We start from the raw sequence: 105956 nt of genomic DNA, 5'->3' as shown, positions 1-105956 counted from the left end.
ATGTGTTTTTCAAGTTCATCGCAGTTAGTATTGTTTTATGAGAATTGCCATATACTAACAGGTATTTCTATTACTGTCACACTTTTTCCTGATTTATCCGCTTAATATTATTTTTTCCCCCAGATTCACTGAAGTAGCCAATGTGCAGTGTGGAAGTGTGCCTATTTTCACATTTTGTACTCAATCATAATAAAGTCTGATTGCAAGTATGTGAAGCCATGGGTTGGTTATGTTTATATCTGATTGTGTTCAGTTTGTTATCATAACATAGCTATCTGTCTACCACTGAACCTTACTGTCAGATTCTCTGGATGTGTACATGGCAAGGGAAATTGCTTCAGATTAATTCCTGCTAGGGCAGAGACGTCCTTGAGTAAGAATGTACAAGGTTTCCAAAGGGAAGAATGCCTTTCCCAATCAAATGTTGAATGTTGTTATACCAACCATACCACCCAAAAACTATACCACCCTAGGCCTGTAGTGCAAAACCAGATTTGACCGTTAGGTAACTTCAGGTTTAACCTCAAGTTTAATGCTACATTTGGCTTTCAGTCTTGATGATGGTGGTTCATGTCTCACCTGGGTAAATAACCATGCTGAACTCCTAGCCTGCTCAAGGGCAGGTTCACTTCGGAGGATCAGATCCAAGCAACAGAAACAGGAAAGTCCAGTTTGATATCTTTGTGAAGTTTGAAAAACGGCTAGTTTCATTTGCAAACACAGGAATACAAATATTTACTTTTGAAGTGAATCAGTTAATTTCTTACAAAAAAAAGTCAATCAATCTTCATTGTGAATTGGTAATTGGTGGTTTTCATGAAATCATGATATATGTGTTTGTGGTGAAATACGACCTCTTTGTCGCCACCATGTGGAGGAAGTCACAGCACACTGACTTTTGTCCAATCACGACCATCCTGAAGCCCAAAGTTTTGCTTCACCTTCTTTTTCCCCATCACGTTTGAAGTTAAGTTGAAAACTAAGTATAATCTTTTCAGGCAAAAGAAGCCACACCACAGCATTAAAACCTACATAGCAGGCAAATAGATTTTAAGTATTACTTGGGTAAAAGTGACAAGTTGTTAACACAAGCTACATTATAAACAATACCTTCCTTTAACATTTTGTAAAAGTAGTGAAGTATCAGCAGCAGTATCATGAATAACTCCACATGAGATGGCCACATGCACAACACTTCTGTTTTGACGTAATCTCTATAATTTTCTTAATTTAATTGTACGTATTTTATTAATTTAACGTGGAAGTGGACGCAAGTGAAGCAATGCTGAGTTCCTCTTGTGCTTTCTTTTTGTTGTGCCAGTTCTTTTTTTATTTTATTTAATTTATATATTTTCCCCAGAGTAGTTCAATGTGTAACAAATCGTTGTATCATAAACTGTTTTGTATGTAAATATTAATCTGCAACGTAAACATCTGACACCCAGACACGTGAACTATTGAACAATCTATTTGATCCAACGGCTCAGTTTGGGAGTTGGATTAAATGTGCTGATAACAGAAAGTCAGTCATGTTAAAGGGGGCCGTCCGGTCCTGTGCCTTTGTGTTTGTCTGTCCTTGGTACTTTTCCATTAGACAGCCCTGTAAACACAGCTGCTAGCAGAACGGCGGCTAACACAACACCGGCTATTTGTTTTCTCTGCTCGGCAGCGACTTAGCTAAAGGCACAAACGGCGAGGACGTGTAGTTTGTCTCCCTGTGAAACACTAACTTCCATGTGACGGTTACGATCGTGGTTTAGTATCGACAATAAAAAATATTCTACGACATTTTTATGACTATTTGAACTGTGCTCGCAGGTCAGGGCCAGTCGATTTCCGATCATCGCATTAGCATCTAGCTTTCCTGGTTAGCACTAGCTTGTTAGCATGGGTGAAGCTAAACAAGAGCTGATTTCTGGGCGTAGCTGTAACGACGTATTCCGCTTTCACAATAAATGTTTATTTGAAAGGACACGTTTTTATGTTTGTTCCCGAATACATTTAAGAGGAATTAAAGATCGTAGTTTAGATAGTAGATAGTAGACTCAGGTCTAGACCAAGAATTTGTTTTGTGTTACATATTTTATTTTGTTAAAAGAAAGTATCCTACTTGCTCTTAATAACACAAGATAACACTTTATTGTTGCCTTAAGTGAGAATATTACTTTCATTTTAATTGTGTTTGTCTATACTTGTAAGTTGTGAGTAAGACAGAAAACACACTGTATTTTTTAATGCATATGTGCTTTGTTGACTATGAAAATTGTAGGTTTATAAAACACTTATTGGCGTTTTTCAGGATTTTCCAAATCTATACATATACAGCAGAACACACTAAATTTTATCAACCAATTTCACTAAAATTTGGGGGGTTCAATCAGCAGAACTTACAATCGATAACTGAGAAGTAAACTTTATGAATACTTTGGAGGCAGATTTCAGTATTTTGAAGTGTTCCATGTTTAGCCCAGACAAGAAGAATTAAGTATCTTCAGTTATATTTGTGTGTATAAAAACACAATTTAGCTCCTCGTGTTTGTTAAATTTTATTAATATGGTTGCAGATGTTGCAGTTAGTGAAAACCCAAATAATATTTTCATTTAATCGACACGAGTTTGCGTTTCAATCCAACCTTTATGTTGAAGTCGAAGAGGAAGTGCATTGTCGTCATTATGGGTAACTTGACTCCGCTGTTTTCTACAAGCTCCAACTGTTCGGCCGATCACTTCCTAGCAGAGCATAGCCGAGAGCAGTCAGCCCGTCGTGTCTCTATCCGAGGCCGGATGGTAAAATCCAACCTCCAGCGGATCCTAAACAGTCACTGCTTTGCTCGCGAGAAAGAAGGAAAACACCAATCTTTTACTACCATGGCGGATTTAAGTAACCCCATCTGTGACATGATCGGAAAGTAAGTAAACGATTAGAAATACCGCACCTAAGTGCTAGCCGGGGTGTGGGGGAGGGGTGGCTAAGCTAACCCAGCCTGTGGCCACAGATAAGCGGAAGTAATACGTGTTTAAATGCACTGATAACACGTCGAATCCCCGAAGTACCGGTGCCGTGCTTTAAGACAGCCGTCTTAAAACACCAACAACCCGTATAACATTGAAAGGCTGTCATGTCAGAGCTACGGACGTCCACCTGCTGTTCGGACAGACAGCCGGAGCAGCGCTAAATTAGCTAGCGTTAGCTAACGTTAGCTACGTGCGTCGTCGAAGCTGTTGCGTGACTCTGGCTAACTACGCCACATGACGTCAACGTTTCAATCCAGAAAATGGAAATTAAAACACTTTATCAGGGTCGTGATTTGAGACAGTTACCAATTTGATTAAATACGGATTATGACAAATTAAGACCAGAAAAGGAATTTGAGATGGTTTGATGACCGAGTTCGTCGCGTCTGAGCCGTTTAAAGCCCGATCATAGTTATGTGACACCAGGCTGTAAGATCGTGTATATTTATTTATTATTATTTATTTTATTTGAAGTCTCCAGGTGGACACGTTTCTGGCAACGTTAGTCTCTTGAGCTAATAACTGAATGCTTTATTATTACGTAACTGACAGCTCAACGCGGAAGGCCGCGCGACTGGCTACGTAATTGGCGTACGCGGTGACGCGGTGCCACGTGCTCCAATGTTTTTAATATACATATTTATAAAGAAGGCAGTTTGTGGTTGATCATTAAGTAGATCGGATTAATTTGAAGTGTTATCAGGTGTGTGTAATGACGTACAGACCGGATCCAATATAATAGGAGCTATTCAGACAGCTTTTACTTTCCTCCGTCCTGTGAGATGTTTCTGCATTTTTAAAAGACCGTGATGAATACATGAAGATCGGACATAATGCACCAGTCTACATGAAGCCTCACAGCTGGCAAGGCATATCGGAGCAAGTCTTAAAGACAAAGGAAGTGAGTGCAGAATTCAGACAGGATGGTGTGAAGACAGATCTAAACAAGGATAACAGAAATTAGATAATGTTCCCAATGCACACTGGTGAACCCATAATTGTTACATGGAAGACGTGGAACAGACATGATAATGGGTCTGCACAGACGGCCCCTCTTTCAACCTGACAGAACAAGAAGGACCTTGATGTGTAGACTTGTTGCGTCATACCCAAGAAGACTCCAAGCTGTAATTGCTGCTAAAATTGTGTGGACTATTTTACAGCGTCAAGGGCCCGTGTCAGTGTGATATTTCAGTTTTTCTATATTTTAGGAATTTGCAAAAAACTTTTAGTCCCAAGAAGGTTTGCTCCATTGTAGCAATTACTTCAGAGGCCACAGGATGTCTGTATATGTCACAATATGCAACAGATTAATTTCAGTTTAATAAATTAAAAAAAATTTCCCCAAGAGACTGGCTCTGATTGCATATAATGCGCTTTCCACTAACCAAGCTAAAACCTGAGGTAAAGAATGAAAGTGTGTTGTTGTGCTTCAGTGGAAAACTTATTGGGCCGGGTGCCTCTTACCACATCCTGCTGCATTGGTGTACCACTCTTGTACACATTCTGTTAACAGCTTCGCATACACAGCACCATTGTTTAGGGGAGCATAAACTGTAAGTGGTCTGAATGAGCGTCATGCCTGCTGGTGTAACACATGTTGTGGCTTGAGCAGTTAAATGTTAGTAGCTGCAGCATTTGTTAAAGTTAACTGTTTGGGAAAAAATTGCATAGCTTAATTGAGAAATATATATTTTTATTAATAAAACCAAACAGAATTTTAGCGGTTGAGTGGATTTTAGACACTCAAGCAAAACATTGAAGAATTAGGGATTACAACTGAAATTGGTTGTAGCACCAAAGTTCAACCCTCTTTACAGCCCTAACAAAAATGAGTCTGCGCTTTCTTTTTTTGTTTTGTTTTCTAGCAGTGTAGTGTTTCTGACCTTTCAGCTTGTATGGACAGTGTGAAGGGAGCATCTTTTATAATTTAACTCTTGGAATATTAGGCTGTAGTTTTCAGTGGCCCATGTGCATACTGGAGCACCTGCATGGATGCATGGTCTCATGCATCCATGCATTTCTGTGCAAAGGCTGTGACATTTCTTTGATATTTTGGTTATATAACAGTTCTGAATATACATCTTGAACATACAACATCTAGTTATACAAAATGTGTTTAATTCTAGAAAATTTCTGTTAGTATTCTGACTGTGTCTTCTCTGAATCTCTCCCTCATGCAGTCTGTCCATGCACTGTAGTAGTACCCGCGGCCCGGGGCCTCTGTGGTGCTCCTGATGCCCCTCTCCCACCCCTGAAGATCCCAGGTGGGCGAGGGAATGGTACACGGGATCACACTCCTTCAGCTCGGCCGGTCTACTCAGTAAGTCTAGATATGTGCATTGCTGAAAAGTAATCTGAGGAGCTTAAATGGAAATACATACTGCAGCTAACCTGTCACTAGTATAGGAGCTCAAGTAATTCAACAATTTATGTCATGTGATGATGTGTTGGACTCAGCTTTTGTCTGATTCAGTACTCTGCATGGGATGAAACACAATCCACTTTTGCTTCCTTTGCAAATTTATAGGATCATTTGCTTTTCTGGACCAAAGGCTCATGTATTCTTATTATTTTGACCACATTTCCATGTAGTTGAATTATACTTGTACAACTTTGATGGATTAAAGTCATCCACTGTTTCACATACATTGTTTTCATGTATTTTCCAGGACCGAAGGTTGACTGTAACGGAGGAGCCAGCAGGGAATGGTCGTCCGGGGATACTCCACTTCCAAAGTCGTCCCACTGTGACCAAGGCGATACAGTGGGATGCTGTCCTAAGCAGCAGCGCACTCTATGTGGAGATACCTCTTGACCCTCTTCCTGAAGGCAGCAAGGAGAGGTGAGAATAGGAAAAGGCTCAAATGGAATATAGTGTTGGGTCTCTACTGTGGCACACCTGAGCTATGTTACAGGCGAGTAAACCAACAATTTATGGCAGGATAGAGTGCCTGTGGATCTCAGTGTTGATTGCGATATTTGTAGCTGGTTATAGAACACAGATGGGAAAGCCTGGAGCAGTAAATAATATAATTGATGATGGAGATCCAGTCATTGTTCTTGTGTGTCTTTGCCTTGGAGTTACAAATTTCCATTTTCTAACCTGCTGCGTTTTCACTGCAGCTTTGCGGCTCTCCTGGAGTATGCTGAAGAACATCTGAAAGTTGTTAGCGTGTTTGTCTGCTTTTACAAGAACAGAGATGATCGTGGTATGTTGCAGTTTTCTCAGCACACCATTTCCACTCTGACACAACATGTACTTCATCTTGATTTCATTTGTCCCTACTTTACTTCTTCAGCTAAACTGGTGCGTACCTTCAGTTTCCTGGGCTTTGAGATTGTGAAACCGGGCCATGCCCTCGTCCCGCCTCGACCCGACGTTTTCTTCATGGCCTACAATTTTGACAGGGACTCCTCGGACGAGGAGTAGCTCTTTGGATAGCCCCTCCACTTCATCCTCTCTCCCCCTTTCATTCCCATCGTATGTTTTGCCCCCCCACCCCAGCTTACCCATATAGTCCATCTGTGTTTAACTCTTTGCTGTAGCTCTCTGTATACAAACATTCATTCCCCCAAGCTTTTTGTGTTCAAGGGAATATGTAAGCTGCGCATCTCCTGTTTCCACCATCTATATTTGTGTGTTTTAATATCCTGTTTCCATTGAAAATGAATTGATGTTGTCACCTGAAAGGAGGGAAGCTTTGTTTTTTGGACTTCAAATCAGACTGCAGTTGTCATAGCTATAAATTAAAAGTTTGCCATAATTTTTTTTTCCGGTCAACTCTTATTTCCTTTTAGACGATAGATAAAGATGGAGGATTCTTCATTTCTTGAATGTAAAACAAAAGGTCATCAGGTTTACACTCGGGTACTCCGGCTGTCATATGATTGGCTTGATTATGGATTCAAAATTTGTCTCATATTTTCTTTCTCTTTGAACTGAATTACTGATACATTTCAGCGGGACCAGTTTCATTTTGCAGCACTAATATCATCTTAAAAGTATTTGAATTTTTTGAAAAGTTATTTTTGAGTGACAGCCCCAATAATTGGTACTTCATAGCTGGATAGTGAAACCATGTAGGCTAGAGGTGGAGTGACGAGATGAATGCTGTTGCATGTGTCAGTTTCATGTTCAAGATCCTACGATGAGTGTTGGTACAAAGTTGCAAGAAAGTGAATAATCCAAAGTGCTTTTGCGTCTTTCTACCATGTATATCTGACCATATTTTAGTATTTTGTTCCGGAAGAATATTGCTGTGATTGGTCTTTCCTTTTTTTTGGGTTAGCATTCCTTTTCAACTTGTTTTTCATGATAGTAATGAGTTTGTTGTTCACCTGCATAGTGGTACCTGTTGTGCTTCTGTGATAATAAAACAAATAAATAGTCTTGTCTCTGTCCCATCTACTTAAGCCCATCTGTTAATCCTATCAGCACATTGTAACTGAAACTTTGGATTGTTGCTTCAGTCCCCTTTTTTGTTGTTAAATATACCATACTGTAATCAGCTGTTTCTTCTGCAGATCTAAAGCACGCAGTTGTCATATAACCACCTATGGAAATCTGTAATAAGACGCAGTACAATATAACATTCGATTGCCTTCCATCATGAAAATAACTAGTATGAAACAACGTAATGTGTGCTGGTCCTAAGAAAATCAGGTCACTCACAAAAGAGCAGCATGGCAGACGCACCAGCAGGAGGCTCCACATGACGGCGAAGAGATGAAATTCAACCTCTATTACACATGTATGGTTTATGTAAACAAGCACAGTTCATCTCTATTTCAGCCCAGTGTTGGTGGCAGCATTTCTTTGTTCAGGCACGGATGATACATAAACTGTTAGTGCTCTCATAGTAGCTGCTCAAAGAAATAAACTTTGTACTGACTTCCTCAGAGAGCTGTGAAGACTACATTAACTACACTATTCATTACCTTCATTAATTCTTTAAGCTCAAAATCCAGGACAACAACAAAAAAAGACTTCTGGAATCCAAATATTTAATAGGTACATATCAAGTATTATTATGACATGTATAAAATTTCAGATCACAATATGAAGCAATGGAACTCCTCAGACCAGCGTAATGTTGCAAACGTTTGAGGTTGCCACATAAAAATGACTAATGATTAAAATAGAAGAGAAGCAACTAAATTGGTTGAAAAATGGCGTACGGACATAGATAATAGTAAGCATTCTAGGAAAATTAAATGTGACTTCTCAAACTTTTTTTTTTCTTCAATAGAGTGCAATAGAAATAAAATCAACACAGCACTGAAGCCAAGTGTCCACAAGACGTCTAAAAATTGTTAGTACTGTAGGTTTACGGAGAGCAGAAGACAGCGGAAAGAGGAAGAGGGAGCGAAGGTCACAGCAGATAAAGAACGGAGGGATATTAGCTTTACCAGTCAATGCAGGAATTAAAAAAAATATCTTTGAACAAGACTGAGCAACAGTGGAAGTAATGCACATCACAGTTAGCTTTAAAGACTATAGTAGCATTTGTACTTGCATGTTTATTGATTAAAAAAGGAAAAAGAAATCATCCTGAATGATTGAACAGAAACAACAACATCACCACAAACAAACAGCCTTGTTCGAGGCTCAACAGAAAACATGGCTTTGCCTTGAAGGCTGTTACAGGTGAGTGTGATGGTGTCAGGGAGGAAGGGGCAACATTTTCCCACAAAATCAACTCAGCTTAAAGTTTAAAGTATGGTTTCTGTTATTGGACATTGAATCAGAGCTTCAGCGCTCCAGGGGACCTCTGTGCAGATCACAGATCAGCGCAGAGGCTCTGCTGCTGGCTAAGTGCTCTCCATGGGATATTTCTGTTTTACTTCCAATCAGACCTGCCAACCCTGGACATTTTTAAGTACCATATTAGCACTGGAAAAGATGCGAATCTCTGTTAGCTGCTCAAGATAGGGAAAAAAAAAAAAAAACCCAAACAAGCACATTTTAACTAATTATCCTGTGAGTCACTCATTAATGTGAACATACAAAAGAAATGTGCCAAATGAAACATTGTGTAATATTATGACCGTCAATGTTCCTCTGTGTTATGGAGGTATTCTTCTGCAGCAATTAAAAGAAGGTAATTATTTACCTTAATCTTGCAAGTGCATTTCAAAGATATGAAGGGGCAGTTTTCACTGGTCAGGCTAAATCCACTGGGTAATAACCTATAGGAAAAGGTAGGTAATAACTACAAAAACATGGCTTTGTTCAGGATTTTTGCTTAAACAAAAGACGTTTTAAATAGTCTACAAATAGCTGAGCTCTTTTCAGACTTCTGAGGAATATCCACATCCAACGTATGGATCCTAGCATTTATTGTTGTTCTTAGGTTAAAGACTGAAGCCACACAGATTCTGCAGTTTAAAAGTGATGACCAAGACTTCATGCAATGAACATTCTTGATACACTGAACTTGAACATTTAGCTCTGCCCAACTTGGGTGTCCAGTAAGGTAACGGAAGTAACATTTAAAAAAAAAAAAAGGATCTCAGGCTTTTGCTCTGTACAGTACAAGATCTTGCTGTTTGTACGTCACGCATGTTCCTAATTGTATAAAGCTGAAATATAATATCCAGAATATTGAAAAAAAAAAAAAAAAAAAAAAAATGCACAGATCATTTGATGACCTACTTTGTAGGGTGAAAAGGGCATGTACATTAAATTACCCAATCTGTTTAATTCACCACTCTAATTTTAACACAAAGGCCTTTTCCTGATATAAATTAAATGGTTTGACAGCCAAGTGAATTGAAACACACAACCTATTCAGAGTTTCAACTGCATTTTAATAAAGCTCGGTTCTGCTCATAAACTGCTACTTACTGCGTAAGTGCTATTAAAGCCTCTCACAATGTTCAAAAGTTCTTCTGTGCATATTCTGTTTTGTTTTTTTACTAACAGTAACAGTATGATACATGATATTTTGCACCATGACTAAAACACCTTTCCTTTATTCCTTTCTCCCCACGTAACTAAAGAACCTGACCAGACTAAAAAAATGAAATGGTCTGAAAAAATCATTTTAAATCAGTATCATCCTGATTACAGAGTTCACAACATTAAGAAACTGACTGGGCATTTGATGCCAACTGCTGTTTTTTGCTACCACACTACAAGGCACTCTTATCCATCTCCTGTTGTCTTACAGGTCTGGAAAATTACAATTTATGACTAGATTAGACTGATCACACAGTTTATTTCAGTCTATTTACTGTACATGGAGTCTCTGATACTGTGGATCCACACACCTACATAATGTAGCCTGACACCTGGTGGTGCAGCCACTCATTAGATTTCCTTTGCTTTCTTTTCTTTTAAATGAAGGTGAAGCGCATTATACTAAAATCTATCATATTCAGATGAATATCTGCAGAGCAGAATATATGCTAACCATCTACATAAAGTCCTTCTTGATTGCAGTTGCTTAGTAACACCAGGGACAACCACAGCATGCCCTTTCAGGCGTAGTTAAAATGAACGTGGCAGCAGCAAATGTCACACTTTTCAAACATTCCAGATAACTGAATATTTGTAAAATTGAATTTCTGTTCACCACTGTCTTATTTCTCTGGTGGACAAATTAAACCAGAAAATAGATATTTAATGTTCAAGGACACTTTAAGTCTGACTGTAAAAGTGAAACAAAGAATGTGGGAAAACGTGAACTTACATATTGAGGTGAGAACATAGATGATCAAATGTTTGGTATCCAAATCAGTGGTAGAGGTTTTAATAGCACTTATGGGGGAAGTTCTTGGCATCTACTTGTGTATTTTATACATGGATTTCTTTTGGAAATTGGAACAAAAAGTGCTAAAGAAAGACCATTATCTGGTATTGTCCATTTTGAAACATTTCAAGTATACTTTTCATTTTTCTGTGCCATTATAGCGGAAACAAATTTTTAAAAGCAAGATTCTGAAGATTTGTTCTACCTCTTTGAGTCTTTGGTTTATGAAATGCGTGCTTTGTTTTGATTACTCATAAAATCTAAGGAGAGTCAAAGCCTGTTGATCATTGTTGCGTTAACTACGGTATGTGAAGTTAGGGTTAGGGTTAGCTGCTCAGCTGGAGCCAGAAATCTTCCAACACTCCAAACAGCTGCAAAATTCTGTTCTCTGCAAACTCTGACAGTTGCCCCTGGTGGTGACAATTTCTGTTCTGGTTTGCTTCTGGCATGGCCAGTGTGTTGATCCAAGTGATGTGAGCAGTTAGCAAATGCTCCTGATTGAAATACTCGACCATTCTGCAGCACGTCAGCAATAAAGTCCTCCAATGTCACAAAATCCTGTGTGCTTTAACAGATGTAGAAATTTTCTAATCGGTGTATCAGACCAAATCTGTGACCGCTTCCACCACACGACCCTCCTGGTCATACTGTGTATTGTGCAGGGGGTGCTACCTCATCTGTGTGTCTTCAGTAACCTTGTGAAATTGCCAGTCCTGCTGTGCCTATGTCATTGCATTAACCTAGCACCTTAGTTTGCCATCTGAGTGAAATACTCAGTGCAGCGTTTTGGTGTAAAATTGCATACATGGTACACAAAATGCATACAGGTTGGCAGGAATCTAATGGCTGATTTCATGACACTGCTGGGAAGTATGCACTCTAACAATGTGCTGTATGTCAGTTTATGGAACCTGCGGACAACACAGTGGAAAGAAAAAATACAAAATGAAAAATCTTGAGATGGCAAGTGGGTGCAAGAGTTGGGGCTCCTTTTTGTGCATTTTTGTGGCAGGAGTAGGGAGGTTATAAAATGTCCTTGGTTGAATTTCAGGCTGGTGATGTTAATGGTGACAGTCCAAGTTCAACAGATGAGGTCAGTCCCTACTGAGGTTGTTTGTGTATGAATGATTGTATACATTAATGGCTGTATATGCAATATACATTTGCCTGTGGGTAAGTACAGTATGTGTGCGCAATGCATTTTAAAGTGGAGCTCTAGGTACTTGACGGTATACGCAGGTGCACAGAATGGATGCTTATGTGCGTTTATGTACGGATTCTACTTAGAAATGTGACTTCGACCTCATCGACCCTTGCTGTAGCCGGGAAAGAACTGGTCAAGCAGCATCTGGAGCATCTTGTTTTGGGTCATGATGTAGTCCTTGCCCAGGTCATGACGGCAGGCCGGGCAGGTGTACACCTTTGCTCGGAAAGACCGCTGGAGACAAGTCTGCGAAGAGAGAGAGAGAATCCAGCAGATTTTCACACACAAACACAACAACAGGGATTCAGAGTAGTGGTAGTTACACACACACGCGCGCGCACACACACACACACACACACACACACACTCTGTGCGCACCTTGCAAACATTGTGTGAGCAGACGGTGGTGATGGGTTGGAAAGCCAGCTCCTGGCAGCACACGCACATGAAGATCTGCTCCATCTTGCGCAAGAAATTCTTCATATGTAAACAGATAGAAACACATGAAAGGAACAAAAAAAGGAATTAAAAAAAAAACATACACACACAGAAACATACTGGGAACTACAAATTACAAGACACAACCTTAAAATTATCCTTAGACTCTTGTCCTATGAGGGATATGATGGTGATACTGCCATTTTACATTGCATAATGCTACATCCATCCCTGCCAAGCAAAAGCTGTGACAGATTAGTCCGGAAATCAAGAGGAAGCTGTCTCAGGCAGTTAAGATCTGAAGGCTTGAATTTCGTTTTTTATGGCTCAGCAATTTTCAAGAATATGAGATTCTTTGTGAACACAGTGCAGAGGAGCCTGTGAGTGTGTTAGTGTGTCAGACTGTACTGGGATCCCTACCGGCCCCTCTTTAAGGTGTTCCATGGCTTCATCCCAAAGTTTCTTGTTGGCTGTGTCTTCTCGGATCAACTGTTGCTGCTGCTCCGACAGCTGAAACGTCTCCTCTATCTTCACCCGTTTAGAAGGAGGCTGTTCTGCTTGTGACAACTCTGGTGAAGACACACAAATATGATTGAAATAAACAAATAAACAAACAAACAAACAAACAAACAAACAAAAAAAAACAGCTACACCTAGAGAGTAAAAACACAATAATGAAAATAAGCTGCCAACATTTTACACCAGTGCATACCTAAGGAAAATAAAACCTCGAAGGAGTATTGAGCAAACAAATATTAAATATTTGTGGGCTATCTGAAAAGCTCAAGCTGTTCTCACCTGTCCTCTTCTTACAACACCTTGTCTGACCTGCTTTGAGCTTCAACTGTGAAAGCACCCACCACTATCCCTGGTTGTCTTCTGCTCTCCGTTACTTTGTGGCTCCTCTTCTTCCACACTGGCCACCGGCTGCATGTCCTCCTCTTCCTCATCATTCTCCTCTTTCTCCTTTATCTTTCGTTGTCTCCGTGGCCTCCCCCTCCCGGGATAGTGCTTAGTCCGGCCACCACGACCAGGTCTGGCACAGGCTTCCTTCTTAGTTTTGTTAGCCATGGCCGCCAAGTAGCCTGGTGGGTACTGCAGGTAAACGAGGGCAGGAATGAGAACCCAATGGACTGCTATCTCATTGTCATTTCATAAATTGTTTGGATGCACACGTGCAAAAAACTTTCACCTCTTTCAATTTTCAAGAGAAAATTGCAGGTACTTTCTGCCCATATAGACATTTCCAGGTATCTGTCTGAGGTTCACACACAAACACACACTCACAGTCTAACCTGAACAGCAAGACCCAGTTTCTTGATCCTCTCCAGTCCTTCAGGTGTCCACGGTGCTGGTTCCTGATCGTCCCGTCTCAGCAGGTACCGCCACACCAGGTAACCACACTTTCCAATCTCTGGCCAGTATTTTACCACCTAAAATTCAAAGGCATTAACTATACAGGTCTTTTGAAAGAGCTCAACATCAGTTTTCGTTTCAGAATGGTAGGTATACTTCCGGGATCTGGAACCGTTTGGTTTACCTACAGTTTCAGTCCACATTTGTGAACATCTTCACTCAAATTAAGCAGATCTTAATTTACAACCTGAAGCAGAAATGTGTTTCTACCTTGTAAATACCATCATAGCGGTTTCCCTCCTCAGGAGCGTATTTGCTGATACGCCGACCTTTGGAACTGCGTACAACCCTCACCGGTTTTCCCGCCCGCCAGTTCCTGGACTCTGCACCGTCTTTGTCATTCAGAGGTGCATCACAGTTTAAGGCCAATGCCCTGCAGCAATCAGGTTACAAGGGAAAGAGATTTGTTCTTACCAAGTTTGTCTAAGGATGAGTGATGTTAATGAATGAGTTATCAGTTGCCTTTAAGAAGTTAAAGAAGAAGTTCAGAAGTTTATTTATTTATTTACAAATATTTACACAAAAAGTTACTCATTCGAAAGAACCACAATTATATTTAATTTGGCCATTTTGACTTCCTGCTCTGTGATATGACCATTTTCAGATAATACATCTTGTGAATACTTTTTAAGTGCCCAAGTATATCCAGCTCAGCTTGACTGAACCAACAAAAAATGAAAAGGAAAAAAAAAAAAAGAAAAAGAGAAAGGTCCCAGGAGAAGCCATTATTTTTTCAATAATTATATTATTATATATATTCAATAATTTTTAAAGACATGCATCATACACACAGACTTTAACTTATATAGCTCTAGTTGGCCTTCTTAAAGCATCTTACCTGTTCATATGTGTCAGGGTCTGGTCAAAAGAGTGCTCTCCAATCCGTTTGTTTCCTGAGAGGTCACGACCCCCACTGCCTGTGTAGGTGAACTCATCGCCCCGGTCCTGCAGCAGATTAAAGAAAGGAAAGTGTGGCAGTAATAAAGTAACTGGCATATCATAACCAAGTGATTATGTGGTTGTGAGAATATAATTTAGCAAACCACTTCACCCACCACTTCATCCTCAAAGCCACCAGCCAACACCAGTGAATAGGAGCCATCATTACTGCGCCCATGGATACCTCCGACATGTGGCCTGTGAACACCAGCCTCGCTCACCTAAAGGGATATAAAAATACCTCATTATAATGAAAACAGAAAATGCCAGTTGTCCAAAATGACATTATTTTCACAGTAAATAAGGACAGATTAAAAATAAGATGGAAAACCTAGAAAACTGCTAAATTACAGTACATGGAATTAATGTCATACTCTGAAAACACAGCTAACCTGTACTCTGAACTTCCAGGTGGTTCCAACAGGAATACCAGGTATGGGTCCATAGTGGTTTGAAGGAACAATTGTGCACTCCTTAGTCCGCCCAACACAAGCCATTCCCTGCAATAACATCAAAAAAAGAAAACAACTCCTCTAGACATGTGCATAAACTGGATTCGGTGGGAAAGTGATTAACACTGTCACCTCACAAAGAGAAGGTTCTGGGTTTGAACCTAGGATTGAGGCCTGTATGGAGTTTTTCCCTCCCTCTGCTACCCTGCAGGATAAGCGGTTTTGATAATGGATAATAGATGTGCATAAAAATGCCATTAAAACTTCCCGCATGGACAAATGCCTTCAGATCATAGTTCTGTAGTGTTTAACAGCAGGTTGACAATATGTGTCATGCAATTTAGCTAAATCTTAAGATAGAATTTTTTAAAAGCCAACGATTGCATTCAGGAAGTACACAGGACATCAAAAGGTAGGGGAAAAAAAAAAAAAATGCATTAATGTGAAAGTTTAGTATAAATGCTGTGTGACTCACAGCACTTAAATGTGCCCAAACACACAAGCCAGACTGTTTTCAATTAGTCCACAGAGAAAGGGAGCATTCTGGTAAAGAAAGGACTTATTTTCCGTTGGCAGTTCCAGGAAAGTGGCTAAGTCATGCTTAATGGCATTGTTCACATTACACCATGGAGCAGAGCGTTAGAGAGGCAGCCAGGCCAGGATGGAAACAAGCCACACAATATCTCAAAGTGTTGCCATGAGAAGACTCAGAGGAGATTTTGAGGAAAATACTTTACAGTATGCTTAAAACAGATGCGTAAAATAAATGAACAAATAAATTCATGTCGTCTTCCTGTTGCAATATCTGCCTTAGCAAATGGAATGAAATAATCTTGCATTTTGATGAAAATAAAAAGTCTGAATTTAAGTTTTCCTCATAGGAAAGGTAAAGGAGAGGGTGTACATGACATCAATTTTATAATTATATCACACTTTACTAGTTAATAATACAGCAATATGTATGTAGGTATAGCCAAATGCTATAACCTAAAGCCAGTATTGCCAACTGGAATGAAAACTTCTGATCTGATCAGCGGATCTGAAGGAAGGAGCTGTGGTGTTCATGGGTAAAATCCAAAAGCGCTTCATAGAGGTTCAAACAAAACTCTCAAGATGAAACAAACCATTTATCTCTGATTAAGCAACAACACCAAACACTGAGCAGGCGATAACTCACATTAATTATTTAACATGTAAAAACAATGAAGAATAAAAGCAGTTTGCAGGAAGTAAGTGGGATAAAATGCAGGTTGCTTCACACAAAACCTGAAGAGGAAGTGTCCTTATCGTTTATAAGGGACCAATTAATATTTTAGTTCTTGATATGTTACACACTCAAATAGCCACTCAATGCCCTTTCTTTTCTTGCAGCCAGATAAAATCCTTTCTCAAGTGGAAAATTTTTTAAAAAGCCAGTTCCAGAAGAAGAAAGTTTAGAATTTAAGAAATCCTGGAATGATTATCGAGTATTCTCTGGATGTGTTGTGATGAATTTTTTTTAACTGATTACTCACCGCAGCAAGTGTCTCACTGTGATGCCAGTGGTGGCAGAGTGGTGGAAGAGAAGAATGAAAATGATTTACGCTTAAATCCCTTAAACCACTTGAGCGCACATGTGTCCAGTGCACGAGATTGAAGCATGTTTCTTTTATTTGAGCATTTCACTATTGGCTGGCTTTTGCAAAGCAATCTGGAAAAAATATTATGATATAAACTACTTTTCATATTTATTCAATTAGCTTGTGTAAGCATTGTAAAGCAAAACCCCAGCCTGTTCTCAGGCCTACTCTTCAAATTCAAAATCAGTCTTCGAGATCAGCTGCCGGTCCACCTGGTGGGCGTGTATCTGAGGCTGTCCCTGGGTCTCACCTTTCCCCAGTCCCTTTGACTCTCAGTTGTTGCCGAAGGCATCTTGGCTTTTTTCTTGCTGGCTTTGAGCTTCTCTCCTGCCTTCACAACCTCACTGGTGTCATTTTTGCAGGTGGGACAGTACCTGGCAGGGAGAGAGGAACTCAATCACTTCTGCGGCTGTAGGCAGGTATGTGGAGTTGGTGGTAAATAGCTGGAGATCCACCTCATTATCCAGCTTTCACAAATCATTGTGGCTATGTTCAAAAAAACATAAGCTCTATGCCTTTGATACCTTAAATGGATGCACACACAGATTTTTAGAATTTATGAAAAGTGATAAATCCCTGTCTTTGTGAAAAGACAAAACAAATGATCATATTACTCCAGACCCCCTCTCATATTTCCAATAGAGGATTTAATCCCACAGTTGAGACTAACCTGATTAAATAAGTCTCATTTCTCTGTCTATATCACTTTGGGTTCCAGTGGGTGTACCTCAGTGTCCCTGTGCAAACAAAGCACTAAATACAGAAGTGAGTGATTTAAGTGACTGCTTTTCAGTTACTTGCAGGCACTCGTCTAACGTAGTATATCTTTGTGGTATTTGTTTAGTTGTTGTTTGTTGCGTTTTCTCACATAAGTGTATCTATCAATGTAAAACAAATATCAGAAATCTGATCAAAACAATTGTCCCTTTAATATAGAAATCAAAACAATTACTACTTTTTTTATATTAATCTGTTGAAGGAGGAAAGCTTCTCTGTTTCACTTATACATGAATTCAAGGAGTGGATGTATAAGCATGATTAGTTTGGGGGCCAATTAAAAGTTAAGATTTTTTTTTTTTTTTTTGAGGAGGGGGGGTGTTGCTTTAGCTGTGTGAAGCAATACATGATATTGGTGGGTGGAGATCTTCCTCTCAGCAACTGCAGTTACTGAAAACAATTACCTGCACTCTCATTTCTAACAGGGATAGACATTCACAGCTGGTGCATTACATTAAACTCACACCTCGCATCATGTCATTATCTTATATTGTGTTAAAATGACCACTTAATTATTGCTTAAATGCATTTCAGCTCATACCAAACACCGTTAATAAGACTTCATATTTTGCTGTGTATCACAGATCTTGTGGCTAATTGCTCAGCAGCAGTCTCCCTCACCAGTCCTCGTCGTCTGGGATGGTGGCCAGCGGCGGGTTGAGGCAGTAAATGTGAAACGCCATGTTGCACTCGTCACACAGCAGCTGCATGTGAGCATCCTGCTTCCCTCCGCACACACAGCAGGAGCAAAAGCGACACTCAGCGTCAGGATCAGCTTTGCAGTGCTTACACTCCGGCCCACTCTTCCCTAACGTATATATACAGTTTGAACACAAACTTAACGGTTTTATGCTACAGCAGCGCTAACATATACCTTCACAATATATCCTACCATGGTTTGTTACTAGTTTCATTGAGTGTATATGATTGTCTGCATACGTTTAAATTGTCCGTCAGCAGCTGAGAGTGCACGAGCTCCTGGTTTCTCCACCTGATATATTTCATCAAGAAACTGAACCTTACAATCCCCAATCACATCTCCAGGACCCCTGGACAGAGGGCGAGAGACAGAGAAAAAGGCAGAGAGAGCGAGAGGCGGAAAGCACAGGAATAGAAAGCCAAAGATGAAGATTTACAGTGTTATTCGAGACATGTATAAAGGAAGTATTTACTGTATCAGCATTTATCAAATAAAAGTACAGACCTGTCAAGGAGATATCAAGCCCCTAACCCTAACCCCCCCCCCCCCCCCCCCCCCCCAAAAACAAGTCACTATCCCAGCAAGGAGAAACATACTCACCCAAGGAGGATCTTGACCCGGAGCTCCTTGTTGGTGCGAGAGGTTTGGTTGACTATTTGAACTTCGGCATCAAACCAGAAGCCCCTCTCATCTGGCGTCTCCATATTGTAGTTGACCATCACATGCATGCCCACCTGGAGCTGGTCCCACCGCAGCAGGGTCCTGGCACGTGGTCGTACATCCACCGGCTGCATCTCCACCACGCCGTTCTCTGGATAACTAGAGATGAAAGACATGCGAATATACATGTGTATATCATGACATACACAATTCTAACCCAACCCACATGTTTTTAAGGAAGTAAAAAGCTCTCAGTTTTTTTTTTATACATAAGCTCCATGGGCTATGGGCTGCTGCAGAGCATGTGGCATCATTTGTATCCTGACAAACAATGTAAAAATCCGCAGCAATAAGCTAGCCCGTAAAAAAGAAGCTATTCAGAACCATGAATAGCTGCAGATGTGGATAAAAGCTTTTTAAAATCTCAATACATGAACCGACACACTGCTCTACTGCCATATAGACCTTCTCGGGCAGTAACGTGCAAGTCCATGCACATTAATGGAAGGCCACACAGAAAAGGGAGAGGGGGGGGGGGCATTTATTGCAATGCAATACACAGAAAGCCAAATGTTGATTTTAAGATACTCTGATGAAGGAAGCAAGTAAAATAAACTGATTTTTAGTCCTGAAGCACCATCTTGTAATGGTGGTGTGAGCTTTTGCCGTAGAGTTTAAACACAGTTGCCTTAAAGCTGAGAGCTGAGAGCCAGGCTTTTAACTTGAAGAAATGAAGCAAAGCCAAAATACTTTTACCAATAAAAGATGTGGCTTTAAATTTAGATTGGACCAGTTTTACACATGATTTCTTCAGGGCAAATTCCACAGATGTAGACGGATACATTCTTCCACAAAGTGTATAAGAACGTTTTACACAGACAACAAAATAATTGCGCATAAATGACTTAGCTCTGTTTTCTCTTCGAAGACAAACCCCGTCATTTACGAAAGGTTTTATAGCCAAAGATTTTCAATATTGTGGTCTCCTTTCAAATTACAATTTTAATTACCTTGCTACCAATGGCAAAATACTACTGTTCGTGTTCGACAACCAACAGCCAAAATCAACAAATATGGAAAGTAGTGATGGCAGAGTAAAGCTGAATAAACGTCCACAAAGATTTTGTTTCATTCGCTGAATGTTGTCCGTTTTGAGGCTTTGGCTCAAAAATTGGTGGATGGACACCATACATGCAGTTTATTATATAACAATAATTTTCTGCATTCAGTAGGAGTTACTGACATGAGCTATTTATATTTATATATAATGACACACTGTTCCTTTAATACAAGACTAAAAATATATGCTTGTCTAAACAATCGATTTTTTTAGAATGTTAAATGCCCATATGGAAAACCAACAGCACACTTTATAATTTGTGATTTGTAACCCTTTGGAAGAAACTTGGAGTGGACAGAGTGAGGTTAAATGGACAAGTTTCCTGCATGTCAATCATAATTAAGCTTCAAGGCTCACGTCTGACTCAGAGATGAACTGACAACTTGTTTGTTTGCCAAAAGTTGGAATTATACCCACAGATAAACAATGTGTTACTACCAAAGTCACACTGCACAGCAGCCTGCTCACTCCAAGCTTCTCACACAGCAGGAGGTGAAGGGGGAGGTAAAGAATTGTGTGCATGAGTGAGCAGCATGTGTTTGCATTTTCTGGGGAAAGCTGAGTTTAAACTGGACATTTTCTCCGACGGTCTGCACAGCTCAGAACTGACAACTGCCTTTTGAGCTTAAGCTAAAAGTGATAAATGTTTACTGTAACAACCTACATTTGAGGATTTCATTCTGTCAGAACATGCAATTGTACTGTGCATTGTTTGCAAAAATGTCTGCGCTGCATATTTTTAGGCATTGTAAATTGAATGCAGAGTAGTATGCAAGAGTTGTAGCACACAACTAGCATACTCCCAGGGAGAATAGTCCAGGGCACAGTGCAGGGTTTTCCTTTTTTAGGCCCAAGGGATTACTGCAGTTTTGGGTATAGGGTAGGGTGGGTGGAGGGTCAGGGTGGAAACAAGCAACACAAACACACACAGGCACATGTGTACACAGAGATACACACACCTACATTCAGGGACTATCAGCCTTGTAGCACAATACAACGCAGCATGAACAGAGGGAAGGCATGGTGCAACAAAAGGGGAACAGAAGCTGCACGGGTTTAAGACACCACGAGCACAGACTGTCTGCACCATGTCAGGCTCATAAATACGGATACATATACTAAAGACAAATTTTTCATTACAGTACTGTGTTGTGATACTACTGTAACCTGAAATAGGTTAAAAAGTCTGATACATTTGCTAAACACAACGATCACATTTCATGTTTATTCTGTCATACTAAGACCGACTGCAAAATATGATTTGGATCCATTCATGCAAAAGTAAAAGGCAACAGAATGAAATATTGGATGCACATCAATTATCTTACTCGGGAAACATGACTGTCCACTGTCTCAAATGAATGCAAACCACTGGCCCAACAACATGAAACAGTTACTAACTGACTCAAACTATGATTCCTATTCAGATTTTGGTGTTGGATCAATTTCACCTCGACAAACGCTGCCAAACATTTTGGAACTGATTCAGCACGAGACATCAGTATTTACTGCAACTGCCTCTGGTCGACAGGCGGAGGCTACTCTCTGTGGAAAGAGCTTTCGAGCTGATTCCAGAGTGTGCTGGATGATGGCCACTCTATTAATCTCATTCGTCCACAATGTCGTTCAAGCCATTTATGTGTAATTCTAGAATAAATGTTATAATTTTATATTATATTAGGAAGGGTACTTTTCCTTTTTTACATAACACACAATATACCCAATTAATTACATACATACTGACCAGGATATTTAACAGTTTCATTTCTCAGTAAAAATAAAACTTGCCCATGCTCTCAGGTTACCATCACCACCTTACATACATTACAACCAGCAGTTATTACCTTTTTTCAAGAAATGAAGCCAAACCTTGGACCATTTCTTCCTCTCTGTCATTACACTTCTCTGGCAGTGCAGACACATAAGTTTGACGATGTTTTGCAAAGGGCAATTGTGACAAAAATAAGCTGGCATCATTAACAAGAGTTGATAAGCAAACCGCTACGATGGATTGAACAATTTGGAACTGGCTCTGGAATTGAGCAGGTTCTCACCTCCCATCCCAACATCTGTACTAGAATTTTTTTGTTGTTTATCAGCCAACTTAAAAAACAGCACCTGGATCTGTAAAAAGCCGTTGCTTCTGTAAAAGGAAGCAACTCCAAAAGGTTTGACTTTCTATATTCATTCGCCTATTTCTGTTCAGTTCTATTCTATTATTCAAGAAAGGTGTTCTACCAGATCTAAAATCATTTGCTGCAAATTCTCAAACATGCCACTAATTTCTCAAGTAAGACTCCAACCTTCTGCCCTCATTCTTTAGGTATCCTGCTAAACACAAACATTTAGTAATTCCTTTGGAAAGAAACATGTTGCCAGAGTTAATCCATCTGCAGATATCACACACCCTGAAAATAAAACTAACTTGAGCTGCAAAGCCTGAGGGTCCGCAAGATCAGCAATGACTGTCCACACAGAGTTAACCTGACTACCCACCTACACTGTCATTGTGGCTGAACGCAAAGTCTCATGTTACAAAGTGCAACTTTCCCTGGAGTTTAGGGATGTAGGGAGAAAGACATTCAGGCACAGAAGAGGTAAACAACAAAACCCAAGTCCTGTCAACGCGCCTGTAAATGTATAGTGCACATTAATGACATTCAGAAACATATTTCATCAGCTGTGACATCAAGACAACATGACAGAGGAGCTCTTAAAGTGTCCTCTGTTATGAAACCATCATTAGTGTTTTATGTGCTTAGCTGAAGGCCCTGTAAAGAAGAAGAAGAGAAATCCAGCAAGGGAAAATGAGAAATCTTCAATTTACTGATAAGTAGTCGAGTTAGAAATACTCTGACACTAAACAAGCTATCTCAATATAATTGCTTCTCAGTAGCAAAGGAAAGCCGCTGCAGTCTCGCTTAACCTCAGCTTTGTGCATAATTAAGGCCAACATGTGAAGCTTTAACTTTTTAATAAATATTACTTAAATCTTAAAAAGACGCATTTTAAAATTCTGTCACTAGCAGACATTAGAAGGAGACTTCAGGTATTAAAGGGCCAATTTACAGATTTTTAAGCATAACTCAAATCTGTCTTCCTCTCTCTGCCGCCAATTCCCTTCAATCTCCAGTCACTGATATCCATGTAAGCAAACATAACTGAAAGCAGTAGCTCCATTATGTGCAGATTTGTTATACTTTATAACAAATAAATGAGTCAACATACGGTTGCTGAAAACATGTCTGGGATTCGTCACATTATCTAGCAGTTGCATTTGTGTTGTCTGATGGAGACAAATTATATATTATTAGAAGACTTGAATGAGAAAAAAATAAATAAAAATCAGTCAAACACAAATTCGGTCCATTCCTTATCTTTGCATATACTATAGAATTATAGAATTATATACAGCAAATTACTGGTCATACTATTTAACAATAATTCCTTTTTCTTCAGTTCAGATAATTTTTTTTGTTTTGAGCTTCTTTAAATATGACAGAGTTATAAAGCACCTTTAAAAAAAGAGCATCTCAATTACCATTTGGATATAACAATTCTTCAGTATACTCAAAAACTACAGGAACTTAAATTATGTTTGCCCATCCAATGTCTATGTTTGTTATCCTCTCCACAGAGAATCTTAAACATATACTGAGCTCAGCCAAGATTTAACCATGAAACCATATCTAAGAGTCTTGTTATGGAGCAACATACAGGCTACGCTACACACACACACGTCTCCTCAGTTCCTGGGAGCTGCACTGAGGAGATTCTCCCAACATATCGCTCCCTTTGATTTTTTGTGGCTCATTACATTCTGCAGAAATGCTGTCCAGAATTGCTTCATGCCGAAGCATGGTGGTGTTTACGGGCAGTGTGTGTGCGCGCGCCCATGTGTGTGTGTGTGTGTGTGTGTGTGTGTGCGCATGGGAAGGCAAAGCAATCTTGCCCACCCTCCACTTTTCTCTGGCAAACAAAATGATGGAAGAAACCTGGAATGGCGCTCAGGAAAGAGAGAGATACTATCCGTTCAGCGCAAGGCAACAGAGTATATTAGACAGGCTGTCGCTGTGACTTCTCTGGAGCACAAAAGCTGGGGTTGTTTTTTGTGGCTTAGTCAGTGAAGACATGAGACACATATTACTGTGATGTTTTGGGTATAGAACTGGCATGGGACCTTTGTTGTCATTTGCTTCTTGACTGTTAAATAAAGCAAAAGAGAAACACGAGACAAAATAAATAATCAGAATAAACAAACAAGACAATAAATAAAACTACTACGTTTGAATGCATGTTGTGTATTATTAGATTGTCCCTGCAGGAACACTCCTGTCCTGTTGCAAATAAAGACGCAACAAATCAAAGCAGAACACTGGGGATCGGGAAGATTGACTAATGTCAAATGGGAAAGATGTCTGCATAGAGAAAAAAAAAAAAAAACATATTAACTGCTCAATAGCTCTTGATACAGTTTGCCTGGCACAAAATCCCATGACGGAAACACACAAGCAAATGCACACCCCACGATAGACATAGAGAGGAGGCTCTGTCTCACCCATGGCATGTTCACAGCAATTACAGACAAAGCTGAAGGAGGCAAGCAAAGAAGTAATGCTCCTGAGAACTCATGAGTTACCATGGAAACGTCAGCTTCTGAATTAATTTGCTGGAAAAGGGGAGCGCAAGAGATAGAGTCCAAATTGTAGCATCAACTACACAAACCTCCTCTCTACATACCCTGGACTGCCAGGAGAAAGCAGAGACTGCAATTCCCAAAGTGGCGAAGTACTGTTACTGATGCTTCCAGCCTCGTGGGCGCGCACGCACACACACCATGTATTTATGTTTGGCTGACATTTTTATCTACAATGCCATATGACAGTACCATGAGAAAATACTTTTTTTTTTTTAAATAAGCATAACTTCCAAGATTGAAACCCTATTTTCTGTTCGACCGTAGCGCACACAGTGGACGCACTATTGCACTATCCTTTTAGAGGTGCACGACTTTGAATACCAATCTTTAACTGCAGGTCACTGTCTAGAGTGACTTTGATTCATCATACCATTAAGCTGCACACTGACACTATAGCTGTCTGATAAAATTCCTGGATCTGCATTTGCACAAATAACATCTGAGAAATTTGTGTGCCTTAACATGTCATATAGCTGTGAAAATGTTTCATTCAAATTACCATCTCAGTCAGAAAGTTATTCCATTCTTTTCTAATAAACTTTTTTAAAAAACCCTGAGATAATTTTTTTCAATTTTTGGCATTTGTGGTTGCCAGTAGCTCATTCAGCTCACAAGCCAAATTATTAGCCTGAGCTATGACTCATGTCACACTTACCAGTGAAATCACATATTACATTCCGGGTCTTTTAGAAAAGGCCCACCAAAGTGCCAAGTATTGTTGTGTTAATCCATAAAAACATTGGTCTTAGCACAGTCAACCTTGATCTGTTAACATGCATTTTAATGTTGTCTAAACACAAATTTGTTATGTTGTCACTGCAACCAAAGTCAGGTCAATTTCAGCAGCAATGTTCTCCAATATATTGAGCCATCACTTACTCATCGTATTTAATGTGGTAAATTACGTCCTCTTCTCTCTCCTTGCGCTCTGTAGCTGCAGCAGAGTCTATCTGAGAGGTGGAGGCTCGATTACTCTCCGAGTTTAACACATTATTCCTGTTACTGTCTATGGTTTGGCCCTGGCCGTGGGCCTGTCCCTGCTCGACCTCCAGTTTTCCATTAGTCCTTTTTGGGGGCCGGCCCACCTTGCCCTTGGTGGGCATTATCTGTCCTTTGGGAGCAAGTGTCACATTTTCAATGCAGGCCTCAAACCACGCACCGATGCTGACGTCTCTGCAGTCCACCAGCTCGTTAATCTGAGGAGAAACAAAAACAAAAATAATACCCGTTCTCTTCTGATCCCATCTGGCTGTTGATTTAAGTAACACACCAGCGTCTTGGCATGTTTAAGCCCATTTTGTATACATGATATACTTTAAATCAAAGTATTACATAGATTTTGAAAAATATTTTCTTTCCCTTGGCAGCACTGTTCTTACAGCTGTTAGTTCAGTATGAAATCAGCTTTCAGAGACTGATGGGAAATCCATAACAAGCATTCTGTTGCTTGTATGTTTTGCCAAAGTTGTTTTATTTTTGAACTGTAGACCTCCTTTAAAGTGTGGACTACTACGAAACCATGTGTGTTGATTTAAATTCTAGCATCACTGATAGATTGTCCATCTCAAGTCGGTTAAAAGTCTGCAAATGAATTTGATACACAACCTACTCAAACTATTAACATCTTACAAGAGCTGAAGCACCAGTGTAGTAATATCAGTTACGGGCAAATTTATTTGTTAATTCTCTGCACGGCCCATTTTTAACATTAAATGAATTTCATGATGCTGATCTTCAAATGCATATGTTTGAAATGCAGTCTTGAAATTAATTCCCTCCAGTCCCTACTGACTCCGTACTCAATCTGCAAAACCTGTTAAGGCATATGACCTTGATATCCAGTGAAATTGCTCAAATATTTAGTTACAATATTGATATTCCTGCATGCTGGACTGGACTTTTGGCAAAAAATGAAGCCCAGTCCTACACATATAATTCTAAGACACGTGGGTCAGCCACCCTGCAAAGCTCAGTAGCACTCACTAGAGCAGGGTAGACATGCACACATACTTGCTCTGACTGAAGCCTATTTATAATCTGTAACTTGGTTTGCGACAGGGTTTGAAGACCCATTTCTTTTGTGTGGTTTGGCATGTTTTGTCCTGGCAAAATGAGCCACATGGTTGTGTGTGCATGTCATTGGTCCATATAAATTTAAGGGATTCTGACCAGATTTTGGCTGGAACACATTATCTGCTCAGTCTGAGGTACTGCAACACAATAGACGGGTAAAAGAATGGAGGACTTCTGAGTGGAAAAAAACAGGACTTGGTCAAAACGTAGTACATGGCCGGACCACTTATGGTGAAATCCAGATTTCGTAACCGCAACATCTTTCGACAAAATAACCCAACAAACCAGACATATAAATTAAAGATAAAGACTGTGCTGTGATTTCAGCTAAGCCTTTATTTACTTTTTTAAAGTAACTTGCATTTATTTCAATCATAGTGAGAGCAGAAGGACAGGCATCCAAAGGCTGCAGGCCGGATTCAAACTTGTTCCACCATGGAAAAGAAGTAGCCCAAAGACAGACATGGTGACGAAAGATGTCCCTTGGACCTAATATTTACATGGTGGTTTGCAGTTGTAAAAAGCAGTGGCGCATACATTTGGTTTGTCAATCTGACATCAAGGCATATAAGTGTTTCCTGCCCAAGAATCACTGGCACAAACCTGCGTGAAAGGTTAAATTAAATTCCCTATAATTTAGCCTAAACAGCCCAGTTTCATGCAAGGCACGATTAATATTTATTTTTCCATCCTCACCTTGTACACACCGATTCCTGGATCGACTAGTGTGTTTTTGCTGGATGTTGGGGGCTGGGTGTCCCTGACTGGACTTGAGGACTTGAACCCATTTTTGGTACTGGTTGAGTTACTGGTAGCGCTGGTGTCTGACTTGGTTTCTTTAATGGTGCTGGTGGTGATGCTGCTGTCATTGTCTATATTGGTGTTGGTTTCCATAGCAGCAGGGGAGACGGGAGCTGGGGAGTTGTGGCTTTCTGGCCTGGAGTCAGGAGGGAGGACTGAACTACAGGCAACACCCAGGGAGTCCTTGGTGGCGGGGCTGTCCGGAGGGTCGGTCTGAGAGCGTATCAGCAGCTGGACGATGTCGTTGAGACCAACATTATAGTCAAACAATGTCTGGCCATCTTCCATCTGAAATATTACAATTTAAAAAATGAAAGACTGAAGCGCCCGAACAGACACACATATAGACAGATGCAAGAAAATCACATCTTGCTAAACAGGATTCAGTATTCAATCATTAATACTATTAATATTAATTAACCAATTATCGAGACTGCTACATGGCAAATAACATGACATTAAATATTGCCTTCCTAACAATAACAGGAAATTCAAATAGTAAATACAAAATTAATAAAACTTTAGTTCAGCCTTTATCTGCAGCAATTAATTACAAAATTTTGCATCAACTAGTTGTTGCAGAAATAACTGCATCTTATTATACCACGTTCAAAGAATCTATTTGAACAGTTACAAAAATCTTCATGCTGATATCACCTTGAAATTTTTTATCTCAAGTTTTTTTCCAACTGGACATCCATGCATTGTGAAATGAACACCACTGCGCCAGTGAGTGCCCTCGCACAAATACACGAGACTGCTCTTCAAGGACAAAGAACATGTTAGACCGAGACCACATTGAGCACAGCGAGAGGAAACAACTGTGTTTTTCTGCAACCAACATTAAATGACGACATTAAAATACACATGCAGCACTTTAAATACACCAGAGGAGGTTTGTAAGGATGATGCCAGGGAGTCCACAGCAATAACATCTGTCGTCTGCTGTTAAATAAGCAAATATTCTGCTGCTGCACTTGACTTTACATCGCAGCGAACTCAGCAATTGGTTTTGCCTATTTTGAGTAAGAAAAAAACATCACACCTCTCACTGGTATTTGGCAAGACTGGTTAATAACGTAGTGGTATATTGACATGTCCAGTACAATAGAAATGGACTATGAACGACTTTACTCACATGTATCAAACACCATTTTTTTCCGAATAAATAAAGAAAAAATAAATAAAGAAATGAATGCACGAATTAAAGTGATAGGACATGTAGCTGAAGAAATGGCTGAGTTGCTATGACAACCAAAAGACAAACCCCACCCCCCTCCATCCATAAACCTGAATCATGTATACAATCTCTTGTCGACACCAAACCACCAAACCACTACCACCACCACCACCCGTGTATTAATTTCAGGCAGTGTCAGGAATGGGCATCAGAAAACCGTGCTCTTAAAAAAAAATAAGCATCTGGGGGGAATTAAAAAATTATAAGGGCCCTTAGAAACCTATATACACTATTTTACCGCAACCAATCTTCTGTTAAATATACAGAACAGATACTGCGTTAGGAATGGAGCTTATGGTGGGCACGCCAACTCATTACAGGCATCAGCTTTTCATTTCAGCCTTCAACCCCACAAGCCCATTGTGCTGGAGAGATGAGCATGGCTGCCACTCTCAGGCTTGCTCACGCTCCCCTCCTTTTCTTCGTTATTTGACAGCGAGGAGGAGAGCAGTTGGAGGCGTAGCAGCAGAGCAGTAGAGGGAGCAAGCGCAATTTCCCCATCCCTCCCTGTTTTTAATGGTCTCATGAAATTTAGATCAGAGGAGCAGTGGAGCAAACAGAGCCATACAGTGGTTGCTATACTCACCTGTCTGTTTTTCTGTGATGGTCTATCTCAGCATTTCTTTGTCTATATCCATGCACAAGCTCAATTCTCGATTACTGGTTCTCAAGAACGGTCTATCCTACGCTCTGTCTTTTGCAACTTGATACAGCATGAAGAAAAGAAGCAGCCGAAACACACAATAAGATTACTGGTAGGACTTGCAGCAGGCAGCTGCATTGTTGAGATGTGCAGGTCAGATTGCGGGAACATTTCTTGCACTGCAACAATCCTAATAAATGATATCTATGCTGATTGTACCCGCTTTCCACAGTGACTTCATTACCATCAGTGTGATCAGCCTCTTACTGCGAGGTGTTACAGCCCTGACTTCAGACAAAACCAGCCAATTCTTAAAACAAAGCACCACTGTCCAAACAGGCGATGCTTTATATATTAATGGAGGAGAGGATCTCTTTGACATTAACGTTGTGTTTACTATCTTTGTGTAGGATGAACATCATCAAAGACTTGACATTTTCTCCTTCATCATTAATAATGCAGCATAGTAAAAAAAAAAAAAAAAACACATGCACACATTGCTTCTGGTATCTTCATTATGTGGCTCAGTCGTTGTGTCCCGTGTACACTATAACAAAGATTTAAATAAACCAGGGACACCTGACTTGAAGATTTCTTAAAATGCGCCATCAAATCAGAGTCAAAAATCCTTGGCATGGCAACAGCCTGTGTGTGTGTGTGTGTGTGTAAGCCCTCGTGTTTGTATCACAATGTGATACAAACACGAGGAAATACAAACAAAGAAATAGAGTAAAATTAACACCTTCACACAAGGTTAATTTTTCAGTTGAATTTTGACAGGAGGTCTTTCAAAGACCTGTTTCTTATTTTAACCGGCACAAAAGTAAGATGTCAGAGAGAACATCAAACAAAGACAAGTGAAATACCTGTGGTGGCTCTCAAAACATGTCTCTAGCAGGAGACAGTCTGCTTCTCTCTATCAGATCATATTTGTCATGGAACAAATGTGTTTATATTGTTTCAAATTAATAGCAATTATAAAGCAGAAACAGGGGGTGGAGGTATATTTTGCTGTAATAATGCATAACGTTTCATTATTGTGCCAACATGCTGTGAAACGGTGGCTTATTCAAAGGCTTTCAAAGTGCTTAATACTGAAATTATTATGAAATTAAGTACCTCAGCAACACCTACTTAATATCTATGCCTGCATAGCATTGATAAAATACATTAGAATATAAGCCACTGAGTAAAGGTACACCTGAAGTAATGGACCAAGAAGTCATGGTGGCCAATTTAATATGAGCACCTAGATCTAAAGGGGTTTAACAGTGTGAAACACAAGTGGGATCCATGTGGCTGGGAGAGAAAGGATTTCAAAGCAGGAAAGAAATAAGCCTCTTTTGCACAGACAGTCTATCTAAACCCCTTACTCCTACACAATTTCTTCTTCACCCTTTTCGCCGCTCCCAGCCAGTCTTAGGAAAGAAATGAGCAAAACAGGTCATATTTCCAAAAACAATGACATTGGGTGTGTCTCCATCTTTGGTGATTTTTGGTCTGCCCACAGGCATTCAGTATTTTTTCCACCTCTAATGAGAACAAATTATCTGAAAGGTGACAAAGGTTGTTTTGTGTGCACCACTTTTTATACATGCATGAAATGTATCATTACTTTCAGTGGGACCAGGTATGACAAAAACTTGGTTTTGCTCATGTAAATGCAACTGTTAGTGCTCAATTACAATTAATACAGTTAAAGTAAAACTCTAAAGACTGAGTTTGGCATTTAGATAAATTAAGTTAGTTTGTTTTTCATTTGATGACTACAACAGTTTTGGCCTGTTTCCTCAAATTATTCAAAATTTTTGAAACTAGTAACAATTTAAATTTTGTTACAATTTGAAAGTAAATGGAAGTTGCATGTTGGGTTATGAGATTACCCTTTTGTTTACATTTACAGATTTTGCCTTTGAGTTGTTACCATACCCCAAAACCCTAATCCAACAAACATGAGGCAATTTGCAGGTTTAACTGACCCCTGTGATTTAAAAAAAAAAAAAAACCTCATACAATGCAGGTGTAAGAGCTGAAAGTTCAGAGTAAGCAAAGCTAAAGCTAGGAGGAGTGCCAAAACAATGAATACATGTGGGAGTATGAGATGGCCTGCAATTGAAGACTAGGTTTAGCGCCGCTCTTTGTCCAGCCTGTTGAAGAGGGGTGCGACTGTGTACATGCATGACTGCAGTCAAACCCACTTCCCCCAAAACTGTCTATGAAATTCTATAAATAAGCCATACACAAAGAAAACCCATCAGTCAAGCAGCCACATCAATGCATGTATAATCAAATTGTAGCAATATCTAGGTCACAACAACTATCTATGCAAAAGGGGGCAGGTCAGCAAATCTTTCCACGGCCCAACAATAGCCAACAGCTAATTGCTAGGAAAAAAATACAGCCCAACTATTTTTGAAACATGTTGCTGTCTCTATAAAAAAATAAACAAATGAACGTTAGGCTTATTTTTGAATAACAGAGCCACTACAAGCTGAGCTGTAAACCACCTAATGAACAGGCCAAACTTATAAAATCAGTAAATGAGAAGCCTACAGAACAAAGGAATGTGAGCATTAAAAAGGTTGCACGGACAGGGGAGGTGTGTGAGGCTGCTTGTAAATTTGAGTGACATGAGATGTTCAAAGTGAAAGAGAAAGACAATGAGGACTGCAAAGGCAATTTGAAAAAAAAAAAAAAACAAAAACAAAACAAACAAACAAAACACTGACGCAAAGTTGTGCAGCTGCTGCTGGCTTGAGACCCTTCCGATGCAAGGGCATGCATGACTTTGAACTGGCGAGGCAGCGTGCGCAGTGAGATGGAGGGAAAAACAAGACGCCATTTTGAAAAGGAATTAGACTGAGTTATTCTGCTACAAGTCTGGGTCCTACGAGAGCATAGTCACCACTGCATGCATGTAAGGGCACTAGCTAGTGTACACTGCATGTCACTGGCTCATTCCTTGCATTACTTAACACGTGGAAATCCCCCTGATCAAACCTCCCGACTTATTTTCCGGTGAAATGAAGGAAACACAGGATTTACTACATGGGTCGAGCCTTTACACCCACAGCTCCTACAGTCCGGGACAATTCTAGTATAAAAGCTGCTTAATTTCTATTAAAGGAAAAGGATTGTTTTGCTTTGTAGGTATGGTATTTTGTTGCACAAAGGTTAAGGTAGTTTTGGGGGAAAGCTGTATAGATGATAGGTGGACCAACTGTGCTGCCAATTCCTTTCATCATTAATAAGTGTGCCAAATAAATCAAGGGTTTTCTGACATGTGCTTTACCTTTGTCTTTTCTTTTTCCCTGACCTACAGTTAATACAGCACACACAACAATAATTAATGTGTAGTGGCCTGCATTACTAACAATCTAATATCAGCTAGATTTCATTTTAATTACATTCAAAAAACAGGAAGTCGATCAGACAACTTGAAAATGCAAGAATTGTTCAAAGGAATTTCGTGGCCTGCAGTGCTAACTGACTCATAAGAGTGATGGGAAAGTGTGACAAAATGTAAACAATCTGAGATTGAGATTGACACATCATGTATGCCATTTACTTCCCAAGGGTTTATTTGCCAGGCTGAGTCATACTGTGTGAATATCAACTTTGTAATGTTGATGCAAAATACTAAATAAATCATGGCGCCAGTGTGCTGTCAGCAGCGAGCATCTTCTTCTTAGTACGGACAAAAGAACATCTGGTCGTTTTCTGTAACCTTCCCACTTAGATATACATTTTAACATACTCCGGTTCAATCCTTCTTCCTTTTATATCTTAATTCTTTCATATACTGTACATTAACAATGAATACTGATCTTTTCAGACAGAATTTGGATATTCTTGTACAACCACAGGCTCAGAATATTCATATTCTTTTTCAGCCACAACAAGAGTTTTGTGTGTGTGGTAGACCATAAAATATCCCTGTCTGTTTAAAAAATGAACCACAGGCATCAAGGCTGCACGTTGCAGTCAAACATCCGCCATGACACACACAAACATGTGTCCATCACAGGCAGGGGCTTACAGTTCACACACCTGCTGATACTTGATAACATTAAACCTTTCGGCATTGGAGTATGTGAGAGAAAAAGGACGCACTCCCTTCACTTCACGATAAAATTTCAATCGTCCATTTCAAACACCACATGACTTAACAATGTGTTGCATTTCCAGCACCCTGGCACTGAATAAATATTCTACCATTGGTGTCGTCTTGAAATTAAAGATATTGTTATAGTATCCATTATTATGCTAAAGATGAGGTGATATGATAAGGCTTGCTTAAAAATGTTTTTCCTTGACTGCTCTCAGTTGTAAATATAAAGTTCTGCAATAAATCTCATACAATGTAGATAATAAATAAAATAAAATTACAAATGTATAAAATCCAGAATTCCAAGAGTTTAGCAACAGTGAACTTTTGTGAATGAAACCGATGTAAATTCTGTCTAATGCAGTATTCATGAAGGCAGTATAATCCAGGATATATTGTATGATCAATAGAGTTGATGTCAGTATGACAATATCAGAATCAGAATCAGTATCAAAAACCACACCGTTAAATATTAATCTTGTGTTGATCACATTAAATAAAATGCTTTACTATTTTGCTGGAAACACTTTTCCAAAACTGAATAATTACAAGCTGTTCATTTTATGTCTGATGGCTCATCCTGTGACACAACCGCTTAACCCATTTTACAGTTACACATAAACAGTGTCAATCACAATATTTCATTATGGGAAATTGGTTGAGATACAATTATGGGTGTAAATATATGTTTAAAAAATTGTTTATTATGAGCCTCAATTGGATAGTTAGTGAAGCGAGAGAGATTATAATTGTTGGATAAATGAAGTTGACAATGTTAATAATGTGTGTCATGTCTGAGAATGGATAAATATCACATTTCAGAGATGCAAAACAAAATCTTAGAGTACTTAATTAAGACTTAGTGTCTGCAAACAGTCCTGGATTAAAAACAAAAATCTGTCACTGCGGACTCCTGGATTGTGAGGCCATGAGAGGACAGGTGGCATCTTTTCCTGAGGACAGTCCTGTCTCTCTTCAATGTACAGTGTGCATAAAGCAGTCTCACCAAACCGCGCTTGCTTTTATATGTCAGTGCACGTGGAGCCACGAGTCTCCTCCTCCCAAAAATGATCATTAATACAACCATCATCATCAACATCATCAACATCATCATCCTCACGCACATGCCCGACGACTCCCTAATGGGCTCAGTACAGTTCAGATCTACTTCGTGCCACATGTTACAAACACAAAGACAGATATTCGCAGATAGCAGCTGTTGCATGTGTGAACCAGACATGGTTTAAATCGGCTATCACCGGCGTGTGGTTAGTGTTTTTGCGTTTTGTTTGCACTGCAACTACTTTAGTGTAGATGTAGGAGTGGAGGGCGATGTTCCCCTTTTCTCTCTCTCTCTCTCTCTCTCTCGGCAATGTAAACAAACATGTCTACGGCGGTGAGACATTTGTTGCATGCGGGTCTCCTCAGCACCAACCATAACAAAGAAGAAGCGAATCCATTACGGGACCGTACATCCGTGTCATATTGCCGCCCCCCCCCCCACCCAGGGGGGCTCGCACACGGAGTACCCCGGGCTCTTGCGCAAGAACTATTGGCGAATTCCTATCAAAACAGGAAGCTCGCATGGGTCCGAAACGGCTCCAACACCAGAAGACCACTCACTCTCCGGCAGCTCCGAGCTCCGCCAAGGCACAGAAAAAGCGACTGGTGCATGACGGGGGTGACACAAAAATCTGCTTTACCTGCTTCCCTCGGTAGAAGAGGCGCTGCTGCTGCGGGCTTACATTGAAGATATCCTGTATTTTCAACCTTAACGACTCAATTTTGGTCAGTCTAGAAAGATCCTCCACGGTTCGCGTCTCCTTCCCGTCTATGGTACGAACCTGGATCCACATCGTTGCACCGCCCTGTTACGCCTCAAATAAATTGGAGACAAAGCAGAGTTTGGACGCAAATATTGTATTGTTTTTTTTTTTTCCAGGGTTGAAAAGGAGGTGGAAATTAAAAAAAAAAAAAAAAAAAAAAAACCGTTCAGGGCTTCATTGCGTTTTCCTCTGCAGAGGTAACGTCGGACTGGCTCGCGCAGGAGGTGTCTCACATGAGGTCGCGGCGCCAAGCAAATCTCGCGAAACAACGTTTAAGCGAGCACAGTTTGTAGTTAAAGGCGCAGCTCTCTTTAATGGAAGAAAAACATGATGAACCCTGTTTGGCCTGCATGGCACACAAGCGTACCACTATTATTATGATGTCACTTTAAAGTCCGATATGTTTGTCAACACTTAATAATCCGTGGAGTAAAGTTAATAATGAGCAGGACCCTCAATTAAATCCAGTTACAATTTTTAGATACTTATAGTTTGCTTCCGTTTTTGTCATTTATACTATACAACATATAAAATGCAATATTTAAAATATAATATTGGACAATATTGAATTTCCTTGGCAACAGTATTGCAGCATTACATTGTTGTTGGGTCCCTTTAAATAATTCTAAGTTTTGGTCTACACTTGCTCCAAATGAAAAGGGCCTTGAGGTTACTTTGTTATGACTTGGTGTTATCCCCTTTTTCACTTACACACAAATATAGACATACGTATAGTGTTACAATATTAACATGTGTACTGCTACTCATTCTTAAGGATACTTCTTATGCATCTTGTTCGGAGCCCCAGGGCAAAATCATCAGGTGTGAATTGTTATTATCATATCTAACAGAAATTCATTTAATCTGAAATAAAGAAAAAAAAAATTTTTGACAAAGACATGGCCTCAGGATAAACCGCTGTAGTATTTGCCTTAAGGCCATGTTAGTTGATATTGCTCTTTAGTACTCTAATTTTCTCTATCCCTGCTTTGTCCATCTGGTAATCCAGTTTTGTTTAAATCTGTGTACTTGTATATTATGGGATTAGCCCAATTAAGAGTTAAGAACAAGTCTCTTGTCTTCCCATAAAAACAATTATGAGACTGCAGCACATTGAGAATTCTGCTGCCATAGTTCTTACAAGAAACAGTAATACTGAGTCCATTACTCTGATTAAATCTTCACGCTTATTTATTGAATTGATTTGAAACCACTCTTATGTGTTTATAAACCATTTAACCGCCTAAGGCCAAAAAAAAAAAACTTTGCTGATGTGCATCAAAAATAAATCTACTAAGATCCTCAGTTCTTTATAGAAAACAGTCAAAGTTATAATTTTGTTGATTTAAATGTTACATTGTATGCCATCACCTTGAATTGCCTCTACCTAAATTAAAAGATCCTCAGTCAATTGAGTAGTCTTTCACTGATTGGACATTGGTCTTCATTAATGAAATCCAGTGTTTCTTTTCAGCATTTTGTCAAGACATAATCTATATCATATTGTTCCCATAGTGATATAAATTGATGTTTGACTAAGCCATTAACTAAATTGTAATATAGAGGGGAGGCCATTTGGTACCCTCTCTTGGGTACCTCTCTGGCACATTTTCTTTTTGTTACTTTTTCCTTTTCAAATGTGAATGACCACACTAATCAAAGGTAATGTGCAAATAAATAAATAAATAAAGAAGGAAAAAAGATATGAGCAGGAGGACAAAATTATCTCCATTATGGACAGTCCATCCCATTTCCACATTGGCATGCTGCCAGTACAGAAGTTGTTCTCTAACTAACTTGTTCAGCTAGTGCCACCCTTTCAAAAACAATTCAGGAGATCACCCTCATTCGTCCATTAATCACTACAACAATGAATAACACCCCAACCCTTTGTGAAAGATGAGCACAAACACACTGCTGCACAAGCATTTTAAATACTGTACATACTGTACTTTGACTGAATTTTTTATTCTTGTATATTTATACTCATACATTTTTATATATAAGTAGATTTTTTTTATTCTAAATATCTATTAAAATGTGAAAATGAAAGCAATATAAGTCTCTAAAACATAAACAAAAACGATACAGAAGGCTTCTTCTGAAATTAAAGATTTCTTGCCATGACAATACCTCTTAGGTGAACTAAAAATCACTGTAAAGCACAGGCCTCTGGTGGAATAATTACTTAATTAACAGTTGTCCCAGCTAGAGACCTCTTCAGTGTGCCACAGGCATGTCTATAGCCGTCAGTACAACAGAATAATACATCAACTCAGATCGCTGACGCTGAATATTCTGTCCTTTGCCAAAAGACATTACATATGCAATAAAACATCAGCTGGTGGTAAATATGTCCAGGTACTCTGTTAAAACTCCAACCCTCACCTCATCCTGAAGTGCAGTAAAGTAGGCTAAACTATAATGACTGAAACAAAATATTATGCAATTTGTGTGTCCTTATTACTGTCTGCCACTTCAAGTCACTTGAGGAGTTTACCAAACCTGACCCCTCGACTGGTGTTGACACATACCAGCTATATCACCAGTAGCCATGTGGTTGAGCTATGTGGATTAGGTAAACATGAGGGAGGCTGGATGTCAGGCTCTTTGTTATGGTCTGCCATGAGTGACTACTGACATCTAGCGGTTATAATGGAGACATGTCTGCAGCTGAAGTTTATACAGAATAAAAGCCAGAACCTGTTTTATTTTCTGTCTTGATGAAAGACTCCTCATCGCTTAACCTATGAGTGAATTTCAAGCAGCCTGATGCTGCTGATCCATAACTGCTCACAGTAACCTTTCCGATAATTAGCTTTATTATTATTATTATTATTATTATTATTATTAAGACAGCTGTCTAGGGATGCTCCTCTTTCAGTGACACAAGTGACGTAATTCCACGAAGGTTGATAATTCTGAGTAAAACCAAAACCCCAAGAATCAGTTTGGTGTGACACGCGACCAGCTGGCTACGTCAGGTCGCGCGCACTTCATCTGCCTCACGCAGGGTGGAAGTAAAGTGGACGGCTCAGTCGTCTTCAAGCAAGCCACAGTGGTCCGTTACTAGCTTTTTGTAAGCCCTGCTAAGCTCAGAGGATATCTGACACATGGCGCAAATCTGCCTCTGAAGTGAACCTAGAAATTTGGAAGTGTCACAAACTAGCTGCCAACTTGCAAACCTAGCCGGTTAGCCGGATGGCTAGTGATAATGAACTGTTATGCATTGTCGGACAATCAGCTAGCGTTACTCCGGCTAATGCTCCTTTAGCCATCTTGCTGTCACTGACATCACTCCGTGCGCTGACGACATGAGATGTCTGCATAACTTTTTGTCAGCTGGACACTCAGTTGCTATACATTTTTTCACCATGGACAGCGGACGCGGCCAATCCAGGCCGCAGATTGGAGACAATAGCGAGCTAACACGGCTAGCAAGCCGCAGTAGCTGCTAAAGCTTTGCTAAAAACTGGTCCTGCCTGGTGCGCGTCTGGAGCCTCACTGAAAACGTCGAGGTGTGTTGTTTAACCAACCAAAGTCTGCCGCTGGTCAGTGTGTTTTGGTTTTATTTCTCACGTGATCGGGATACAGGCGGGATAAGGAGCTGCATTGTAGATGTCTACGAGCAAGCGGGGCAAACTTTGTTTTGTCATTGTTTTTAAAACTACTGTTAGTAGCTAGCTGGCTATGAGCTAGTTCACTTCAAGCTAGCGGGTCATTGATCCATGGAATATGAAAAGTTTGTGAAGATCAGTGAGGTTGACAAAGCAAGGTCGGATGCTAGCGATTTGGATACAGTCACAAGAGGTAAATATCCAAGTGTTTTGTCAAGTGGCTGTTTGACTGTGAGCACCTGCCATGTCAGAAATTACAGCATAGGTCTGTTTTTTTCTGATCGCACAGTATCTTTGCTCTAATTTCTTTTGGACCTGGCAATCTAAATGCTTAGTAAGCGCTTTCTGCTTGTCTTCTTGCAGTGTTCCCTGGCATCAAGAATATGTCGGAGTATTGTTTGCAGCATCAAAGCTCACCATAGGTGACACTTGTTACCTCTCTCAGGTGCCCACACTATGGATCAGGGTGATGTGACAGACCAAATCATAGCAGCTGGTGGCCGACAGCTATTCCACAACCAAGACTCAGCACCACAGCAGCACAGCTCTGGTATAATGTCATCACAGTTCAAAGTGGTGAGCAACAGCACTGAGGACACTGATCTGGTTGTAACAAAAGAAGAGCTCAGTAATGGTATGTGTGAAGTTGAGTCTATGGTAGCATTACACTGCCGAGGTGATGGTGACCAGCTTGCTGTAAGCAACCATGGCATGCCAGAGTTTTCCAACAATGACCTCTCTCTTCCTGAGGTCTGCATTTCCACCAACAGCAATACCTTTGAGGAAGATATGAACTACGAGGTCCAGCAAGCTTATAGGATATTCACTGGCTTTCTCTTGGACAAGCACAAAGGGATCACTAGCCCATTTCTCCATCCTGTTGGCCACCAGGAGGCTCAGCACGGTATTGGAGGGGTCAGGGGCTGGGGCCAGGCACAGCTCAGGCAGTCGATGTGCTTGCGGAGGATGGAGGAAAAGTTCACCAACCAGGAGTATGAGACTATAACAGAGTTTGTTGCAGACTTTAGGCTAATGTTGGAGAACTGTTACCGCTACCATGGGGTGGACCACTGGCTCTCTAAACAAGCTCAAAAACTAGAAATCATGCTGGAGCAGAAGCTTACATTGCTATCCAGGTAAACAATATATTGATGTTGTTCAAGTAACAGAAGATAACAGAGGACATAAACAGTGTTGTCATTCTCATGTGCATGATAATGGAACAAGGATTTCAAATGTTTGGCTGGCAGCATTACCAATAATATATATATATATATATATATATATATAAAAATGGCAGCGTGATCAGTAGCATGTATCTTTCTATTACTGATCAAAGACTTGCACAGTTATATGGATTACACAAATAATGTATTGTCTGTTTACTTCCCCAGTCATGAAAGCTACCATCAACTGACCTAACTGCATCTGTTTTTCCTTCTGTCACATAAGGACACTGAGAGAGAAAACAACCTTGGCAGTGACTTCTAAAGGATGTTTTGGAGCGGAAGAGGAAAGGGGATCAGGGGGCACCTCCACAAGAAGGAGACTGGCACCTCGGAGCCTTGCTACTATCACTGTTGGTGGGCATGAATCGATCATGGTCCAGACTTTAAGACTAGAAGAGCAACAGAGGGCCAAGGAGGAGAAGAGGTGAGTGAATATTGCAGGGGAAAAAAATCATTACATGTAGATTTTTGTAGGATACAATATTAAAGGAAAAATTGCAGGACTTATCGATTGCCATGGGGTAAACTGGGGAAATTAAAGTGCTTAAGTTTTGCAGAAAAGGATTCACACCAGCAATCTGAATGTATTTTCTAACTTTTCAGGCAACGTGAACTTGAGAAAAAAGAGGCAGAGGAAATGTCAGCCAAAGAGGTTGAAGAGTGGGAGCAGACTTTGCTGTCACAGGCTTCCCCCCATACTGTGGATACGCTTTGGGAACTTCCTGCCATAGGACATTTCCTCTGTCTGGCTCAGACTGCCCTTAACCTCCCAGAGATTGTATTTTTTGAGTTGGAGCGTTGTTTGTTGATGCCCCGCTGCAGCCTCCTGCTTTCCAAAATTATGTCTTCCTTGCTATCTCCACCCCAGCGGAGGGCCACTCTGCACCGCAGGCCTGCACTGCCTTACCGCCGCTGGGAGTCAGAGCTCAGGCAGCGAGTCATCGGTTGGTATCGTGTCATTGGTGCTTCCCATGATCAGCTAGGTCGGGCTGAGCAGCTTGGACTCTGTCACCAGTTTTTCAGTATCCTTGGGGAGGTGAGTCCTTTGGAAGAGAAACCTTTCCACTTGCTGCCCTTCTACCAGCGAGTATGGCTTCTGAAGGGGCTTTGTGATCATGTGTATGAAACACAAAAGGGTGTGCAGGATGCTGTCCTGGCCCAGCCCATTCATGAATGTAGGGAGTCTGTTTTGGGTTATGACAGCAAGGAGAATGCCTATATACATTTCCCGCATTTCTGTGGGGCAGACTTGAGGATCTACTGCCAGAGCCCAAGCACACCGCCTTCTTTCCCTTTCCCTTCTGTTTTGGTCAAAAGGGTTGACATAGAGCAAGCGACGGAGGGGGTTGACTCTGACGGGATGAAGGATGAGTGGAATAAAAGGGACAGGGAGTGTTATGGATGCTCCATGGAGACAAGGAATGAATATATTGGAAAGGAGAGAGCTGAGATACTTGGAGTTTTCAAAAGGGAAAATGGGAATGGAGAGGAGGATAAAAAAAGATTTAAATTGTGGTCACTCAACAAGGAGGAAAGGCCTGAATCAGGGTCCTCTGACGGAGACTCTTGTGACAACTCTAAATTGGACTTAAAATCACATACAAACTCTTTGTCCATTTCATACACTAGTCCTATGAGAAAAAGTGGTTTGAGATTGGCTTTTAAGGAAGAGACTGTAGAGTTGGCGCATCAATCAAAGAGAATCACATCAAGAGAGGAGCAGGACTTCTCATTGTCCTCGGTGCGCACCATTACAGCAGTGACACAGGAGCCTTGTCTAAGTGTAGGGGAACACAGCTACACAGGAAGGTCCCCTGCTCGCTCAGTGAGTCTGTCCTCAGCAACCAAACCAGAGGGGCTCAACATAGAGGGAGAAGATTCTGGTCAGGTACATCAACGATCTCCCTGTTTGGAAGGTTGTAAAAGCATAACTAATAATGTTAAATCTGAGGGACATGACTGCTGCTGTGGCATATCAGGGCTAGTGAGACAGCTGTCTTCTGAGAGCACTCAAAACTCAAGTGACGAGAGACTGAATGACAAAATCTGGACCAAAAAAAAAAAGCGGAAGAAAAAGCGAGGGAGAGAACAGCTGCCGAGGGTGAAAGAAGAGCAGAAGCAGCTGCAGCACGTGGACAGGATGAGGCTGTCCCCAGCTGAGAGTGCCAAGTCTGTGGTGCAGAGAGTTTCCACAACCATGAAGAAAAAAGACAAGAAGAAAAAACATAAAATTGGTGAGAAAAAGCTGAATATTGATGTTACGACAGTGGTTACATTTGGTATTGCATTAACTTTGTGTATTAATTATGCCATAACAGTGTCATATGGGATAGTTTAAACAATTGCTTTAGTACTAGTTTAGTTTATAAATAATAACTTATTTGTCCACTGACTGTAACTGTTGTTGACAGGAAAAAAACCTGGATCTTCAAAGAAAATTAAAGATGAACCTCCAATTCAACCATCTTTTAAGGTATTCATTCTGCTGCTAAATCCTACATTCATCTCTATAGCAGTGTATTTTCCTGCTGTATTATTTGAGTAGCCAAAAGAAAAAAAAAAAATCTAAAACCATTTCACTCAAGACTCACTATTCATCTCTGCCATGTCTTTCTTTTTCATTTAGATGTTCTTACTCTGTTGATTTTTATTTTCCCTGTAGTTGGTTTGCACAAGTCTGGAGGAGTTGCGGGAGCTCATTAGTAAGGCAGAAGATGAACTTGATGACTTGGAAAGCACCAAAAAGAGACTGGTATGTGACAATCATAGTTCTGTCAAATTACTCATGCCTCAAAGCCTTCTTTAGTATTTGGTGAATATTACAATATACACTGTTAATACTGGAGACTTGACTAAAGTTTTGCATGTTGGGATTGACAGGGCCGGTGGTATTATAGGAGAGAGGCAGTCAAAGACCTCCACAGCACTCTAATTAGACTACTGAATGAGCTTTCACCCTGGGAACCCAAACTTGTTAAAGCCTACCAAAGGAACAGGTACAACTCATTATTTAGGTCATGATTGGATTAAAACATTTGTAAATAATTATTATCAGAAGAAAGCTGTGATTTGAAGAAAAAAAAATAGTTTGTTTTATGATAATGCTTTGCTGGAAAGAAATCTTTGCTACATTATTGTTTTCTTGTTTCTGTGTCAGGCTGCGTTTGAAAAAGGAATTTGATGATTTCAAGAAGCACCCAGAGTACAATAACTTTGTGCGCGAGGAGTGTATTTCATCATCATCATCAGATGAGGATGATGAGAGAGGTTTGGGCAAAGAAGCAATTTCACTGCCAGATAATTATAGAAGATCAGAAGAGGACGACCTCGAACATATCGTACCCAGGGGTCTTTGGAGTGGAGGTAAATTCATTTAACTAGAATCTGACACTTGAATTTTGGTTACTATAATGTAGGGATAAAGATTGAAATTGTGTTTTCCTTGTTAATAATGCCTCCAGTCCAGTCTGCACACAACTATTATATTTAGGATTATGTGTGATTATGCAACATCTTACTTATGCCTTGAAGGATTTTTTTCAAATTTGAGTTTTTTTTTTTTTTACAGTTTGACATTCACTCCATTCACCGGCTCAGCGATTACCTGATTAGATTTTTCTGGTGAAAGTTTAAGGTGACCTTACAGAAAAGCTTTTGGCCTTCTGAAATCATCTCAGTAACAGTTTCAGAGCATGGATTTAAATTTAATCACATTAATTTAGACTCAAGGTCACTGTAACCTGCCATCACATTTTTGACCATAACTTACAAATGATGAAGCCAATTTTACACTACTAGCTATTATTTAATGCTCCAACTCAGCATGGGCGGTAGAAATTATATGTCTTCCAACTTGGCTGGTTGGTGCCAGCAGGTAGCCACAAGATAGCAATTGTATTTCTAATGGTTTCTTATTTAGTTGCCCTAGATTAATTGAAATGAATGTTATCACCTGTCTGTTAACATGTACATGGATAATTGAACTATCTGTTCTAATAGACATTTCTTATAATGTTCTCAGCAAAAACCAGGGAGTTTGTGGCTGACTGTGCTGGAGAAACAATAGCAACCTATGCCTATGTACCTCCCATCCAGCTAAAACACCCTCTGGTCACCACAGACAAAGGTGTTAGTGCGCTCTCAAGAGTACAGATGGGCAGCAGTAACATTACTTCCACCTCTGACTCTGAGTCACAGTTTAGACCTGAACTGACCCCATCAAATCAAACAAGGGATTCAAATTCAGCCGAGGCAGCAGGGTTTCCCACCCAGACTCCACTATCACCCAAACCTAGCATCCTGCACCCCACGATTGGACTACCAAAAGGCTACACGCCCATCCCCACCCTGCTGGCTAAAAGTGTGGGAAACAAAGTGACCTTAATGAAACGTCCTGCAGATTGCCCAGGAGTCAACAACATAGATAGACAGAGCAAAGGGGTTTTGGTCTCCCCGATTACCTCTGCAGAAACTATCACTAAATTTTCAAATGCACAAACTTCTTCATCCAATTCCCAGAAGAACTCCCAACAACTGCAGGCACAAGGACTACGACAGATTCAAGTACATAATCAGCCAGGAATGGCCACCGTGACGGCAGCTCCTCTTAAATCACCACAGGGTAAACCAACGCAGACTGCACCAAATTGTCCCGTCCAAATGGTGTACAAGGTACCTGAAGGTCTGGGTCACCTTGTAAGAAAAGACAGCAGTAGCCCAGTCAAAATCTCTGTTCAGCCTGTCACGACCCAAAGCACTGCGGAAAAGGTTATGCAGCAGGTAGTGATTCTGCCTTCTAACCTTCTTATTCACAAAACCGAAGAAACAACAGCTTCTTTACATCAACAATCCAAAGGCATTCAGGTCCCAGTTTCTAAAGTGGCAGGTCCCTTATGCATGTCTACCAATGTGCCTGGGTTCAGCATTCCCGAAAACAGAATACCAGTTCAACAAGTGGCCCCCCTAAAAGAGGACAGAAGAGTGAGGACCCCTTCTCCTTCTGTTTCCCCTCGTCAGCAACAGGGGACCCTAAACATAGCAGGATTCAAGGGATCACATGTCTGCACTACCCAATCTAGCACACCACAAGGTGGCACACCAAACGCCTCTCCCATCACAATTCCTTCCAGTGCAGTTTCCAATGAGTCAATTGAATCTGCAGACACAAAGCAGGAGCTTAAGACTGTATGTATCCGAGACTCACAGTCCATTCTGGTCACAACAAGAGGAGGCAACACAGGCATTGTTAAAGTTCAAGCATCTTCAGACCACAGTGTACTTGGTTCTTTGCCCACCAGTCCAGTCATCACCATCTCCCCTCAGTTTAAAGCCTTCCTTGTATCTAAAACATCCCCAACATTTCCTCCTGCTTCTTCTCAGACTTCCCCTTGCACCATCCCAGCATTGACGAGTGTATCAGTAGCCAAACCTCAGAAGCAGGTTCCTTCTGTATTAAAGTCCACTTCCAATGTAACAATCCCCTTGCACACTGCAGTCACTGTTAATTTACCTGTTACATGCCCAGGGAGCCAAACGACAGTTTCTACTGTTGCTTTAAGTCAAGGCTCCAGCACTGCAATTTGTTCTACAGTTGCAACAAAGACTGGCCAGCTAGCTCAGACAGCTTCTGCAGGTTCCCATTTTCAAGCGTCTTTAGTTAAAAACACTGTCGTCCCCTCAGTGTCCACTTCTGGTCTTCCCCAAGTTCTCCCACAAGCAGAGATCAGCAAAATTGGTGTAAAACGAGCCAGTACAGATGAGAGATCCCAAGTTACTAAGTACATCCTGGTTACTCCATCTTCTTCCTCCAACTCTAATGTAGCCTTACCAAAAGGCTCAACCTCTTCCCCGAAATCACTTCCTACTTCAAGAGTCATGTATATCAGTCAGCCCACTGCAACATCTTCCACCACCTTCATGGGAAGCATTCCGAAACAGGCAATAGCAACCACTGCATTATCAAGTCTGAAGATGGAGTCAAGCTCAGGCCAAACACTTGGCAGTGGCACCTCAGAAGCATTGCCCAACATCACGAACATCAGTCTACCATCAGGTAACTTTGTTTAGTGTGATGTAAGTCTGTAATTCTCATAATAGCTATCTGCAAGTCTAAAATTCACAGTGGAGCATTATTAATTTTTGCATAATAATGTAGTTGGGTAAATGTAACAATGTTGTCATAGAGGTTAGAAATATATGCAGTCTTCATTTCTGTCCATTAAAAAAAAACAAACAAACAAGGATTAAGTATAAAAAGACTGATTGTATTAAGGTATTGTGTAAAATGTTTTTCTCGTGTGTCTCCAGCAGTGAAAGTCCAGTTGGCAGGGAAGACAACAACCATTGGGCAGACCATTGGTGTTCTTTCATGTTCACCTTACAAGAACACACCAGTGTCAGCAGCCACGACTTCTGAACTGGTTCCAGTCACAAGTTCAGACACCCTCACAACCTGTTCTGCACAGCTTGCTTCCCTTACCACCTGCTCTCAACTCCAGAGTATCCCTTCCTTTGCCATGATCCCCCAAATTACCTCCCCAACATCTACGGAAGCAACTCTGCCTGCGGGAAATGGAATTAAGAAGCAGCTTGGAATGTGTGCAAGTGAGCATTTCAGCACCTCTCCTGCTCAGGTAACTACGACCATGCAGAGTAACCAAGCCCAAACTTCCACCTCCATTCAACTCCAGCAACACTCAAAAATCCAAAGTGCCACTTATGCAGAAAACACTTCTTTTTTATCCACTCAACTTTCTCTTAATAAAACGTGTACATGCATCTCCTCTCCAACAACCACCAGTACCCCATTCACCACCTCTGCTACTGGCACAATCCAGCAGAGGATAGTCATCAACACCTCTACACCCCTTGTTGCTGGCACACAGATCCTTCTTAACAGTACTCGCTTTGTAGTCCCTCCCCAGGGTTTGGGTCCAGGCAGTCATGTCCTTATTATAACTAGCCCTGCACCACAGCAAGTGCCTACTACCAGTGCTGCTGATACTGGAGTGTCATTGCCTCTCCATGGGGTGAGCCATGTCACTGCAGCCCCTCGAGCACCAGTTTTACCCCAGTCCCCAAGAAGGCTATCTGGTGTACCAGCTGCAAGTTCTCCTTTTGTAGCATGCACACCTGCTGTTGGTCCATCATTGCTAGCACCCACTCCCAGCATCACACCAGTTCAACTAACTGGCACACCTGGTCTAGGCACAACGTTGTTACCCAGTAAAACCAATGTTGTGTCTGCTCTACCTAGATTGCCATCTGTGCAGGCTGGTCCCTTTGCGTCATATCCTGCACGTACCCCTACTCTTTCTCCCCTGCTTTCCCCAGTAGGAACTAATGCCCCTGCTTTTGGCTCAGCACTTGCTGCAATTAGATTTACTGCTGGTACCCCCAGTCAAACTGAATGTTCATCCACCATTTTGCCTGCAGTAGCACATCCCCTGCCCCGATTGTCAGCACCTCTGTCATCCTTGCCTGTTTTACCCACCCTATCAGCCGTCTCCATGCCCAGCCCTGCCACACCAGTTCCAACACCCTTCTCTTCAGCTGCGGTATCTCTGGTAGCAGGCACACCTTTGCATTCTGCTCTTCCTGCCCAGCAGGTGGTTTCTGTGACAACCCCAGGACCAAGCATACAAGCCCAGCAGACAGCAGTTAGAAGTGTCACACCCTCCACATCTCTGCCACAGGCTTTGCTGCACGGTGGATTAGCTCACACATCAGTCAAAAAACAGGTGCCTGCAGCTATCCAGTCGGTGCTTGCTGGAGCAAGAACACAAGTATTGCCAACAGTTGCTGTCCCACCAATTGTAAGCACAGTGTCTAGGATGCAGACGCTGCCCATTGCTACAGTTCCACCCATCGGAAGCACTGTTAACACCTTTGAATCTGCGCTTGTGGTGACCACATCGCCATCAAACAGCACTGTAATAATTACTCCAGCTCAACCCATCACATCCCTGAAGATAAATGACACCATCCACCCACCTGTTGTTCTGACCAATCAAGCACTTGGAAAGCACTCACTTCAGACCTCACCTTTAGGTATGCACAGCAATGTAGCATCAAAGCTACTAATTAGCCCTGATGGTGCTGTTTTGAGTACAGCTCAATGCCAGGTCAATCCAGCAGAGTTGAATGTCTGCCCCAAACCGCTGGATGCACTGGTGGTTCCCACCAACAGTTCCACTGGAGCACAGTACACACATGATTCCTCTTTACAGCCGTCGCAGGCAGACACAAAGTGAACCAATTGACTGAGACTGCTAGTTAACAGAAGACTCAGTCACCGCTCTTCAACTGCTTGCTTTCAGCAGTGCTCATATCCAATGCTTGTTTTAATCCGGGAATTAGTTAAAAAAAACTGTTTTCCAGCTGTACTTTAACTCATAATTTACATTTAGGATGCAGTAAGCTTTACCCTTGGATTAGAATAACTCGCAGATGAACTGTATGCTCAATCAGAGATACTGGAAATGAATACTGTGATGGTTTTCTTGGGTGAAAACTACTGAGGTTACCCTCTGATGAATGTTGTAGACTCTTGACTTTCCTTTTTTTTTTTTTAAACCTCATGGCCAGTAATGACAACTGTTATAACAAATCTGTAAAATCGGAAAATGGGAAAGAAGATGAAATGACTTTCAGATCAATCTTTTGTAACTATTTTCAGTGCCATAAGATCTTGCTTGAGGAAGTAATGATTGGGGTGATAGTAATCGGTACAACTTTATGCTCTACTTTATGTCACTTTGAACATTACAGCTATCTGTATCCAGATTTTGTCATGTCCTTTTTCAAATAGTAACTGTTTGAGAACTACATTTTACTTTTTAGCAGTATAAATAAACTAATAGATGAATTTGTACTACATGTTTGTGTGCATATAAAATGTTTTGAAGTCACATTTATTTATTTTTACCATATAGATTTTTCAAAAATATTTACTAGGTACATTTTCATTGAACCAATGTGGACGTTATTGCATGGAAATAAACAATGCGACTGTCCCCGACATCTGTGTTTGAATGGTTTCCTTTTTTACTGTTTATTGAAAGAACCTACAGTATATACAGTACATTCATATATGTGAATAATTTTACAGAGTGAGAAATACAATAGTTGCACCTATTGGTACATATATCTATGAGGCACTTGAAAAAATGTTGAAAGTTACATTAGGTTTTATATCATCATACAAGAGATGAAGTTTCTTCAGACACCAGTATATCACCCACCGAAGCACTTCAAGGAGAATAGGGAGGAGGAAGTGGCCCAGAGGAAATCTTTTCATAAGCTGGAGGAGCATTAGGAATCTGAAAGAGTGGGACCAATACATTCAGATGAAACGGCTGAAAATAAATATGTCAAATAAAAGATATAACTTTTTACACACATGGAATTCGGCATCATATCTATAGCCTAAAATTTGTCCCAAAACAATCTTGATATTTAATATGAATGGATAAAGGGATGATCAGCACCATTTCACATGATATGAAAGAAGCCCCACCCTTCCACCCCGTCACCCTCCTCTCTGGCCTGCACAAACTCATACCTCCCATGGGATTGAACAATTTTTAATACCCAAGTCTGGTGACATAATGATCTTTACTTCAGGCATTTATGGCATCAGCTTCTTGTACTCCCCATTGAGGTGCCCTCTGGCTTGAACTTTGTTGGGCAGAAGTTGAGGCTGTCCACTAGTTAATCGTTGATTGGTTGTATAAATAATGATAGACACAATCACTTCCTATGGGTCCTGTGGTGTATTTTGTCAATGTCAGTCTGACCTAACCTGAGTTAGGTGAAGGAATGGTGTAATGCAGTGTCTGTTAAGCCGCTCACCACAGGCTGGAAGCTGCCAAAGTCAACGAGAGCCATCTTGTTGTCTGCTGAGGGTCCTGCCTCTGAATACTGGCCTGTTGTGTAACCTGGTGACCCTGATCTTGGGTTCTGTAGGTGGGAGAAAGATGAGTGAAAAGTTGTGGAAAAACTGCAAGAAACAAGGATAGAGTTATCCAAAATGGAAAAAGGTAGTGAAAAAATACATGAATATAGCAAAGGGACTAAAGATCCTGTAAGAATTGGATCGATCATTAAACACGTCAGTTCAATTGTGATTTATGATGTGTATAATTGTTCAGGAACATTCAGTTTATCTGTTTTTGTGTGATAGAATGACAATTACATCAACCATTAAACGTGACATGGGAGTTAATGCCTTATTAAAGGGAATGTGATGGTTTCACCCTGAGTATTTTGTAGCCACTCCTTTTCTTGAAGTACCAGCAGCCCAAGAGAAGCAATGCTGCCAGGATGGCCACCAGCAGAACTATCCCCACTGCCCTGGATTTGCAAAGACATCCATAACTTTTTTTGTTGATAGCTTTTTCTCATGACATTTTTACTTTCTTCACTCTAAGATAGTTATACACAATACATTAATTCAACAAAGAAATATGCTGCTACAGCTCCTTGGTATGACCAAATAAAATATAAGCACATACTCCTCAGCTCTGACATATCCCCGTCTGCTGCTGGCAAAATAAATGTTGAAGTCTCCACGAGGCATCCCGTCTGTATTATTACACCGCATCAAGCTGAAAGTCAGCAGATAATCATTTCACAAACTGAGGAAGCACAATGCACTAACTGTGACTATTACAAACAGTGGAGCCTACATTTTCTATCAGGGGCTCACCTCACATTTCCATCACGCAAATTAAATTCAAGAAAGACATCTCAGCTATGAATTATCAGTCTGCTTTATGTGATTAAATATCAATTATCAATTTGTTGAGAACAGCATTGCACATACTTGAGTGTCAGAAACATCATCAGCCTTAACACACTGGATGCTGTGCTCTGTTATTCTTATGAAAATAATTGCTTCTCTTTTGTATAGAGTATCTCATTAAGACAAAAGAGTAGGACAGGTCAAATGTGAAAATATAACAGCAGTTCTTACAGTAATATTAGATGTCAAGACCACTGCCACAGACTGCATAGCTTACTGCAACATTTAGCCCATTTATGCTGTCTGATCAGACAAGAGCTCACCTGAAACTAACGTTGTAAAAAGTCTTTGTATAACGTCTTTGTATAATACCAAATATTCTAGTCTACCCTATATGGCAATCTCTGGTGGAGTAAAAACAGACCCAAATCTTACCAAATTGGATAATTAGATTGAAGAGACCTGTTCCTCTGATTGGGATGGCTTCTGGAGAAAAGACTGCCTTCTCAGAGCTCTGTGTTTTTTCTCCTCCTAAAATATCTTCCCTTGGTGCTACCGGAGAGCAGAGAGAGGCAGAAAACCCTCATGACCGTCACGGGTTAGAGGCTCATGGTTAAACCCATTGAAGGGGAGTAATTACCGTAAAGCCCCGTGGCTGTGAAAGCTATGGTATTATCCACTCGTGAAACTACAGGCGTCAGCTGCTAGCGTGTGTCTGTGTGCAACTGAGTGTGTGTCGTTGTTGCTGCAATTAAAAAATACCACATATGACAGCAACAGCAACACACACTAGATTTTACAGTAAATGTAAAATCTGGTTTTATCAATGCCTTCAATCCAGTAAATGAAATGAAGTCACCTCAAGGTGCAATAGCACATTTGGGATGTTGTGTTTTTTAATAAAATACTGAAAAATAGCTAAATCCTAATTCTGACAGATATATAGTTGCGGGATCATTTGGGACATTTGGGATCAAAAGTCAATGATTCAACGAAAGGAAAATACATTGAACCACATTTGGAGATGAAGCGTGTGCGTGCGCGTGCATGTGTGCGCGTATCACTCATCTGATCTATGATCACAGCACCAAATTCAAAATCAGTGTCACAGTATAAAACCCTTCCTTTCAACAAGTCATTCTTAGATATTGGTTCTTATTTGCTATGACCTCAGCCTCTGGGGGTTGGCTGTTGTGTTGTGGACAAATGTTGACATTTTCCGAAGAAGATCAAAAGGGAAATATCACGATTTGAAAAGGCTAAACTGGACAAGACTGCATAGTCAGAAAAGACTGAAATAAAAACTAAAAAAATAAAATAAAAATGGTTGTTTAGTCTGCAAGAACGTTTAATTTTTCTCCACAAGAGGGAGACCAAAACCTATTTATAAAATTGAACCAGTGATGTGTTTCCAGCTGAAGTTCTGTCCTCTTACAGACAAGTAAAAACTCTGCATTAGTTAATATTTAAATGGGAATATGTGTATACACACTCCTACATTCCTGAGTAGTGTAAAGCAAACTAAATACCAAAGAGCAGGTTGATCTAGTTTTGGGCAAGCTTTTTTTTATTATTGGGATGGAATGGAGAGCTGATTGGCTGATTGTTCCTGCGGTTAATGTGATGACATGTCTACACACCTAAAGCCACCGAAGTCAGTGACCTCTGATCTAAAAAAAGAAAAAGGTTTGATGATGGAAATTAGGCTGCTTGCCCCCCCCCCCCCCCCCCTCCTCACAACGTGGGAAAACTTGGCAGTAGTTTTCTGCTGAATCAAACTTTACACCAGTGTAAACACCACAGATCCATATGCTGTTTGGGGGATTATAAATCTTTGGTCCAAACCTGAGAGGTCAATCCTCATTAGACAATGACTGAGGACACTTTTACCGATTCTTTTGGAAAAAAAAAACTCGAGGGGTGTGGGGTAGTTTGCGTGCCCTCATTTTTTCTGCCCATTATGATCTGTATGAACAATTACTACCTCCAGCATCTGATAAAATGGTTTGAAAAAGGTTTAAAGGGACGCCCCCCCCCCCCCTCCCTTCCAGATTTGTACCCCGTGAGAAAGAAGGGCCCCCTCCTCCTCCTCCTCTCCCTCCTCCGGGGATGACTGCCGTCGGTGTCGGCCGTCAGCCGGAGGAGCTGTTTGAGCGGCGGGACGGAGAGGGAGCTAGAGACTCTCTTCCAGCTCCAGCTGCCATCCTACTCCTGCTCCTCCCCCTCCTCCTCCTCCTTCTCCTCCTCTTATTCCACCAGAACCACTTCTCTTTCTCATCCCATCCAGAGGTAAATAAGCCGGATCCAACATTAACCAGCTCTTTTCAGACAAACTGTTTACCTTCCCCAGAGTTTCCGCTGTGTCGGAAGCACCACGCAGCCGTTTCGGGAGCCGCGAACACGATCAGTCGGGGATCATTTGGATCTGTGATGGGGTCTATTGCTTTGTACCCCCTACCTCCCTGGCGTCGGGTCGGGGTTACGCTTCCTTAGGCAAGTCCGAGGTTCACTTTTGTGAGCTAGAGATGCGTCGACGAAGGCCACAGCAGGAGATAGGTGAAAATATAAACCCATACGCGACCTGTTTGTTAAAAAAAAAAACACGGCTTCACGGAGTCGGCAGCCCACGGCTAACTGGGTTTGATGCACTCCCGGTGATGCTAGCTAAGGCAACTTAAACAGACCTAGCCTGCTAGCTTACGTTAGCTGCATCTCCAGTTGTTGCTAGCCGGCTAACCCCGAGTTCATTTCAGACACTTTGATAAACGTTTCTCCGCTCTTCCTCTTAGCCAGTGTTTACAACGCCACGGTCACAACAACACGGTAATAACACATTCACTTCTGGTGTCATGTTGTGCTAATGTCGCTATTTCGGCTTGGACAGCTCCCGGAAACCTTAACTGTGTGTAACAAAAGACAGAATTTGATCTATAACTAGCCACAATGTCTTATTATTTGCCATTTGTTCCGTGTGTCTCAGCTGGTAAAACGGCCGTAAAGACCCCACACAGGCTAACGAAAGCGTCAGACATACACACAAACAGGCAAACACAATCGGTGTAACTTTTGTTTTTATCAGTAATTACATCAGATTTGTCTCCACTCGAGTGTGTGTGTGTGTGAGTGCAGTGCACATCAGACTACATCTGAAGGAGAGCTAAAATAGTTGATTGAATCCCTGTGAAGCCATTGTATGACTGGTTTCACCATGTTTAAATGTCACAGTTTGAATAACATGGAAACACAATAAAGAGGCAGAAGAAGAAAACAAAAGATGGTTCGGACACCAGAACCTCCTCTTTGACACCACAAACTGCTGTATATCAATAACTTGTAAAGTCGTGCCCAGGCTTGTCATAAGGCCGGTATAATCTGTCTACGTCAGAGGTGCAGTTATGTTGGCACTGTAATAATGCACACTCATGAGCTGGCACAGTTTTGAATCTCTATCCCAGAACAGACACACTCTAGCTACATGGAAAATGTGTTTGAACATCAGTGAACCTAATGTGCTGCATATAATGGCATCAAAGCTTGTTGACAGTTAACAATCTTTTAAGAGTGTCTGTTGCCACTTTCTTTTTTTCTCCCTGCAGCGTTTTGGAGATGTGAGAAATAGGAAGAGATTTGTGGAATTGAGCAGCCTGTGCATTGACACGACCTCTTGACCTCAGCTTCAGCATGAATGGTGATATGCCTCATGTCCCCATCACTACTCTTGCTGGAATTGCTAGCCTGACAGACTGTAAGTGCAACATCATTTCTCTAATGCTGTTCGCATAAGCCTTCAAACAAACATTCAAACCAAGATGTGGCAAGGGTACAGAATACTGGGCTGCCTGTGTCATTATAAAAGAAGGTGGTTAATTGTGATGTTTCTCACTCCTGGTGATTTGAAGGCAGACAGAGGTGACGTGGTTTATGTTTCTGAAGCTTGGAAACAGTAGACCTATACCAGTTCTCATAAAAATAATAAGAATGAAGAAAAACTGTTAAAACTCTGAAACATTATATATTTCATCAAGACACAAGTTATTATAGTATTATTCTATTATATTGCCAAGGTGTACCTAATTAATGGATGCCCTGATAAATGTAGAGACTGAAGGACCAGATCTTAGCATGCATATATGGCCTTTTGATAGAAGGACGTAATTATTATCTTATTACAGTTTTTTTTTGTCTGTCTACAAGTTTGCCATGGATTCTGAAGCCTTGAAACCTTCAATTCTGACATCAAATCTGGAAAAAACAAAAGGGAAACATCAAAAATAGATTTTTTTGTATTGATTTATTTCATATTTTTATTGAAATTTTATATGCAACATGAATGAAGCATACACTCTTTCCAAAACTTTTATTTCATGATTTCTTCTTGTGTCTTTTAATTTTCTTTCATTTTACAATCATCCTTTTAGTGTTGAACCAGCTTCCCTTGCCTTCTCCGCTCCCTGCCACCACTGCTAAGAGTCTGCTCTACAATGGAAGGATCTCTGAAGAGGTCAGCAGCCTGCTGGTGTGTCGGGATGAGAATTTGGTGACTCAGCTGGCACATAGCCTTAACCAGGTCTCCACTGAACACATGTAAGTGCCAAGTGCAGAAATAATTTTTACACCAATATGGTTGTCAGAAAAGTAAATTAATAACAAAGTGTAATAACACCATTGTTTATTAGTGAAGTTCCACATTGCTCTTGAATTTCAATTAAAACATTGCAGCCACTATTTTTAGCATTTAGATCAGCTCATGATGAGCTCAAAAAGCTATTTCCTTCAGTAGCAGTCTGGATTCTTCTTTTGTTTGGTTTCCAGAGAGTTGAAGGACAACTTGGGGAATGATGAACCTGAGGGTGACATGCCAATGCTTCTACAAACTTTGCTGTCCAGGAACCCCAAAATCTTCAGGGACAAAAGTATGCCAACCCATTGCAAAGTACAAGGTGGTAAGAAGGAGGCATTGAGTCATTGCTGTTGACTCCACAGCTGAGCTTAGTGCATGATCTCTGCTTGGCTGTACTTAAGGTTGTAATGTGAACTAATTATTCACCTGAGCATTTCCTGGATCAGATGTATTACTGTGATGAGATTTACTACACTAGTGGGTCCCAAACTGGGGGAAAGAGTGACTGAGGAGAACTGGTGCTTGACATCTTTTGCACAGCGCATATTTGACAGAAACTGTCTCAGCACTGTATAAAGCAGTTTCGTATGGTTATGGTGACTGTGACATTGCAAACAGGTGCACTGGGGATGCCATGTATATTGTGATGTTGCGGTTTGTCAGAAGAAAACCAGAGTTTTTGACATATTGGTAACTATCTTGCCAGCTAATAGCACATTACAAATGAATAAGATATTCATCTATTATTATATTAGAACTGTAATATAATATTACACCATGTACAGAGAAGGGGATCTTGTTTCATAGGACATATTGTGGCTTGTTGCTACTGATTTTGTGTGTAATGTGTGTAATTTTCCAAGAATGTGAACACCCAAATCAAAATTTGATTTTGTCACTGTCATTTTGGTGATTGAAGAGGTAGATCAAGGCAAAATGGCTATGGCTGGATATTATTAGGAACATTTTGAAAATATAAGTTTTTTGTCATTCGAACGAATCACACCTCAAAGTATGACTTCATAACAAGCATGCAGAGATGATATTGGTATAAGTTTCTATGACACTAAAGCCTCCAGTGCCACATACTATGGTGTAAACGGTATTTGTCAGAAACTGTATATTAACAACAAACTCAAACACAGTTCTTAAAGTCTTAGGCAGCATTTGCTTTATAATCAAAAATTACACCATTAATTGCCATAAACAGTTTCATGTTTGTGTGAGCCTTTTTTCAGGGAAGCCTTCTAGCTTTATAAACACCTGAGCAAGCATGCAATTTAAGATAATTATAAGCATATACTATACATACACACTTTCATAAAAAATTTTATTTGTACCCAAGAGAAAAAAGGGAAAACATTTGCACACAGTATGCACTGCACAGGACGAGATACCGGCAATTACAAAGATGGTAATTTGTCCAATTATAAATAAATCCAATCTTTGTGGTGGTGACCACACGCTCAACATATAAAAATATTAATATTTTGTCAATACTAATGCATGTTCCTGATGAAGTGGTAAGCAAAAAGTGTTGCCTTATCATTATTGTACATTGTTAGCCATCAGTAAGTAAGCACCAGTTCCAGTGAAATGTGATTCCAAAGTGTACATCCTGCCACCTGACAGGATATCAATAACCTTACATCTTGGTCAAGCATGATCAATCTCCTGTAGCTGTAACCTCCATCTCCATCACTCTGAACTCCATATATACTCTTGTTCACGGTATAGTGGTGTTATAATACCAGTGGCTTTTCGCATGTCTACATTTAAGTTACCAGCTTTACATGTCTTATAAAGGACTTAAGCTTCTTCAGTTTTGTTGATTCTCATGTTGATCAAACATATATTGTCATTGCTGTGGCTACACATAGTGGTTGGGTATAGTGGATGTCATTGTATTGAAAGATGGAACAGTGGTAGAAACACCTTTTACTACAGAGCAATACAGTACAATGAAATGACCATAGATATGAAGCAGCACCTCTCTTACCCACTGCGATTGGGAAAAGAGAAAAAGATTTATAAGATAGTTTTATATAGTTTTACCTGCTATATTTCAAAATATATTTTGCATCACATTACATATTTTCTTATATAATTACTGGGCACTGACTTGGTGAGTAGTAGGTTCAGATGGAGCCTCTTACATAGGACATGCTATTCTGTTTCACTTTTGTTTGACCTGAGCTACCTTATTTGAAGACATGTTTATGAAGTCATAGTGGAAAACCTATACATTAGAGTTTCAATTATCTTGATAGAAAGGAGGGTTTTGGTGATGTGGAATTTGACTCCTTGATTTTAAAATCTTGCTGATGTATTTTTGTGATTCTTTTGTTTTAGGTGTAATGCAGCAGCCGCTGATGCAACAGTATAAGATATCCCAGAATCAGGTACATGGGAGTCCAGCATCAAATTATCAGCAAACTACTGTCCCTCAAAGCCCCTCCGGGTAAGATGGTGTCAGAAGACTGAAAGATGATGAAAAAACAGAAGTGTCTGTACTTCTATTAGAATGACTTCTTACCTTCCTTCTTTCTCAGATGTTTTGCATCCCGGCAGTCTGGGTCAGCTCCTCGGTTTGTACAACAGCAGAACAGTCCTATACCTAGTCCCTATACTCCTCAGAGTCCAGCAGACTACATGCAGTACAATCCACCAAATTATTCCCAACACCAACAGACTCAGCAAGGTGAGTACAATGGGAACTCCGGAGAAAAATATTATTAGCTGCCTGTCAGTGCCCTGTTATGCTATGAATGACAGCACATAGGAAACATAGGATATCATAGAGGGATTTGTTTAATCTTGACCATGCAAGCATTTGTTCTACTGCTAACTCTTAAAACAAATCATGTCAAGTGCTATGTTTTTATTGTGGCATGATTTTACATTTAGATTAATTGTAGATTAATAATAGATTAATTGTCTGCAAGTGAACTGACAACCCATTACAGTTACGAACTTATACATATATGTTATAAGCTGTGAGTTGTTTGACAGACTTTTACAGTAACATGTTGAAATTGTAGCTATCTGTAAATGTTATTTGTTTAGCTCACATGAAAAGATGATATATTGTTTGTTGCTTTGTTTTAGTTGCTGGTGGTGTGAGAAATAGCCTTGATAACAAGGTCTCTGGACAGCTTTCAAGTAAATCATCTAATCACAATGCAAGATTAGGCTCAAATGAAGAATACTTGAACATGGCTCACAGATTGAGAAATGAGGTAATGCGGTGAATTGCAATATCCTGAAATCAACATCTGGTGGTGTTAACAGTTAACAGAGATAATAAATGTTTTGTGTTCCAACAGGAAAATGAACCCTCCATGAGGGTTGTGGCATTTCCAGTAAAATCACCAGAGTCTGTGTGTTCTCCTGCTGGTAGTGAAGAGACAATAGAAAGTATGCTGCATTAGCAACACATTGATTCATTTTCATATTGTAGATTTAAAAGAATAGTGTATAAGTAATTATTCTGTTCTTTTTGTTTTTCTTAAAATTGATTGTGTTTCAGGAGAGTCAAGGCTTCCTCTTATCAGACAGTCACCTCCAGCCAGTGTGCCACCAGGTGCATCACCTGATATACCCCTCACCCCTGCTGACCACAAAAAAAAGCAGAGAGAAAATGAGCTGATGGACCAAAACGCCTTGTACGACATTGTTAGCTCTCCATCAAAGGACTCTGCCAGGCTGACTTTAAAACTGTCCAGAGTGAAGATTCCAGACATGGATCAATCAGGAGAACTTGTTCCAAGGGCACATTTGGACTTAGACCATGAAGCAAATTTAATGAATCATAATCAGTTGTCAAAGGACACCCAAGACTTGTCACAAAAATTTGTTGCTGAGGAGCAGGCAAATTATCAGCAGGTTCCTGTTCGGCCCAGTATCAACCAGACTGGCGTCATTAGTGGGGTTGTGTATGAGGATGCTGACTCACTTGTAGAGATGGACAGAATAGAACGGGATTCAGCCAGTGAACGAGAACGATCATCTAAAGAAGTCCAAGATAAAGGTGAATTTCTGTGTTAGCTTTTGCCTTGTGCCTTCTTGCATTTTTTTGCTGTTCTAAGATTATTTGTGCATGTTGAGAGGCTAAGCTGCAATTTTTCTTGATTGTAGACAAACCACTAAAGAAACGGAAGCAAGATTCGTATCCTCAGGAATGTGGAGCAGAAGCAAGTGACTGGCCCGCTGCACAAGGGGGCCACACGGATAGCAAGGTGACACCCAAGAAGACAAGTGCTGCAAGTAATGGTGCCAGTCGGCCAGCTTTGATGGTCAGTATTGATCTGCAGCAAGCTGGCAGAGTGATAGGACAACCTGTAGTGGTATTGGAAGGAAGGAATATGTGTGAGGACCACTCAAAAGTGCATACAAATTTAGATAAAGTTGTTGAAAATAAACACGGAATCAACAAGCAACGTGCTGACTATCCCAGGAAGTCTGGCTCAGATGAGCATCAAGAGACCCCTAAACAGAAGCAGGAGGGTCGGCGGGACTCCAAACACAAGCATGAAAGCAAGATGGACAGTGGCAAGGGACACTCAGATGACAGACGGACAGAAACACCACGACAGAAACATGACAAGCATTCAGAATCACGCCACAAAGAGGAAAAGAACCACAACAGTCACCGATCTCATGTCAATCAAACTGAGACTCCAAAAACCATGAGCAAGGCGGAGCGCATCGCCAGACATGCAGAAGACAAAGCCAAGGATAGAGAAAAGGATAAGGACAGAGATAGAGACAGAGATAGGGATAGAGATATCAGTAGAGACAGGGGTGTAATTAGAGACAAAGATAGAGATATAAATAGAGAAAAAGATAGAGATAGAAAAAGAAACAAAGATAGAGATAGGGAGAGAGAAAAGAAACATAAAACATTATCAAGGGAAAGCTGTAACCGACACTCTCCTGATCGTCATACTAAATCTGACAGCGCTAGGTTGAAGCAAGATGGGAGTAGAAAATCCACTGACCTCAATGGTCGTCAGAGGACAGATGGTTACCCCCTTCAATACCCCCAAAATAAGAAAGAGAGGAAAGATGGGGATGGAAGCATTCGATACCAGGGCGTAAACAAACAGCAGTCTTCTCAAACATCAGAGGCCAAACCTAGTGAGTTTCCCTCATACCTGCTGGGTGGAACGACAGGAAGTCTAAAGAACTTTGTGATCCCTAAATTGAAACGGGATGTAAAGGACAAAGACCCACAAGTTTCAAGCAAATTGGTACAGGGCTGGAGTGAACCACTGGTGAGACTGGAAAGAGTGTCACTGGTGGAGAATTTAAACAAAGGAGCTAAGCCTGTTGTTGTGCTTCAGAAACTTAGTGTTGATGAAGTAAAAAGGATCATTAAGGAAAGCAAGAATACAAACAGATCCAGATATGGAAACTGGTCGTTTGATAAATCAGAAAGAGGTATGATTTTCTTAGTTTTTGAGATATTTGAATAAAATTGTAGGGGATATATGTCCATTTATTATTGTTTATTAACTTATATTTACTAAATAATTTCAAGAATTATTTTTTATCACAGTTTTTGTTTCAAACAAATTGCTGTCTTGTTTATTATGGATTACATTTGTGCTGAAAGCTCACTCATCTCTTGTTTTCAGAGATGTCATTTTGTGAGAAGACCAACAAGCGGAAACACTGTATGATCAGTAAAAAATCCAAGCATGCTGAGATTGACTCAGATGAAGACGATGACTCTGACAGTAAATGTGAGCATTAAACCTGAAAATTCACAAACTTTATGTACACATGTGGTGTTATGAAGGGGGTATATAGTTGGTCAAAAACACTGCTGTCATCCTTGTTGACAGAATATCTTTTTACCTTGCTGTAAAATAGTAAGATGAAAATTACTTACAAACTATAAACATTTTCTATTGATAATTGGTGCTTTAAGTTCTTTAAAAATTAATTGTCTTATCCTATTCTATTCCGCTTTTGTGTCAGCTTCAAGGAAAAAGTACAAGAAAGAACATGACAAGACACGGAAGACTGAAGAGAAGAGAAGTTCTCAGGGGCATAGTCGAAGTGGAAGTTTTCGTAATGCTCACCGGGGGTCCAGTAGCCGCCATTGTGAATGGAGTCCAGATGATGTAGATGAAGACTCTCTACCACCAAACTTAAGTGATGGTACGTGTTTTAACATGCAGGTTGTAGGGAAATGATTTTATCTCAGTTATAACCTCAGACAATGGACAAAAGTTGTCTAATTGTCGCAAAACAATACAAATCGCACTTGTTTCTGAAAGGTGTCATTCAGAAAATTGTTATTTGAAACAGTAAGTCAGGACATTTGCCTGGATAGTTGGATTACTGCATCTAAGTCTGTCTCAATTAAATATTCCATGCTTGAGTGTTTGTTGCTGCTGTCAAGGATTTAACTAGCTGTTATGGTGTTTTCGTTTTCTGCAGTTGCGAGAAGATTAAAGAAAAAGGAGAAGCAGAAAAACAGGAAGTCATACGATCCAAAACTGACACCAGAGGGTATTGTTTCAACACTTTGAATTTGTACATACTAATGCATTTAAAGTAAAAATTTTTATCAATTACATTGTTTGCATTTGTTTAACAGAAATGATGGACTCCTCCTCATTCAAGAGATTCACAGCCAATATAGATAACATTCTTGACAACCTCGATGATGCAGATCTCACTGCCACAGGTGAACATTACATGCCGCACTATTTCACATTTCTGAGAGTGGTGAGTTGAAAAATGTCAACATTACATGTCAACTTTGTACCTTGCAACAAGCAGACGACGATGATATACCTCAAGAGCTCTTACTTGGAAAGCATCAGTTGAGTGAGCTAGGCAGTGACTCTGCTAAGATTAAATCTATGGGAGTCTTCAACAAGGTGAGAGATGTTTATGTACTGCCATGTGGTTTCTCTCAGGTTCACAGCTTTCTTGTTGTGAAAGTAATCAGCATCATATGCTTGTCCACAGCTTTCATCTGGAAAACTGGTAAAAATGATGAATATTCTGGAGAAGAACATTCAGGACAGCGTCAAACTTTCCACTTTAATTAATCATGTAAGTTGTCAGCAAGGTGATATTTTCAAGATGTAGAATAAATGTCTTTGTTGTTTTAGTCACCAATTGTTTTGGGGAATTTGCAGGGTAATGATTCCATGGAAGAGGAACGGTTGTGGCGTGACCTGATTATGGAACGAGTGACTAAGTCTGCTGATGCCTGTCTGACTGCACTCAACATCATGACATCTCCACACATGCCCAAAGCTGTGTATATAGAGGATGTGATTGAGAGAGTTTTACAGTACACTAAGTTCCATCTGCAAAACTCTATTTACCCTCAGTATGACTCGGCTTACAGAGTGGATACCCATGGAGGTCAGTACAGTTGCCCTTTTAAATCCTTTCCAGTTCCCTTTTATGTGTGAAAAATATACTTGATAACAAACAGGTTAGGCTAATTTATGCTGGACTTTTTAGAACAGATTGTGCCATTATCTTGTGTTTAGTTTTTAAATATCTCAATGATTGTTGAAAATCGTATGATGAGCCAAAACTGGAAACAGTTGTAAAACTTTCAGTGATTTATCTAAAAGTGAAAATAATTTGCCCTAACCTGTTGATAACAGGTCTTATCAACTTATTTCACTTCTTAATAAAAATTGGCTACAGAATATTGCCGCATATCCTCATGTGAAACCCCTGTAGGTGAATATTGAAAATCTGCCCCTTATTTTTAAAGAAACAGTTCACATGACCAGAATCTTGTGTCCTTGGTATTTTGCTGCTGATGCTAAAAATGGAATCACACGATTTTTTAACCCTTATTTTGATCACTGAAGGTGGTGGGCATACATCAAAGTCCAAGAAAGCAAAGTGTTCTGCCCATAAACAGAAAGTGATCGTCACGCTTTACAACAAAGTGTGTGATATTGTTAGTAAAATCTCTGAGCTCCTGGAGATCCAGCTGCTAACCGACAACACAATTCTCCAGGTGAGATTCTTAATTCTGTCTGACATTTAAGTTAAATACTTTATTTAAACATTGTTTCCCAGGCTCTAATGGAAACTGATTGCTTCTGTCCCTGACTTGTAGGTGTCTACTTTGGGTATTACACCGTTTTTTGTGGAAAATGTTAGTGAGCTGCAGTTATGCGCTATCACACTAGTAACTGCGGTAAGTTTCCCATGGCATATTTTAGTGTTTTTGCAATTAAATTTTAAGTCAGACTAAGTTTTTGGAATGAGTCTGTGTATTTCTTGTGTTAATATAATTCTGCTCTTTCACAGGTCTTCTCTCGTTATGAGAAACACAGGCAGCTCATTCTTGAAGAGATCTTCACCTCCCTCGCTAAACTACCTACTAACAAGCGCAGCCTCAGGAATTTTAGGTAACTACATTTACAGTTGATATTTCTTCAGTGAAATAATAAGAATGGCAGAGGTTCCCCCGTGCTGCTCAGGAAATTTAAAGGTAGAAATGTCTTGTTCTCTCCCAGGCTAAACAGCGGTGATTCAGATGGAGAGCCTGTGTACATCCAGATGGTCACAGCGCTGGTTCTTCAGCTTATCCAGTGTGTGATAAACCTTACCACTGAGAGACACACAGAGGATGAACATAATAAGAGGGTAAAGACAAAGAATTAACTGAAAATTATATATATAAAAAAAAAAAAGCATGTTTTGATTCAGAATTATTTTATATATTGTGTTCTTTTTCCAGGTGGATAAAGATGTCCTCATTACAAACTCTTATGAAACTGCCATGAGGACAGCTCAGAACTTTCTGTCAGTGTTTCTCAAGAAGTGAGTACAACAGGACATATGCCTGATTTTATTTATCTCTTTTTTAACTTTGATCTATAATCCAGATCTTAGCTAGCTCTGCCTTTAGTTTTTTTAAAGGTACATTTTAAAATGAGTGTCCTTCTTCTGCTGTGGCACAGGCTCTTCAATTAAAAAGCTAAGAGTCTAACAATATATTATGATAACATTTTTATATTTTGTATGTATCAGGTGTGGCAGTAAGCAGGGAGAAGATGACTACAGGCCACTCTTTGAAAACTTTGTCCATGACCTCCTGTCTACAATCAACAAGCCTGAGTGGCCTGGAGCTGAATTGCTGCTCAGTTTACTGGGTCGACTGTTGGTGAGTGGTTTCATTCCCATCTGTTGAAAACTGCTTTTGATTTCTGTTGTTGTGATATGTTACCTTCATTTCATGTTCTCCAGGTGCATCAGTTCAGCAACAAGCAGACTGAAATGGCACTCAGAGTGGCATCACTGGACTACCTCGGCACTGTTGCGTCTCGCCTGCGTAAAGATGCTGTCACTAGCAAGATGGACCAAAAGGCTATTGACCGCATCCTCAGAGAGGTAACCAAGATAATTACAGATTAACCTATACACCTATACATTTCCAACAAATGAAAACTGCTGCGGAACTTGTTTTGTGATCATCCTTCCTTATTGATGTCTGCACAGACTCCTGGAAATGATGAGATCCAGCAGCTACAGAAGGAATTACTCAGCTACCTAGATGAGAAGAGTGACACGGATCCATCTCTAGTGGTGAGCACTACATTTTTATTTAATTTTTTTACAAAAATCATAGTGGCCACATTTATAATTTCTCTGAAGACTTGATGTTAACTGTTTTTTGTAATAATGTGCACACTTTGTACTCACGTTACATGAAGATCTTAGATGGTTTGACACAGGCATAATGCAGGTTCTCAGGTTTGATGTAAAAGACAGTTGGTTCAACATTGTGACTTGGTGTCAAAGTGCTATTATACTGTAAAGTATCCCTTAAAATAATCACCAAATTTCATCATGTGTATGTATTTCTTTTATTTAGTTTGCCAGGAAATTTTACATTGCCCAGTGGTTCAGGGACACAACAAGTGAAGCAGAGAAGGCAATAAAGTCTCAAAATGAGAACGATGAGGACGCCAAAGGTCTCTGTTACTTTAACAATGTCGACTCAACTGAGGAGATTATGCAGAGAGCTGAGGCACGAAAGAAATTCCTTCGCAAGGTCATTGAGATTTCACCATCACATTCCAGTTTTCTGAGGTAAATACTACTTCACGCTAGATCATTGCACCAATTTTTTATTCTGCATGGCTTGTTAACTCATTCAGCTAATGAACTTTCCTCTTTCAGGACAAATACAGTAGACTATGAGGACTCCTGTCTGATTGTCAGATATCTGGCCTCTATGAGGCCGTTTGCACAGAGCTTTGATATTTATTTATCACAGGTAAAAGAATTCATTTATACACACAAGTGGGAGTTTATATTTTGTTGCCCTTCACTAACAGTTTTTCTTTTGAACAGATTCTGAGAGTGCTGGGTGAGAGTGCTATTGCAGTCAGAACTAAGGCCATGAAGTGTCTGTCTGAAGTAGTGGCTGTCGATCCAAGTATTCTAGCACGGGTGAGTCATCCTTTATTGGCTGCTACACACCTGTAGCAACAGATTCTGTCACAGAGCGTTGTGGCATTATGAGGAACTTTGATCAGTTTACGTCTATCAAACTGCCACTATTGTGCTTATCTTTTCTTGATTGGTAATGCTATTTGGTGCGCTATTTGTTTTTCAGTTGGATATGCAGCGTGGGGTTCATTGTCGCCTCATGGACAATTCCACCAGTGTGCGAGAGGCAGCTGTGGAGCTCCTGGGCCGTTTTGTCCTAAGTCGACCTGAGCTGATTGAGCAGTACTATGACATGCTCATTGAAAGAATACTGGTAATTTCCTAAGCTGTCCTCTTTGCTTTTTTTGACATTTGAGAGGTGTTTGACAAGCATGACAAATTTTTTAAAGGGGTAAAATGAAGTGAAATGTCTATCATAAGACAATGCTGGTGTGCTCAAGTGGAACTTTGCCCATCACTTCAGCATACTGTGAGCAAAATGTTGCAAGTGCAAAAGTTCAGCTGAGGCTAAATCATCTTCATCCCACAATGCCCACTATTGCAAGCATTTGATTAGCACATCTTTCACTGTTAGTCATTCATAGTTTACTTTCCATATTTCATTGTCAAATTCTGACAGATATTTGTTATTAAATTAAAAGTGATTGAGACCTCAGAATAAGCACTTTATATTCGAGGCAGATGGCCGCCCCCCCTGAGCCTGGTTCTGCTCGAGGTTTCTGCCTCTTAAAGGAAGTTTTTCCTTGCCACTGTTGCCAAGTGCTTGCTCATCGGGGGATCTGTTGGGTCTCTTTAAATAAATTTATAAAGAGTTTGGTCTAGACCTGCTCTATATGTAAAGTGCCTTGATGTAACTTTGTTATGATTTGGCGCTATACAAATAAATCTGATTTGATTTGATTTGATTTGATATTGAGCTTACATTGAGGTGTCCTCGCTCATTTTGTCTTGCCATAGGACACAGGTATCAGTGTAAGAAAGAGGGTCATTAAGATCTTGAGGGATATTTGCCTGGAACAACCAGATTTCCACAAGATCACTGAGATGTGTGTGAAGATGATCCGAAGGGTCAACGATGAGGAGGGGATCAAGGTCTGTATCATAGTTTAGGCAAAATTCTCTAAAATTAAATTTTTTAGTAAATATACACTAAATATATTTTAATGTCTCTGCCCATGAAGAAATTGGTGAATGAGACATTTCAGAAACTCTGGTTCACCCCTACTCCCAGCCATGACAAAAATGCAATGACCAGAAAGATCCTGAACATCACAGATGTGGTGAGTACCATTCAGGCCTGTGACCTAAAATAATTTTCCTATCTTAAACAAAAGGAACAATTTGGTCTATAATCTCAGTCACAAAATGTTTTACTTTCATGATAGGTGTCAGCATGTAAAGACTCAGGTTATGACTGGTTTGAGCAGCTTCTCCAAAATGTGAGTTATTTAATTTGTTGAACTATTTTGATATTTTAGAAGCAGCTTGTGAACCTTTATGATGATCATTGTGTGAGCTTATCTAATTTCTGCATGGTAACTGTTTAGTTACTGAAGTCAGAGCAGGATGCCTCTTACAAACCTGCCAAGAAAGCCTGTGTTCAACTGGTGGACAATCTTGTGGAACATATACTGAAATATGAGGAGTCTCTTGCAGGTAATAAAAATAAATGCAATGCTTTTGCTAAGAATATTTATATTGTAGTTTTGTTACATAAAATGTCTGTATTGTCACAAATAATAGTGTTTACTGTGTTTTTTGTTTTGCTTTTACATTTCAGACTGTGAGGACAAAGGAGTCATCTCAGGTCGTCTGGTGGCATGCATCACCACTCTCTACTTGTTTAGCAAGATCAGAGCACAGTTAATGGTCAAACATGCCATGACCATGCAGCCTTACCTGACCACCAAGTGCAATGTAAGAGCAATTTCATAGTAATTGTATGTTCAATATACACACATGCACACACACACAGTATATTATGTATGTTGTATGTCATACTATAGTACCATCTAGTGGCAATTTCAAATTGTGCAGCTGATGTGTGTCTGTACTGTCACTTCAGACTCAAAACGACTTCATGGTGATATGCAACGTGGCCAAGATCTTGGAGCTGGTCGTGCCTCTGATGGAACACCCTAGTGAAACTTTCCTCACTACCATAGAAGAAGACCTAATGAAGCTCATCATCAAATATGGCATGACGGTCAGTCAAATTTACAGCTTACAGCTTTTACAGTAAGCTAAAATAATGAACTGTGTGGATGTAAAGAAATCATTCTGAGCATACAGTATCATAATATCACTAATGTTTGCTTCTCAGGTTGTACAACACTGTGTAAGCTGTCTTGGTGCTATTGTGAACAAGGTTACACACAACTACAAGTTTGTTTGGGCTTGTTTCAATCGTTACTATGGTAAGAATTACACACTACAATGTTAATTTTATTTTACAAAAATTCCTACAAAACTTAAATTTCAAAAGAGGCTAAATTTACATGTGGTTAGGTTCATATTGATCTCATTTTACATTCAAATAAATAGATGCATGAAAGCATCAGAAAGAGTTTTATTTATTTATTTTTATGATTTCGTAGGAGCTCTGGCAAAACTTAAGACACAGCACCAAGAGGACCCTAACAGCTCCACTCTGGTTGCTAACAAACCTACTCTCTTGCGCTCATTGTTCACTGTGGGGGCTCTCTGTCGACACTTTGATTTTGACCAAGAGGAGTTCAAGGGTGCCAGCAAGGTATGCACCAGCGCTCTGCTTAGATGTTTCACACAGAACTGGTTAGAACCTGTTTCAATGAATGACACTTGCTCTACATCTTTCCTCCTTTTAGATTGTTATCAAAGACAAAGTGTTGGAACTCCTGCTGTACTTCACCACTCATGAAGATGAAGAGGTCCAGATCAAGGCCATTATTGGTCTAGGTGTGATGGACTTTGTTTTACTTTAACATAATATGTATTTATGCTCTCTTTTACTACCTTGTGTTTTTTGAGGTAAATTACATTAAAAATAACGTGTTAAAATGATTTCTATTGTTTTAAGGCTTCCAGTTCATCATGCACCCGGAGCTCATGTTTGTGCAGGATGTAAAGGTTCTGTACAACAATACCCTCTCAGATGAGAACAGTTTGATCGGTCTGAAGATACAGGTACTAAAAAACCTACAGACTTACCTTCAAGAGGAAGACTCTCGAATGCAAGAGGCTGATCGTGAATGTGAGTTTTACAAATCCATCTTGTGTTCCGTTGTTCTGATTTTCATGTAATGTTCTGTAGTGTTAATTTATGTCAGGTCAGGCAGAACAACTACAGACTGATAAGGCTGAATTTTGTATATTTAGGGAAGAAGCAAGCCAAGCAGGAGGATCTGAAGGAAATGGGAGACATCTCATCAGGCATGAGTAGTTCCATAATGCAGATTTACCTAAAGCAGGTACTGGAGTCCTTCTTAAACTCCCAGTCCACTGTACGGCACTTTGCCCTGAGTGTCATTACACTGACTCTCAACCAGGGCCTCATCCATCCTGTACAGGTACGTTCACAGACTCATTCCAGCACACTAAAGACACACTAACATCATATAAACAAAGCATTTCAAATCCCACATTAACTCTGTTATTTTGAATGCACCACTAGCTGTTCACAGATTGTGAACAATTGTGTTTCTTTAGTGTGTTCCATACTTGATTGCCATGGGAACAGACCCTGAGCCAACGATGAAGAACAAGGCTGATCAGCAACTGGTGGAGATTGACAAGAAATATTCAGGATTCATCCATGTGAGTGGTATACTGGCTTATAATCACAGTGGAAGGTTAGGAAGCATAAGATGTTGATTGGTGATTTCACAACTTACTTATTTTGAGAATTGGCTCTAATTTGGGAATGATTCCCTAATAAATTGTTCTATAGTTTTGTTTGTCAAAACCAAGTTCACAATCAGAGCTAACACCGATTTTTTTTTACCAAGCAATTCTATCTCTGTGAATTCACAGATGAAGGCCGTGGCAGGGTTGAAGATGTCTTACCAGGTGCAACAGGCCATAAAGGGATCGAAAGACACAGTGATCCGGGGTTTTCGTCATGATGACTCAGACTCTGCTCTCTGCTCTCATCTCTACACCATGGTCCGTGGGAACAGGCAACATAGAAGGGCTTTCCTCATTTCCCTGCTTAACCTGTTTGATGACAGCTCTGTAAGTTTCCCTCTCTCTTAGATCATTTATCCTCTCAATGTGTAGTTTTGTCTCACTCCAACTATCTATTTACACATTTGCTAGCTCCACAGTGTGGAGCTATGAGATCTTGCTCAGGAATTACTGAATTATACAAGAAAGAGTAAAAGTATACAGCATTCGAATGTGAAAAAAAAAAAAAAAAAAAAAATACAGTCGTAAATATTTAATTAATTAGTGGAGCTTCAAACTTTTTTCATTGCAGAAAACAGAAGTGAACATGCTGCTTTTTATAGCAGACAACTTAGCCTGCTTCCCCTACCAAAGCCAGGAGGAGCCTCTTTTCATCATGCACCATATAGATATTACTCTGTCTGTGTCTGGTAGCAACCTTCTGCAGTCTTTCAAGGAGGTGAGAGCCTTGCTTCAATTATTTATTTGGCTTATTGCTTTAAGTTGTCTTGATTATGTATTTAAATCTAATATACACATAATATGCACATCTGGTTTGTGTTTGAGTGATTTTGTTGTTGTTACAGTCTTTGCGGAAAGAGCCTGTACCGCAAGAAAAGAAAATGAAGATGAAAAAGAAGAAAAGGAAGAAGCAGTCCAGAAGGAGGAAATACAGCTCTGATGATGATGATGATGAAGACCAGGACGAAGATCAGAGCAGTAGCAGCTCTAGCAGCAGTGAGGAGGATAATGAAGTGGTTGACAGGCAAAAGAAATCTGTTGTATCCGATTGTGACTCTGACATGGATGATGAAGATGCTGTGATGGGGCGTCTGCCTGAAAATCCTGACCCTCTGCTGGACTTTGCCAGCGCCTCACAGGGTATTCTTCTGTTGCTGGTGCTCAAACAGCATCTGAAGAATCTGTTTGGCTTCTCTGACAGGTAGGTGTACCTGTTTTGTCTACTGAGCGTACATGGCGTGCCATGTACGCTCAGTAGACAAAACTTTCATTAACTCTGCTTCACAGTGTAATTGTTTACAAGACAAAAGCTGAGCTGAATGCTTTGTTTGTATTATAGCAAAATCCAGAAGTATTCACCGACAGAGTCTGCAAAAGTGTACGACAAGGCAGTGAACAGGAAATCTAAGGTGCACTTTGACCCTCGTCAGACACTGAACTACGTGAAGAGGGATATGGGCAACACTGATCTCAGCTCTGAAACCAAGAGGAATATTGTTAAACAGTACTTGGATGTAAGTGTTCAGCACTATGCATGTCCTCACTCAGTTATTTTAATCTTAGTATGTAGCAGACGGAGAATTTATCTGTGGGAGAGTGTTTCTGAAATTTCAGGTTCAGATCATCATGTCATATGTTAGGCTGTCTGATTACACAAAAGAAAGTCTATTTCAGCCACCTACTGTTGCCTAACAATATCTGGTTTCTCTTTTTGTCCACATTAAGTGTATCAAGATAATTAAAACCCATTCCTACTTCTGTGTCTTAGTTCAAGGTACTGATGGAGCACTTGGATCGTGACGAAGAAGATGAGGAGGGTGAAGCAAGTGCCAATGCCAAAAACAAAGCCATTACATCACTGTTAAGGGGGCCAAAACCCCAGAACCACAATCACAATAATCACGCTGCTCTGGAGACAGATGATGATGAGAGTGAGGATGAAGATCCACCAGCAGTAAGACTTTATAACTCCTTGAATGTGAGATGTCTATTTACTTTTGAGGTAAAGGTGCTCACTGTGCTTTATTATTGCTTTCAGAACATGTGGAAATGTGCATTTCTTGCAATTTTCTCACGTCACAATGGGATATTTTACAAAGTGGCGCTGGAAACTTAGTTGATGATAATAATAATAATAATAATAAATTTTTCTTTGTTCCATAATATCACCCATTTTAGGCTTAGTTGGCTTATGTGCTTATATATGTTAAATATATATGTGTGTGTTGGAGAGAGCAGAAAATCATCTGAGCTGGCATCTGTACTGCAGTTCCTGTTCTCGTATTCCCCTAATCTGTAAAATGCTCGTGTAGAATTTCTGTGTTGAAAGGGAAACTTACATACTGATACTTTTGTCCACAGCGGAAACCAAGGAAAGGCAGGGATTCCGTTGAGGATTCAGGTCACATGAATGAGAAAGTGGAGGCCATGGACGTCATTGCCATCTGCTGTCCCAAATACAAAGACAGACCACAGATTGCCAGGGTGATCCAGAAGACCAAAAGTGGGTACAGTATACACTGGATGACTGGGTCTTACTCTGGGCCTTGGGTTGTGGCAAAGAAACGGGACGGTCGCAAAAAGGTGCCTTGGGTTGACACTATCAAGGAATCAGACATTATTTATAAGAAAATCTCCTTGACAAGTGGACACAAGCTTACAAACAAAGTGGCACAGACGTTACGGGCACTATATGCTGCCAGGGAGGGGACTTAGAGTTAATCAACTGAAATTGCAGAAAGCCTTCACAGCCCTAATCTTTTTGGATTCAATATGTTAAAACAGAGAGGGTGAAACCTCTTTAGATTTAAGGACCTGGTGGAAGACAAGCATTGGGAACTCTGATCTGTGTGAATGCATAGATGTTTAAGTTAATCAGAAGAAAAATTAAAGAAGGAAATGTTTGGGAAAAACATTGTGTGGGAGTTCCTTCGCTGTTGTGCAGCAACTTGGTTGTTTGATTTTTACTCCCACTGTATCATAGTTTAACACATGTTTATATCTGAACATAAATCTGTAAAAAAATAAACTGAATGTTGGAAATTAGTGTATTGATGATGTTCTTAATAAAGTGTTTTTGGAGTTTAAACTAGCACCAGATGATTTATTCACTTGATCTGAGCTCCAACAACTTTTAATTGCTTTCTTTTTTCTTGATTTTATTGTTTAACCACACTGTGTATATCTTTGATATAATTTATTTATGTTAAAACAGTGCAGTATCTGTGCCTATATGCAGGGGAAGTTATATTGTTTTTAATATAGATTTTGATGTTATAGAACAAAAAGCAAAAAAAAAGAGTCCCCTCTCTTCTGGTGAAACAAATACTGCAATAAAATTTTCTAATGTCCTTGGTACTTGCTTGGGTATGTTTTGTAAACAGTCCTGTGGTGACAGCGCCTCTGTGGAATCAAGCCCCATCGTGACTCTCTGCTACCACAATAACAATACACCCATATTCTGGACTATTTTTTATGTCTCTGATTGTTGCCAAACCCTTAAAGCAGCTTTTCTGTGTTTGTACTTAAAAACTTACTGGTGTCCAAATATGATGCCACAGTTTTTTATAGCAGCTAAAGGAAAATAAATTCAAACATATTTGTGTAGTAGAATATTATGTAATAGGTCTTTGTAGGGAAATGTATAAATATTTTATAGGATTTAAAGCTTAAATGATAAACACCAACTGGCTATCATTTATTATTTAATTCTAACATTTCAAAATATATTTAAACTGTCTTGGATTATTTAAGAAAGTGTGCTGAAGTTAATATCCTTAATTATTATTTATTTCATGCTCGTGTGTATAGATTTGTGTGTATTCGATGTTGTGAGTATAATTATCACCGATAGAGGGCAACACGAGGCTCCACCTCGTGCGGTCTGCGAAAAATTAAGAAGCCGAAGAAGAAGAAGAGTCACCAGAAAAAAAAAAACTTCCGTCTCCGCCGTTGTGCATGAGGTTGGCGGGCTGCGGACTGTGAGCATCTGTTTAAATATTTCTACAGAAGACGTGGACAAGACTTCTTGGACAAACAGCTCAGTATCCAGTGGGGTCTTTTCAAATCGGGTAAATTAAGGAGTTCACTTTAAAACTTATTTCACCCGAAGCTAGCGTGTATCTGGTGGCTAAACAGTAAGGTTGTAATGCTAGCAGCAGTCGGCTAACCGGTATACCTCTGCCAGCTTGAAAACTTGTAGAATCTGGGGTTTGGCGGCATGTTGCTCTGTTGTCCACATGGCACACCTTGGCTCTTTTCTAACGTTCCTCGTGTTTACCTCGGTAGAAACCTTTGCGGTGACAGCCCAGCCATGCCGTCCAGCGCCGGACCCGGCAGCCTCGCAGCCGCGCTCGCTGAAGCGCTGGAAAACTCTGCACGGCTGATCGACAAACACCTGCAGGATGACCGCTGCTTCCCCGATCTGTCGGAGCTGCTCAGCGTCCCCTCACACAGTAAGTCAGGGGGGAAAATGGGCGAGCTGTAACAGTAGCTTCCAGACCGAAGTGTTGTGTTTACCTTATGGCTGCCATGCCACACTAATCACTTCTGGCTGTTATTAGCAGGAGGCAGGACAATGTTGATAAAAGCGAACATACAGACTTTGTCTATAACTTAAATGCATATAAGGAGATTCAGTGTTGGTACTTCTCAAGATGGAAGGATTTTACAGCTGAACTTTGGTACTGTGGAGGCCTGTATTATTCAAACAGAAAAGTGGTTGAATTAAATTGGAAATTAAAAGTTTGATACAATGCATTGATTGATCATTGAATATATCCGAACAAGACATTGATCTTCAGAACATCAGTTCATTCATCTGTGAAATGAGGCTTATATTGTTTATATAGATACTGTCTTTTTAACCAAACAGAACCCAATTTTATTTTATCTGGCACAAAGAAATGGAAGCTATGTTGACATGGAGCAATACAGACTTACAAAATATGAAAGTCCCAAAATTCCCTCCAGAAAAGACAATGGTAGAAACGTGCCAGATAGTGTATAAACTGTAATTAAGATGATTCTTAGCTTTGGGAAAACTTTCAACAGATAAAAAAAAACAAGATGCAAAAATGCTGAGTGAATAGAGACCATATAATGAGACTTGCTGTTTTTGTTTGGAAAGATATGCCGTCCATCTCTGGAGTGTCAGACATGGACTACCCCCTTCAAGGACCCGGTTTACTGAGTGTGCCGAACCTTCCAGAGCTCAGTGCAGTCCGCCGAGTTCCTCTGCCACCTGAGCTGGTGGAGCAATTCAGCCGTATCCTTCTGGTCATTCAGGAAAAACTATTACAGTGCTTTCAGTTAGAGCCACAGTTTTCCATCAGACTGTAAGAAAGTAAAGATTATTACTTTTGTCTTGACTCAATTTAACTTAACTGTTTAACAGATATGCAATGTAATTGCATGATGGGTGTTTTTCCTGAGATCTGTCGAGCATGGCTCACTATTGACAATGACATTTTCATGTGGAATTATGAGGATGGGTGAGTAGATTTATATTTAGGGGGTTTGAGTGACAAGGTCCACTTTTGAACAGCTGCATAATTGTACAGAAACAGAAGTCTTAATTATTAAATTTTTAATTGATATTTTAAATGTCCCTGAAAGATGAAGATGGATTAGAGATGGTTATTTATTTTTGTTTGTGTTCCTTGCAGGGGAGATGTGGCCTACTTTGATGGTCTCATTGAAACCATTCTTGCAGTTGGTCTGGTAAAACCAAAACAAGGTATGTGTAGCTAATTAAATTCACCATTGGCTTTCCTTAGCTTTTCATTCATATTATTATTATTATTTATTTATTTATTTATTTTTGTGTGTGGTTTCTTTTCCAGGAATTTTACAGCCACACATTCACTACCTCCTAGTTTTGGCCACTTCTGTTGATGTGGTGATCCTTGGATTGAGCTTCCCCAAGAGTCAGGCTGGTGAGTTTGACCACCACTCAACCACAGTGTCACTATGCTTTAATCTCATTTAGTGCATGATATCTGGAGTTGTCAGTTTAGTATATCCCCTAAAGATTCTTTGTTTTCAAATTAATAACATGTTTAGCCTTAACAAAGAAATTATTATTCTGGAATGTGTACTGTGAGGTATATGGAGGGAACTGAGGGGGTATAGCCAACATTCTTGGAACAGTTAAGTACCCACCTGTATCATTGTTCATCTGGATCATCATTGTCTCTTCTTTGTTGTAGGATTGAATGACAGCATGTCTGGTGGGATGCAGTTGCTTCCAGACCCCCTCTTCTCAATCCCAACAGACAACACCTACATCCTTTCCATTACCTCTACAGACCTGGGACGCATCTTCATGGCAGGAAAGGATGGCTGCCTCTATGAGATAGCTTACCAGGCTGAGGCTGGCTGGTTAAGCCAGCGCTGCAGAAAGATTAACCACTCAAAGAGCTCTCTCTCCTTCCTCATCCCCTCGGTGCTCCAGTTTTCCTTTTCTGAAGATGGTGAGGAAAGCAAGTCATTATCATATGGTAAAAATCACCACTGTGATCTAAATAAACTTTTTTATTTTGTTGTTGTTGTCCTGTTTCTGTTTCTGTTTAACAGACCCCATTGTACAGATTGCCATCGACAACTCCCGCAACACACTATTCACACGCTCTGAGAAAGGTGTCTTACAGGTAGGATATTGACTGGATATCATTTCAAGCTTCTACATTTGAAGCTGTGTCTGATTACCTGGGAAACTGGCAAAAACTTGGGGTAATTAACATTTGTGAATTTTTTTTTTTTCTCCTCCCCAGGTGTATGATCTGGGTGCTGATGGGCAAGGCATGAGTCGTGTGGCAACCATGTCACAAAACTCAATTGTTGCTGCAGCTGGAAACATAGCCAGGTATTTCCGGATGTGATTATTCTCTAAATGTTTTTTGTTTTTCTTTTCCATTGAGCTTGTTCTTTTCAAGAGTTTGAGAATTTTTGCTTTAAACCTCAACTTCCTTTGCAGGACAATTGATCGTTCTGTCTTCAAACCCATTGTTCAGATGTCTGTGATTGATAGATCTGAGTCCACAGACTGTCACCTTCTTGCTGTCACTCATGCAGGTAAAGATTAGGTAACATTAGCGAAGACAAGCAAAAATTGTAAATTACATGTTGAGTGATAAGAAATATGTCTTTTCGCTTGTGTTTCTGTAGGTGTGCGTCTGTACTTCAGCACCACACCATTTGCTGCTCCACACCAGAAGCATGTAGCCTTTCGACCAAGCCTTCTGGCTTTGGTCCATGTCCGCTTACCACCAGGGTTTTCAGCATCTTCTACCTTGCAGAAACCTGCAAAGGTCCATAAGGCACTTCATAACAAAGGTTTGCTATTTCAGATTACCAGATAATACTGGGTAATACATTGTTTTTTCTAAGTGCTCTGTGATCGATGTTGACAAAAACCAAGATTTGCATGCTATACTGTCATTTGACAAGTTGATATAATTGGGACTTCAGAAAACAAAATTTTGGTGTTTAATAATGTTAAGTATAATGAAATGCACCAAATACCTAATACCTAATACCTAAATAAAGTCTGGACTTGGTATATAATGAGGTCAGGCAGACTGCAACTTAGCCAAGACAAGGTCATTTTATTTCATTTTTCCCCCCTTTGTTTAAATTTGCAGGTGTTCTGCTAATGGCTGCTTCCGAGACAGAGGATAATGACATTCTGTGGTGCATCAACCATGACTCCTTTCCCTTCAAGAAACCTCTGATGGAAACTCAGGTTAGCATTTTGAAAAAATCACAGGAGCTGTTTTCAGAGAAACGGTTTATTCAGAGACTACAATATTGTTTTGTTAGCCTGATGCTTTATTGTCATGTTTTTGAATGGCATATTTTACCAACTAAATGCTGCCATATACTGGTATATATGCATTACATTTTATCTTTTGTGTTCTTTTGCTCTACTGCAGATGATGTCCAATGTTGATGGGCACTCTTGGGCTCTTTGTGCTATTAATGAGGAGAGACCAACCAAGATTTTTAGTCCTCTAAACAAGGAACAGATCCCAATCACTGATTCACCAGTGGTGGTTCAGCAGCACAATATCCCCCCACAAAAGTTTGTCCTTCTCTCTGCAAAGGTATTGCATTCACAGTGCTCAGTCTTGTTATAATGTGATGAAACTATTTGTTCACTAACTTTAGATTCCTTGTTCTGTAGGGAAGTCATATTTTTCAAAAACTGCGTCCAGTTGATCAGCTCCGTCATTTATTAGTGAGCTGTGCTGGAGGAGAAAGTGAAGAAATTGAGCGCTTCTTTAAACTGCACAGGGTATAAAGCATGATATTTACTTTTTAATAAGATTGGGTCTTAGACCATTTTGCAAGTGGGTTTTGCTCTCTGACATGCAAAACACTGAACTGTGTTCTTGTTCTGTGCAGGAGGAGCAGGCTTGTGCAACAGCACTGATCCTGGCTTGCTCGAGTGCTGCTTCTGACAGAGAGGTTTCACAATGGGCAACCGGAGCTTTCTTTAGGTCACATAATAATTTCTACCCAGATACATATTAGTCTAATTGCAATTAACACATTCTAAATGCAGCTCTTCTGTGTATATGATCAGATATGGAGGGGAAGCACAGATGAGATTCCCTGCAGCTATGGCATCTCCCAGTAATGTTGGACCTGTAATGAGCTCTCCAGCACCTGGTAAGTGATATGCAAATGCTCTCCATGGAGTTTGCTGAGGTTGGTATAAATAAATGCCAAAAATTGACAGATTACTTTCCTGTCAAATAATAAAACTTGGCAGACAGGATTCACTAAGAGAATGTAATGTAATCACAACTACATTTAAATAATAAAATTTTGTCATAAAATGCATGATTTAAGTATACCATTTTCTCTTTCTCTCTTTTCAGGCATGGTACCCCCAGCATTGGCCACACCGTTTGCACCGATGCCCTCAGGGTCTGCCCCCATCACACCCATGTCAGTTGGTCCAGAGGTGATTTTCTCGGGGAAACACAATGGCATCTGCATCTACTTTGCTCGCATTCTTGGGTAAATGAATCCTGTTTTCTGTATGAAAGCCTAAAAGTGTAGACGTCGCTTTACTCAGAGGCATGAATACTGATGTGTAATGTTGGAGTTCATATTAAAGAACCACTCTCTTTCTCTCTCTTATTCTTGCTGACCTCAGAAATATTTGGGATGGGAGCCTGGCTGTTGAGAAAACCCTTAGCAAAGGAAATCAGGCAGTCACTATTGTAAGTAGCATAAACATCAGTGTACGTGCTTGTAATAATTATACTTGTAGTGTTTAGTCATCGAGATCCTTTTTCTGCTGTGTCAATAGTTGGAAAGCAGTGTGGGATCATATGATCTGGAGTTGGTCCTTCTGGAGCTCTATGGTTTAAGGGAGTTTCTTGATAAAAACTCACAGTTCAGTCCATCTTCTCTTGGTGCTGCAAGGTAGGGTTCTGTCAATTGTAAAAGTAACACGTGTGTGTGTGTGTGTCTCTCTCTCTCTCTCTCTCTCTCTCTCTCTCTCTATATATATATATATATATATATATATATATATATATAGAGAGAGAGAGTCTGGTTGGTTCTAGTGTCTAGTTTCTGGGGGGGGTCAGCCAGTTCTGTTGTTTGTAATGAATTCCGTGATTGTTGATTTTATAGGGCCCTATTTACCGAATGCCTGGGAAGTTTGGCATGCGCTCCACAGTGTGTAAAATGAGGATTAAGCACTATTTTTTCTTCTTTTTTTTTTTATTGCTTTTGTGCAGCAATTCCATATAAGCATGGATAATTGTTTAAAACTTAAATGTGAAAAAGACACTTTACTTTCTCCATTCGTCATTCTGTCTTGCAAAGCAGACTGGAGTAGATCATGATTATCCTTTCAAAAATCTATTTTGAATCGAATCATAGCCCCAAAAATCGAAATCCGAATCAAATTGTGAGATCGTAAAAGATTCCCACCTCTAGGTGCAGTTTTCTGTCCTTTGATTCCATATTACTACTTCTTCTAGCTCACTTGAAATTTTTATGACATGTGAATTATCAGTTTGAGGGGTAATGTTGGGCTTAATGTAATTCACATTACATGTGAATTAACTTTCTATTTGGGGCTACAATTAGAAATAAGCCAGAGCTGTGTTTTAATAAAGGAAGGCCTTCTCAAACTTTCACTAAACAAGACTATTACTCTCTGTCTTCCTGTTAGTTTCAGCTCTCCTGCCAACCTGCAGCAAAGACTGCTGGGATTTATGCGCCCTGATGGAGCCAGCTCTCAGCAGGTCCAACAGGAGCTCCAGAGGAAATATCAGAGTGAGTTATGAGTGCAGATTTTTAGATTCTTCCTTCATATTATCCCTGGCCTAGTTTGTTCATTAATATTCTAAATCTTAATAATCATAAATTGAACATATAGGGTAACGATATTTTATATTATATATGTTATATAATAACAAGAGAAATTAAGGCACTGTTCATCCCTTCTGTGTTACGTTTGATTTAGCTTCTCATTACTGTGTTTGTGTCTCTGTTTCCAGCCAAGGCTCAGGTCTATGACAAAGTGTCCCTGCAGGGCATCCAGCAGTTAGTGCATTGCTCTTATCAGACTCTAGCCCTCTGGAAACTTCTTTGTGATCATCAGTTCAGCCTCATTATGTCTGAACTGCCAAAGGTAAATGTGTGCGGAAACTCTGCATTGCAAACAATTGCTCCTCGTCATCAATATGGTGTTCACCCACATGCTCTGCTGAATGTAATTCCTTTTGTTTTCATCCAGAAACCTGATGTACAATGTGCTCTCTTAATTGGCCCTGTTGTGCTCACTGCTCATTCTGCCATATATTTTTCTACGTTTTCAGGAGTTTCAAGAGCAGATAAAAGGAGCAAGTTTTAAGGATGTAGTGATCCAGGGCAAAGAGCTGTCAGGAGCGCTCATCACTGCACTCATTAATGTCTACATCAAAGATAATGCCCCTGTGGACGCCATCAGCAATCACCTGCGGGACATCTGTCCCCTGCTCTACAGTAGTGATGACAGTGTTTGCTCTAAGGTACATGCAAACAAAATGTCCAACAAACTTAAAATATTCTCAACCAAATCATCTTTGACCATAACCACAAAACTTTAATCATACCAGCTAAAGTTCGTGCGAACTCTAGTGTAATGCATCAATGGCATTAAAATTTATTGATTAACCTCCACAAATGTATTGTTTCAGTGTGAAAACTGTTATTTTTGTCTCCCACTTAGGCTAATGAGCTTCTGCAGAGTTCCAAGCAGGTCCAGAATAAAGCTGACAAAGAGAGAACTCTGAGAGAGTCTCTACGTCTCTATCAGCAGATCAGCCAACATACAGACCTGCCACTTGTCTGCTCACAGTATAGACAAGGTAGGGACCCACAAGAGCCCACTTCACTTTCTGTGTTTGTATAGTTGATATGGTTGACAACGCACATTTAAATGTTTGGGTTTTTTTGTTTTTGTTTGTTTTGTTTGCTTTGTTTTTTGGTCAGTGCGTTTCTATGAGGGAGTCCTTGAGTTGTGCCTCACAGCAGCAGATAAGAAGGATCCACAGAGACTGGGGCCGCATTTCTACAAGAATGGAGAGCCTGAGGAGGACAGAACAGGACAGCAGGCCTTCCAGGAGAGGTAACTCAGGAATGAGGTAGTCCACAAATCTGTGTCACTGATAGTTATGCTGGCTGATTATCTCCACATTTTTCACTGCTCCTATTTCAGACTTTCCTGTTATAAGTGCATCACAGACACCATGCAGGAGCTGGTAAATCAGAGCAAAGCTGCCCCCCAGTCACCCAGTGTCCCAAAGCAACCTGGCCCACCTGTCCTGACCTCTGACCCCAATATGCTCAGTAATGAAGAGGCTACAGCCCACGTAAGTAAGATGAGGGAAGTTGATCCTAACGTCTAGAGAACTGTACACTATCTACATTCCTAATGATAATTGGTCCATTGTAGTTTGAGCAGGTCCTCGGTTTGGCCCAGAGATCTCAAGATGAGCTATTTCACATTGCCTTGTACAACTGGCTGATTCAGGCTGACCTGACTGACAAGCTGCTAGAGGTAGTGTGTTCATGCATGCCTCATTATATTATCACTTCAGACTTTTTTTTTATCTGTCATTTCTGCTTTTACATAAATTTATATTGTTCATTGTTTTTCCCATTTTTTTTTTTAAGTGATTACATTTGTTTTGACTGTTTTGACTTTCACAATTATTGAGTCCATTCACAAGTTGTTGAGTTTTCTGACCAAACAAATCACGCTTAGTTTTTTTGTCACGTAGTCTTTTATGCATCAAAAGTAAGCTTATTTCTATAACCTTTTTTTGTGTGATTGCACAAAACATTGCACTTTATGATGTTTTTTTTTCCACATGGCTTCTGTATAGGTGAATTCTCCATACCTGGAGGAACACCTGATGCATATGATCAAGCAAGATCAGAGTAAAGTGCACAATATGGACTTGTTGTGGCGTTACTATGAGAAGAACCGTAACTTTGGGAAGGCAGCTCATGTATTGGCCCGCCTCGCTGACATGCACAGGTTTGGATACACAATAACAAAAACATAGCTGGCTTAACATTCCTCCAGAATTTATTAACAAAATTCAACAATCGCCCATTGTAACTGTTTGCCTACAATTTTCTTAAGTGATATTATTAAAAAAGACCTTTGTTCAATCTGTAATCATGCAGCACTGAGATCTCTCTGAAGCAGCGTTTGGAGTATATCGCGCGAGCCATCCTGTCTGCCAAGAGTTCTTCCTGCATCTCGGCTCAGGCCTCTGATGGAGAGTTCCTTCATGAGCTGGAGGAAAAGATGGAGGTATGTATATGGTGGTGATCACAATGAGGGAATAGGATGAAATTTGGATGACATTTTAAATTGCCATTACAAAAATGTTTTGGGTCCTCTTCCTAGCTGGTGCGTATCCAAGTACAGATCCAGGAGACCCTGATAAGACAGTACTCCCATCATCCTTCAGTGAAAAATGTAATCTCCCAGTTGGACTCCGAGCTCATGGACATCACCAAGGTAATGTACCACGCAAGGCAAGGCAAGGCAAGGCAAGGCAGCTTTATTTATATAGTGCATTTCATACCCAAGGGCAACTCATTGGGGTTTACATAATAACAAACAAAATAAAACCAAGAACAGATTAATAGAAAAATAAAATAAAAAACCTAGATTAAAATAAAGCATCAAATAATGATGTACATAAAATTCTTAAAAGGACATACGCTGCAAATAAATGATTACAATTTGAAGTGCTTTAAAAAAGCGCAGACATGAACACATGAAAAGATTATTTATTGCTTTTTACCTGAATTTAAAAATATTAAAATCTGGGGCTGATTTCAGTTCTGCTGGTAGTTTGTTCCAGTCATGTCCAGCTAGATGTTGCTTCACCATATCTAGTTTGAACTCCGGGGTGACGATCAGTAGAGGTCGGGATTTTGAATAGCTGTTCAGAGAGTTGTTCATGCTTTACAATGGATGTAATATTTGTGATTTGCAATCTTGTGTAGCTTTACGGAGAATTTGCTGACCACTTCAAATTGTCTGAGTGCAAGCTGGCCATCATTCACTGCGCAGGACACTCCGACCCAATCCTGGTGCACTCCCTGTGGCAGGAGATTATGGAGAAAGGCAAGTGTGGTCTCAACACATTTTGCCTGAGCCTTTTTCCCCATGTTGTACTTGAAATATCATTTGGAAATGTTTTAAACTTGTCTCACAGAACTGAGTGACACCGTGGCCATGAGTCCAGTGGACAGGATGAGGTCTCTTAGTTTGAAACTGGTATCACTAGGCAGGATTTATGCTGGAACACCAAGATATTTCCCTCTGGGTAAGCAATTATTTTCAGTTTTCCTCTGGTTAAAATTTTCCAGCTTGCTACCCACAATTATCTTAACAGTAATACAATTAAGACTTCCCATTTGCGTCATTTATGTGAAGATTTCTCTGCAGCACAGGTCTGTAGGGTCTCACAGGTGCTCTGTGATGCCATAATTATCCTCCCATTACAACAGGCCTGTTCAAACTTGTCTTCTCTGTGGATTTTATATGCATCTCTGATACTGGCATGCATGTGCGAAAGCAGTTATACAGTGTCAGTGATATACATTTTTTCTTTATAATTCACTCTTGTTAATGCACTATTAATATTTGTTGATGGGTCCTGTGATTGCAGAGTTCCTGGTGAAGTTTCTGGAGCAGGAGGTGTGTCGACTGAACTGGGATGTGGGATTTGTCACTTCCACAATGCAGGAGATTGGAGTGCAGTTGCCACGTCTTCTGGAGGTCTATGACCAACTCTTCAAAACACGGGTAAATGCTTCACAAAAAATGGTCAGGCTTCAGTGCACTGCTTGTGTTAGGTTCACTTAATATGACCCTCCCTCATTCCCTTGACACCTGTAGGATCCTTGCTGGCAGCGGCTGAGGAAACCGCTACACCTGGTGGAGTGTATCCATGTGCTTCTCTCAGGATTCGTAGATGATCCAAGCAGAGTACAAACCTATGACAGGTAATCAGTGTCTGAGTATGTGTTCAGCTGCTGGCCTTTAGTTGGCGCTTCAGTGTTGGTCGTATTTTTACAAATACATTAGCATGAGCCTGAGGCCCCCTGATTAAAATTCCTTTGACGATGAATGCTGTATCCTGCCAAAGTGTCCCTCCCCTACTTGCTCACTTCACTGTAAGCTGCTCTAGATAAAATGCTGTCATCGTAAACTGTAATCATGAATTGTGTGTACACTGAGGATAAAACGCCTGGAAAAAAGTGTTGATGTTAGTTAGAACTCAGGCTTTTTGAAGGGCTGGCCTGATGGTAAACATTATACTTATCCCTTTCTATCCCTGACTGCGCCAGTTGTCATGACCTGCAGCTTCATGTGAAACACACATAATTAGTGTAAAATAAATCCCACATTGGTTGCTCTGAATCTGCAATGAAGTAAAACTGAAGTAGCCTACATCACTGATCTTGATCATACTAAAATGAGCTTTTTTAATTTGCAGCAAATGTGCCTTTTTTATTTTTCTTTGCTGTTCCCTGGCAACAGGTCTTCTGTCAATCATTTCACACGTTAAGGCGTATTGTACAGCAATTACCTTGCACTCTAAATCTCTGCTGGTGTTGGGCTTTTGCTTCAGCTGGATGCTTTGTTTGTATCATGATAGTTTCTTTTAGGGATCTGAGATTACTTGAGATTCAAGCTGCTCATCACACTGGACCTAAGGATACTTCAAAGGCTGACACTTTGGCTGAAAACCAATGCACATTTTCTTTTTTGGAAATGAATACACTGACACAAGTGAACTGAAGTGCCTGCTTTGTGACTGTAACTGTTAACTTTGCTAATAAAGTTGCAGTGATGTTAAATTAACCATTTGTTCTCTACCTATTTCAGACGCAGATTCACTAATGTGTGTCTCGACAACATCTGCGGATACCTCGTGGAGCTGCAGTCTCTGAGCCCGAACTCAGCCTTGCAACAAACTATTGGCAACTTTAAGTCTCTGCAGGCTAAACTAGAGAAACTCCACTGACGCTACTAACATTGTTTATCAGGAAAAAGGACAGGTGACCTGCATCGCACACTGCTGGCCTTAAATTAAGCGCTGATATAAAGTGTGATTATACTATCAGCACGCACAACATGATGATTGGATTCCGTAAAAGACTTTGCTTCTTCCACTTCAATCTGATGGGTGACAGCGTGGCACGAGCTTGCTGTTAATGGGAATATGATGGATTTACAGCAAAAATGAGGCTGAAAAGTCACATTTTATAACTTATTTAATGCACTAGGTTAAGTCTAAACATTATGCTGAAATATAACTTTGTAGTCTGTAGATATCTACAGACAATGCAAATAGTCAAGATCCTCCTGCTTTCCAAAGTATTTAAGTTACCTGTGTTTATAGAAAAACATCGAATCACAATCTCAGTTTTACAGGTTAAGTTTCATATATTGCACTTGATTAAACATTTCTGTTTTCCTGAAAACAAACAGTTCAGAGTTGGATGTTGTAATTATGTACATAACCTGGCCATAATATCATCCTCTCTGCCAAAGGTCCTTCACACGCTCAAACATTAAATTTGTGTTTGTCATTTAGAGTGAGCAGTTTGTCTGGTTGCCAAATTTAACAAAGCTTTTGTTATTGGTTTTTGAATATAGACTTTTTTAACTGTTTGGGGGGGGAGGAGGGGTTATCAAAATATTTTCACAAAAAATAAAATTTGTCATTGCTTTTGTACATGAGCATGTTTTCAAAACACTACACTAAACTGTTAGAAGTAATTGCAGCAGATTCACTAGCTTAGTTGATAATGTGACACTGCCAAGGGAATCCAAGAATGGAACTAATGTTGTCCCTGTTTGTTAACATAATTATCTTTAATTTGAAAACAGCACTCAGGGTTTCCTATAGTCATCACCACCAGGACATAATTGCTATAGGTCTTTTTTTCCAATTAGTTGTGCACTTGTTTTATTTTTAGCCTCAAGAAAAATAAAATAATTTTCCCTTGATACTGGGTTGGTTTCGCATATTTTCACAGTGAGTGAACTTAAAAAGTTCACTCAAACAAGTGCAAATATGAAGCATGATCAGATCTCTGCATTATTCCTCCACACAGTCTTAAAAAGAAAAGCATTCAACTTCATCAGGAAAGTCACCTAAAATATAATTTATATTAAGTATAGGTAGAATATTTATCAGATAAATTGCTACCTTTGAAATGTTACCTGCCTTTTAAAATACAAGTTATGTGTAACAGATTGGAAAGCAATATGTGACATATATGCATATCTTGTATTAAGTGAAATAATGATAGAGTGTGTGTCTATTAGAGAACCATCACAGTGACTATCATTACATTTCTACCTTTTACATGCAAAAGAAAGCTTTTTTACTCCATACAGGAATATGTAGGGGATGATGCAGGTGTAGGAAGCTGCAATATAACTGGCTACTTCCACCACGATGGAGGAGGTGTAGATGTTGTTAGTGATACGCAGCAGCAGATGAGTCAGCCAGCAGACCAGGAACACGCCGGCCACACCCACAACACTTTTGGCTGCCCTCACCTGAGTGCGTGAGCTTGCAATGGGCTTCGCTGTCATCTGGCTGGACCGAGAAAGATTTGGTTGAGCTCCGAATCTGCTGTCCGTGTTTGTTGCCCTGTTGATTGGAGAGCAGTGGGAAGCTTCACCAGACAGTCCTTCGTTTGCACAGGAGGAAGAAGGTATGCCCACATAAATGCTTGGGGAAGCCGATTCTTTGATCTCTCTTGAGGCTCCTGGTCCAGCATCAGTGCTGACAGGTCTCTCATTCTTTCTGATTTCAGTACAGTTGTTTTCTTCATCTTCAGCTATTCTCTTGTGTTGGTCAGAGCTGTGACCTCTAATGCGACGCTGGTTTTGAAGCAGAGTGATGACAATTTGGACACTGGCAAATACTATCCCAGCAATAGGCAGAGCATTAGCTAATGTTAAATAAAAGATGTCATAGGTTTGTCTGGCAAGACTATTAGGGAAGACCTCCAAACAGTCTTCATGGCTGTCATTCCCCCTTTGAACTGTGACAAAGAAAAAATGGGGGATGCTGAAGACCACAGCCACCATCCAGCTTCCAGCCAGCAGACAGCCCACCAGACGCAGGCTGTCCAGCTGCACCTGTCCCCCCCCACGTTTCAGGGAACCCACCAGCTTCTGGTGCCAAAAGACACTGATGAAGAAGGTGGTGTAGATGCTGCTGGTCTCAGAAAGGTCAGCACAAAAGAGGAACACGCCACAATAGGTTTCCCCCAGGAACCACCGACCGGCGAAATCTGCCATGGTGTCAGGCAGGTCCACCAGGTAGTTGGTGATGAGGTTGGACACAGCCAGGTTGATGAAAAGGACCTCGCTGGTGTGGAGGCCAGATTTCTTCGTGGACAGGGAGCAAACGGCCAGCCAGTTGTTTCCTACAATCCCTGCTAGAAACATGAAGGCTCTGATGATGGACTCAATCAAATCTTCTGTGTCCATCGTTTCAAAGTACCAGTCGACAACCTCACTGTCTGGCACAGCCACACGCTCTTATCCAACTTGTGAAGTGGGATGGTTCTGTCTTAGAGGAGGGAACAGAGTCAAACCCAATCACATCTGATATGGTGTTTTGTTTTCCCTGATGGAGCCTCAGTCTTGTAGTCTCATAAACCCCACTCCTCCCACTTAGAGATTCACTACAGTCACCCTCAGTCCTCTGACAAAGTTACAAATCAACTTTAGGGCACTTTTTTGATGCCTCTTGATGCCAAAAAATGAAATGACATTGATAAAATATTTAAATCAAGCCGCCTGCCTGCAAATGAGATTTTAATCCAATTCCCGTTTCTTGTTGTGGAAAATCAGTTCAAAAGATGAGAGCTGTTCAAACTAAAAGCCAAGTTTATTCTTCATGCAACAAAATTTGGATTTCAACTATAGCTGCAGAGATCTTCCCAAACACTGGAGCTCACAGGGTGTTTACAATTTCACAAAATGGTTACAAGTGTTTCAATGTCCAGAATACACATTTAGTCTTTCTTAATAGTCTTAATAGCAATAATCACTTTAAACAAACACCCCCAGCTCTGTAGATGTAAATGTTATTGCCTGATTGTTATTAAATTGATTTTGGCCCCAGGAGCTTTCTTCCAAATTGAACTCTGTTTATTTTTCAGCTGAAATAAAAATGCCAAAAAAAAAAAAAATCAGTAAATCAGTTAACATTAGTAAATGATTCATTCACTATATTGAAGGCTGTAGTTGGGACCATGTATGGGCCGATTTGTTGGTGCAAAACTTCCCTTTATTAGTGTTGGATGTGCATCAGAGGAAACAGGATCTGTCAGGAGAAAACACTGAACTTCTGACCAGCATGATGAGCCGTGGTCACAGCGGGGGGGGTCTCACTGCTGCTCCACGTCATTCAGGACTAAAAGCTCCACCTTTGGGATAAACCGGAGGCGGCATCAGTGCGCCGCTGCCTGCCGGGACAGACGGCTCCGGCTCCGGCTGAGGACTGCGTGTCAGAGCTGCTCCGCTCTCTTTATTTTATTTTTTTATTTCGGGGGGTGGGCTTTGACTCAACCCCCCTATTTTTATTTTATTTATTTTTTTTATTTACCATGGTTTTCATTCACCATCGCCCTGGCACCGATAAGGGAGCTTCATCCGACATTCAGCCTGGATCACCGGCTGGAATGAGCCGCCGCTGAGAGCGGAGACCGGGACACAGGATGCCCGCCGGCGGCGCAGACTCGCTGAAGCCCAGCGCCTTCATCCCGGTGTGCACGGCTGCCTGCCTCCTGGTCGGCTCCACCTCCCTGTTCTTCGTCTTCACGTAAGTGCGAGCACAAGGCACGAAAAGTTGGTTTGCTCCGGGCAGAATCCAAACCCATCCATCATCCGTCAGGTACCCTGCACTCACAAAGGCCTGTGTGTGTCTGTTGCATGAGGATTTCCATTTTTTGCATCCCCTTCCTTAACGTTCACACATATTGCATTTCCACTTTTAATCTCATTAAATAAAGGAAATGTTTTATTTCATCTCAGTTTAAGATAAAACTGAACCGAGACCCAGTTTAAGAACCATTTCTTGTTTTCTCTTAACTCCTCACTGTGAGATCAGACCCAACAGGGCTGTCTAACATCTCACAGCACCCTGAGGTCTCGGTTTGAACACAGTGGTTCAGGTTCAGGCCTTGTTGCAGTGATCTGTATTTGAGTCCAACCCATTGCTGTATTTACATGCAATTCCCCCTCACACTGTTACTGAATCCAAAATCCAATTCTAATGTTCACCACAAGTTTGTCTGATACTAAATATATTAAGACTTTAACTTAAAAAAAGAGGTTTTATTTTATTGATTTCTATATGGAAATTCTCTTGGGTATCCATATCTGATGTCATATCGGATATCTATGGACTTACTGTGTGAAGGGGCCCGCTTCATCATCTCTGTTCCAGTTTACTGACCCTTGACCTCCACAGCCATATCTGTCCTAGTTTCTCCTGTATCTTCCAGCTGTGAACCGTTTCCACAGGAATCTGACACCAGATTGGTAGTGTGGGATTAGGATCCTCTGGTTGATACCATGTGATCCCCCATCTGGGAAAAATATCTGGGAGCCTGGGATCTTTGAATTTACCGTCAGGTTCTCTCAACTGTAACCTCCTTAGATGACTTTCACTGAAGTTTAAGTGATTATAGACCATGACTATAACATAACATACGAGAAAGTGTCAGTACAGCCACACTTTAAATGTTTTCTCGTTTGGGGTTGTCTCGTCTCTACACATGCAGAATTTGATGTATGAATACTCATAGCAGACACATGCACACACACATGTGCACGCTCAGTTATAGGTTATTTGAGAAATCCTGATGAACTCCATCTGTATTCTGTGAACAGAAGGAAAAAAATCAATGGCTGAGTGACGTGATGGATTGAATAGTATGTCTTAATTGGGACTGCAGTGCTAAACCAGCACAACCAAGGCACTGCAAATGATTTTACAAACAAGTGATGAATCCGCACCTTATTGGACAAGGGCTGGATTTTTGAGCAGAAATGACCTTACAATTAACACAATCTAATGGAAGAGATTTTAAAATCCTCTCATCTCTTGGCTCTGTTTTATATTGACCTGTAACTTAAATAAGCGTATTTTATTAAAATGTCATCATCTTGCTGACCAACTATGTGATATTTAGCAAAAATGTCTGCAGGTTCATCTTTTATTTTAATGGCTTAAACTGTTTATTTGTTGTCATATAGAAGTCTTTGGAGTTGACCATCAGATTTTTGGGTTTTGAACAGCAGGTTAAAAACATTTTCCCCCAGAACAAATGGGCAGAAACTCATTGGCTTCTCGGGGGTTCGATATGGTGCATCTGCCAAGTCACTCCAGCTGCAGCTGGACTCAGCCCCTTCTTCCAAAATCAGAGATGGACAGGTGCCACACTCTGTTCAGCTCCAATTTGGTGACACTGAATCAAAAGGAAGCCACTTGTCATCTCCCATAATATCATCCTGGCATTTGCACTGGTTAGTGTGAATCATAGAAGCATACATTAGTCAGTGAATGCCAGCCGATCAGTCCCTGCACCTTCAAAGCACTGTCCTTTTGATAGCTTAATGCACACAAGTGCTGCATCAACGTTCATCTTCAGAAAGTGCATGTGTTCATTTTATGTTATTTTTTTTGTATTCATGAATACTTTATTGTGACCTTTTAGGTTTCCTTCCACTGTAGGAAAAATAAACGCTTATTTAAATTCCTGCAGTCATGGTAATACACTTAAAGTTATAACCCCATTTCTTGGAAATGCATATCATCATTGTGCTGCTGGCCTTCTGTGTAAGCATTAGTAGTGCAGGCATGCCTCTTTCCATTTTGGTTTTCCACTGCAGGTTTAATAGCGTCAAAGAACAACCTTTAAAACGGTAAAGGCTCTTTTGTTTTCCACTTCCCTGGTAAAATTCATCAGTTACCGGTTTCCTCCCTTTGTTCCTCTGACTTTGTTTGGGTCAGCGCTGGGGGTTTTTGTGCATTGTTAAACTTAGATAGGTAACTACACCCAACAAAGACTCCAGACATCCGAAAAATGTCCCTCACAATTCGGAAAACCTCCCACATCTACCACGGAACATGAAAAATGTCTTACAGGCTCCATGCTCTGCAAACAAATGTGTGTGCACTCTTGCTGAAAGTTGCTTCTGTAGATTTCAACGGGTTGTACAATGCAAATGTTTTATAATTGAAGTATTGTATGGGAGTCCAAGTATGAGCATTGAATGTGTTTGAACTGAACAAACTGAACAGAGAAAAAAATCACATTAGAAATTAAATAAACACATTCTGTACATCCGGATCGTCTTTCCTACTCATTTAAAGTTTACATGGCCTTTACTGGCCTTTCCTTGCAAACATCCCCCCCAAAAAACACTATACCTTTATTGCATGATGCACATTGAGGGCAACAAAGATAAAATTTGGATGAAACAGTTGATGTGAAAAAAGGGTAAACTCAGAACATTGTGAGCTCATATGGAGCGTTACTCTTTACTGTTATTTATTCACAGCCAGTGTTGTCAGAAATCTGATGGATCACATGATGATGATGTCGCTCATGTAACTGTGACAATATCTGAAAAAAGGAGCCCTGGGAGCGAGGCCTTAGTGAACTTTCTCCTTGACTGACTGTGCGGTGTCTGCTGTGCCACTGACCCACTGTGAGGATGTGTGCAGATTGCAGAGCAGCTTACTGTTCCGTGTGAATTAATACAGCTCTGCCTGGGCCGTTTCATTAGGTGGGGCCTGTCTTGCCACGCTGTAGTGTAATGAACTGCCTCTCCCAGCGGTCCAGATGGTCTGAGATCAATGATCTAGGCTCGCCATCTATGCAGAAGCACCCACTATGTAGTCTTGTCTGAAAAAGGTCTGCCTCTCTATTCATCTATTAGTCTGAACTCTAAGGAATATTTGAATTAGACATCTCCAGTTATCAAGGTTAATGTAACTGATCAGCTCTGACAGTTTCAGCACGTCAAACATGGCCATATTTAGCAAGAAGAATTTAGACACCAATCCTGAATACCCCTTAGGGGGGATCATATTGTGCTCCTTAATCTTTTAGTCACACAAGCTCCGCTTCTCAAGATTCTTATAATTTAATTTTTCTAAATTTGCTGAAAAAAACAAAACAAAACAATTCTTGTCCCACTGCCAACATCTCCTTAATACACTGAACAAAGCATTTAAAAGTTGTGGTGCCATCAGTTTTATGAAGGGGTCTCCTGCAGTTACGGATGAGCAGGAAGTGAATCGATTGGATTTATTTCACGGTGTGCAGTGTGATATATGATGAGCCCTGACTGCACACTCTTGTGTGTTTAGCATTTTATGTGAGGCATCCACAATGCCCGGCACTGGCAGAAATGGTCTGTAATCCAGAGTTCATAATCCAGGGATTACTCGGTTTGCAGCTGGCACGGCATCAGCAGGCATTCCTCTTGGGAGGGAGTCTGTCTGTCTGTGGGCTGGCCCCTCCTCCACACACTAAAACCAGCAATGGGGTTTGGGGATTGAAACTGCACTGGGATGAAACACAGAGTTGACGCAGACGACCTTTAATGTAGTTGTGTTTTCACTTTTGATCAAACTCTTGTTTAATCACTATGTGTTTACTTTTTCATATCTGAATAAATTGTTTGCAAGGTATGCTAGTTGTATACATCGTGGATACATCAGCTCCTCACAGTGTTTTTCTCCAACAGTGCTACAATATGTAGAATATTGGTATTAATCATCAGAACCTCCAACAGTTCATTCAAATAAAAATTCCCATACAGTATATATGTAGGTTAAACATGATGTTCAATCAAACACTGTTAGTATAATCCAGTGAATCTTTTACTCCCAGTCTACCACAGTAACCTGATTACACTGCCCCTCCCTCTAATCTCACACAGTAGAGATGCAATCATACTCCCATTCAGTGTAGTTTAACACATCCACACACACAGACACGCTGGGACAGTGGAAACGATTTCTCTAAGATTTTACGGCACATGAGAATATTAAAATCCCGATGACAAAGATCAGTGCTATAATTTAAACAAAGGTTCACATTAGTGTTTCAAAAAAGATTAAAAGCATGCAAAGTTCAAGTTTCTTTGAATCTCTTAAAGCTTCTTTCTCTCATCTTCTTGTGTCCTCCTACATATAATTAGTTCTAACTGGACAGTTAATATGGCTGTTTGTTACAGGGATGGCAAAACTTTATTCAACCTGATATTTTCGGTTGTGCAGTCATTGTTTTCAACAGCATTTCTGTATAATATCTGAAATTGAAAGTAAATCTTTGATTCATTGCTAAAGTAATTTGTACGGGGAAACTAAAATATTTAATGGATAAAGATTCTCATTTTACCTTTGCCTTGTCTGTACTGTACCTTTACATACACTTTGAGGTCCACAGCTCCCGTTGGAATCAATGAGATGAAGATTATTCCTTAAATCTTTGTGATGGCACTGATTTGTGTTAACATTAATATCTAAGGGATGGATACATACTATGCTCAGAAACCTCAGATTCTGATTTGATGGACACTCAGTAATGTGCTGGAAACAGTTTGTCTAATTTTTCTTGTCCTCTGTGCATATATTCAGATGTCCGTGGCTGGCTGTGACCATCTGCCCTGCTGTGCCACCATGTTGTGCCATCCTCTTCCTTTTTGTGCTGGCCAACTTCACCATGGCAACCTTTATGGATGCTGGTGTTCTTCCGATGGGTTTGTAATCAAAGTGACATTGTGCTTATGGCCGGAGAAATAAGTTTTATTTCCTCTGCTGAATTGTGATGTTGTGATTACTGTTCATTACTGTCCAGCTAATGAGGATGAGGACAAAGACGACGAGTTCCGTGCTCCACTCTACAAGAACGTGGATGTGAAGGGCGTCCAGGTCCGGATGAAGTGGTGTGCGTCGTGTCATTTCTACAGACCTCCACGCTGCTCGCACTGCAGCGTCTGTGATCATTGTGTGGAGGTGAGAAGATCTAAGCAAGCGAGTATAAGGGACATGTTTGTGGCCCAAATACAGGGGATGGTGAAAACAGATGGAAAAAATGTAAACAGGGGAATATATAATGCAAGGGTGGACAGATCAGGGAGAAACGTGGAAAGGGTTTGAGTGAGTGTGGCAGTGTGTATGGGGGAAAATCAATAAAGGGGGATTTCTGCAGTGAATGATGGACAGAGTGTGATGGAGGGGGAGAGAGAGTTCTCATTAATCAGGTTAATCCTTTTCTCCGATCCTTTGTAGTCTCAGTAGAAATGCAATTTGAAAAACAGTTCAGACAGCCTCTATTAGATGCAGTACATTCAGAAAGCATAATGGATATTCTGCTGAGCCACGATTGAATCTGTGGGGCAAAAATATAGGCTGAGTGATGTATGTGATTTTTTTTTTTTTTTTTTTTTTTTTTTTTTTTTGGGGGGGGTTTGGGATTAATTTGATTTTCCTTTTTTCCTCCCAATCTGCCCCCAGGACTTTGACCACCACTGTCCTTGGGTAAACAACTGCATCGGGAGGCGCAATTACCGTTACTTCTTCCTGTTTCTGTTGTCACTGACAGCTCACATGATCTGCGTCCTTACCTTTGGCCTCATATACGTCCTGCACCACATGGACGAACTATCGAAGCTGCACTGTACAGTCACGTATCCTTATCCACACAGTGTTTGTGTATCCAAGTGTGATTTTTATATGCGTGTCTAATCGAGGCCAGAACAAAACAGCTTTCCTGATCATGATTTTCAGTTTAGTAGTGATCAGTGTATCAGGGCTGTTCCTCATCCCGGTCCTGGGTCTCACCGGATTCCACCTGTACTTGGTGTCCAGAGGACGCACCACAAATGAGCAGGTGAGTTTGATTTTCAAAATATGAGACTGTCAGGAGCAGTCTCATGGAGATGTATGTAAGATAGGTGAAAATATTTGTGAAACGTGATGCATTGACATGAAAAGCGGTGACATTTACAGGTGTGCATTTTTGTGTCCCAAAGGTCACTGGAAAATTTCAAGGTGGAGTTAATCCTTTCACACGCGGTTGCTGTAACAACCTGGAGTACTTGGTTTGTAGTCCCGTCTCTCCAAAGTAAGCGCCTTTTTTTTTTTCCCTTCTTCTTCCCTCCTCTTTTGAAGCTGTTTAACACATCGGCTGACTCTTTGCTGCTGCTCTCTGTCCTGTGGCATCAGGTACACAGCAAGGCCCATTAAGAAAACAGTCATCCATGTTCAGCCTCCGTTCCTGAGACCAGAAATCGATGGGAAGACGCCAGTGAGGGTCAGGGACAACGGGATACATAGTGAGGAGAAAGTACGTATGAATGTAATGATTTTGAACTCATTTGTCCACAGATATAATTAGATCTGACACGTTATTTTTCTATCCTCCCAGCAAACGTTAGCTGGAGCTGTTGCGTCTGACCTCAAGCAGATGAAAACTCCTCCACCTTTACCACCGAAGCCCAACCACGGCCTTCTGAGAAGCCAACTAGCTGCCATGGATGGTACTTTAGAATAACAAAAGTATTCTATAGTAACCTCAAACAGCACTGAAGCAATGTACTCTACAGAGTACATCTGTAGACCTCATCTGTAGTCTGGTCATATTCTGTGTTTTCCTTACAGTCAACAAAGCCAACAATTGCATTTTACTCTGAGTTACTGTGCTGTGATTGCAGACTTTTGCACCAAATGCGTATTAATCCACACCTGAAAGTAGTAGCCAGAAAATACACCGCTTAAGTCTGTATAAAGTTTGCTGAATAGACACTTACCTGTTGTTTGGGTTAGGATGTAATGTAGTGTAATTAGATTGTTTTGATCCATTTGAATATGAGCTTGGGGCTATGCCACAGAAGCTCTGTTGACAAAAACAAATATTAGACAGAGACTATTGTCGCTTGTAAACTTAAAAAACATCTTCATGGTGCTTTGTTTTTCAGAGGTGGGGCATCATGCCAAATCCATCGTTCCTGTATCCATTCCCACTGTGCCACAGCTGCGGCCTGTCCTGGAGGCCATATCCAGAGGATCATCACCGATTCCACCAGAGCAGGTGTGTCTCAGTGTGATATCAGTTTGTCAGATTTCGGGAGCATATCCGGTTCATCTGACTGCTTTCATGTTGTTTTGTGTAGTTGCTAAAGACATCAGAGCAACAAGGGAATGACAAAAGTCCTGACCTCCGACTTGAGCCTAAAGAAAGCCCCTTGAAAGGTGGCCTACCTGCCCAGGCCCCCCTCCAGGCCAGCTCCACCTCCAGCTCTATGCAGCTCAACTCTCTGACACTGAACTCCCGTTCCCTCGCCCTCAAACACAGCAGCCGACATGGGAGCAAATCCCAGCTCCCCGCCGTGCACGCTGACACTTTGGGATCCAATAGCCTGCTGGGCATCATCTCCTCCCCCAGCCTGCTGGCCAGCCACAGCAGTAGCAACAGTAGCCTCTCATATGACACCCTCATCAACCCTGGAGACCCTCAGTTCCTGACTCAGAGAGGGGCCCCCTCAGTCAGTTACCACCCTCACTTTATGACGCTGGGCACAGATGGGAGTATGATGCAGCGGCCCCCTCCCCATGCCTACAGTCCTGTGTTTATGGGTGTCACCAGACAGTCTCCTCAGCCTCGAGACCCCTCACCTTCTTTGCAGGGTCTCCCTTCAAGGGATCCCTCACCCTCCCTCCAAGGTTTCATTCAAAGAGACCTGTCTCCTGCTTTTCAAGGGCTGCTGCCAAGAGACCTTGCAACCCAAAGCGTGACATCACGAGATATTCCCCCTCCAGGTCTGGCCATGCGTGAGCTGACCTCCCAAAGTCTTCGAGACAACTTTTCAAAAACCATCATGGCATCTATCCACGAGAGACGGGAAATGGAGGAAAGGGAGAGGACGCTGCGACTACAAGCCAGATCCCAGGGGCTGTACGGCCCAGACCTGGCGATCTATGACATCCCCAGCAGGCGAAGCCTACCACCAGACAACATCCGACTTTCAGGCTCCCGTGGGCCGACGCCTCCTGCCTACGGCTCCAGAGAGTTTCTGATGAGCACAGGTATCCTTGGTTATGGCATGAGGACGTCCCCCCTCTCCAGCTCCTCCACATCGTCTCTGACTCGAGGCCCAAAAACCTCCAGCTCTCCTCTGCAGAACAGCAGCAGCAGCAGCCTGCAAAGCAGAGGCAGGTCTTCCTCTCCGGCCTATTGCCCTCCTGAAAGACAAATGCAACCTCTCCCTTCCTCTACATCCACCCTGCCCCGCTTACCCTCTTCCTCCACTTCCTCTGCCCCTTCCTATGCCTCGTACACCAACGCAAAACGATCCTCGCTCACATACTCTTGTGAGGGGAAAGACTCAGTCCCTCTGAGTGCCCTGAAATAAAATCAAAACTATTTATTTTCTGCTGGTGTGAATGTGAAAGCAGCGTTAGCGTCAGTTCTTACAGCTCCAAGATACTTTTTGAAAAGAGGCCGTTTGGGTCTGTGCTTGGTGCGAAGATGTGTGAGAAACAAATTCACAAAGAAAGATAAACTTAATATTTGTGCAAGGTCATGCCACTTTGACCAAATCTAAAACAAGGCGAATCTCAGGATCATTGTGCCTCCTCTTAAAACAGAGTGAGCTCTATAAACTCAGTAAAACAGAAGAGCTATGTGACAAATACAGATCAACTTTTCTGTTTGTATGTGTTTTGATATTGCTTTTGTGAAACTATGTAATACCACATCTAATTTTCCTCCTGCTGAAAAAAAAACAACCCTATTTAATAGAATTTTGTAGTTGTTTATATGAATAAACTTATTTTGTAATTTTCCACCTTGTTTTTATGGTATTTTCTGTTGTGATTGACTCAAACAGTGAATGAGGCCTCACATGTTTCAGTGAAAGGGAAATTTGAATTTCACTGTCGGCTGTCAGGCTTCAAATCTACGACACTTGCACTAGTTTTCTTTTCCCACATCACAAGATAATTTTAGCTCACAAGTCAAGAGATGACACACTTTTCAGAGGAAGAACCAAAAAGTAATTTAACATATCCATTTCCTTTTAAAACTGCTAAAACACATAATGCGTGCCCTGAAAGCCGTGTTTTGGGGTGGAAAAGGGAAATTAGGTAAAGTAATAGATTGTTAAGTGAAATGCAGCTGTGTGGTGGAGCAACATATCAACTCATAACAGTTTCTGTGTTCAATTTGCATGCAGCACCCTCTAGTTTCAGATGGTGGTATGATGTCAGCGGGGCAGCTTGCTCCAGCAGATGATGCTATTGTATGTGAAATGTCAGAAAACATGTCATCAAAGAAAGCATTGTCGTGTGCTCTCTGTCCATCGATTTACCATCACCACAGATATTACAGATTAAAGCTAGAATAATGTACCAGAAGAGTCGGATTAGGACCCACACAGACCTTTTCAGCATCAACAGTTTGCTTCTGTAGATGGCCTTCACTCCCTAAGACTGTATCATATCTTGTTTGGAACCTTTGCAGCAAAAATATATATATGTAGAAAAAAAAAAAACCCCAGACCTTCATTACTTTGAGCCCTGATGGAAAATCACACTTCTTTTTGACAGTAAATGGCTGAGGTTGTGAACTATTGCTGGACTCGATCTTCCAGCAGGTGGGAGTGCAGATATGGCAATGAGAAAGCTTGAAAGATTGGGCTGATTTAAAACGTTGGCAGGAATTCACAGCGTGGCTGGATAATGAACGAGTCTCTCAGCAGACTGATGAATTCAGATGGATTTAAAAACAACTTACTCTTACGAGTTTAGTTGAAAACATTGACAGCAACAAAAGGGCCTGAGAATGACAAAAGAGAGAGCCTCTTGAGTGCCAGAGAGCAGGGAGCTAAAGGAGGAGTTGTTCAACCGAAATGTAGGATTTTATGACACAGCAGAGCTATTCAGCCATGTTAATGGGGGCCAGATCTCTTTAAAGCCTGGGGCGCTTCTTTTATCATACTATTGCCACTGTGGTTACACCTTTATCATCAATTTTTTTATTGTGAAAAACAACAACAACAACAGCAAAACCTAAGGACACAAATTATATTGCTTTGTTTGCTCATATTAACTTTTTTTGTCAAAACGGAAATTGAATACACAATAATTTACTACAGGGCTTTATATTTTATTCTGCAGTAGTTAACCAGCAGCACATCACTTAATCCAAACCCTGATCTGAGCTGAATGTTCAGTTCAGATTCAGTTTAATAACACAACCATATGTACTCTGTGTCAGTCTAGCACATTCATTTTTGCAACCTTTACCGAATGTTTTTGGAGCATTTCTATATTATGTTTGCAGACCCCTCTGAGAACTGTTAAGGGAACTTTCCCAATAAAACATAACCTTGACATGAACTTTCCTGTATGTGAACAAAATTCAATTTATATCAAAAGCCTTTCATCCTCCATTACTCTCATTACAGTACACACATCTCAAGCAGAAAAGACATAGAAGACTTAGTTACTGATTGAAAAAAAGTGTTTCAGCTCAGATTTAAACTGAATCTGTGTGGAACAGATTCTTAAACAGGTTTGCACAAACCTCATCAAAAAGGAACTGACATCACAGTCCTATAATAACAAAAACAAAACATAGTAACATATAAGTTACTCCTTATTCATAACTGTGGTCATTAAAAAGAATCGGACACATACCTTTTATTTCCTCGGCCATACAGGATTTGCTGATGTAAGTTGTTTGTCTCAGGTATCAGGAGATATTGATGCTGAACTGAAACACAGTATAATTATTTTCTCTCTTATTTTAAATCCAAAATTCTTGAAAGCTCTCCTGAGTGGAATTATGCATGAAGACAGAACAAACAACCAAACCAACAACAACAACAACAACAACAACAACAACAAAAGACAACCCACCTGCATACAGACAAAGACTCCACGGCAGGATAAATGTTTGTATTATCTGATGTGGTCAGAATCCAAATCCAAATCAAAAATGCTTTATTCATCTCTAGGGGAAATTTGGCTTGTTGCAGAGGCTCGGACAAAATAGAAATAGAACTATAACTAGAAATATGGGGAGAATTAGGAGTTATGGAGAGTTTCCATTTCATCTCCCATCCCTGTTCTTTTCATGCTGCTTTGCTTCCCCCCTCACCCATTTCTGCAGCTGACGGTAATGATGGTAATGACAAGGCGGTTTTGCAAAGAGGGATTGCAGGGTTTTTGAGTTAGAGGAGTGGATAAAAAGTACTCCGTGTGGATAGTGGTGTCCCAGTCTTACATCATGCTATTTTCACAATGTTGTCCAGATAACAAATACATGCACATGCTTAGAAGCCGCCGCTGTCCTAAAGCTCCACTCTGCTTTCATGTGTCTCCCACTTATGTCCCAAGCTGGACGTAAACTTCACGATGCGATAGATCTGATCGTCAGCTCTATCACAGATTCACTCATTTTCATTGCAAATGTTAAAGATTTATTAAACATTCTGTCTGAATGCTCCAGAACAGACGGTTTTGCCCCGTTTGTCCAAAGTTTCAAGGCCAATGTCTCTTTGAGTTCTGCCTCCGTCTCATCTTAATGTTGTTGTTTTATGCTTACAAAACTGAAAAATCAAATACAAATTTCAACACCAACAGCCTTTCCACAAACCTCCATCCAGAGAATATACAGGTCATTGACTTTCATAGAGACAGCAGAGGGGAATCACAATGAAAATGTCTTATGTGCCTCCATCGACTATGTTTCTTTCCTTTTTAACGGGGCAGAGTTTCATAATAACGAAACTTTATCTTTGGAAAGCTGCATTTCTATACAGATTAAGGAACATGGATTGGTCCCAGGATTTGAGGAATAATTTAATGATTTCTATTTTTCTACTGTTTTTAGACAGGCACATTTATCAAAAACCAAGGGTGCTGTATGATTAGAGACCACTGGCTGTCAAGTGAAAAGCTATTTTTGGGGTTCATTGTGGACCATTTAAAATATCCTGATAACACCATATTAAAGTAAACCTCTTACACTACTTAACCTTTACCTACATTAATTTGTGTGTGTAAGAAATCAGTGATAATACTGTTCTGATCCCCTGTAGTTCCCGGCCCAGGCACTGAGAAGACTGAATGGGATGTGACTTCATGACTTCATCCTCATAACAACTTAATAAGTTGTGATTCATCTGTCCAGCAGCTCAATCAGTGTTTCCTGACTCTGGATGGGACGAGCTCTCCTCTTTGTTGCCATGGAGCCTCCGACACCTTGAAGCATGTGAGGACTATGAAGTTATGATAACCTCTCGACATGTGCTGATTTCATTCTAATCAGCCTCTAAGTCACCTAAATCTTTCATGGTACTCCTTCAGATGCTGCAGACTGACCTACATTTGTGCTTCTGACTGTGTCTGTAGCTGTGGGTGGATCTCTCTCTCTCTTTCTTTCTTTCTCTCCCTCCTTTTTTTCTCTCGGTCTCTTCCTCTCAGCTCATTGATATGCCTGATCATCAGAGGCATCGCTGAACTGGCTGATTGTCATTTTCAGCTGCAGCAGGACTGATGCATTTCATTTCCTCTCTGGGCTCTCTGTTGGTGTGATAAAGCACTGGTGCAGTAACACTTGACAAGAAGGAGTCGGATTAAGAGCAACCCTGTCTTGTTTTCTGCCTCGCGGGGGGGACATATTTATATTGTTCATCAAATCATAACAAAGGGATCCATGGTCGTGCTTCCATATGAGTTATCCAGAGTGGCAGCTATTGCTGTTGCTGCAGCTCGCCAGGGGGGTGCAGCAGTTAGTGTGAAAGCCAGACGTCAGGTGGTGCTTTGTCATTTATAGTCTGAGGGCAAACTCCAAATCTGACAGGATCCTTTCCAGAAACAGCAACATTTATGCACAGACTTCCAGTTCACTTCATGCAAATGGAGCAGTTGGTCTGCACGTAAATGTGTAGCTCCGCTTTGAATATTAGGAAATGAAAGGTGACCTTTCCCTTCTGAAGCTGATTTGGTGACCTTTCCTGGTATTTCCAGTGTTATTATGCACTCTGTGTGGCAGCGCCATCTGAAATACAAAACAGCATTTAACACGCCGCTGGCACCACACTCATATTTTTGTGTAAATGCTTCATGGATGTTTTGTCTCTGTGCTAAATTGAATCAGGGCTCAGATGCACATGCCAGTCTGAACAGAGCAGAGGTGAGAAGTGCGGGGGTTTAATTGGGACGCAAATGTGCTCTAAGCCCACAGGAAGAAGGATGTGAAAATGCCCTGCTCATTCCAATTAATAGAGCACCATACACCCTGCAATGTAACGCGTCTCCTTCTCTGTGGGTGTTAGTGGACTGATCCTGTTTATTACACCACACCGTGCACCCTCTGTTTATCCCACTGTGTATATATAATAGGGTGCAATAATTACATTCCTCTCTGTCCCACTGTGGAATCTATTTACTATCCAGTTACTGTGGTGATGACAAAGAGCTTCGTCATCTTTTTGGCAGCAAGAAAACAGCCATATTTGCTAATTTAACAAAAGTGTGTGGTTGGAGAAATCTGTGCCTGTGTTGCACTTTCATATCCATCAGTGCTCTCTGTTTGTGAACGGTTTCAGGTCAGATGACGAGAGTCACAAATTGTGAAGCATCAAAATAAAAGGAAGAAGAAGAAGAGTCTGGGAGAAACCTGAAATGAATGACATTTTCAGTCCTTAAGGGCGTAAACCAAACGGAAAATTTCAGCACTTGAAACATCTTGCCTGGCCACACGGAGTAATGAACTGAAAACAAGGAAACACCAACTTCCGCTGGGACATCCTCAATTTCCAAAAAGCAGAAACGTCTTCCATCAGATTAATTGAAGCGACTTGCCTTTCAGGAAGTTGATAACTACGCGGTTTTCATCAGGACTATAAACCTGTTTGAAGGCATTGATCCCTCCAGCCTGTACCTCTGCCTGGAGTGAAAAGAGGAGAATGTCTCACAGTCAGGTGTGAGTCACTGTTTCTGTTGTCAGCAAGTTATGTTCTTTTAGTAAGAATATATCTTTTTGGAGACAAAAAAAAAAAAGAAAGAAAATAATGTTAGTGATGATCTTTCTGAGCAGCACATCTGCAACACTTTAAATGTACGGTAAGACACAGTGCAAATGCTTTGTGTTACTTCCTTACATAAACTGCCTCCTCGTGTCACACACTTCCTACAAGTCCTTGGCGGCTTCGTACAGTGTTGCTGATGTGGTTCAGAGAAAGTAGTGAAAATAATGAATAATAGTTTTCTTCCTATGTTGAGTCATTTCCTTCCCTGGCACAAGTGCAGCTTTCCACCTCCATCACTGAAGTGAAAACTGCAGCGCCTGAGCCCAGGGTGTAAATCCGTGTACACACAATTCACATTCTATTCATTAATGAAGCTGGGGGGATTAATGAAACACATGTAATTATAGGATAGGAAACAAGCAATCTGCCACCAGAATATGACTCAACAGATGTTATTGTGGAAAAAACACAAACAATCAGAAAAGCAGAGGAACATATTGCTGAAATTCTGAAACTAACCCGGGTGTGAAATCCCGAACAGCTTTCAATCCCACGGTGTTAGCTTTTCTCTACAATATCCGTACACAGCAACTCCATTTAACATCATGCTTTTTTATGGGCAAAGGCAAAAAAATTCAATTCAGGAGTGTCGCCCCCCATACACATCCCTCCTCCACCACCACACACACACACACACACACACACATAAACACACTTCCTGCCTTGCTTCATTAAGGACATGCTGTGGGGTGCTGAGTAGTCTATTAGAGGGACACTGAGCTGACAAGAATCATGGCAACTAAAAAAAAAAAAAAGCCAGTGAGGTGTTGTCTCTCAACACATGAAATAGCCCAAGGATGGTGGACATCCAGGCCGGGTGAAGGCAGCTGGTGTGTCAGGACATAAAGGGATGATAGAGGTGATAAATCCAGAAGGGCCGCTTAACTGGAAGGGCTGTCTAATGGCCTCACTGCAGGAAGGTTACTCCATCCACATACTTGTGCCTTGAAGTTAAAATCATTTCATTGCAAACGAAGGAGTGAGCACACTGGAACGTGTGTGTGTGTGTGTGTGTGTGTGTGTGTGAGTGAAGTGAATAAAGAAAGACAGAGATGACACAAAGAAGCGAAGCAGCTTCTCTGTTCAGTCAGCAGAGATGATGAAGAAGAAAGTCCTTGAGAAAAAATTTGTGGTTTCGATCACTTTAAGGCATTTATGTGTGAAATCTGTTGTGAGCGATGTACATCTGTGCGAGGTTCACCAGCTCAAGAAAGCAGAAAGGTTCATGATGGATGAAAAATACATTTTGGCTCACAGATCTATACGGCTGACATTTCGTAACATTAAGTGTAATAAACTCAGTGTAATTTCTGTAAATTATACCTAAGAAAATGTCAGTTATGTCAGTGTATTTCATTTTCTGCACAAAAAGGTCTCATCCATCATCAATGCCTTTTTCATCTCTGGCACTAAGGTATCATCCCCTGCCATCTCACACTGACTCCCAGTCAAACGCTCAATGTTTCTGCTTTTTGATCAGCGAAAAACTGTCATGCAAAGATTGAATCTGATGTTTTTCTCTACAACTTTGATTTGATTTTATTTTCTTAATTCATACAGAAGCAATCAGGCTTGATTGAAGTGTATCTCATCCACTTTTTACAAAGACTGATGGTTTTATCTGGAGAGAGAAATTACAAGAACTTCTTGGACTAAAACCAAACTAGATTTTTATAGATAATATGGTGGAGAATACAAATGTTGTGCTGTTTGTACGTGTGGTAGTTTTACATCGCGATGATCAATTCATTTCCTACCAAAGTGTAAGTGGACTTAACTTAATTTTAAATTAGCTAAAGGCTAGATTGCCAGATACTCATGGTGCCCACGGGAGCAGTTTCAATGGCTTTGATATTCCCTGACTACCTTTTTGTGTTTCTGATCTTAAGAAATGTTGGCTGGATTGTAAAAAAGAATTTGATGCATCCCCCTCTGAGGATTACTTGCAAATGTTTTTGGATGATAACACTTTTTTTTGCTGGAGATGCTGGTGATCCTTCGTTTTTGTGAGCCAAATGAGTCTGTATAGTGGGTTAAAACAAATATGAGGAAACATTGCATCCTTTCTGAGCCCACCAGCCTCTTTTATTATTTAGATTTGTTAGTTTTCATATGCATGTTCGTTTTTCTGTTACGCTGTCCCAAAAAAAACCTTCATCAGAATACCAAACAACTACTTAGAATTATGAAACTGCTCTGGCATCTGTTAGTGACCCAAAAC

The 105956-nt window shown here is 40.6% G+C and overlaps 8 protein-coding genes across 13 annotated transcripts; 5 read left to right on the top strand and 3 right to left on the bottom strand.

The window, feature by feature from the left end:
- Positions 1-2713: 2713 nt before the first annotated feature.
- Positions 2714-7417, top strand: oaz1b (ornithine decarboxylase antizyme 1b). The gene is given in 6 exon segments (XM_029516524.1): positions 2714-2909; positions 5199-5250; positions 5252-5338; positions 5688-5860; positions 6142-6227; positions 6318-7417. Coding segments are annotated over 6 exon segments (654 nt in total). The 5' UTR covers positions 2714-2784; the 3' UTR covers positions 6449-7417.
- A 591-nt stretch (positions 7418-8008) lies between these two features.
- Positions 8009-35517, bottom strand: uhrf2 (ubiquitin like with PHD and ring finger domains 2). Its single transcript, XM_029515996.1, has 16 exons — positions 35365-35517; positions 27566-27958; positions 25676-25992; positions 18918-19136; positions 18557-18666; positions 18239-18425; positions 17091-17214; positions 15162-15269; positions 14886-14990; positions 14669-14775; positions 14041-14203; positions 13710-13847; positions 13275-13509; positions 12835-12983; positions 12355-12453; positions 8009-12222 (listed from the first exon to the last, which is right to left on the bottom strand). The coding sequence occupies exons 1-16, from the start codon at positions 35515-35517 to the stop codon at positions 12076-12078; spliced, it is 2754 nt and encodes a 917-aa protein (XP_029371856.1). The 3' UTR covers positions 8009-12075.
- Positions 35518-38524: 3007 nt separating this feature from the next.
- On the top strand, positions 38525-49344 carry brd10 (bromodomain containing 10). Of its 4 annotated transcripts, none has more exons than XM_029516511.1 (10): positions 38525-39005; positions 39468-40240; positions 40557-40757; positions 40937-42567; positions 42745-42806; positions 42996-43085; positions 43214-43329; positions 43491-43696; positions 44355-46385; positions 46640-49344. In XM_029516511.1, exons 2-10 carry the CDS (start codon positions 39561-39563, stop codon positions 48583-48585), a joined length of 6963 nt encoding a protein of 2320 aa, XP_029372371.1. In that variant the 5' UTR covers positions 38525-39005; positions 39468-39560; the 3' UTR covers positions 48586-49344. The 4 variants fall into 4 exon arrangements, with proteins under 4 accessions (XP_029372371.1, XP_029372370.1, XP_029372368.1 ...); XM_029516510.1 differs by having other exon boundaries at positions 38525-39038; XM_029516508.1 differs by having other exon boundaries at positions 38525-39297; positions 39550-40240.
- A 148-nt stretch (positions 49345-49492) lies between these two features.
- Positions 49493-53606, bottom strand: mlana (melan-A). 2 transcript variants are annotated; one of them, XM_029515935.1, is made up of 5 exons: positions 53419-53606; positions 50848-50940; positions 50590-50686; positions 50186-50293; positions 49493-49653 (listed from the first exon to the last, which is right to left on the bottom strand). In XM_029515935.1, the coding sequence occupies exons 2-5, from the start codon at positions 50934-50936 to the stop codon at positions 49585-49587; spliced, it is 363 nt and encodes a 120-aa protein (XP_029371795.1). In that variant the 5' UTR covers positions 50937-50940; positions 53419-53606; the 3' UTR covers positions 49493-49584. The 2 variants fall into 2 exon arrangements, with proteins under 2 accessions (XP_029371795.1, XP_029371794.1); XM_029515934.1 differs by lacking the exon at positions 53419-53606 and adding an exon at positions 51513-51625.
- Positions 53234-73380, top strand: LOC115052045 (nipped-B-like protein A). 2 transcript variants are annotated; one of them, XM_029515933.1, is made up of 47 exons: positions 53234-53366; positions 54674-54822; positions 55496-55661; positions 55890-55990; positions 58051-58159; positions 58251-58399; positions 58807-58937; positions 59025-59115; positions 59228-59728; positions 59836-61140; positions 61338-61445; positions 61684-61866; positions 62149-62220; positions 62309-62398; positions 62494-62594; positions 62686-62772; positions 62859-63090; positions 63555-63706; positions 63809-63889; positions 64003-64103; positions 64212-64341; positions 64436-64518; positions 64729-64861; positions 64945-65088; positions 65197-65283; positions 65573-65790; positions 65881-65977; positions 66055-66153; positions 66320-66466; positions 67111-67245; positions 67335-67433; positions 67539-67592; positions 67701-67809; positions 67934-68070; positions 68219-68359; positions 68477-68570; positions 68751-68905; positions 69000-69090; positions 69212-69385; positions 69511-69701; positions 69841-69948; positions 70165-70365; positions 70610-70756; positions 70884-71239; positions 71378-71552; positions 71807-71992; positions 72400-73380. In XM_029515933.1, exons 2-47 carry the CDS (start codon positions 54759-54761, stop codon positions 72751-72753), a joined length of 7869 nt encoding a protein of 2622 aa, XP_029371793.1. In that variant the 5' UTR covers positions 53234-53366; positions 54674-54758; the 3' UTR covers positions 72754-73380. The 2 variants fall into 2 exon arrangements, with proteins under 2 accessions (XP_029371793.1, XP_029371792.1); XM_029515932.1 differs by having other exon boundaries at positions 55890-56020.
- A 588-nt stretch (positions 73381-73968) lies between these two features.
- Positions 73969-85607, top strand: nup155 (nucleoporin 155). Its single transcript, XM_029515559.1, has 34 exons — positions 73969-74108; positions 74326-74492; positions 75167-75304; positions 75434-75530; positions 75705-75775; positions 75882-75974; positions 76248-76511; positions 76615-76688; positions 76812-76903; positions 77015-77112; positions 77206-77373; positions 77682-77782; positions 77973-78143; positions 78224-78334; positions 78445-78539; positions 78626-78711; positions 78924-79065; positions 79205-79271; positions 79361-79476; positions 80237-80340; positions 80565-80698; positions 80886-81077; positions 81278-81416; positions 81541-81676; positions 81767-81920; positions 82004-82108; positions 82437-82591; positions 82744-82873; positions 82970-83083; positions 83578-83698; positions 83790-83900; positions 84246-84382; positions 84476-84582; positions 85469-85607. Exons 2-34 carry the CDS (start codon positions 74351-74353, stop codon positions 85605-85607), a joined length of 4104 nt encoding a protein of 1367 aa, XP_029371419.1. The 5' UTR covers positions 73969-74108; positions 74326-74350.
- A 1340-nt stretch (positions 85608-86947) lies between these two features.
- On the bottom strand, positions 86948-88096 carry ora5 (olfactory receptor class A related 5). Its single transcript, XM_029516274.1, has one exon. The coding sequence runs from the start codon at positions 88094-88096 to the stop codon at positions 86948-86950; it is 1149 nt and encodes a 382-aa protein (XP_029372134.1).
- Positions 88097-89283: 1187 nt separating this feature from the next.
- Positions 89284-98416, top strand: zdhhc8a (zDHHC palmitoyltransferase 8a). Its single transcript, XM_029516098.1, has 10 exons — positions 89284-89435; positions 94272-94393; positions 94492-94649; positions 95151-95323; positions 95424-95526; positions 95669-95760; positions 95862-95982; positions 96064-96175; positions 96614-96726; positions 96809-98416. The coding sequence occupies exons 1-10, from the start codon at positions 89332-89334 to the stop codon at positions 98045-98047; spliced, it is 2337 nt and encodes a 778-aa protein (XP_029371958.1). The 5' UTR covers positions 89284-89331; the 3' UTR covers positions 98048-98416.
- The last annotated feature ends 7540 nt before the right edge of the window (positions 98417-105956 follow it).

This window comes from Echeneis naucrates, chromosome 12 (genome assembly GCF_900963305.1).
Source record: "Echeneis naucrates chromosome 12, fEcheNa1.1, whole genome shotgun sequence".
Lineage (NCBI taxonomy): Eukaryota > Metazoa > Chordata > Actinopteri > Carangiformes > Echeneidae > Echeneis > Echeneis naucrates.
Note: the sequence above shows the minus strand (reverse complement) of the source record. Positions and strands in the feature narration are given on the sequence as shown.

Excerpts from the sequence above, each read along its gene's own strand:
- uhrf2 (XM_029515996.1), bottom strand. The coding sequence starts at position 35,517 with ATGTGGATCCAGGTTCGTACCATAGACGGGAAGGAGACGCGAACCGTG. Across the intron at positions 18,426-18,556 it reads TGCTGACGGACAATTTAAAC|GGAAGAGTGGGCCGGAGTGT; the intron begins GTATGCAGACAA and ends TATATACGTTAG. Across the intron at positions 13,848-14,040 it reads GCTATGATGGTATTTACAAG|GTGGTAAAATACTGGCCAGA; the intron begins GTAGAAACACAT and ends TTTGAATTTTAG.
- brd10 (XM_029516508.1), top strand. The coding sequence starts at position 39,216 with ATGGAATATGAAAAGTTTGTGAAGATCAGTGAGGTTGACAAAGCAAGG. Across the intron at positions 40,758-40,936 it reads AGGGCCAAGGAGGAGAAGAG|GCAACGTGAACTTGAGAAAA; the intron begins GTGAGTGAATAT and ends CTAACTTTTCAG. Across the intron at positions 46,386-46,639 it reads GAACATCAGTCTACCATCAG|CAGTGAAAGTCCAGTTGGCA; the intron begins GTAACTTTGTTT and ends GTGTGTCTCCAG.
- mlana (XM_029515935.1), bottom strand. The coding sequence starts at position 50,936 with ATGCGGTGTAATAATACAGACGGGATGCCTCGTGGAGACTTCAACATT. Across the intron at positions 50,687-50,847 it reads GGATATGTCAGAGCTGAGGA|GGCAGTGGGGATAGTTCTGC; the intron begins GTATGTGCTTAT and ends TTGCAAATCCAG. Across the intron at positions 50,294-50,589 it reads GTGGCTACAAAATACTCAGG|AACCCAAGATCAGGGTCACC; the intron begins GTGAAACCATCA and ends TCCCACCTACAG.
- LOC115052045 (XM_029515932.1), top strand. The coding sequence starts at position 54,759 with ATGAATGGTGATATGCCTCATGTCCCCATCACTACTCTTGCTGGAATT. Across the intron at positions 64,342-64,435 it reads AGGATGAACATAATAAGAGG|GTGGATAAAGATGTCCTCAT; the intron begins GTAAAGACAAAG and ends TTCTTTTTCCAG. Across the intron at positions 68,906-68,999 it reads AGTTCAAGGGTGCCAGCAAG|ATTGTTATCAAAGACAAAGT; the intron begins GTATGCACCAGC and ends TCCTCCTTTTAG.
- nup155 (XM_029515559.1), top strand. The coding sequence starts at position 74,351 with ATGCCGTCCAGCGCCGGACCCGGCAGCCTCGCAGCCGCGCTCGCTGAA. Across the intron at positions 77,783-77,972 it reads AACCTCTGATGGAAACTCAG|ATGATGTCCAATGTTGATGG; the intron begins GTTAGCATTTTG and ends GCTCTACTGCAG. Across the intron at positions 83,699-83,789 it reads GCAGGAGATTATGGAGAAAG|AACTGAGTGACACCGTGGCC; the intron begins GCAAGTGTGGTC and ends CTTGTCTCACAG.
- ora5 (XM_029516274.1), bottom strand. The coding sequence starts at position 88,096 with ATGGACACAGAAGATTTGATTGAGTCCATCATCAGAGCCTTCATGTTT.
- zdhhc8a (XM_029516098.1), top strand. The coding sequence starts at position 89,332 with ATGCCCGCCGGCGGCGCAGACTCGCTGAAGCCCAGCGCCTTCATCCCG. Across the intron at positions 89,436-94,271 it reads TCCCTGTTCTTCGTCTTCAC|ATGTCCGTGGCTGGCTGTGA; the intron begins GTAAGTGCGAGC and ends GCATATATTCAG. Across the intron at positions 96,727-96,808 it reads CACCGATTCCACCAGAGCAG|TTGCTAAAGACATCAGAGCA; the intron begins GTGTGTCTCAGT and ends TGTTTTGTGTAG.